The sequence below is a fragment of the Aythya marila genome, assembly GCF_965140915.1.
Source record: "Aythya marila genome assembly, chromosome: 33".
NCBI classification, from domain to species: Eukaryota; Metazoa; Chordata; class Aves; order Anseriformes; family Anatidae; genus Aythya; species Aythya marila.
Window position 1 is genome coordinate 702,582 of NC_139074.1, and position 137,334 is coordinate 839,915.

Genomic DNA, 137,334 nt, shown 5'->3' on the forward strand with positions numbered 1-137,334 from the left:
TTACTTGGACTTTGAGGGACAGAAAGTAGCCTTTTTCAATGCTGACAACCAAGACCTGCTCTTTAGTTTCCCGCTGGCCCCGTTGAGCGGAGAGAAGATCCGTCCCTGGTTCCGCGTGGGACCAATTGCCCAACTCAGCCTGATGTCACCTCTTCCAGCCCCGCATGTCCCAGGCATGGAGGAACCTCTGCTCCCTTCATGCTTCCCCTTGAAGAGCCTCTCCACAGGGCAAAAGACCTCATGCACACCAGAGGGCAGGGTGTGACCAAGGTTGTGAAATCCCTGCTGTCGTCTATAAGTGCCCAAGACTCTTCCAGTTGTATCGTGCTACTGTGGTGGCCCAAGACTCTTCCATCCATGATTGCACATCTCCATCCACCTCAGCAGAACTATCTCAGCTCCTGCTGTGCATAGTAACAGTAGCTAAGGGTTTTGCTGCTCCTAAGCTGGCGTCCCCAAGCCAGCTGCTTCCTCCCAGAAGTTCTCATTTGCAACCCTTGGCTATGCATGGATGCTAAACCAACAAGGGTGCTGGCACCCACCTGATGTATGGAAGGAAAACCCCACCATGCCAATGGCAGGTTGTGAGGCTGAGAAGAAGGAGCTGTGCACTTCCACCTTCTTTTTCAAGTTGTCTCCATTCCTGCCAGTTCTGTGAAATGTGGCCTCTTGAGTGGGTGGTAGTGGTTATTGTGCATTTCCAGACAATTTCTGCACCATTCTGACACCTGCTGTTCCTCCAAGTGTTGCATTGAACTCACCTGTGTGTACAAGAGATGCTACTTAGATAAAGGTGTCCTCATGGCGTTTTTGGCTGGTGACACCTTTGCGGGTGATTTAGACGGGGAATTTTACTCTCCCTTTGTTGAAAAGGGAAAAATGAGAGGAAAGCATCCAGAAGGAGCTGCCGGTGGCTCACCCTGGGTTGCAAATGGAGAAGACAGAGGTCAAGCCATGATCCATCACTTTGAGTTTATACACTGCAGCTTCAGGTAATATGGTTAGTATAGTTAATGGCATTTTTTAACATAAACAGTCATTCTCTTTGATCTGATTGTCTCCCATCCCTCTTTCCCCTTAAATTCCTCTGCCTCCTAACTCTTTTATTGGGAATGGGATGGGGCTATGGCTGGGTTATTGTTCTTTGCTCCCCAATCCTTCAGGAGCTGCTGCTCCATACTGCACCCTATTAACTCCCCCCTCAAAGCACCACCAGCTTTGCAGTTAGTGCCAGCTTCACAGCCAAGCAAAAGCTGTGTGCAAAGGGGGCCTTCATTTGCAGGGAAAATCCTCAACCAAAACCCTGGGAGGTGTTTGCAGAACAAAGAAAGCCCCGTCTTGTAGTTAAGGGGGTAGCAAAAGCCTCAAAATAAGTGAGCAAAGAAGCCAAATGCTAGCTGAGCAACAGGCAGCATTAAAAGAGCCACTACGGGAGGATCTTGCCTACAGGATTCTCTAAAGAAATGGGGGGGGGAACAAAAATTCATTTATAGGCAGGTTTGGGATTAATAGTCAAAAGAAGGTGGGGAGAGTCAATGGCATACAAGATTATGCACTTGCAGAGTCATGGGACATCCCATCTCCTCAGACGCAGTGTCCCCTTGGCACCGGGACATGTCCAGAAAGCTTCCATAAATGGCTAAAAACAGAGAAAACAATGAGGAAATAAAAGAGGAAGTTTTTTCTTTTTCTTTTCTTTTCTTTTCTTTTCTTTTCTTTTCTTTTCTTTTCTTTTCTTTTCTTTTCTTTTCTTTTCTTTTCTTTTCTTTTCTTTTCTTTTCTTTTCTTTTCTTTTCTTTTCTTTTCTTTTCTTTTCTTTTCTTTTCTTTTCTTTTCTTTTCTTTTCTTTTCTTTTCTTTTCTTTTCTTTTCTTCAGCCGAATGGTTCTGTGTTTTGTCATCAAATTATGGGAAAACAGCTGATTTTCACTCCAGGCTCCGTCTTCTGCACCAAAGGGTGCACCAAAGGGACAATACTGGTGTGGGGTTAGAAAAGGAGCTGGAGGCAGTGGGGAGAAGCCCAAATAAAGCTGTCTGGGCAGATGAACCTATATCTGAGGAAGTATAGATGAGGTTCCAGTGATGACATAGTTTTAACTCCTTGACACGAAGATAAGCACCTTGAAGGGTCTTGAGAAAGCTGGAAACAACAAAATGTTCATGGCTGGCAAAAAACTTAATTTGGGAAGAAAAGGGATTTTGGGGACTGCGGTTTGTTCTGGAGAAGGTGCTGCCTCTGGAACATTTTGGGGGAAGAAAGTTATTTTGGGAGGGGGTTGGGGGGTGGGTTGTGCATGCTCATGAATTTGCAATGACGGCAAATGTCCTGGATGAGTTTGGGAGGAAAGGGTTAAGCCCCTGGGCAGCTGCCTGGATGGGCCATCGGGAAGTTAATGGGGCCGGGATGGCCGGGGCTGACACAATGGGCAGAAGCATCCCTCCGGGGGGCCCTACACAAAGCCCCAGCCCCCCCAGCACCTACCCATGGCAGATCCCTGCAAGGCCAGGCTGGGAGGAGAAACCATTCCGATCCCAATCTCTGGCTTTGCTCTTGAGATGCAGCCTTGTGCATGGTCCTTGGCATCCTTTTTTTTTTTTTTCTTTTTTTTTGACTTAGTATATCTTGCAAAGAGACCCCCCCCCCCCCAACAACAACAACAACAATAATTATAATAATTAATCCCAGGGTTGTATTCAAACTTTACAGCAACCCCCAGGGTTTATTCCCAATATACAGTCTAGTTGCATTAACCCTATTCTGGAGGGACCGAGGATTTTAAAGAATGTGTCCTTTGGGTTCACATACAGGAAATGGATACTAATGCTAATTTTAGGAGCGTAAATGTGCCCTTCAGCCCCAATCTCATGGGAAGGGGTTTTGAATGTAGTCTTCCCCACACTAAGTATGCATCTTAGATGCATTCTCCTGGGCAAGAGATGCCCCAAGGGACCATCAGTGGGTACCAGCCCCATATCCCACTCTGGAGCAGTCCCTACACATCACACCCCCTTGGAAAATCCTATTAAAACCACAAAACATCTCTTTCGACTGAAGTTTCTGAATCCATCCAGTGTCCAAAACTGAGTCCAGGGTGCCTGGTTCATATTTTAGCTAAACAAAATTGATGACCATCCGATGACCATCCAATGGATTCTCCTTGAGCTGGTCTGGATATCCAAGAACCACATTACCCGATGATGTTATATAGGCTTAGAGGTTATAGGGTTACACGGGCTCAGCAACTTAATATGATAAAATGCCCAGGTTTTACTATTTTAGCAAAGCAGAGGATGTCTTTGTGCTTTGAGGGGCCTTGGGGATGTTGTGATAAGGAGGCAGTGCGAGGCAGGTGGTCGAAAAATTGAGCCCTGCGTGCTACTGGGAAGGCAAACCAAAATTTATGACTTTTTCAGCACAGAAGGAGGTGATAAGGGAGAGTTGTGAGGAAGTCTGTGAAAGCTGTGGGGCCCGAGCAGGCACGGGGATAGAAAAAGGGGCCAAAGAAGTATTGAAAACTCTTAGCACAAGAAAGTGTGCAAGGTGTTTTGGGTTGCTCACGTCTGAAGCTGGCATTGCAGCCATTAAATGTGATGTCCCTCCAAGAGGAGTTCCTTTTTTTTTTTTTTTTTTTTTTTCTTTTTCCCTCCTTTTGGGCAGTGAAAGCTGAGTTTCTTTGGGCATGAGAAAGATTCCTCGAGACCAAAAACAGCGGAGGAACCACAGGAGGTGGGTGCAGCCTGGGTCACAAGCCAGGTGTTGAGACCACCACTATGGAGGTACTTTTGAGGTTCACCTCCAGGCCATGGACACTCATGATGGTGACCAGACCAGAGCTAAAGGCTTGTCAACATGGGAATCTCCTCCATTCCCAAATGGGTGATGGGCTTAGAGTAGTGCAAGAATGGTGTATCCTTGGCTATGCAGGTTATTGTAGGTCCCATGAGAAGGTCGTGGTGGTTCTTGCAGAAGGAAGGGTGGTTTTGCCTTTTGGGAGATGCTTTCTGAGAGATTTGACCTCTTCCGTTGCAACTGGGGAGCCTGTTTTTCCGTGCACCCAAACCAGGCCACTGGATGGAGCGAGGTCATTTTTTGGGGGGTAGAAGTCCTTGAAGCAGCTCAAATTTCTTTGTATGTTATCTGCAGAGCTGCAAGGAAATTTAGATAGGAGGGAAGAGGAAAAAAATAAATAAAACAACACTATTTCTTGGCCCACTTGAGCACATAAAGTAGCAGAAAACTGGGAAGAAAAAAAAAAAAAAAAGAGAGAGAGAGAGAGATCAAGCAGCATGCAGGCTGGAAGGCTGCTGTGCATTTTCCTAAAAAAAAAAAAAGCATTTGTTTGCACATGGAGAATAGCAAATGTCCCTTCCAGCCATCCTGTGCTGCTTTGCAGGCTTTTATTCCCTGTGCTGGAATAGCAGGCACACAAAAAAAAGTGTTCCCCGGGACCAGAAATAGCCTGGGGAAGGCTTTCCAAGCTGAATAGCAGCATGGGGCTGCATTAGGTATGTATCAAGTGAGCAATCTCTGGAAGAAAGGGTACTTGGCACCTGTGGGGTGCTCCTGGATAGCAGGGCTGATAAAGTGGATTTTTTTTTTATTTTTTTCCCCAGGGGAGCTGAGAGACTTTCCAGCCAGGCGGTAGGCATGGGGAGCTGAAATTTCTTCCTAAATTTCTTCTTTCATTCATATTCCCCGTGGGTTTTGGCATATTTATTGCTTTAGATGGATGCCTTGGCCAGCCCTGCTTCCCCATGGGTGAACATCTCAGCTCTTGCGTTCTCCGTGGAAATATGGGGAGATGATGATTAAGGGCAGAAGCACCCAATTAATATTTGCAGCCAGAAAAAGCTAAAAAACAGCTCAGAAGAGAAAAAAATTGATACCCAAACCATAAGCCACCGGCTTATTTGGGGCAGCAGGCAGAAAGGGCTCTTTGGTGAATAAAGGAAGAGATTTTGAAAGGCAGGTGATGCTGCAAATTTGAAATTTAGCGTTTGGGTGGAAAAGTTAGTTTCTTGTGCAAAAAGTTTGTTGATGGTAAGAACACAAGAGTTCTTATGAAAAAGACAGTGTTGTTCATTAAATAACATTATATGATGTTGACATTAACATTAAATAACATTAAATAGCATTAACATCAAATAATACTAACAATAACATTTACTAACATTAACATAAATAACATTAATATTAAACTAACATTAACTATCATTAAATGACATTAACTTTAAATAACATGAACTAACATTAGTATTAAATAACATTGACATTAAATAACATTAAAATTTTCTGTGAATGCAATAATTTTACACATTTTGAAGTGGCTGAGATCTCGTAGACCTCTACTCAAGGACTATGTATCACACCTCGAGGGCATAAACTATATAAACATTCTTCAATGTTTTTGGGGGGCTTTGCTCCTATGTAGGATTTACTGAGCACTGTAAAGTTAAAGGATTGAAATCTTAACGATATTTAATTGAGTGGGTGGGGGGTTGACCCTCTCTGGTCTGATAAATAATCACGGTAAAACCCACTAAGGAAGAAAAACCCTGGAGACACCAAAAAATTGAGAATTGGGCAACTCTGCGATAAAGGAACAATTTTCTCCTGATGGAAGTGATGGAAGCTCTTGGTCTCACTTGAAAATGGCCTTTTTTTTTTTTTTTTTTTTCAGATTGTGGTTGGCTGGCTTGGGTCTAGGAGGAAATTGAGCTGGCAGGGGTGGGGGTGGTAGTGCAGGGAGAAATGCAGAGCCCAGGCAGCTCCCATTCATCAGGGTGATAAAGAAATAACTGCACTCCTAAAGACAAACATTTGTCGGGGATTTTCTTTTCCTTTTTTCTTTTTCTTTTCCTTTTTTTTTTTTTTTTTTTTCTTCTGTAAAAGAAAGGGGTCAGTGCCTGTTGAAGGTGCTAATGAAATCAAGCAGGAAAAAAAAAAAGCTTCACTTTAAGTGCACAATGCAATTTAAAATCTCTCTCTCCACGTTTCAGGAACGTTTCTCTACCTGGGAAATCTGAATCTGGACAATTTTTATTTGGAAAAAAAGGGCAGAACAGAAATGTGCTTCCCCCCCTCTCCCCCCTCCCTTCCCCGCCTTGCAAGTTAGTTTCTTTAGGAAAGGAAAATTTGGGAGTTTGAGGATGCTGTGGGCTCAAAGCGAGCCAGGGCCTTTGGGAGCAAAGTTCAGTGCTGGGTTGAATTTTCCACCCCAGGCCTGTTTTATTTCAGATCTCACATCGATTAGGGAAATTGCTATCTTTAATATTGGACAGTGAAAGGGGAAAAAGTTGCCTTAGAAACTCTTGTAGAAATTTAGAATTTTATAAAATTTTGTTGAGGTTAAGGGAATCATGGAAAGTTTGTGCTGTATTTTTTTTTTCCTTTAATTTCTGTGTAGGGGTAGAGGTGTGGGAATTAAATCAGTACTGGGACACTGGGATGTGCTTTAAAGTAACTGCAATAAATCTCCCAGGGAAGTCAGCAGTGAGCGTTTGCAACTGCTGGCTGACACCCATTTTGGTGTTTTAACCAAATATTCCCCATTTTTCCTTATTTCCTCCTTGGGCAGGGCTGGTTCTGGGGGGGCTCAGGCAGAGCTTTTCTCACCTCCAAATTTCTCCCTCCCAGCTTCGCCAGGCAGAGTTACAAAAAATAAAATAATAATAAAGACAAAGAAAACCAACCAAAAAAAAAAAAAAACACCACCAAACTAACTTTATCCCCAAAATCGTGCTCAGGGCTGGCTCCAGCCCTTCCCCACCCCCGCATATGGAGAGGGGAAGGGGAGTGGGCTAACACTACCTTCCCCCCCCCCCCCCCCGACTCCTCCTCCAGGGGGGAGGCAGCGGCGGCGGAGGGCGCGCAGGTAGCACGGGGATGCTCAGGTAACGCGGGGGCGCACAGGTAACATGGAGCCCCTAAAATTAAAGTTTGGAGGAAGGGGGCGTGGGGGTGAGTCCTCCCATCCCCAAAATAACTCCCTCAAACCTCCGGGCTGGATTTAACCAAATATCTCTAAAAATACGGAAAAAAAAAAGTGTTTTGTTTTGTTTTGTTTTTGGGTGTGTGTGTGAGGCTTAATGTGCTATTATCACTAATAATTTAATTTTTGTAGGGTGCGCAGAGCCATGGCCCCCACACTGTACCTGGCACTGTTGCCCTGAAACCGGGTATCAGCGATGGAGTCTGCCCAGGTATGGGATGTAAGGGGCACATTGGGGGATACCAGCTCCAGGAGGGGTTGTTAAAGCCATTTTTATTGATTTTTTTTTATAGTTACATATATATATAGATATATATAGATATATATTTGGTGTTTGATTTTTTTTTTGTGCTTGTTTTTGTGCTTGATTTCATTTGTGCTTGTTTTTTTTTTTAATTCTTTATATTTATAAATTTTATTTTAATTTTTCATTTGTGTTGGTTTTCTTTTGTTTGTTTTCACTTCTTTATGTTTATATATTTCACTTTTAATTTTCGTTTATGTTTGTTTCCACTTGTGTTTGTTTTCATTTATATTTATTGTCATTTCTTTATACATATATTATTTATAATTTTCATTTATGTTTCAATTTATCCTTCGTATTTGTACATTTTCATTTGTGTTTTCTTTATGTTTATTCACCTTCATTTTCATTTACATCTATTTTCATTTATTTTTACACATAAGTTACATTCTTATTTTCACATTTCCATCTTTATTTTTAACTTGTCTTCACTTTACTTTTACCCTCATATATATTTTCTTTTCTATAACTTCATTTACTTTGGCTTTTCCCTCCAGGTACCTGAGGCATTCGAAGAGGTAATAGTGATTGACACGGATAAGCAATGGTCTCTCGCAACCCCCCTGCAGAGAAATCAGGCGCCTGTGCTCGAGCCAGGTAGGGAACCCCTCTGCCCCCATTCCCAAAATTCCCTTGGAGCATCGCAGTCCCTCAGTCATGACAGGCAGCTCGGTGTTAAGGAGGACACACCAGTCTTTGAATCTTCCCTAAGCTCATTTCCATGTAGCCCTTCCATTCCTGGTTTCAAGTAGCAAGGCTCCTTTTGAAAGAAATGCAGCTTTTTCAACTCATTTTTTCTTGCTTTGTAATTTGTATGTCTTGGCAAGCACTTCTGTGGTGGGTTTCTGCTTTTGGGATGCTTGACAGAATCTTCATCTCTTTGCTTTTCTACCCTTCCCATGCAAATTCCTAAGAGAAATGTCAGCAGGAGTAGAAGGGAGAATGATGGGTATGGACAGCAAGGGAGAAAAATGCAAAAGGACCTTACCTTGCCCAGGTGATGTCTGTGGAAAAGGGAAGGTGGAATCAACCCTAAATCCAATTGCATTTCCCCTGTACTTGTCCATATACCACTTGTGGAGCTTCCCTGAGTAACTCTGTGCATGATGCTTACTTTGGTAATTAAGTACTTTTAATTAAACCGGCATGGATCTAGAAATTAATTAACTCGGGTCCTGGGCTGCAGGGATGGGCAGGGGGCTTGAGGAAGGTGGGAGATGCTGCATGGGCTGAAAACCACCCACTGCAATACCCTGGAGGGCTTCACCCCCCTGGCTTCAGTTCTCAATTGGCTTCCTACAACTATTTAGAGGCACAAGGATGTGCAGTGAAAGGAGGAAAAACGTGGGGCAGAGGCAGGAGCAGGATCCTTCCCCTGGGTATCCTTGCAAATGGGCTGCAGCTTCTTCTTCACTGGGTCCAGCAGAACCCCAGATATGTGCTGCTCTGCTCCCTCCTGCAGGGCTTCTGCTGTGTAACCCTGCAGTGCGCTCCAGCTGGGCTGGGGTCCCCCCGTGCTCCCAGAAAAGGAATCTGGCAGCGGTGGGATTCGAACCCACGCCCCCGAAGAGACTGGAGCCTTAATCCAGCGCCTTAGACCGCTCGGCCACACTACCCTTGGGCCAAAGCCCTTCTGCTCCTCCTCTAAAATGACAGCAAAAAAAAAATTGACGAATTTGACTAATTCACAATGGGACCTTTTAAGATTCTTGTGCCATGCACCAGGGACAATTCAACCTCAGGAGCACGCTGGGAGCTTGCTAAGGGTGCGCAAAAGACCTGCCACCAGGGGGACCCCACGCCATAAAAAGACTCCTTTCCAAACGAATTACACTTTTTCAAAACCTTTTTTCCTGCTTTACATACTTGCTCCTGCACTGCACAGGCCCTCTCTACTCTGATTCTGCTTTTGGCACACTCAAGATTGCTTGTTTCTTTGCTTTTCCACCCTTCTCTTGCAAATTCCCAAGAGAAATATCAGCAGGACAAGAAGACAGAATGATGGCTATGGACAGCAAGGGAGAAAACTGAAAGGGGATCTTTCTGTGCATGATGCTAATTAGGAATTTCTTTAGTAATTAGGGATTTCTACTTAATCCACAGCCAGAAACTTAGCTGAGAACTTGGCTTAAATGCCAAAACCCTTGTGGTTGGTTCAAACACCCCAAACATTGTCTGCAGGTTGAGCAAAACTGCTGGTGTTGAATTGAGTAAAAACCAAAAATTTGTGGTTTTGCTAGATGGGTCTGGGAGGCTCCTTTGGGCTCACAGTGCCCTCTCCTGACAGCTGGGTGATGAAGCCCATGGGCTTCTCCGGCCAGGAGACGTGAGTTGCAGGTCCGGGAGAAGAGTATGCAAGATGGCAAGATGACTCAAGTTGAGCATTTAGGGCACTGGGATGGGCAATGAAAGGTTTGGGGTTCTGCTCATCACAAGGTGATGTGTGGATGTTGATCCCTAGGTGGATAATGACAGGTACAGCCTTGATTTGGGCTGTTCCTTGGTTGATTTCCAGTCGGTGTTTGGGAGCAGGATTGCATCCAGGCAATATTTTGAGGCTCTAAAGATGGACCCAAGTTATTGTGCTTCTTAGGAACTTCTGATCTTAAGGGCGAGACAACACCAAAAAAGGAAACAGAGTTGCTTTGTCATCAGATGACCCAGATAAATTTCAATCTCATCATTCTGCAGGTTTCCCAGATCTTTTATTGTCTTTGTTGCTCTTTTCTAATGAAATTTCATTGTGGGACTGGGTAGCATCAGTACTAAACCTTTTAGCTTAGTTTCCTGCTGGTTTTCTAGATGGTATTGGCATTCTTTGTCAAGCTGAGCTGCTCCATCTAAGAAATAATGAAAGGCAACGATTCAGGCTTGAAGTACACTGGTGCCCATTAGCAGACAAGAGGACAAAAGTCACCCGTTCAGATGTGCAGCCCGCTGGCCTTTGTGTAGTGCTGCCCACTCCAGCTCTGTCCTTGAGCATCCTTTCTTGCTTTGTGTGCCCCTAGCCCTTCTGCAACGTTCTGCTCTTTGAGGAGATGTTCAACTGGTTGAAGTCTCTGCGTTAACAAGAGGCAGCCCATTACCTTGTGAGTGTGGCAGATTTTTCTCCAAGTAAATAAAACTCACTTGGGTGAGATGCACCCAGGCCATCTGCCAGGCCTGGGTCACAACCTGTTCTCCTTTCTCTGTTTCTCCAGCCTTCCTTTTCCTCCTGCTCCATACTGCCAGAATCTGTTCAGATGGGCACTTTCTGCACTTCTCATCCACTCTCCCTGCTGTTGGGCTTTTCTGTCTTCTTGAGAAGTAGTCTTGGAGGCTGATTCCTCTCTTCAAGCTTACTATGCCCTGGGACGTGCATCTGCCTTCTGAATCACCTGGACATCTCTTGAGTGATGAGTCTGGGTGTAGATACTGCTCTGGAAAGACCCAGCTCTTCCCTCCTCAGAGAGCCCTGGGCATGTGGATTTTCTTTTCACTTTGCAGAGGGCTCAGGTATAAGATCACAGCCATGTTCCCTGTGATGAGGCTTCGTGCGTGGCTGTGCTCTACCCAGTAGTCCACTGCTGTCTAACTGAGCAGTCTTCCCAGCGTACAGCCCTGGGCTGCTCATTCATCTGGAGCAAGGGGAAGAGGCTTGGATCCCCGACATCGAGACCTCTGAGGACGAAGAACCGGTGAGACCCCTCCTGAGGCTGTGGGCGAGGAAGAGGAAGCGGTGGAAAAGCTGCCGAGATGCAGCAAGTTCCTCCGGCTCCAATTCATCCTACTCAGGTAAGGGGCTTGTTTTCTCCCCTGAGCTGGGGACACCCACTGGGACATGTCCACACACCGGGCATCACTCCAGGCCACCCACAAGCAGGACTGTAGTCCCATACTGGAAACGGGGGGAGATGGTAGAAGAGGGTGCGGGCATGCAAGGCCATAAGAACCCTTTGAGCTTTGTCATCCATAAATACCTAATAACTCTCCTTAGAGAGGTGGGCTGCTGCTTCTAGATCAGCTTGGCCTGGTAGGATGAGGCCTGACAGCACTTCTTGGTGACGCTTTTCTCCATCCTTCTTGCAAGCCCCCTACCCTGAACGTTGAGGCTGGTGGTGAATTCCCTCCTTTTTATGGTTCTCCTCCAGGGAAAAAATGTGTGGGGTCCTGTCCTTCATTCTTCTGTCTTTGTTCCCACTTCCCCAAGAAACTTTTCCATTGTTGTTCTGGTTTCTCTCCCTCTGTCCTGGCAGGGGATGGGTTGACAAGCGAGACTGAGGACAGTTCACAGGAGGAAGAGGGAGAGTGGGTGGAGCTGCGTGGTGAGACCATGAGGAATCCCAAAGATGGTACTTCCCTGGGTTACGAGCACCACAAGAGCCACTCAGGACGGAGATCAGCTTCCTCCAGCCACAATGGGAGGAAGCATCCACACAAGAGCTCATCGAGGATAGAGCTCGGGCAACACAAGCACGCGTGCAGGAAGTGTGGGAAGAGCTTCAGCCGTGGCTCATCCCTCAACCGGCACCAGAGGGTCCATGTGGGGGAGAAGCCTTTCGCGTGCTGCAAGTGTGGGAGAAGTTTTGTGTGCAGCTCCAGCCTCAAAGACCACCTGAAAAACCCCTGCCAGGAGAAACCCTACAAGTGCCCCAAGTGTGAGAAGCGCTTTGTGTCCAGCAGCTCTCTCCAGAAGCATTGCAAGCTCCACCACGAGAGCAACGTGTACCAGTGCTCTGAGTGTGGGAAAAACCTCACTTCCAACTCCGCTCTTCTCATCCACCACAGGATACACACCGGCGAGAGGCCCTACAAATGCCCCGAGTGTGGGAAGAGCTTCATGGCCAACAAGTCGCTTAGCAAGCACCGCAAGAGCCACACAGAGGACGGGATCTTTGTCTGTCCAGACTGCGGGAAAAAACTCACTTCCAACTCAACTCTCATCATCCACCGGCGCATACACACGGGTGAGAGGCCCTACGAGTGCCCCGAGTGTGGGAAGCGCTTCATGGCCAACAAATCGCTCAGCAAGCATCGCAAGAGCCACCTGGAGGAGGGGACCTATAAATGTCCCCAGTGCAGGGAAAGCTTTACAAAGAACTCAGCCTACGTAGCCCATCTCAGGACCCACCAGGGTCAGCCCCCTTATCGCTGCTCCGACTGCGGGGAAGCCTTCTTTGAAAGCTCGGCGTTCAACCAACACCGGAAAAAGCACTTGGTAGGGAAACCCTATCAGTGCCCTGACTGCGGGATGGGCTTCACTCTTCCCTCAGCCCTCCTCCTCCACCAGAAAAGCCATGTGGGGCCCAGGCCCCATGTCTGTTCCGACTGCGGGAAAGCCTTTCGGGAGACCACGTCCCTCCGCAGGCACCAGCGCATCCACACGGGTGAAAAGCCCTACCAATGCTCATACTGTGAGAAAAGCTTTCGGGCCAGCTCCACCCTCATCATCCACCAGAGGATCCACACTGGGGAGAAACCCTACAAATGCACCAAATGCACCAAGTGCTTCATGTCCAGCTCTTCCCTCATGAAGCACCTGCGGACACACCTCCGGAAGGAGCTGCACAGTGAGTGAGTTGGTTTGGCCCAGCCCTTTCTTGAGGGCCTTCGGGTCTCCATCCCCACGACATCGCAGCTCCTCCACATCCCATCCATCCTAGAACTTGAGTTTCGCTGCTGCTCGTGCCTTCAACTCCGAGAATAACTTTTACTGTTCCTCCCAAACAACCCTCTGAAGATTACATCTGTGAATTAAGGAGGACCAGGCATGCAGCTGTTGGTCATGGCACAGCTTCTCGTAGTGCTTAGGGAACATGGTGGTCAGTCAGTTCCCAGTTCCGGGATGACTTTGGGGATGGTGGGAGCCCAGTGGGATGGAGGATGATGGGGTTTGTGGTGGTGGATCTCCACTGGAATTGAGGACAATGGAATTTTGGGAGATGGGACCTTGCTGGAAGGAAGGAAGATGGGTTTGGGGATGATAGGGTCTCAGTAGGATAAGAGATGAGGGTTTTTTGAATAGTTAGACCCCACATGGATGGAGATGGATGATGGGGTTTGCGGACCACTGCTACTGAATGCAGTGTCTTCCAAATGCATTTCCTTCCCCAGTTTCCCCACTGTGTCTGCTCTTGATTTTAATGCTGCAATGTTTAGAATAAATTTCCCAATGAATTTGGTTTGAGAGTGTCAGCTTCTTTGTCATGCTTGCTTTAAGAGGAGGTGCAATAAAGCGGAGCTGGTTTTCTGGGAGCACAGGTTTGCTATTGATTCCTGACGGTTGGGGGAAGCTGGGGTGGCCCCATGGCTCCTGCATGCCCATCTCATGAAGAATTTGGGCGCTGGGAAGTGAAACGACTGCAGCAGAATGGGTGCTGAGGCATGGAGGTGGCTTGCAAAGACTTGAGGGAGAGCTGCAAAGCTGAGGCCAACTGCTGTCTCTGCTTGGAGAATTTCCAAGAGTTCGTGATACCCCCTGTGGGTACAGCCTCTGCAGAGCCTGTGTGATGGGAGGCTAGAAGCTCTTTGGGTTCCTCCAGGGTAGGGCAATGACCCAGCTGGGACAAGTGCACCCGGGTTTCAGCTGAGGAGTCATGGGGAGCTGGAACATAGGTTCCTCCTGGCTCTGACTCCCATGACCAACACCAAGGAGATGGTCTGCTGCAAAACGTCTTCCCAGACAGAAAAGCCTCAGAAAAGACAGCATCCAGGAAATGCCACTGCCAGACTCCATCTTCCTGTGCAAAACTTTATTTGTCACAGCCCTGCTCCAGAGGAGGTAACACAGAGCCCCCACAGGCTGCTCATGCTCAGTACCAGGAACAGAGCAAGGATCAACCCCAAACTAGGAGGCAAAGGTGGCCTGCACTGGCCAGCAGCACACAGTGACCACATCCCTTGCCCTGGGGTCTGCAAGCAGTGCAAGCAGAGGGGAGAGGAGCAATGAGAGCTGCTGCAGCCCCTGTGCTGCCTGCTGGGGCTCAGAGGCAGGTTGACACCTGTGGGTACCAGTAGGGCTTGTGCCCCAGCACAGGAGTCACGGGCAGGGCAGAACTCAGGGGCTGCAAGGGGCCTGGCCCCTGCTTGCAGCATCCCAGCCCTCCTCCAGCAGCAAGGAGGAACACAGGGCAGCCCCTGGCCCCACTGCCCCTCATTCCTGTGCTGCTCCTGCAGAACCAAGGAGAGGTGATGCAGGAGTGTCTGGAGAAGGGCAGGAGCACCCCAGGGCTGGGGACAGGGTCTGGGGGTTGCTGTCCCTCAGGCACAGCTGAATTCCCTGTGTCCACAATAGGAACCAGGGACGGATGGGATTTTTATCGAAGTTGGCTGCTGTGAAAGTGAAGATCTCAACTCCGTTGTCAGCGTTGATAAAAGACACGTGCTGCTGGGTGCAGTCCAGACAGACCCAGATCCTCGTGGGGACAGGGGACAGGGACAAGGGAGTGCGAGGAGATGTGAGAGACATGAGCTGTCCTTCATCGTACTGCACAGCCCAGATCCCTTCTTCAGGGTTCATGTTGAACACCCCCTTCCTCTTCACAGATACCCTGGCCACTCCCACAGCCCAGCAAGAATTCCTTTCTCTCTTCCCCTCCCCCTCCACCTCCACCTCCCACCAGTACCTCCCATCTCTGAACTCCTCATAGCCCAGCACGCAGCACCGACTCTCAAATCTCTCATCTGTGTCAGGAATATCCTTCAATTCACTTTCCCATCTCACACTCCTTTGGTCCTCCGACAGGACGAGGTCACGATGAGCCGTGTCTGCATCCAGGGTCACCTTCACTGCAGGGACAGAAGGAGCCAGGCCATCAGGGGCAGAGCTCAGCCCTGGGCAGGCTTTCCCCAGCTCGGGGCCAGGAGCTGCCCCACGGGGCAGGAGATGGGGCACCTCTTGTCTCCTGAACATCTCCCAGCAAGGGCAGGGGAAGCACCTCAGTGGGCAACTCAGTGCACACCTACCTCTATTTTGAGGCAGCAGACACCTTCTCCATGCTGGAAGGAGAGGGGAGAGCTGGTCACAGCCCACAGCCGATGTCCAGTGGGTGTGGGCAGGGTGAGGGGCCAGCCCTGGGCTGCTGTGTCCCAGCTGCCCACCCTCCCCTGCACATTGCCTTGGTGATGCCCTGGGGCTTAAATGCAGGGACACTCACCCAGCTCTGCAGCTTGTTCCTCTGAAAAGGAATATAAGAGCAATGCATTGATGAGAGGAGTCAGGTTCTTATCATGTGGCTGCTACAAAGGAATGACCCCCAGTTCCTTCAGTACTGGGGTGAGGGGGCAGGGAAAGATACTCACTCAGTCTTTCAGCTTTTTCTTCTGGAAAAGCATAAGGAATACATGATCAGAGAGAAATACTTCTCATCCCATGTCTACACCGCAAATTCTTTCAGTTCATGGATGGACACTCACCTATCTCTGCAGCTTGTTGCACTGGAAAAGAAAGAGAAAAGAACGTACGGTCAGAAGGGAGTATGCCAATGGGAAGACACCAAATGCCTTCTCTTAGTGGAAGGAGACTTACCCAGCTCTGCATCAATTTTCGCTGCTATAGAAAAGCAAAAGAAATGAATGGTCAGAGTGGAGAGACTTTCACTTGGCACTCCCCACTCCCACCCCAGGCTCCAGCTGCTCCTCCAGAACCCCCGAGCCACCAGCACACAAGCCCCCAGAGCCCACCCAGACCAGGCCCTCCCGCACAGACACCACTTCCCCAGGGGCTGGGGACAGGGACTGCAAGGACTCACCCAGCTCTCGCCTCTGTGCCGCTGAAAAGCAAAGGCGGAGGAAGAGGTGGTGAGCAGAGCAGCTTGGTTGCTGGGTGGGAACATGTGCAGGGGGGCTGCGCCTTGCCACCAGCCCCACGCTGCAGCCATGCTCCCTGGCCTCCCACCCAAGACCATCCTAAGGCCTTTGGGATCCCCAGGAGAACATTTCCTTCCTCCTCCTACGCACCTCCCTGGGCCAGGGCTCAGCCCCGCTCCACACCCAGGGAGGTCCCTGCAGAACACCTCCCTCTGCTCCATCCCTGCGCTGCCACCTTACCTTGCTTTCGGAAGAGATAAACTCCGAGGCCAATGGACACAGCCAAAAGCACGAGGACCAGAGCCAGAGCCACCTTCCAGGGCTGGGCATTGTGGAAGAAGGGAGCTGAGAAAAGGCACCAGGAAAAGGGCTGCATTTCCATGCCCGCAGGTGGAAGAGCAAGACCCAGACTTCTCCTGGGTCGGGACAAGTGCAGGGGCCAGGAACACCTCACCCTGGCTGTGCCATTTGTACCTGCGATGTGCAGGGATGATTCCCATTCCTGATGGAGGCGGCTGTTCCTGACCACGCAGGACAAGGGCCCCTCCATGCTCCCGGTCATGATGACGGCGCCTTCAATTTCAAAGAGCCCCTCCTGGTCCTGGGAATGTGTCTGGGAGACCGAGGGCAGGTGCTGCCCGCGAGCATCCCTCCACAGCAGCTGTGGCAGCGGGTACCAGCCGGCCGATCGACACAGCACCCGGACGCCTCTGGCCTCGTAGCCCCCCAGGGAGAGGTGGGGGTCAGCACCTGTGGCTGGGGGAAGAGCGCGTGGCTGGGGCTTGACTTGGGGAGGGATTCGGTTCCAAGGCAAAGACCCCATCTGCTCCCATGCCAGACACAGCACAGACCAACCACGGCCCCAGGGGCTCAGGGACCGGGCACTCCACGGAGCCACTCTCACCCCTAAACAGCACCTATTGTTGGCACAGCTGAAGGACCTGCTCAGCAACCTTTGCCCACTGCCCACACAACAGCATGGGGATGGAGTTCAAAGAAGGCCCCTGAGACTGAATTAAATCATTGCATTCATGCAGCTCTTTCTCAATAAAAAGCCTGCAAGGGCACAGGTGTACTCCTTGCTGGAAAAGTGCTCACCAGCAGAGGAGAAGCCCCATCACACTGTACTGTTTGCAAGGCCTCGTAGATGGCCATGAGGATGGGACAGGGTCCTGGCTGGAACACAGAAACCCTGGGACACCTGCACCATCCCTTGAATGCCTCACACCAGCCACTAACCTGACAACTCTAGCTCCACAACTGCTTCGTCATAAGCATCAGCATTTTTCACAGTGCAGACATACAGGCCATCATCAGAGGGTCTCAGCCCCGTGATTCGCAAGTCCAGGCTTCCAGCAGAGAGACCATCTCTGTCCAACTCTGTCCTCCCAGCATATGCCCCTATCTGCTCCCCATACAGGTCCTCTCCATTGCGGTAGTGGTGCACTGTCTCAGACAAATCATCCCGAATCCACCTGACCTCCAAGCTGTGAGCATCGCGTTGAGGGGACAAGTGGCAGGGCAGCACAACATCCTGCCCCACGGTGGCAGTGACAGGCTGGCCTGGTCCCTCCACTCTGAGCTGGGCTGGGCAATGGAGAAGGGCACAGAAAGGCGGTGAGACGTTGCCATCGTAAATTTAGTGTCAGTGAGTGACAAAGGGCGAGCTGTGCATGAGTTGGTGCGTGCTGCGTCCCCCGTAACCCCTTGGAAACCACCCGGGAAACAGGAGAGGGCGAGGGAGGACATGCAGGAGAAGGAGGTGTGCTGGGAGTGGGAGCCCTCTCTGCAGCATTCAGGCAGGTGAAGGAGACACAGAAAGGGCAGGCAAGGCAGTGCCCGTATTGTGTGAAAGAACAAAAGTGAAAGTGAAACCCAGCTGCCAGGGCTGATCTGTGGGCTAGGGCTCCCTCTGCTCCACAGCCTCTCCTTTACCCTATGGCAGCACGTCTGCTAGGCCTAGGGGGGAGAGCCCCCAGCAGTCCCGCAGTATCCTACCTGAGCCCAGCTGGAGGAGGAGCAGAGTGACGAGGGAAGTCAGGAGGCCCCTGACATGGCCTATGAGGCTGGGGTGGCTGCAGCCCCAGGAGAGCCCCATCTGTGCTGCAGCAGGAGCAGGAGCTGGGGGCAGAAGTAGGGGCAGAAGAAAGAGGGGATCGAGGGGCTTCAGGTACCACAGGCAGATGGGGAAGGAGTCACCTTGGGCCCGGACACAAATAGCCACAGCAAGCAGCACCTTGGGCAAGGCGCAGAGCCTGTGCTTATCACGGGCGGGGGGACACAGCAGGCAGCCCCCAGGGGTTCTCCTCCAGGGAAGCCCCACGGAGAGGTCTCTCACCACACCCAGCCGAGCTGCAGGAAACACAGGGGTATGCCAAAATTCCAGATCTCCTACGCAGTTCCGGACAACAGTAAAACTCTGGGAGGAGCTTGGACATTTGGGGGCTGGGAGCAAGAGGCTCCAGAGCGTAGCGGAATCAGAGGCTGCAGGGAAAGTGGCACAGCTGTGTGCTGAGACAGGGAACAAGGGAAAGCATGCCTATATTGCAGGTTTCAGCTAACCCAGGGATTATGTTGTATATCAGCCTCAAGGACAGGACTGAGCTAGGGAGTACGAGGACAGGATGACCCTAAAAGATTGAGACAGGGAACAAGGCAAAGGATGTTGATTCTGTAGTTCTTAGCTAACACAGTTGAGTTAGCTAACCACAAGGAGAGGGCAACCCGAACGATAAGGGAGTCAAAGACTGCATGCATAGATAATGAAGCCAGCAAGAACTGGCTTGACTGCTGACGTCTGTAAAAGAAAGGAAAGATCAGAAGTTTAGCAGTGAGGAAGGCTTCTGTCCTACATCAAAAGACCAGCAGAGTACACTGGACAACCGCCTGAGGATTCTAGTGTGCATGCAGATAGGGGTGGAAACCTATGTTAATGATTTATGGAGACCTGATGAATATGTAAGAGACTTGCAGGAAATGAAATGAATATGCATATATCCCATCAATATAAACACCCTGGCAGTAACTATTGGTGTGCATGCTAGGAGGAGTGATCCCCCTTGCACCCAGTACTGTAATAAACGTACCTGCTTTATAAGTCTTTAGGAGTTGTGAAGTTTGATTTCCATGCCTAAGTGCTGAGCACTGTGCTACCACCCTTTGCCCAGAGTGGTGCAGGCAAAGAACCAGCCCCACTCCTGGCTCTGCCCATCGCAGAGGAGGAAGAAATGGGCAGACCATTTGCCCTCTGGCAAGAGAAGCCCTGCATGCAGCCAGGATGATGACATGGATGACCTGTTCTTGAAGGAACTAAGGCATGGCTCTGGATCTGCTGCCCTTGTCATTAGGGGGAAAGATTCAAATGGCCAAAGCTCAATTAGAGTTGAAGCTTAACAGTATTGTTAACTCACAAAAAAACTTTATTTGCCACAGCCCTGCTGCTGCTGTGCCTTGATGTGCTCCAGAGGAGGGAACAAAGAGCCCCCACAGGCTGCTCATGCTCAGCACCAGGCACAGAGCAAAGATCAACCCCAACCTAGGAGGCAAAGGTGGCCTGCAATGGCCAGCAGCACACGGTGACCACATGCCTTGCCCTGGGGTCTGCAAGCAGTGCAAGCAGAGGGGAGAGGAGCGTGGAGAGCTGCTGCAGCCCCTGTGCTGCCCGCAGGGGCTCAGAGGCAGGGTGAGACCCATGGGTGCCAGCAGGGCTTGTGCCCCACCACAGGAGCTGTGTGCAGGGCAGAGCCCAGGGGCTGCAAGGGGCCTGGCCCCTGCTTGCAGCATCCCAGCCCTCCTCCAGCACAAGAGGAGTGCAGGGCAGGCCTGGCAACACTGTCGCTCAGTTCTGCGCTACTCTTGCAGGATCAAGGAGAGGTGATGCAGGAGTGTCTGGAGAATCACAGGAGCCCCCCAGGGCTGGGGACAGGGTCTGGGGGTTGCTGTCCTTAAGACACAGCTGGGCATTTATCCCCAGCCAGAACCAGGGGTGGATGCTCTCCTCGTTGAAGAAGGCTTCTTTGAAAGTGTAAATCTTGACTCCATTGTCAGCATTGATAAAAGACACCTGCCCCTGGGTATAGTCCAGACAGACCCAGATCCTCTTGAGGACAGGGGACAGGGACAAGGGAGTGCGAGAAGATATTTGAGTTGGGGGCTGCCCGTCATTGGAATCCAAAGCCCAGATGCCCTCTTTGGGGCTCACAGTGATATTTCCCTTCTTCTTCACAGATGCCCTGGCCACTCCCACAGCCCACCAAGAATTATTTCCCACAACTCCCTCCACCTGCCAGCAGTGCCTCCCCTCTCTAAACTCCTCACGGCCCAGCACACAGCCCCAGTTGTCAAATCTCTCCTCTGTGTCAGGCACCTGCTGCTGTTTCATTTCCCGTCTCACACTTCTGTTATCCTGAGACAGGACGAGCTGGGGATGAGCTGTGTCCGGATCCAGGGTCACCTTCACTGCAGGGACAGAAGGAGCCAGGCCATCAGGGGCAGAGCTCAGCCCTGGGCAGGCTTTCCCCAGCTCGGGGCCAGGAGCTGCCCCACGGGGCAGGACAGGGGGCACCTCTTGGCTCCTGAACATCTCCCAGCAAGGGCAGTGGAAGCATTTCAGAGCGCAATCCAATGCACACCTACCTGTATTGTGAGGCAGCAGAAACTTTCTCCATGCTGGAAGGAGAGGGGAGAGCTGGTCACAGCCCACAGCTGGTGCCCAGTGGGTGTGGGCAGGGTGAGGGGCCAGCCCTGGGGTGTTCTGTCCCAGCTGCCCACCCTCCCCTGCACATCACCTTGGTGTTCCCCTTGGGCCCAAGCTCAGTGACACTCACCCAGCTCTGCAGCTTGTTTCTCTGAAAAGGAAAAGAAGAGCAATGCCTGATGAGAGGGGAGAGCTGCTCAGCACGTAGCTAGAGCCTGAACACATCTCAGGAGCAGGAAAAGATTTCCTTGCCCTTAAGGTGGGACAGGACTAATAGTCATTAACGCCCAGCTTTGTACAATGCCCTTTCGAGTAGAACAGTAGACAGACATTTCACAGAGTCACAGGATGTTAGGGATTGGAAGGGACATTGATCACTTCTGGGGTTTATGTCTGTGTAACCCATACCACAATGGAAGGGACAAAGAGATTGTTGGAAGACATCCCTGTCCCAGAAATATCAGTGCAGAGCAGGGCAGCCCCGCAGCTCGCTCCCCGTCCCCACCTTGATCCCCGTTCCTTTCAGCCATTCCGGCCGTGTCCCGTGCCCAGGGCAGCCCCAGCCCCAGCACTCCCCACTCCCACCCCAGGCTCCAGCTGCTCCTCCAGCACCCCCGAGCCACCGGCACACAAGCCCCCAGAGCCCACCCAGACCAGGCCCTCCCGCACAGACACCACCAGTTCCCAGGGGCTGGGGGCAGGGACTGCAAGGACTTACCCAGCTCTCGGCTCTGTGCCGCTGAAAAGCAAAGGCGGAGGAAGAGGTGGTGAGCAGAGCAGCTTGGTTGCTGGGTGGGAACATGTGCAGGGGGGCTGCGCCTTGCCACCAGCCCCACGCTGCAGCCGTGCTCCCTGGCCTCCCACCCAAGACGATCCTAAGACTTTGGGATCCCCAGGAGAACATTCCCTTCCTCCTCCTACGCACCTCCCTGGGCCAGGGCTCAGCCCCGCTCCACACCCAGGGGGGTCCCTGCAGAACACCTCCCTCCGCTCCATCCCTGTGCTGCCAGCTTACCTTGCTTTCGGAAGAGATAAACACCGAGGCCAATGGACACAGCCAAAAGCACGAGGACCAGAGCCAGAGCCACCATCCAGGGCTGGGCGTTGTGGAAGAAGGGAGCTGAGAAAAGGCACCAGGAAAAGGGCTGTGTTTACATTGATGGGATTAGAAAAGCAAGACCCAGATTTCTCCTGGGTCGGGACAAGTACAGGGGCCAGGAACACCTCACCCTGGCTGTGCCATTTGTACCTGCGATGTGCAGGGATGATTCCCGCTCCTGCCGGAGGCGGCTGCTCCTGACCACGCAGGACAAGGGCCCCTCCACGCTCCCGGTCACGATGACGGCGCCTTCGATTTCAAAGAGCCCCTCCTGGTCCTGGGAATGTGTCTGGGAGACCGAGGGCAGGTGCTGCCCACGAGCATCCCTCCACAGCAGCTGCGGCAGCGGGTACCAGCCGGCCGATCGACACAGCACCCGGACGCCTCCGGCCTCGTAGCCCCCCAGGGAGAGGTGGGGGTCAGCGCCTGTGGCTGAGGGAAGAGCGCGTGGCTGTGGCTTGACTTGGGGAGGGATTCATTTCAAGGCAATGACCCCATCTGCTCCCATGCCAGACACAGCATGGGAGCTGTGTCTCACCCGTAAACAGCACCTATTGTTGGCACAGCTGAAGGACCTGCTCAGGAACCTGTGCCCACTGCCCACACAACAGCATGGGGATGGAGTTCAAAGCGGGCCCCGGAGACTGAATTAAATCATTGCATTCATGCAGCTGTCTCTCAAAAAAACCTTAAAGGGCACAGGTGTACTCCTTGCTGAGCAAGTGCTCACTGACAGAAGAGAAGCCTCATCATAGTCTACTGTTCGAAAGGCCACGTAGATGGCCATGAGGATGGGACAGGGTCCTGGGTGGGACACGCAAATCCAGCGACACCTGCACCATCCCTTGAATACCTCACAAAAGACACTAACCTGACACCTCCAGCTCTACAATTGCTTCGTCGTAAGCATCAGCATCTTCCACAGTGCAGACATACAGGCCATCATCAGAGGGTCTCAGCCCCGTGATTCTCAGCTCCAGGCTTCCAGCAGAAAGACCATCCCTGGCCAACTCTGTCCTCCCGGCATATGCCCCCATCTGCTCCCCGTACAGGTCCTCTCCATTGTGGTAGTGGTGCACTGTCTCAGATATCGTGCGCCGAATCCACCTGACCTCCAAGCTGCGAGCATCGCGTTGAGGGGACAAGTGGCAGGGCAGCACGACATCCTGCCCCACGGTGCCAGTGACAGGGTGGCCTGGTCCCTCCACTCTGAGCTGGGCTGGGCAATGGAGAAGGGCACAGAGAGGCAGTAAGATTTTGCCATCGTAAATTTAGGGGCAGTGAGTGACAAAGGGCATGAGTTGGTGTGTGAGTTGGTGCTTGCTCTGTCCCCCATGTCCCATGGGAAACCACCCGGGAAACCAGAGAGGGAGAGGAAGGACGTGCAGGAGAAGTAGGGGTGCTGGGAGTGGGAGCCCTCTCTGCAGCTTTTGGGCAGGAGAAGAAGAGCCAGAAAGGGCAGCCAAGGCAGTGCCCGTATTGTGTGAAAGAACCAAAGAGAAAGTGAAACTCAGCAGGGACTGAGCTGTGGGCTCTGGTCCCCCTACCCTGGAGCCGCTCCCCTGCCCTGTGGCAGCACATCTGCATGCACAGGGGGGAGAGCCCCAAGCATCCCTGCAGGATCCTACCTGAGCCCAGCTGGAGAAGGTGCAGAGTGACGAGGAAAGTCAGGAAGCCGCTGGCATGGCCGGTGAGGCTGGGGCAGCCGCAGCCCCAGGAGAGCCCCATCTGTGCTGCTGCGGGAGCAGGATCTGGGGGTAGAAGAGTCAGGTACTGAGGGGCTGCAAGCCTGGGCACAAGGAGCCACAGCCAGCAGTGTCTTGGGCAGGGCGCTGAGCCTGTGCTTATGGAGTGGGGGACACAGAAGGCATCCCCAGGTGTTCTTCTCCAAGGCAGTCTCACCAAAATAGTCGTCCCTCACAGCACCCACCATAGCTGCAGGAACTAGAAGGCTACACGTGACTTCACCAGCTTTTGTACAGTTCTTGTCTGCAGTAACCCTCCGGGAGGAGCCCTGAGCCTTGGGGGATGGGTGCAAGATGCTGCAGAGCAGAGCTACATCGGAGGCTGCAGGGAAAGAGGCACAGCTGGCTGCCGAGCATCTCAGTGCCACCCTTTTCCCAGGGTGGTGGGGACAAAGAGCCAGCCCCACTCCCGGCTCTGTCCATCCCAGTGGAGGCAGAAACGGGCAGACCATTTGCCCTCTGGCAAGCAAAGCTCTTCTGCAGCACGGTGGAGGACAATGGGGTTTTGGGATGGCGGGACCCTGCTGGGATTAAAAAGGATGGGGTGTGAGGATGGTGGGATCTCAATGGGATGAAGGATGATGGGATTTTGGGATGGTGAGACCCCACGTGCATGAAGATGGATGGTTGGGTGTGGAGACCACTCAGCTTGGCATTGAGAACCAGCTGGAGGAGAGCATCTGTGTCTCCTCATTGTGTAGCTGGGTTCAAAACCTATTCTTAGCTTCCCACCTTCATATAGTTAAACCTTCGAAGAGGCCAAGGAAGTCCTGCAGCCACGGAGGCTCCATCTCACTGAGGTTCGGTCTGTTTGGATCACCTGCTTCCATCGGATGCAGTGTCTTCCAAACGCATTTCCTTCCCCTGTTTCTGCACTGTGTCTGCTCCTGATTTTAATTCTGCGATGTTTAAAACACACCGCAATGAATTTGGCCTAAGAATGTCAGCTTGTTTCCCTGCTTGCTTTTAAACAAGGTGCAAAAAGTGGCACTGGTTTTCTGGGAGTGCAGGATTGTTACTGATAGCTGAGGGTTGGTGAAGCTGGGGTGGCCCCATGGCTCCTGCAAGCCCATTTCTAGCTGAACCCTGCCCTGAGCAGTGGAAAATAAAACAGCCACAGCAACAATTTGGGTGGTGAAAGGGAAACATGGGACATGGAGGTGGCTTGAAAGGACCTGACGGACAGCTTTAAGGTTGGCACCACCTGCTGCCTCTTCTTGGAGGACTTCAAAAAGCTGGTGATGCCCCCCCTGCAGGCAGAGACTCAACTGAACCTGTGTGATGGGAGGATGGAAGCTCTTGGGGATCCCCTTGTCCCAGCTGGGTCATTAACCTGTCTAGCCCAGCGCAGGGCAATGACCCAGCTGGGACAAGGGGGTGCCAGGGAACAGATGGAGAACCAAGGGGCAGTTGGTGCTTTGGTTCCTCCTGGCTCTGACTCCCAGGACCAACACCAAGGAGACAGTCTGCTGCAAGAAGCCTTCCCAGGCTGCAAACCCTCAGGACAGAAATCACCCAGCAAATGCTACTGCCAGACTCCATCTTCCTGTGAAAAACTTTATTTGCCACAGTCCTGTTGCTGCTGTGCCTTGATGTGCTCCAGAGGAGGGAACAAAGAGCCCCCACAGGCTGCTCATGCTCAGCACCAGGCACAGAGCAAAGATCAACCCCAACCTAGGAGGCAAAGGTGGCCTGCAATGGCCAGCAGCACACGGTGACCACATCCCTTGCCCTGGGGTCTGCAAGCAGTGCTAGCAGAGGGGAGAGGAGCAATGAGAGCTGCTGCAGCCCCTGTGCTGCCCGCAGGGGCTCAGAGGCAGGGTGAGAGCCACGGGTGCCAGCAGGGCTTTTGCCCCAGCACAGGAGCCCTGTGCAGGGCAGAGCCCAGGGTTTGCAAGGGGCCTGGCCCCTGCTTGCAGCATCCCATCTCTCCTACAGTAGCAGGGAGGAATAAAGGAGCAGTCCCTGGCCCCACTGCCCCTCATTCCTGTGCTGCTCCTGAAGGATCAAGGAGAGGTGATGCAGGAGTGTCTGGAGAATCACAGGAGCCCCCCAGGGCTGGGGACGGGGTCTGGGGGGTGCAGTCCCTAAGGCACAGCTGAATTCCTGGCATCCCTAGCCAGAACCAGGGGCGGATGCTCTCCCGGTTGAAGGAGGCTTCTTTGAAAGTGTAAATCTTGACTCCATTGTCAGCATTGATAAAAGACACCTGCCCCTGGGTATAGTCCAGACAGACCCAGATCCTCGTGGGGACAGGGGACAGGGACAAGGGAGTGCGAGGAGATGTGAGAGAGAAGATCTTCCCTTTATCATACTGCAAAGCCCAGATCCCTTCTTCAGGAGTCATGTTGAACCACCCCTTCCTCTCCACAGATGCCTTGGCCACCCCCACAGTCCACCAAGAATGTGTTCCCTCTTCCCCATCAACCTGCCAGCAGTGCCTCCCCTCTCTGAACTCCTCACGTCCTAGAACGCCGCACCAATTGTCAAATGTCCCCCTGCTGTAAGGTAACTGCTGCCTGTTACTTTCCCATCTCACACTCCTTTGGTCCTCTGACACGATGAGATAGGAATGAGCCGTGCTTGGATCCAGGGTCACCTTCACTGCAGGGACAGAAGGAGCCAGGCCATCAGGGGCAGAGCTCAGCCCTGGGCAGGCTTTCCCCAGCTCGGGGCCAGGAGCTGCCCCACGGGGCAGGACAGGGGGCACCTCTTGGCTCCTGAACATCTCCCAGCAAGGGCAGTGGAAGCATTTCAGAGCGCAATCCAATGCACACCTACCTGTATTGTGAGGCAGCAGAAACTTTCTCCATGCTGGAAGGAGAGGGGAGAGCTGGTCACAGCCCACAGCTGGTGCCCAGTGGGTGTGGGCAGGGTGAGGGGCCAGCCCTGGGGTGTTCTGTCCCAGCTGCCCACCCTCCCCTGCACATCACCTTGGTGTTCCCCTTGGGCCCAAGCTCAGTGACACTCACCCAGCTCTGCAGCTTGTTTCTCTGAAAAGGAAAAGAAGAGCAATGCCTGATGAGAGGGGAGAGCTGCTCAGCACGTAGCTAGAGCCTGAACACATCTCAGGAGCAGGAAAAGATTTCCTTGCCCTTAAGGTGGGACAGGACTAATAGTCATTAACGCCCAGCTTTGTACAATGCCCTTTCGAGTAGAACAGTAGACAGACATTTCACAGAGTCACAGGATGTTAGGGATTGGAAGGGACATTGATCACTTCTGGGGTTTATGTCTGTGTAACCCATACCACAATGGAAGGGACAAAGAGATTGTTGGAAGACATCCCTGTCCCAGAAATATCAGTGCAGAGCAGGGCAGCCCCGCAGCTCGCTCCCCGTCCCCACCTTGATCCCCGTTCCTTTCAGCCATTCCGGCCGTGTCCCGTGCCCAGGGCAGCCCCAGCCCCAGCACTCCCCACTCCCACCCCAGGCTCCAGCTGCTCCTCCAGCACCCCCGAGCCACCGGCACACAAGCCCCCAGAGCCCACCCAGACCAGGCCCTCCCGCACAGACACCACCAGTTCCCAGGGGCTGGGGGCAGGGACTGCAAGGACTTACCCAGCTCTCGGCTCTGTGCCGCTGAAAAGCAAAGGCGGAGGAAGAGGTGGTGAGCAGAGCAGCTTGGTTGCTGGGTGGGAACATGTGCAGGGGGGCTGCGCCTTGCCACCAGCCCCACGCTGCAGCCGTGCTCCCTGGCCTCCCACCCAAGACGATCCTAAGACTTTGGGATCCCCAGGAGAACATTCCCTTCCTCCTCCTACGCACCTCCCTGGGCCAGGGCTCAGCCCCGCTCCACACCCAGGGGGGTCCCTGCAGAACACCTCCCTCCGCTCCATCCCTGTGCTGCCAGCTTACCTTGCTTTCGGAAGAGATAAACACCGAGGCCAATGGACACAGCCAAAAGCACGAGGACCAGAGCCAGAGCCACCATCCAGGGCTGGGCGTTGTGGAAGAAGGGAGCTGAGAAAAGGCACCAGGAAAAGGGCTGTGTTTACATTGATGGGATTAGAAAAGCAAGACCCAGATTTCTCCTGGGTCGGGACAAGTACAGGGGCCAGGAACACCTCACCCTGGCTGTGCCATTTGTACCTGCGATGTGCAGGGATGATTCCCGCTCCTGCCGGAGGCGGCTGCTCCTGACCACGCAGGACAAGGGCCCCTCCACGCTCCCGGTCACGATGACGGCGCCTTCGATTTCAAAGAGCCCCTCCTGGTCCTGGGAATGTGTCTGGGAGACCGAGGGCAGGTGCTGCCCACGAGCATCCCTCCACAGCAGCTGCGGCAGCGGGTACCAGCCGGCCGATCGACACAGCACCCGGACGCCTCCGGCCTCGTAGCCCCCCAGGGAGAGGTGGGGGTCAGCGCCTGTGGCTGAGGGAAGAGCGCGTGGCTGTGGCTTGACTTGGGGAGGGATTCATTTCAAGGCAATGACCCCATCTGCTCCCATGCCAGACACAGCATGGGAGCTGTGTCTCACCCGTAAACAGCACCTATTGTTGGCACAGCTGAAGGACCTGCTCAGGAACCTGTGCCCACTGCCCACACAACAGCATGGGGATGGAGTTCAAAGCGGGCCCCGGAGACTGAATTAAATCATTGCATTCATGCAGCTGTCTCTCAAAAAAACCTTAAAGGGCACAGGTGTACTCCTTGCTGAGCAAGTGCTCACTGACAGAAGAGAAGCCTCATCATAGTCTACTGTTCGAAAGGCCACGTAGATGGCCATGAGGATGGGACAGGGTCCTGGGTGGGACACGCAAATCCAGCGACACCTGCACCATCCCTTGAATACCTCACAAAAGACACTAACCTGACACCTCCAGCTCTACAATTGCTTCGTCGTAAGCATCAGCATCTTCCACAGTGCAGACATACAGGCCATCATCAGAGGGTCTCAGCCCCGTGATTCTCAGCTCCAGGCTTCCAGCAGAAAGACCATCCCTGGCCAACTCTGTCCTCCCGGCATATGCCCCCATCTGCTCCCCGTACAGGTCCTCTCCATTGTGGTAGTGGTGCACTGTCTCAGATATCGTGCGCCGAATCCACCTGACCTCCAAGCTGCGAGCATCGCGTTGAGGGGACAAGTGGCAGGGCAGCACGACATCCTGCCCCACGGTGCCAGTGACAGGGTGGCCTGGTCCCTCCACTCTGAGCTGGGCTGGGCAATGGAGAAGGGCACAGAGAGGCAGTAAGATTTTGCCATCGTAAATTTAGGGGCAGTGAGTGACAAAGGGCATGAGTTGGTGTGTGAGTTGGTGCTTGCTCTGTCCCCCATGTCCCATGGGAAACCACCCGGGAAACCAGAGAGGGAGAGGAAGGACGTGCAGGAGAAGTAGGGGTGCTGGGAGTGGGAGCCCTCTCTGCAGCTTTTGGGCAGGAGAAGAAGAGCCAGAAAGGGCAGCCAAGGCAGTGCCCGTATTGTGTGAAAGAACCAAAGAGAAAGTGAAACTCAGCAGGGACTGAGCTGTGGGCTCTGGTCCCCCTACCCTGGAGCCGCTCCCCTGCCCTGTGGCAGCACATCTGCATGCACAGGGGGGAGAGCCCCAAGCATCCCTGCAGGATCCTACCTGAGCCCAGCTGGAGAAGGTGCAGAGTGACGAGGAAAGTCAGGAAGCCGCTGGCATGGCCGGTGAGGCTGGGGCAGCCGCAGCCCCAGGAGAGCCCCATCTGTGCTGCTGCGGGAGCAGGATCTGGGGGTAGAAGAGTCAGGTACTGAGGGGCTGCAAGCCTGGGCACAAGGAGCCACAGCCAGCAGTGTCTTGGGCAGGGCGCTGAGCCTGTGCTTATGGAGTGGGGGACACAGAAGGCATCCCCAGGTGTTCTTCTCCAAGGCAGTCTCACCAAAATAGTCGTCCCTCACAGCACCCACCATAGCTGCAGGAACTAGAAGGCTACACGTGACTTCACCAGCTTTTGTACAGTTCTTGTCTGCAGTAACCCTCCGGGAGGAGCCCTGAGCCTTGGGGGATGGGTGCAAGATGCTGCAGAGCAGAGCTACATCGGAGGCTGCAGGGAAAGAGGCACAGCTGGCTGCCGAGCATCTCAGTGCCACCCTTTTCCCAGGGTGGTGGGGACAAAGAGCCAGCCCCACTCCCGGCTCTGTCCATCCCAGTGGAGGCAGAAACGGGCAGACCATTTGCCCTCTGGCAAGCAAAGCTCTTCTGCAGCACGGTGGAGACTTTGGTGTGGAAATGGCTTCCAAGGACAGGATGGACAGTTTCTGCATGCAGCCAGGATTATGACATGGATGAACTGTTCTTTAAGGAACTATGTGATGCCTCTGGAAACACTGCCCTTATCCTTATGGGAGACGATTCATATTGAATTTGGTGGGTAGCAAACATGATGCCCATCTACAGGAATGGCCGGAGGGTAGACCTGGGGACCTATAGGCCTGTTAGTTTGAACTTAGCGCCAGGGAAGCTCATGGAGCAGATTATCTTGCATGTTATAATGCAGCATTTACAGGGCAACCAAGCAATCGGGCCCAGTCAGCATGGGTTTATGAAAGGCAGGTCTTGCTTGATGAATCTGATCTCACAGAGTCACACAGAATCACAGAATTTCTAGGTTGGAAGAGACCTCAAGATCATCAAGTCCAACCTGTGACCTAACGCTAACAGTCCCCACTAAACCATATCCCTAAGCTCTACATCTAAACGTCTTTTAAAGACTTCGAGGGATGGTGACTCCACCACTTCCCTGGGCAGCCTGTTCCAATGCCTAACAACCCTTTCAGTAAAGAAGTTCTTCCTAACATCCAAACTAACAATCCTAACATCTAACCTAACATCAATCCTAACAAACTAACTTCCTAACATCCAACTAACATCTCCTTCTGTGACGAAGTGACGCGCTGGGTGAATGAGGGAAAGGCTGTGGATGTGGTCTACCTTGACTTCAGCAAGGCCTTTGACACTGTTCCCCACAACATTCTCCTCAAGAAACTGTCTGCTTGTGGCTTGGACTGGCGTATGCTTCGTTGGATTAAAACCTGGCTGGGTAGTCAGGTCCAAAGAGTTGTGGTGAATGGAGTAAAATCCAGCTGGATGCCGGTCACTAGTGGCATCCCCCAGGGCTCGGTGCTGGGGCCAGTCCTCTCTAATATCTTTATCGATGATCTGGATGAGGGCATTGAGTGCACCCTCAGTAAGTTTGCAGATGACACCAAGTTAGGTGTGTGTGTCAATCAACTCGAGGGTAGGAAGGCTCTGCAGGAGGATCTGGATAGGCTGCACCAATGGGCTGAGGCCAACTGCATGAAGTTCAACAAGGCCAAGTGCCGGGTCCTGCACCTGGGGCACAACAACCCCAAGCAGAGCTACAGGCTGGGAGATGAGTGGTTGGAGAGCTGCCTGGCAGAGAAGGACCTGGGAGTATTGGTTGATAGTTGGCTGAATATGAGCCAGCAGTGTGCTCAGGTGGCCAAGAAGGCCAACAGCATCCTGGCTTGTATAAGAAGCAGCATGGCCAGCAGGGCTAGGGAAGTGATTGTCCCCCTGTACTCGGCTCTGGTTAGGCCGCACCTTGAGTATTGTGTTCAGTTTTGGGCCCCTCGCTACAAGAAGGACATGGAGGTGCTACAGCGAGTCCAGAGAAGGGCGACGAAGCTGGTGAGGGGCCTGGAGAACAAGTCCTACGAGGAATGGCTGAGGGACCTGGGCTTGTTCAACCTGGAGAAAAGGAGGCTCAGGGACAACCTTATTGCTCTCTACAGGTACCTTAAAGGAGGCTGTAGACATGGAGCTGCCACAGAGGAGGCTCAGGCTGTCTGTTTGAAAAAGATTCTTCCCCAAGAGGCTAGTGGGGCATGGGAACAGGCTCTGGAGGGATATGGGCACAGCCCCGAGCCTGACGCAGCTGAAGGAGCTTTTGGAGAAGGCTCTTAGACACAGGATCTAGTTTTTGGGTGGTCCTGTGTGGAACCAGTGGATGGACATGATGGTCCTGGAGGGTCCTTTCAAACTGGGGCTCATAAGTGATTCTGTGATCTTTACATGAAGGTTGAGGCCACCTGCTGCCTCTGCTTGGAGGACTTGAAGAGCTGGTGACGCCCCCTGTGGCCACAGCTTCTGCAGAGCCTGTGAGATGGGAGGATGGAAGCTCGTTGGGTACCCCCAGGGCAGGGCAATGACCCAGCTGGGACAAGTGCACCCAGGTTCCAGCTGGGGAACCAGGGCTAGCTGGAGCTTCAGTTCCTCCTGGCTCTGACTCCCAGGACCAACACCAAGGAGACGGACTGCTGCAAGACACCATCCCAGGCAGCAAAGCCTCAGGACAGAAAGCACCCACGAAATGCCACTGCCAGACTCCATCTTCCTGTGAAAAAATTTATTTGACACAGTCCTGTTGCTGCTGGGCCTTGATGTGCTCCAGAGGAGGGAACAAAGAGCCCCCACATGCTGCTCATGCTCAGCACCAGGCACAGAGCAAGGATCAACCCCATACTAGGAGGCAAAGGTGGCCTGCAGCATATGGTGACCACATCCCTTGCCCTGGGGTCTGCAAGCAGTGCAAGCAGAGGGGAGAGGAGCAATGAGAGTTACTGCAGCCCCTGTGCTGCCCGCTGGGGCTCAGAGGCAGGGTGAGAGCCACGGGTGCCAGCAGGGCTTGTGCCCCAGCACAGGAGCAGTGTGCAGGGCAGAGCCCAGGGTTTGCAAGGGGCCTGGTCCCTGCTTGCAGCATCCCAGCCCTCCTCCAGCAGCAGGGAGGAACACGGAGCAGCCCCTGGCCCCACTGCCCCTCATTCCTGTGTTGTTCCTGCAGGACCAAGGAGAGGTGTTTGAGGAGTGGCTGGAAAATCATCGGAGCTCCCCAGGGCTGGGGACAGGGTCTGGGGGGTGCTGTCCCTCAGACAAAGCTTAATTTCCGGTGATTCCAGCAAAAACCAGGGGCGGATGCTCTTCCCATTGAAAGTGGCTGCTGTGAAAGTGAAGATCTCAAACCCATTGTCAGCGTTGATAAAAGACACCTGCCCCTGGGTAAAATCCAGACAGACCCAGATCCTCGTGGTGTTGTGGTACACAGACAAGGGGGTGCGAGGAGATGTAAGAGACGTGAAATCTCCTTCATCATACTGAAGAGCCCAAATTCCCTCTTGGGGGCAAATTTTGATCCCTTTCTTCTTCTCCACAGATGTTCTGGCCACCCCAACAGCCCACCAAGCATATTTTTGCTGCTCTCCCTCCACCTTCACCAACCAGCAGTGCCTCCCCTCTCTGAACTCCTCACGGCCCAGCACGCAGCACCAAGACTCAAATCTCTGCGGTATGTAAGGCACCTGCTGCCATTTAGTTTCCCATCTCACACTGCTGTTGTCCTGAGACAAGACAAGCCGGGGATGAGCCGTGAGCGGATCCAGGGTCACCTTCACTGTAGGGAGAGAAGGAGCCAGGCCATCAGGGGCAGAGCTCAGCCCTGGGCAGGCTTTCCCCAGCTCAGGGCCAGTAGCTGCCCCACGGGGCAGGAGATGGGGCACCTCTTGGCTCCTGAACATGCCCCAGCACGGGGAAGGGGAAGCACTGCAGAGGGCAACCCAGTGCACACCTACCTGTATTATTAGACAGCATAAAATGTCTCCTTGCTGGAAGGAGAGGGGAGAGCTGGTCACAGCCCATGGCTGGTACCCAGTCAGCGTGGGTAGGGTGAGAGGCCAGCCCTGGGCTGCTCTGTCCCAGCTGCCCACCCTCCCCTGCGCATTGCCTTGGTGTTCCCTGGGGTCCAAGTGCAGTGACACTCACCCAGATCTGCAGCTTGTTCCGCTGGAAAAGTGAAAAAACAAGGCATGATGAGAGGGGCCAGCCTCTGATCCCATGGCTGGACCTCCATTTTTTTTTCAGTTTGGGGAGGGATACTCACCCAGCTCTGCAGCATGTTTCTCTAGAAAAAGGAAAAGAAAAGCAAGGCATGATGAGAGTCCCCAGCTCAACTGCCTTTTTTTTTTTTTTTTTTTTTGTAGAGAGACTCACCCAGCTCTGCATCTTTTTTCTCTGCAAAACAGGAGTAAAAGCAACTCATGATGAAAAGAGAAAACTTTTCACCTTTTTCCTTAAAACAGACTTTTTAATATTTATTTTATTTTATATTTTAGGTTTCAGACGGGACACTCACCCAGCTCTGTAGCTTGTGTAGCTGCAGGAGAAAGAGAAAAGCAACACATGATGAGAGGGGACAGCTACTCATACCAGGGCTACTAACAAGGGTAAGCTCAAATTTCTTAAGGCTGGAGAAGAACACTAACCCAGCATTTCCACTTTTTCCTCTTGAAAAGAAAAGCAAGAGCAATGCATGATCAGGGGAGAAAGCCCATTTCATGGCTAGACCTGAATGCATTTGGATAGGAGATGGAGACTCACCAAGCTGTTCAGCTTGTTGCGATGGAAAAGGAAAGCAAGAACAATGCATGATGAGAAGGGAGAGCTGCACAGCTAATGGCTGCTCCCAAGGGAAGACACCAGATCTTTGGATATATAAAAGGAGACTTACTATGCTCTGCATCTTTTTTTTTTTTTTTTTTTTTTTTTTTTTTTTTTCCAATGGAAAATGAAACTAAAAGCAATGGTGATCAGAGGTTACAGCTTCTCATCTCATGGTGGCTCCAATGGGAAGACACTAAAATCTATACAGTGTACAACGGGCACAGGCCAACTTACTCCCATATTGGGAGGGACTGGAGTTATGGGAACTCAGTTTGGAAGCCTGTGGAATCTGATAGACACAGAAATAAAGTAGCTAGTAGAAAAATGCAAGATAAGGTACAAGGCAAGTAGGACAAGGTCGAAGAAGAAGTAACAATTGAGGAGTTGAGAAAACAACCAGTATGAGCGGTTTGCATGATAACAAATCAACGAGCAGAATAAGAGCATGATAGTCGCGTGAACACTAGTACAGCCACCAATGAGCAAGCTTGCCAAGTAGCATAACTGGCATGTGCAGAGATACAAAGTGTATAAAACGCAAGAATGTATATTCAATAAATGCTTCAGTTGCACACCAACCTGGAGTCATGTGATAAATTCCCTTCATAGAATAACAGTCAATCAGACCCAGCTCAGAGAAATGCTTTCGTAGGTGACCAGTAAGGACTGACACTTGTGCAGCTCTCTGCACCGCGCCACCAAAACACAAGGGGAAGTGAATGGGGATGGCTGGAGGACGCCCCTGTCCCAGAAGCGTCAGTGCAGAGCAGGGCAGCCCCGCAGCTTGCTCCCCATCCCCAGCTTGATCCTCGTTCCTTTCAGCCATCCTGGCTGTGCTCCACGCCCAGGGCAGCCACAGCCCCAGCACTCCCCACTCCCACCCCAGGCTCCAGCTGCTCCTCCAGCACCCCCGAGCCACCACCACACAAGCCCCCAGAGCCCACCCAGACCAGGCACAGGCCCTCCCGCAGGGACACCACTTCCCCAGGGGCTGGGGGCAGGGACTGCAAGGACTCACCCAGCTCTTGTATCTGTGCCGCTGAAAAGCAAAGGCGGAGGAAGAGGTGGTGAGCAGAGCAGCTTGGTTGCTGGGTGGGAACATGTGCAGGGGGGCTGCGCCTTGCCACCAGCCCCACGCTGCAGCCATGCTCCCTGGCCTCCCACCCAAGGCCCCTTGCCTTCTCCCCTGCCTTCCTTGCCCAAGGCAGAGTTCCACTACGATCCTAAGGCCTTTGGCATCCCCAGGGAACATTCCCTTCCTCCTCCTATGCACCTCCCTGGGCCAGGGCTCAGCCCCGCTCCACACCCAGGGGGAATCCCTGCAGAACACCTCCCTCTGCTCCATCCCTGTGCTACCAGCTTACCTTGCTTTCGAAAGAGATAAACACCGAGGCCAATGGACACAGCCAAAAGCACGAGGACCAGAGCCAGAACTACTATCAAGGGCTGGGCGTTGAGGAAAAAAGGAGCTGAGAAAAGGCACCAGGAAAAGGGCTGCGTTTATATGCCTGCAGGTGGAAAAGCAAGACCCAGACATCTCCTGGGTTGGGACAAGTGCAGGGGCCAGGAACACCTCACCCTGGCTGTGCCATTTGTACCTGCGATGTGCAGGGATGATTCCCGTTCCTGCTGGATGCGGCTGTTCCTGACCACGCAGGACAAGGGCCCCTCCACGCTCCCGGTTACAATGACGGTGCCTTCGATTTCAAAGAACCCCTCCTGGTCCTGGGAATGTGCCTGAGAGACCGAGGGCAGGTGCTGCCCACGAGCATCCTTCCACAGCAGCTGCGGCAGCGGGTACCAGCCGGCCGATCGACATAGCACCCGGACGCCTCCGTCCTCGTAGCCCCCAAGGGTGAGGTGGGGGTCAGCGCCTGTGGCTGGGGGAAGAGCGCGTGGCTGGGGCTTGACTTGGGGAGGGATTCATTTGAAGGCAAAGACCCCATTTGCTCCCATGCTAGACAAAGCCCTGCACAGCCACTGCCACAGGAGCTCAGGTACCGGCACTCCACACACACAGCCTCACCCCTAACACACCACTGCTGGTGCAAGAACCAGACAGCAGGGCTGAAAAATGCCAATGAACCCATATCGTCCAGAAAACCCAGGTGCCCAGCTTTAGCAACTCCAGGCAGCCTCTCTGCACCAAGCTAGGCTGGTTCAGTAAGCCCTGAGACTTCCAGAGAATATCTCAAGTCTCCCCCAGGACAAAAAGAAAAGCAAGTAGAGGTCCAGGTGCTCAGTTTTCTCCCAGGCACAGAGTTTGTTCCCATGGTTGGCACAGCTGGAGGAGCTGCTCAGCAGCCTGTGCCCAGTGCCCTCAGAACATCATGGGGATGGAGTTCAAAGAGGCCATTGAAACTGAATAAAAAATTTCATCTGTGTAACTCTCTCTCAAGAAAAATCCTGCAGGGAACAGGTGTGCTCGTTGCTGGACAAGTGCTCACAGGTTGAGGAGGAGAAGCCCAGCCCCATCATACTCTACTGTTTGAAAGGCCTTGTAGATGGCCATGAGGATGGGACAGGGTCCTAGGTAGAACACACAAACCCAGGCACACCTGCACCATCTCTTGAACATCTCACCCCAGCCACTAACCTGACACCACCAGATCCACAATAGCTTCATCATAAGCATGAGCATCTTCCGCAGTGCAGATGTACTGGCCATCATCAGAGGGTCTCAGCCCTGTGATTCGCAAGTCCAGGCTTCCAGCAGAGAGACCATCTCTGACCAACTCCGTCCTCCCGGCATATGCCCCTATCTGCTCCCTGTACAGGTCCTGTCCATTGCGGTAGTGGTGCACTGTCTCAGAGATATGGTCCCGGATCCACCTGACCTCCAAGCTGCGAGCATCGCGTTGAGGGGACACGTGGCAGGGCAGCACGACATCCTGCCCCACAGTGGCAGTGACAGGCTGGCCTGGTCCCTCCACTCTGAGCTGAGCTGGGCAACGGAGAAGGGCACAGAGAGGAGGTGAGATTTTGCCATCGTAAATGTAGGGGCAGTGAGTGTCAAAGGGCGAGCTGTGTGTGAGTTGGTGCGTGCTGCGTCCCCCCTGTCCCATGGGAAATCACTGGGGAGACAGGAAAGGGAGAGGGAGGATGTGCAGGAGAAGGAGGTGTGCTGGGAGTGGGAGCCCTCCCTGCAGCATTCGGGCAGGAGAAGGAGAGCCATAAATGGCAGTCAAGGCAGCGCCCATATTGTGTGAAAGAACCAAAGGGAAAGTGAAACCCAGTGGGGACCGAACTGTGGTCTCGGGTCCCCCCTGCCCCATGGCCACCCCCTCGCCCCACAGCAGCACATCTGTCAGGCCCAGGGGGGAGAGTCCCCAGCAGCCCCACAGGATCCTACCTGAGCCCAGCTGGAGGAGGAGCAGAGTGACGAGGGAAGTCGGGAGGCCCCTGGCATGGCTGGTGAGGCTGGGGATGCCACAGCCCCAGGGGAGCCCCATCTGAAGAGAGGTCCCCCAGGGGGCAGATGGCCCCCCAGGGTTTTTTCTCCAAGGAAGCCCCACTAAGATGGACGTCCCTCACAGCACCCAGCAGAGCTGAAGGAAGCAGAAGGCTCCGCCCAACTTTCCCAACCTTTGCCCAGTTCCTGGCTGCAATAACCTGCTGGGAGCAGCTCTACCCTGGGGCAATGGGTACAAGTGTCTGAGGAGCTCTGCAGGGCTGGCACCGCCTTAGCCAGGACGAGAGGCTTGTCCCCAGCAGGAGCCTCTCCAGACCTCTAGGGAAAGCCAGTTTCTGAGCTCGTTCATCTACACCTGTCTAGAGAGGAATGAAACTGTGAGCAATGGGACAATATGGAGAGATGGCAGAGCAGAGCTGAGTGGGATTGGAAGCTGAAGTAATGGGGTGCAGTTGGGTGCCGAGCCCGGAGCTGCCACCCTTTGCCCAGGGTGCTGAAGGCAAGGAGCCAGCCCTGCAAAAGGCTCAAGTTAAGCAGGCACAGGAGAGGGTTGCCCCAGAGGGGCAGGGATCTTCTTCTCAAGCTTAGGCAGCTATTGGAAGTTTATGTGCAGCTGGGGGTTGTGGCCAACAGCAAGTTGGATGTGAGCCAGCAGCGGGCCCTGGCAACCCAAAGGGCCAAGCGTGCCCTGGGGTGCCTCAGGCATGGCACTGCTGGCTGGCCGAGGGAAGGGATCGTCTCGCTCTGCTCGGCCTGCTGCGGCCTCGCCTCGAGCACTGCGTGCAGCTGTGGGCACCGCAGCAGACGAAGGGCGTGAAACTGTGCGAGAGCCTCCAAGGGAGGGCTATGAGGACGGCGAAGGCTCTGCAGGGCAAGGCGTGTGAGGAGCGGCTGAAGGCGCTTGGCTTGTTGAGCCCAGAGCAGAGGACATACAGGGGAGGCCTCGTGGTGGCCCACTGCTTCCTGATGAGTGGAGCGGAGGGGCAGGCGATGGTCTCTGCTCTCTGGGGCCAGTGACAGGGCCCGAACGAATGCCATGGAGCTGCCACAGAGGAGGGTCAGGCGGTCTGTTTGGAAAACATTCTTCTCCGAGAGCGTGGGAACAGGCTTCCAAGGGACTTGGCCATCTCCCTGAACCTGTCGTAGCTCAGGGAGCATTTGGAGAAGGCTCTCAGGCACAGGGTCTGATTTTTTGGGTGGTCCTGTGTGGAACCAGTAGATGGACATGATGGTCCTGGAGGGTCCTTTCAAACTGGGGCTCATAAGTGATTCTGTGATTTTGGCTGAAGGCTGAGGCCACCTGCTGCCTCTTCTTGGAGGACTTGAAGAACCAGTGACGCCCCCTGTGGGCTCAGCCTCTGCAGAGCCTGTGTGATGGGAGGCTGGAAGCTCTTTGCATACTCCCAGGATAGGGCAATGACCCAGGTGTGACAAGTGAGTCCCAGGCAGTAGCTGGTGAACCAGGGGTAGTTGGAGCTTAGTTTCCTCCTGGCTCTGACTCCCAGGACCAACACCAAGGAGATGATCTGCTGCAAGACTGTGTAGTCATTGGTCCCAGCCAACATGGGTTCACAAGGGGTAGGTCCTGTTAAACAAATTTGATTTCCTTTACAATAAGATCACCCATGGAGTCAATGAAAGGAAACCTTCTGTTGTGATCTTTTTGGATTTCAGGAAAGCTTTTGACACACTTTCCCATAGGATCCTACTGGACAAAATGTCCAGCATACAGCTAAACAAAAACATCATACGATGGGTGAGCAATTGGCTGATGGGCAGGGCTCAAAGGGTTGTGCTAAATGGGGCCACATCTGTCTGACTGACGATCACCAGTGGGGTCCCGCAAGGCTCCAGTTTAGGGCCAGTCCTCTTCAATATTCTTATAAATGATTTGGATGTAGGACTAGAAGGTGTTTTGAGCAAATTTTGCCGATGATACTAAACTTGGAGGAGTTGTGGACTCTGTTGAGGGTAGGAAGGCCTTGCAGAGAGACCTGGACAGATTGGAGAGCTGGGCGATCACCAACTGCATGAAGTCTAACAACAGCAAGTGCCGGGTCCTGCACGTGGGATGGGGCAACCCTGGCTATACGTGCAGACTAGGTGACGAGATGCTGGAGAGCAGCCCCACAGAGAGGGATCTGGGGGTTGTGGCTGACAGAAAGCTGAACATGAGTCAGCAGTGTGCCCTGGCAGCCAGGAGGGCCAACTGTATCCTGGGGTACATCAAGCACAGCATCACTAGTCGGTCAAGGGTAGTGATTGTCCCGCTCTGCTCTGCGCTGGTGCAGCCTCACCTCGAGTACTGTGTGCAGTTATGGGCACCACGGTACAAAAAGGACTTCAAACTGTTGGAGAATGTCCAGAGGAGGGCTACAAAGATGGTGAAGGGCCTAGAGGGGAAGACGTATGAGGAGCGGCCTAGGTCCCTTTGCCTGTTCAGCGTGGAGAAGAGGAGGCTGAGGGGAGACCTCCTTTTGGTCTACAGCTTCCTCAAGAGGGGTACTGAAGGGGCAGGCGTCAATCTCTTCTCTTTAGTCACCAGTGATAGGACCTGTGGGAATGGTGTCAAGCTGAGGCAGGGGAGGTTTAGGCTAGACATCATAAGAGGTTCTTAACTGAGACGGTTGTCACACACTGGAACAGGCTCCCCAGGGAAGCAGTCTCTGCACCAAGCTTGTCAGAGTTTAAGAAGCATTTGTACTGTGCACTTAGGCACAAGGTATGAATTTCTGGGTAGACCTGTGTGGTACCAGGAGCTGGACTCGATGATCCTAATGGATCCCTTCCAACTTGGGATATTTTGTGATTCTTTGATTCTATGATTCAAGATGACTTCCCAGGCAGCAAAGCCTCAGGACACAAAGCACCCACGAAATGCCACTGCCAGACTCCATCTTCCTGTGAAAAACTTTATTTGACACAGTCCTGCTGCTGCTGTATATTGCATAAATGTGCTCCACAGGAGATAACAAAGAGCCCCCACAGGCTGCTCATGCTCAGCACCAGGCACAGAGCAAAGATCAACCCCAACCTAGGAGGCAAAGGTGGCCTGCAATGGCCGGCAGCACACAGTGATCACATCCCTTGCCCTGGAGCCTGCAAGTAGTGCAAGCAGAGGGGAGAGGAGCGTGGAGAGCTGCTGCAGCCCCTGTGCTGCCTGCTGGGGCTCAGAGGCAGGGTGAGAGCTGCGGGTGCCAGCAGGGCTTGTGCCCCAGCACAGGAGCAGTGTGCAGAGCAGAGCCCAGGGGCTGCAAGGGGTCTGTCCCCTGCTTGCAGCATCCCAGCCCTCCTCCAGCAGCAGGGAGGAGTGTGGGGCAGCCCCTGGCCCCACTGCCCCTCATTCCTGTGTTGCTCCTGCAGGACCAAGGAGAGGTGATGCAGGAGTGGCTGGAGAAGTGCTGCAGCCCCCCAGGGCTGGGAACAGGGTCTATGGGGTGCTGTCCCTCAGGCGCAGCTGGACACTGCTTGATACCAGCCAGAACCAGGGGCGGATGCTGTCCCCATTGAAGGAGACTGCTGTGAAAGTGAAGATCTCCACCCCATTGTCAGCGTTGATAAAAGACACCTGCTGCTGGGTACAGTCCAGACAGACCCAGATCCTTGTGGGGACAGGGGACAGGGACAAGGGGGTGGGAGGAGATGTGAGAGACGTGAGTTGCCCTTCATCATAACGCACTGCCCATATCCCATCTTTGGGGCTCATGTAGGTTCCCTCTTTCCTCTCCACAGAAGCCCTGGCCACCCCCACAGCCCACCGTGAATACTTTAGCTGCTCTCCTTCACCCTCCACAAACCAGCAGTGCCTCCCCTCTCTGAACTCCTCACGGCCCAGCACGCAGCACCAACTGCCAAATCTCTCCAGTGTGTCAGGGACCTGCTGCCGTTCAGATTCCCATCTCACACTGCTCTTGTCCTCTGACAGGATGAGCCGGGGATGAGCGGTGTCCGGATCCAGGGTCACCTTCACTGCAGGGACAGAAGGAGCCAGGCCATCAGGGGCAGAGCTCAGCCCTGGGCAGGCTTTTCCCAGCTCAGGGCCAGGAGTTGCCCCACAGGGCAGGAGATGGGGCACCTCTTGGCTACTGAACATGCCCCACAAAGGGCAGGAGAAGCACTGCACAGGAGAACCCAGTGCACACCTACCTCTATTATGAGACATCAGAAATTTTCTCCATGCTGGAAGGAGAGGGGAGAGCTGGTCATTGCCAATGTCTGGCGCCCAGTGGGTGTGGGTAGAGTGAGAGGCCAGCCCCGGTCTGCTCTGTCCCAGCTGCCCACCCTTTCCTGCACATCACCTTGGTGTTTCCCTGGGGCCCAAGCACATGGACACTCACCCAGCTCTGCAGCTTGTTCCGCTGGAAAAGGAAAACAAAAACACTTGGTGAGAGAGTACATTACATAAGAAGAACCCATTTTCTTCTGGTTTGGGGATAGATACTCACTCAGTCTTGCAGTATGGTACACTGGTAATGAGAAGAAAAAAAGGAATAATGAGACGGATCAGCTTCTCATCACAGGGCTGAACTGTAAACCGTTTTGGTTTCTGTAGGGATACTCACCCAGGTTTGTGTCTTTTTCCTCTGGAGAACAAAACCAAAAGCAACTCATGATTAAAAGAGATTAAATATTTTTCCTGAGCCGTTGCAGGCAGACCCAGTCTTATTTATTTATTTATTTATTTATTTATTTATTTATTTTCAGGGAGGAACACTCACCAATTTCTGTACTTTGTTCATCTGACAGAGAAAGAGAAAATCTAAGTGTGATAACAGGGAACAGCAGCACCTCCCAGGGCTCGTAACAAGGGAAAAATCAAATTACTTCACTTTTAGGAGGGAGACTCACCCAGCCTTTCGGGTTTTTCCTCTGGGAAAGAAAAACAAAAGCAATGCATAATCGGGGGGAAAAATTGTCTCATAATTAGACTCCAAGTGCAATTTGATAGGTGAGGGACACTCACCAAGCTGTTCAGTTTCTTCTGCTGGAAAGGGGAGACAAGAGCAAAGCATGATGAGAAGGGACAGCTTCTCTACACTTCACTGCCTCCCAGGGGAAGAAAACTAATGTTTAGATTTATGAAGGGAGACTTACCCGGCTCTGAATCTTTTTTCGCTGCTAGAGAAAAGCAAAAGCAATGTATAATCATATCATATCACTTCATATCTCATGGCTAAACCCATGGGAAGAATCCAAAGGCTGTACAGTGTGGAGTGCGAAATGACTAAATTGCTCCTGAATGGGAACCAGCTTTGACCAAGGCTCATGCAGGTGGAACAGTAAAAACAGACACTTGCACAACTCTCTGCACCGTGCCACCAAAACACAAGGGGAAGTGAATGGGGATGGCTGGAGGATGCCCCTGTCCCAGAAGCAGAGCGGGGCAGCCCCGCAGCTCGCTCCCCATCCCCACCTTGATCCCCGTTCCTTTCAGCCATCCCGGCCGTGTCCTGTGCCCAGGGCAGCCCCAGCCCCAGCACTCCCCACTCCCACCCCAGGCTCCAGCTGCTCCTGCAGCACCCCCAAGCCACCAGCACACAAGCCCCCAGAGCCCATCCAGACCAGGCCCTCCCGCACAGACACCACTTCCCCAGGGGCTGGGGACAGGGACTGCAAGGACTCACCCAGCTCTCGCCTCTGTGCCACTGAAAAGCAAAGGCGGAGGAAGAGGTGGTGAGCAGAGCAGCTTGGTTGCTGGGTGGGAACATGTGCAGGGGGGCTGCGCCTTGCCACCAGCCCCACGCTGCAGCCATGCTCCCTGGCCTCCCACCCAAGACGATCCTAAGACTTTGGCATCCCCAGGAGAACATTCCCTTCCTCCTATGCACCTCCCTGGGCTAGGGCTCAGCCCCGCTCCACACCCAGGGGGATCACTGCAGAACACCTCCCTCTGCTCCATCCCTGTGCTGCCAGCTTACCTTGCTTTCGAAAGAGATAAACACCGAGGCCAATGGACACAGCCAAAAGCACGAGGACCAGAGCCAGAGCCACCATCCAGGGCTGGGTGTTGTGGAAGAAGGGAGCTGAGAAAAGGCACCAGGAAAAGGGCTGTATTTACATGCCTTGGTGGAAAAGCAAGACCCATACTTCTCGCAGCTTAGGAGAAGTGCAGGGGCCAGGAACACCTCACCCTGGCTGTGCCATTTGTACCTGCAATGTGCAGGGATGATTCCCGTTCCTGCTGGATGCGGCTGTTCCTGACCACACAGGACAAGGGCCCCTCCACGCTCCCGGTCACGATGACGGCGCCTTCGATTTCAAAGAGCCCCTCCTGGTCCTGGGAATGTGTCTGGGAGACCGAGGACAGGTGCTGCCCGCGAGCATCCCTCCACAGCAGCTGCGGCAGCGGGTACCAGCCGGCCGATCGACACAGCACCCGGACGCCTCCGTCCTCGTAGCCCCCCAGGGAGAGGTGGGGGTCAGCGCCTGTGGCTGAGGGAAGAGCGCGTATCTGGGGCTTGACTTGGGGAGGGATTCGGTTCCAAGGCAAAGACCCCATCTGCTCCCATGCAGACACTGCACAGACCAGCCGTGGCCCCAGCAGCTCTGGGACCTGGCACTACACAAGCCCACCCGCACCCCAAAGCACCCTGGCTGGTGCTGGACCCAGAGAGCATGGCTGCACAATGCCAGTGGCCCCAAATCTCCCAGAAAACTGAGGTGCCGAGCTCCAGCACCTCCAGGCAGTGTCTCTGCACCAAGCTTTGCTGGTTGAAGAAGCCTTGATGCTTTCAGATGTCTTACGTCTCCCCCAGGACAAAAAACAAAAGTAAGCAGAGGTTCAGATGCTCAGAGGTCTCTTCCCTGCTCCTGGCACTGTTTTTGGTAGTATCATAGGTACAGCTGAAGATGTTGCTGAGCAGCCAATGCCCAGTGCCCTCCAAACATCATGGGGATGGAGTTCAAGAACACCACAAAATACTATCAAAACCAACTGATTTATCCAAAAAAAAAAAACCTGCAGCAGAATGGGTATGCTCCTTCCTGGACAAGTGCTCGCAGACAGAGGAGGAGAAGGGCCATCAGACATTGTAAAGCCTCATCGAAAGGCTGTGAGTATGGGACAGGGGCCTGGGTAGGAGACACAGAAACAGGGAAACTAGGACCATCATCTGAGAGCATCATTCCAGCCACTAACCTGGTATCTCCAACTGCACAATTGCTTCGTCATAAGCATTAACATCTTTCACAGTGCAGAAATAGTGGCCATCATCAGAGGGTCTCAACCCGAAGATACGCAAGTCCAACCTTCCACCAGAGACACCATCTCTGGCCAGCTCTGTCCTCCCAGCATATGCCCCCATCTGCTCTCCATACAGGTCCTCTCCATTGCGGTAGTGGTGCACTGTTTCAGAGAACTCATCCCGGATCCACCTGACCTCCAAGCTGCGAGCATCGCGTTGAGGGGACAAGTGGCAGGGCAGCACGACATCCTGCCCCACGGTGGCAGTGACAGGCTGGCCTGGTCCCTCCACTCTGAGCTGAGCTGGGCAATGGAGAAGGGCACAGAAAGGCAGTGAGACGTTGCCATCGTAAATTTAGGTGCAGTGAGTGACAAAGGGTGAGCTGTGCATGAGTTGGTGTGTGCTGTGTCCCCCGTATCCCATGGGAAACAATCAGGGAAACAGGAGAGGGAGAGGGAGGACGTGCAGGAGAAGGAGGTGTGCTGGGAGTGGGAGCCCTCTCTGCAGCATTCGGGCAGGTGAAGAAGAGCCAGAAAGGGCAGCCAAGGCAGCACCCATATTGTGTGAAAGAACCAAAGGGAAAGTGAAACCCAGTGGGGACTGAGCTGTGGGCTCAGGTCCCCCCTTCCCCACAGCCACTCCCCTACCCCACAGCAGCATGTCTGCCAGTCCCAGGGGGGAGATCCCCCAGCAGCCCCACAGGATCCTACCTGAACCCAGCTGGAGGAGGAGCAGAGTGACGAGGGAAGTCAGGAAGCCCCTGGCATGGCCGGTGAGGCTGGGACAGCCACAGCCCCAGAGGAGCCCCATCTGAGAGGTCCTCCAGGGGGCAGGTGGCCCCCCAGGGGTTCTTTTGCAAGAGAGCCCCACCAAGATAGACGTCCCTCACAGCACCCAACACTCTGGAACACTGAAGGAAGCACCCAACACTCCCAACCTTTGCCCAGTTCCTGGCTGCAATAACCCTCAGGGAGCAGCTCTGCCCCTGGGGCAATGGGTACAAGTGTCTGAGGAGCTCTGCAGGGCTGGCACCACCATCCCATCGCAGCTGGGTGCCCAGTCCACCACCTTCAGCCAGGACGAGGGGCTTGTCCCCAGCAGGAGCCTCTCCAGACCTCTAGGGAAAGCCAGTGTCTGAGCTCATTCATCTCCACCTGTCTAGAGAGGAATGAAACTGTGAGCAATGGAACAGTGTGGAGAGATGGCAGAGCAGAGCTGAGTGGGATCGGAGGCTGAAGTAATGGGGTGCAGCTGGGTGCCGAGCCCGGAGCTGCCACCCTTTGCCCAGGGTGCTGAAGGCAAGGAGCCAGGCCCGCTCCCTGCTCAAGCCAAGCAGGCACAGGAGAGGGTTGCTCCAGAGGGGCAGGATCTTCTTCTCAAGCTTAGGTGGCTAAGGGAAGTTTATGTGCACTGGAAGCAAGGTTGGGCAACGTGGGAGGACTACAGAGATGCTGTTTGCCTTTGTAGGCAGAAAATTCAAAGCTCATTTTGCATTGAACCAGGACAGTACTGTGAGGGGCATTAAAACGGACTATTAAAAATATGTTAAAAGCAAAAGGAATATCAGAGAAAGTATTGGTCTTGATTAGGATGGTCACCTCTGTTAGAAATGGCTCATTCTTCAAAATAGGATTAAATAAAAAAATAGGATTTATTAAAAGAATAGAGGTAAGCAAACAGCGCTGGGTGCACCGGGAGTCTCTACTCCACCAGGACGCACACCAGTTACATCAAATAGCTGAATTTTACGCTCCTAGACTAATACATATTCATTACTACTTCTAAAAAAACAGGTTATTATAATCAGCTTCCGGGGTCCAATCCCTCCTACTGGAGCATGCTCATCAGTCTCCGGTGGTCCCTCTGGGGGTCTGTAGGGGTCTTTCATGCTGAAGGCTCGTAATCTTCCTCTCCAAGTTTTTTTCTCGTCCTTCCCCTTTGTACTCCCTTGGCACCGTATCAAGTTTATAGAACATCCCCTGCAGGTCTTGTCTCCCAGCCGTCCTTCAGCTTCTTTTTTCTTCTTCTTAATCTCTTGGCCACCTGGCCAGATATCAGAGGCTTGCATAGTATCCCATAACAGTCACTAGTTGTTATCAGTTGTTCTGAAACCCCCAGACATCAAAGACTTCATACAAACACAAATAGCTTTCTTATTGACACTTCACCAGTAATTAAAACATTCTTCACCAGCCATTCACAGGGACAGACACACCTATAGCAGTGTTAAGTTAATCTCGAAGAAAAAAAAAAAAAAAAGGCTGTAACTGTTAGAAATAGAAGTTCGGATTAACAAAAGCAAACAAGTTCATAAATTTGAGGAGTATTTTCTGAAGACTTGATAAATTGACTAGAATGAGGGGGAGACTGGGACACACTGCATCTGTGGTTCAAGAATTAAATTGCCAGTGCAGGGCCCAGAGGCAGTCTGGACTGATCTTTGCTGACACGAATTGTTAAAACATTCCTAACACTGTTCACATAAATCCTGCCCTTTCTTGGAAATTGCATGACTGTATATCACCGTACCATAAATAAGTACTCCTTATCTTGCTTAGGTATACATGTTTGTTGGAATTACCCCCCGCATACCCAGTGCTGTTCATAAAGAGTACCAGCTTTCTAATTCTCCAAAATGAACCCTGGAAAGTTACATTGCTTTTTGCATTTCAAGCTCATCCCAGTTCAGTGTCAGCCACAAACTCAGGTTTCCTTCCAGTCCTGCATCCAGGTCATTTATGGGAGTACTGAAGAGATCTGGACCCAAAATGGAGCCCTGCAGAGCTCCACTCGTGACTGGCCGCCAGCCTGATATCGCCCCTTTTACCAGAACCCTCGGAGCCCAACCCATCAGCCAATCGTTCACCCATCATATTATGCATTTATTTGTCTCTGTGCTGGACATTTGGTCCAGATGGGTACAGTCTGGCTCCCTTTGGTCAACTGGGAGATAGACCTTGTCATAGAAAGGAAATTAAGTTTGTTGAACAGGACTTTCCCCTCATGAACACATGTGTGCTGTGACCAGTGACCATTGTCCCTCAGGTGTTTTTCACTCACCCCCAGAGCAATCCACCTAAGCTCTAGAAGAAGATCCCTGCCAATCTGAGCTGACCTTCTGCCAAAGCTGCTTAACTAGAGGCAGGAGCAGGGCTTGCTCTTTGCCCAAACCACCTTAGGTCAATTGTGGCAGTACCAGGATTAGCACCCATGTGCACACCACTCCCTGCAGCCTTTGATCCTGCTTTGCTCTGGTGTCATTTGGTCCTATCCCCCAAGGGGCAAAGTTTCTCCCAGAGGTTTATTGCAGCCAGGAACTGGGCAAAGGCTCGGGAAGCTGGGCATAACCTTATGCTTTCTGCAGCTCTGCTGGGTGTCATCAATGACCTCTTTCTCAGTGGAGCTCCCATGGAGAAGAGCCCCTGGGGGCTGCCTGCCTCAGCCTGTGATAAGCGCAGGCTCTGCACCCTGCCCAAGGCGCTGCTGGCTGTGGCTCCTTGTGTTTGGGCCCAAGGGGAATCCTTCCCCACAGCCTGTGGTGCCTGCAGCCCCTTGGCCCATTCTGTCTTCTGCTCCAAGCTGCATACAATGCTCGAGGCAAGGCCACAGCAGGCTGAGCAGAGTGAGATGATACCTTCCCTCAGCCGGCCAGCAGTGCCATGCCTGAGGCAACCCCAGGAAAGCTGTGGTGGTTTTATTCGTGTGGGCAGCCGAACTCCTCCTCAGTTGCTTTCTCACTCCCTCTCCTTAAAGGAAAAGGGGGAGAAAAGGAGATGCAAAGGGTTCAGGGTTTGAGACAAGGACAGGGAGATTGCTCAAAAATTATCACGATGGGCAAAACAGACTCTGAATATGGAGATAGTAAATTTTATTGCCATTTACTAACAAGCTAGAGAAGTGAGAAACAAATGAAAGAAACTAAAAACACCTTCCTCCAATCTACCCTCTTCCACCTCCTCCCCCACCCCCCACTCTCCCCACCCCCTAATGGCACATGTGAATGGGGGAATGGGGTTTGTCGTCAGTCTATAGCACTTTGTCTTCACCATTCCTTCTTGGTTACTCTCTGCCCCTGCTCCACGTGGGGTCCCTCCCACGGGATGCCGTCCATCCCAAACCGATCCTGTGTGGGCTGCCCACAGGCAGCAGCTCTTCAAGAACTGCTCCCTATGGGTCTGTACCACGGGGTCCATCCAGCAGGAGCAAACTGCTCCAACATGGGTCCCCCACAGGCAGCAGCTCCCCCCAGGTCCCCTGCTCCTGTATGGGCTCCTCTCCATGGGCTGCAGCTCTGGCCCAGGTTCTGCTCCTGCGGGGGCTCTCCATGGGCCACAGCCTCCTCCAGGCCACATCCACCTGCTCCACTGGGGGCTCCTCCACGGGCTGCAGCATGGAGATCAGCTCCATGTGGGACCCATGGGTGCAGGGGGACAGCCTGCTCCACCAGGGGCCTCTCCACAGGCCACAGGGGAACTTCTGCTCTGGTGCCAGGAGCACCTCCTGCCCTCCTTCTTCACTGACCTTGGAGTCTGCAGGGCTGGTTCTCACTCCTCTCTCTCCCAGCTGCTGTTGAGCAGTAGATTATTTTTTCCCCCTGTTCCTTAAATATGCTTTCACAGAGGTGCAAACAACATCGCTTACTGGCTTGGTTCTGGTCAGCAGCAGTGCCCTTACCTAACATGGGGCAGCTTTTGGATTCTTCTTGCAGAAGCCACCCCTGTGGCCTTCTACTACCAAAACCTTGCCACATAAACCCACTAGTATGTAGTGGGTTGGCCCACTCTTGGCCATACTCTTGGCCCTTTGTGCTGCCAGGGCCCGCTGCTGGATGGATACTATCAAAAACCATGTCATAATCTTTACTGAAATCCAAAAAGACCACATTGACAGGAACCCCTTGGTCAACAAGGAGGCTGACTTTGTCATAAAATGGAAATTAAGTTTGTCGAACAGGACTTTCCCCTCACGAACCCATGTGAGCTGTGAGCAGTGACCGCATTGTCCCTCAGGTGCTTTTCACTCACTCCCAGAGCAATCTCTGTAATTTCACCAGGCACTGCTATGAGACTGACAGGCCTGTAATTCCCAGGGTCTTCTTTGCTGCCCTTTTTGGAAACGGGCAACGTTTGGCAGCTTCCAGACACTGGGACCTCTCCAGATTCCCAAGGACATTTCAAAAATAATTTATAGAGATTTCCTGATGACATCAGCCAGTTCTCTGAGTACTCTGAATCCCATCAGGTCCTACAGTCTTGTATGCATCCACGTCTAGGAGCAAATCACAACAAAATTCAGAGTTGGCTGGGAGTTTAATGTTCCCACAGTCACGACTCTCCAAGACAGGGCACCTGGGGTCCTAGAGCCCATCGTCAGTGTCGAAGACAAAGGCAAAGAAAGCATTAAACATCTTTGTGTTGTCGATGTCCCTGTTTGTGAGGACACCATCCTCATCAAGTAACAGACAAATGTTTTCTCTGGACCTATTTTTGCTCTTCAGATACTTTTAAAAAGTCATGTTTACTGTTCCTCACAGTACTGTCCAGGTCCAACGTGAATTGAGCTTTGTTCATAAGAATTTTCAGCCTACAAAGACAAACAGCATCTCTGTAGTCCTTCCATTTTGCCTGACCTTACTTCCAGCACACACAAACTTTCCTTACCCACCTTAGCACTGGAAGATCCCTGCCGATCTGAGCTGACCTTCTGTCACAGCTGCTTGACTAGAGCCAGGAGTGCAGCTTATTCTTTGCCCACACCACTCTGGGCAAAGGGTGTCAGCACCGGGATCAGCACCCAGGAGTGCAACACTCCCTGCAACCTCTGATCCTGTTCAGCTCTGGAGGTACTTGGTACCATCCTGCAAGGGGTAGAGTTCCTCCCAGAGGGTTACTGCAGCCAGAAACTGGGCAAAGGTTGGGAAAGTTGGGCATAGTCCTGTGCATTCTGCAGCTCTGCTGGGTGCAGTGAAGGACCTCTCTCTTGGTGAGGCTCCCTTGGAGAAGAACCCCTGGGGGCAGCCCTTGATAAGTGCAGGCTCTGCGCCCTGCCCAAGGTGCTGCTGGCTGTGGCTCCCTGTGCCCGGGCCCAAGGGGACTCCTTCCTCATCTGCCTGCAGTGCCTGCAGCCCCTTTTTCGCCTCTCTCTTCTGCTCCAGCCTCTCTCTTCTGCTCCAGCTTCTGCTCCAGCTTCTTCTGCTCCAGCTTTCAAAGCTGTGTCTTGCTCCCTCTTACTTACTCTGGTCCCTCTGAATCTGGGAGCAAGATGATCTCTGCCTGCTCCCCAGAGAAGAATAATTAAGGGTCTAGCTATAGGAGTAGCCATGGAATGTAAAGCACTGCCATCTGATCATGCATTGGTATTACTTTCTTTTCCCAGTGAAAAATTATGGAAGCCCTGGTAAGTCTCCGTTCCTAAACCCAAATATCTGGGGTCTTCGCATGGGAGCAGTAGTGGGATGAGAAGTTTTCCCTTCTCACCATGCATCGCTTTTGTTTTCCTTTTACAGTGGAATTGGCTGAAGAGCTGGGTGAGTGTCCCTTAGCATGAAACCCAGGGCAGTGCTAAGGCAATGTGTAGGGGAGGGTGGGCAGTGTACAAAATGCACATCAGGGATTTTCTCTTTCTTTTCCAGGTTACAGGAGATGAAAATAACGGTGAGTGTCAATCTGCATGAGATGGGATATGGCGTATCACAATGGGATGAGAAGCTGTTCCCTCTCATCATGCCTTTTTTTTTCCCTCTCATTTCCAGGGCAGCAATCTGGAAGACAAGGTGAGTCCCCGTTTCCAGACGCAAAGAAAATGGGTTCTTGTCATGTACTGAGAATCCGTACTCTCTCAACAAGTGCTTTTGCTTTTTATTTTCAGAGCAACCAGCTCCAAAGCAGGGTGAGCCACCCTTCCCAAAATGAAGGAATTCGGGGATATACCCATGGGGTCTGTGAGATGGGAAGTGGTCCCTTCCCATCATGCATTGTTTTTGCTCTTGTTTTGCAGTGAAAGAAGATGCAAAGCCTGGTGAGTATCTTGCAGCACAGCAAAGCAGTTTGGGGTCTGGCCATGGGCTGAGAAGCTCTCCCCCCTCAACAAGTCTTGCTTTTTTATTTGTATTAATTTGTGTATTTTTTCCAGCTGAGCAAGCTGCAGTGCTGGGTGAGTGTCCCTGAGACTGGGCTCTAGGGCAATGCCAAGGTGATGTGCAGGGGTTTCTGGGCAGCTGGGACAGAGTAGACCAGGGACTTTCCCTTTTCCAGATGAAATAGGTGAAAGGCTGGGTGTGTCTCTATCAGCATCTGAAGGGATTTGGGGTCTCACAGTGGGATGAGAAGCTGTTCCTTCTCATCATGCCTTTTTTTTCCCTCTCATTTCCAGGGCAGCAATCTGGAAGACAAGGTGAGTCTCTACCCCAAACCCAAAGAAAATGGGTTCTTGTCATGTAGTGAGAATCCATACTCTCTCAACAAGTGCTTTTGCTTTTTATTTTCAGAGCAACCAGCTCCAAAGCAGGGTGAGCCACCCTTCCCAAAATGAAGGAATTCGGGGATATACCCATGGGGTCTGTGAGATGGGAAGTGGTCCCTTCCCATCATGCATTGTTTTTGCTCTTGTTTTGCAGTGAAAGAAGATGCAAAGCCTGGTGAGTATCTTGCAGCACAGCAAAGCAGTTTGGGGTCTGGCCATGTGCTGAGAAGCTCTCCCCCCTCAACAAGTCTTGCTTTTTTATTTGTATTAATTTATGTATTTTTTCCAGCTGAGCAAGCTGCAGTGCTGGGTGAGTGTCCCTGAGATTGGGCTCTAGGGCAATGCCAAGGTGATGTGCAGGGGTTTCTGGGCAGCTGGGACAGAGTAGACCAGGGACTTTCCCTTTTCCAGATGAAATAGGTGAAAGGCTGGGTGTGTCTCTATCAGCATCTGAAGGGATTTGGGGTCTCACAGTGGGATGAGAAGCTGTTCCCTCTCATCATGCCTTTTTTTCCCCTCTCATTTCCAGGGCAGCAATCTGGAAGACAAGGTGAGTCTCTACCCCAAACCCAAAGAAAATGGGTTCTTGTCATGTAATGAGAATCTGTACTCTCTCAACAAGTGCTTTCACTTTTCACTTGTGCTGAATATCCTGCAGCACAACAGAGCATTTTAGGTACAGCCATGGCATGAGATGGTCTCCCCTCTCAGAATGACTTGCTTTTTAATTAGTAAACTAATTTATTTATTTATTTATCTATTTATTTTTCCAACTGTGCATGCTGCATTGCTGAGTGAGCGTGCCTAAGCTTGGGCTCTAGGGCAATGCCAAGGCGATGTGCAGCTGGTAGAGTAGACCAGGGATTGTCATTTTCCAGACAAAATAGGTGCAAGGTGGGGTATGTCTCCATGAGCATCTGAAGGCATTTAGGATCTTGCAATGGGATGAGAAGCTGTTCCTTCTCATCATGCCTTTTTTTCCCCTCTCATTTCCAGGGCAGCAATCTGGAAGACAAGGTGAGTCTCCGTCTCCAGACCCAAAGAAAATGGGTTCTTGTCATGTACTGAGAATCCGTACTCTCTCAACAAGTGCTTTTGCTTTTTATTTTCAGAGCAACCAGCTCCAAAGCAGGGTGAGCCACCCTTCCCAAAATGAAGGAATTTGGGGATATACCCATGGGATCTGTGAGATGGGAAGTGGTCCCTTCCCATCATGCGTTGTTTTTGCTCTTGTTTTGCAGTGAAAGAAGATGCAAAGCCTGGTGAGTATCTTGCAGCACAGCAAAGCAGTTTGGGGTCTGGCCATGGGCTGAGAAGCTCTCCCCCCTCAACAAGTCTTGCTTTTTTATTTGTATTAATTTATGTATTTTTTCCAGCTGAGCAAGCTGCAGTGCTGGGTGAGTGTCCCTGAGATTGGGCTCTAGGGCAATGCCAAGGTGATGTGCAGGGGTTTCTGGGCAGCTGGGACAGAGTAGACCAGGGACTTTCCCTTTTCCAGATGAAATAGGTGAAAGGCTGGGTGTGTCTCTATCAGCATCTGAAGGGATTTGGGGTCTCACAGTGGGATGAGAAGCTGTTCCCTCTCATCATGCCTTTTTTTCCCCTCTCATTTCCAGGGCAGCAATCTGGAAGACAAGGTGAGTCTCTACCCCAAACCCAAAGAAAATGGGTTCTTGTCATGTAATGAGAATCTGTACTCTCTCAACAAGTGTTTTCACTTTTCACTTGTGCTGAATATCCTGCAGCACAACAGAGCATTTTAGGTACAGCCATGGCATGAGATGGTCTCCCCTCTCAGAATGACTTGCTTTTTAATTAGTAAACTAATTTATTTATTTATTTATCTATTTATTTTTCCAACTGTGCATGCTGCATTGCTGAGTGAGCGTGCCTAAGCTTGGGCTCTAGGGCAATGCCAAGGCGATGTGCAGCTGGTAGAGTAGACCAGGGATTGTCATTTTCCAGACAAAATAGGTGCAAGGTGGGGTATGTCTCCATGAGCATCTGAAGGCATTTAGGATCTTGCAATGGGATGAGAAGCTGTTCCTTCTCATCATGCCTTTTTTTCCCCTCTCATTTCCAGGGCAGCAATCTGGAAGACAAGGTGAGTCTCCGTCTCCAGACCCAAAGAAAATGGGTTCTTGTCATGTACTGAGAATCCGTACTCTCTCAACAAGTGCTTTTGCTTTTTATTTTCAGAGCAACCAGCTCCAAAGCAGGGTGAGCCACCCTTCCCAAAATGAAGGAATTTGGGGATATACCCATGGGATCTGTGAGATGGGAAGTGGTCCCTTCCCATCATGCGTTGTTTTTGCTCTTGTTTTGCAGTGAAAGAAGATGCAAAGCCTGGTGAGTATCTTGCAGCACAGCAAAGCAGTTTGGGGTCTGGCCATGGGCTGAGAAGCTCTCCCCCCTCAACAAGTCTTGCTTTTTTATTTGTATTAATTTATGTATTTTTTCCAGCTGAGCAAGCTGCAGTGCTGGGTGAGTGTCCCTGAGATTGGGCTCTAGGGCAATGCCAAGGTGATGTGCAGGGGTTTCTGGGCAGCTGGGACAGAGTAGACCAGGGACTTTCCCTTTTCCAGATGAAATAGGTGAAAGGCTGGGTGTGTCTCTATCAGCATCTGAAGGGATTTGGGGTCTCACAGTGGGATGAGAAGCTGTTCCCTCTCATCATGCCTTTTTTTCCCCTCTCATTTCCAGGGCAGCAATCTGGAAGACAAGGTGAGTCTCTACCCCAAACCCAAAGAAAATGGGTTCTTGTCATGTAATGAGAATCCGTACTCTCTCAACAAGTGCTTTTGCTTTTTATTTTCAGAGCAACCAGCTCCAAAGCAGGGTGAGCCACCCTTCCCAAAATGAAGGAATTCGGGGATATACCCATGGGGTCTGTGAGATGGCAAGTGGTCCCTTCCCATCATGCATTGTTTTTGCTCTTGTTTTGCAGTGAAAGAAGATGCAAAGCCTGGTGAGTATCTTGCAGCACAGCAAAGCAGTTTGGGGTCTGGCCATGTGCTGAGAAGCTCTCCCCCCTCAACAAGTCTTGCTTTTTTATTTGTATTAATTTGTGTATTTTTTCCAGCTGAGCAAGCTGCAGTGCTGGGTGAGTGTCCCTGAGACTGGGCTCTAGGGCAATGCCAAGGTGATGTGCAGGGGTTTCTGGGCAGCTGGGACAGAGTAGACCAGGGACTTTCCCTTTTCCAGATGAAATAGGTGAAAGGCTGGGTGTGTCTCTATCAGCATCTGAAGGGATTTGGGGTCTCACAGTGGGATGAGAAGCTGTTCCCTCTCATCATGCCTTTTTTTTCCCTCTCATTTCCAGGGCAGCAATCTGGAAGACAAGGTGAGTCTCTACCCCAAACCCAAAGAAAATGGGTTCTTGTCATGTAATGAGAATCCGTACTCTCTCAACAAGTGCTTTTGCTTTTTATTTTCAGAGCAACCAGCTCCAAAGCAGGGTGAGCCACCCTTCCCAAAATGAAGGAATTCGGGGATATACCCATGGGGTCTGTGAGATGGGAAGTGGTCCCTTCCCATCATGCATTGTTTTTGCTCTTGTTTTGCAGTGAAAGAAGATGCAAAGCCTGGTGAGTATCTTGCAGCACAGCAAAGCAGTTTGGGGTCTGGCCATGTGCTGAGAAGCTCTCCCCCCTCAACAAGTCTTGCTTTTTTATTTGTATTAATTTATGTATTTTTTCCAGCTGAGCAAGCTGCAGTGCTGGGTGAGTGTCCCTGAGATTGGGCTCTAGGGCAATGCCAAGGTGATGTGCAGGGGTTTCTGGGCAGCTGGGACAGAGTAGACCAGGGACTTTCCCTTTTCCAGATGAAATAGGTGAAAGGCTGGGTGTGTCTCTATCAGCATCTGAAGGGATTTGGGGTCTCACAGTGGGATGAGAAGCTGTTCCCTCTCATCATGCCTTTTTTTTCCCTCTCATTTCCAGGGCAGCAATCTGGAAGACAAGGTGAGTCTCTACCCCAAACCCAAAGAAAATGGGTTCTTGTCATGTAATGAGAATCTGTACTCTCTCAACAAGTGCTTTTGCTTTTCTTTTCTTCAGGGGAACAAGAAGCAGAGCTGGGTGAGTGCCCATCCCTCTGGCCATGGGCTGAGAAGCTCTCCCCCCTCAACAAGTCTTGCTTTTTTATTTGTATTAATTTATGTATTTTTTCCAGCTGAGCAAGCTACAGAGCAGGGTGAGTGTCCCTGAGATTGGGCCACATGACAACGCCAAGGTGATGTGCAGGGGAGGGTGGGCAGCTGGGACAGAGCAGCCCAGGGCTGTCCCCTCACCCTGCCCACACCTACTGGGTACCAACCATGGCTGTGACCAGCTCTCCCCTCTCCTTCCAGCACGGAGAAATTTTCTGATTTCTCATAATAGAGGTAGGTGTATCTTATAAGTTTCCCCCTGCGCTGTTCTTCTGGCCTTGCTGGGGCGTGTTCAGGAGCCAAGAGGTGCCCCATGTCCTGGCCGTGGGGAAGCTCCTGGCCCCGAGCTGGGGAAAGCCTGCCCAGGGCTGAGCTCTGCCCCTGATGGCCTGGCTCCTTCTGTCCCTGCAGTGAAAGTGACCCTGGATCCACACACGGCTCATCCCTATCTTTTCCTGGCAGAGGACCAGAGGAGTGTGAGTTGGGAAAGTAAATGGCAGAGGTTTCCCTCCACAGAGGAGAGATTTGACATTCGGTGCTGCGTGCTGGGCCATGAGGAGTTCAGAGAGGGGAGGCACTGCTGGAGGGTGGTGAGGGGGGAGAAGAGGGGAAGGTATTGTTCGTGGGCTGTGGGGGTGGCCAGAGCATCTCTGAAGAGGAAAGGGGTGATCACAGTGAGCCCTGAAGAAGGGATCTGGGCTGTGCAATACTGTGAGGGGGACCTCATGTCTCTCACATGGCCTCGCACCCGCTTGCGCCTGTCCCCTGTCCCCACGAAGATCTTGGTCTGTCTGGACTGTACCCAGCAGCAGGTGTCTTTTATCAATGCTGACAATGAGGAGAAAATTTACACCTTCAAAGCAGCCTCCTTCAATGGCGAGAGCATCCGCCCCTTTTTCTGGCTGGGGATGAACGCCCAGCTGTTCCTCATGGACTACATCGTCTAGACCCTGTCCCCAGCCCTGGGGGGCTCCTGCCCATTTCCAGTCAGTCCTGGATAACCTCTCCTTGATCCTGCAGGAGATGTACATTTAGATGTTTACATTTAGATGTAAAAGAATTGGTAATACTCCTTGTAATTAAATAAATAACTGCTCAACATGGAAATTCCCAGCATGGAAATTTTTTAAATCATTATGTTGGAAACTCCTTACCTTAAAGGGAAAGGGCAACTTGACCTGGCATGGCGGAACAACCCAGTGCGAGCTGGATTTCGGCCAGAGGGTGGCTACTGTAGGGGGCAGTGAGGATGCACTGGTGGTTGGATGCTTCAGAACTGGGATGCTATGGGACCTGCATGCTCCAGGATCGGGATGCTCTGGGACTACAGTGCTCCAGGAGTTGTATACTTCAGAACTGGGATGCTCAGAGGTTGAAATGCTCCAGGGCACAAACTCTGCTGCCACCTACGGGTCTTACGCTACCTCTGGGCTTGAGCATGCAAAACAGGGGCTGAAGCAGCTCTCCACGCTCTTCTCCCCTCTGCTTGCACTGGGGGGAGAAGGTGATGTTGCCTTGCACATCACCTGGGCAAGGTCCCTTTGCATTTTTCTCCCTTGCTGTCCATATCCATCATTCTGCCTTCTTGTCCAGCTGACATTATTCTTGGGACTTTGCATGGGAAGGGTGGAAAAGCAAAGAGACAAGGATTCTTGAGCATACCAAAAGTGGAATCTGAGCAGGCCAGTGAAGTGCAGGAGCAAATGCGTAAAGCAGGACAAAGGCTTTGAAAAAGTGTAATTTGTTTGGAAAGGAGTCTTTATATGGTGTGGAAACTTTCCAGGTGCAATGTGGCAGAAGTGCAAGGAATCTGTTCCATGAGAGTCCCTTTGGCTACCTGACCTGCAGTCCTCCATACTGGCAGCTCCAGGGGCTTGGTGTGCTGGCTTTAAGAGAAATGGCACGCAGGGTGTAGTGTGGTGGAGACACCATGACCAGGCTTTCTGGTATCACCGCAGGGATGGGGACCTGAATAGTACTTTGGGACTGATAAACTTGCATAGCTGGCCCCGATCCAAACTGATAAACTGCATAGCCCTGAGCTGGAAGTTTTCCATTTTCTGTCAAGATCATGTCCTCTGGATGAAATTTGGTCATAATAATCCCATTATAATGCCAAAAGGTACCTCCATCCCAAAGGCTCCAAGGTGTGACCACCCCTCACTGTGCACGTACTCTGAATTTCTCTAAGCCTAAACCTTTAAGAAGAAATTTCCATATTAATCATAATGAAGGTACCAATGACTAGAGCCACTCAAGCTCCACCTAAAACTAAGAAACGAGTATAAAAATGGCTCAACAGAGGAACAATGGGAGGGGAGATACCATTTCCCCTGCTTGCCCAGAGGCAAACCTGCTAGCAGGCAGAGCACAGAAGTGGGCGAAGGTTGGGGAAGTTGAGTGCTGCCTTGTGCTTTATGCAGCTCTACTGGGTGCGGTGAGGGACGTCTATCTTGGTGGGGCTCCCTTGGAGAAGAACCCACGGGGGCCGCCTGCTGTGTCCCCCAGCCCATGATAAGCGCAGGCTCTGCACCCTGCCAAAGGCGCTGCCGGCTGTGGCTCCTTGTGCCTGGGCCCAAGGGGACTCCTTCCTCATCCGCCTGCAGTGCCTGCAGCCCCTCGGTCCCCTCTCTCTTCTGCTCCAGCTTCTGCCCACAGATCCTGCTCCCACTGCAGCACAGATGGGGCTCCCCTGGGGCTGCGGCTGCCCCAGCCTCACCGGCCATGCCAGGAGGCTCCTGACTTCCCTCGTCACTCTGCTCCTCCTCCGGCTGGGCTCAGGTAGGATCCTGTGGGGCTGCTGGGGGCTCTCCCCCCTGTGCATGCAGACTTGCTACTGTGGGGCAGGGAAGCGGCTATGGGAAAGGGGGGACCCGAGCCCACAGCTTGGTCCGTGTTGAGTTTCACTTTCCCTTTCGTTCTTTCACACAATACGGGCGCTGCCTTGGTTGCCCTTTCTGGCTCTCCTTCACCTGCTCGAATGCTGCAGAGAGGGCTCCCACTCCCAGCACACCTCCTTCTCCTGCACGTCCTTCCTCACCCTCTCCTCTTTCCCCGGTGGTTTCCCATGGGACACAGGGAACACAGCATGCACCAACTCACCCACAGCTCGCCCTTTGTCACTCACTGATCCTAAATTTACAATGGCAAAATCTTACCACCTTTCCGTGCCCTTCTCCATTGCTCAGCCCAGCTCAGAGTGGAGGGACCAGACCACCCTGTCACTGCCACCGTGGGGCAGGATGTTGTGCTGCCCTGCCACTTGTCTCCTCAACGCGATGCTCGCAGCTTGGAAGTCAGGTGGATCCGGGATGATTTGTCTGAGACAGTGCACCACTACCGCAATGGAGAGGACCTGTACGGGGAGCAGATGGGGGCATATGCCGGGAGGACAGAGTTGTCCAGAGCTGGTCTCTCTGCTGGAAGCCTGGACTTGCGAATCACAGGGCTGAGACCCTCTGATGATGGCCAGTATTTCTGCACTGTGAAAAATGCTGATGCTTATGATGAAGCAACGGTGGATCTGGAGGTGTCAGGTTTGTGACTGGGGTAATACACCGGAAATTCCAGGGGAGAATTTAAGTTTCATTTTCCTGTCTCATCTATTAAACACCAAGAATATGGACATGCAAATGGAGGTAGCATTTGGGAAGAGAGATCCATACGTAGAATATAGTTGTTAGTTTTCACTGGTGTCTATGCAGACCATTCCCATGATGGTTTAAGGGCACTGGGCACAGGCTGCTGAACAGCCCCTTCATCTGTGCCTATGATGCTACCAAACACAGTGCCTGGAGCAGGGAAGAGACCTCTGAGCAGCTGGACGTCTTTTGGGTTTTGGTTTTCATGCTGGGGGAGACGTGAGACATTGTCTGGAAGTCTCGGGGCTTCTTGAACCAGCACAGCTTGGTGCAGAGAAGCTGCCTGGAGGTGCTGAAGCTCAGCACCTGGGTTTCCTGGGTGATTTGTGGCCACTGGCATTGTACATGTGCATCCCTGTTCTCTGGTTCTGGCACCAGCTGGGGTTGTCTGGGATGAGGGTGAGTGCGTGGATTGCCAGGTCTGAGAATCCCTGGGGCCATGGTTGGTCTGGGCTGTGTCTGGCATGGGAGCAGATGGCGTCTTTGCCTTGGAACTCAATCCCTCCCCAAGTCAAGCCCCAGACACAGGATCTTCCCCCAGCCACAGGCGCTGACCCCCACCTCTCCCTGGGGGGCTACGAGGACGGAGGCGTCCGGGTGCTGTGTCGATCGGCCGGCTGGTACCCGCTGCCACAGCTGCTGTGGAGGGATGCTCGCGGGCAGCACCTGCCCTCGGTCTCCCAGACACATTCCCAGGACCAGGAGGGGCTCTTTGAAATTGAAGGCGCCGTCATCATGACCGGGAGCGTGGAGGGGCCCTTGTCCTGTGTGGTCAGGAGCAGCCGCCTCCAGCAGGAACGGGAATCATCCCTGCACATCGCAGGTACAAATGGCACAGCCAGGGTGAGGTGTTCCTGGCCCCCGCACTTGTCCTTAGCCGGGAGAAGTCTGGGTCTTGCTCTTCCATCCACGTGCATGTAAACACAGCCCTTTTCCTGGTGCCTTTTCTCAGCTCCCTTTTTCATAAACGCCCAGCCCTTGATAGTGGTTCTGGTCCTGGTCCTCGTGCTTTTGGCTGTGTCCATTGGCCTCGGTGTTTATCTCTTTCGAAAGCAAGGTAAGCTGGCAGCGCAGGGATGGAGCGGAAGGAGGTGTTCTGCAGGGACCCCCCTGGGTCTGGAGCAAGGGGGCCTTGTGTGGGAGGCCAGGGAGCATGGCTGCAGCGTGGGGCTGGTGGCAAGGCGCAGCCCCCCTGCACATGTTCCCACCCAGCAACCAAGCTGCTCTGCTCACCACCTGTTCTTCTGCCTTTGCTTTTCAGCGGCACAGAGCCGAGAGCTGGGTGAGTCCTTGCAGTCCCTGCCCCCAGCCCCTGGGGAAGTGGTGTCCCTGCGGGAGGGCCTGGGACTGGTCTGGATGGGCTCTGGGGGCTTGTGTGCTGGTGGCTCGGGGGTGCTGGAGGAGCAGCTGGAGCCTGGGGTGGGAGTGGGGAGTGCTGGGGCTGGGGCTGCCCTGGGCACGGGACACGGCCGGGATGGCTGAAAGGAAGGGGGATCAAGGTGGGGACGGGGAGCGAGCTGCGGGGCTGCCCCACTCTGCACTGGCGCTTCTGGACAGGCACATATTCCTCCCATCCCCATTCACTTCTCCTTGTGTTTTGGTGGCACAGTGCAGAGAGCTGCACAAGTGTCTGTCCTTACTCCTCCACGTGTCCAAGCTGGGTCCTTGCTCCCTGTTAGTCTGGTCCTTCTGAATATGGGAGCAAGGTGATCTGTTCCCATTCTAGCGATCCCCATTCACTTTTCGTCCTTTCTGTGTTTTCTAACTCCAGGGAGAGCATGAATTTGGGTTTTTGCAAGAGATAACAAATTTCTTCCTCTGACCATTAATTCCTTTTTCTTTTGTTTTCCAGAGAAACAAGCTGTAGACCTGGGTAAGTCTCACTCTCTAAACAAACAAACAAAAAACAACAACAAAAATATATATCTAATGTCTTAGTGAGAGCTATAATCAGAAACTATGCCCTCTGATCATGTTTTTCTTTTTTCTTTCTTTTGCAGCGAAAGAACATGCAATGCTTGGTGAGTTTCCCTCCCTAGCTAAGGGAAAGTGGGGTCTTCCCTTGAAAGAAGCCATGGGCTGAGCAACTCTCTCCCCTGATCATGCATTATATTCACTTTCCTTTTCAGAGAAAAAAGCTGCAGAGCTGGGTGAGTGTCCCTCAGCTTGGGCCCTTGGGCAAAACCAAGGTGATGTGCAGGGGAGCTGGGACAGAGCAGCCCAGGGCTGGCCCCTCACCCTGCCCACACCCACTGGGCACTGGCCATGGGCTGTGACCAGCTCTCCCCTCTCCTTCCAGCATGGAGAAAGTTTCTGCTGCCTCACAATACAGGTAGGTGTGTGTTGAGTTGCCCTCTGTGGTGCTTCTCCTGGCCTTGCTGGGAGATGTTCAGGAGCCAAGAGGTGCCCCATCTCCTGCACCGTGGGGCAGCTCCTGGAACAAGCTGGGGAAAGCCTGCCCAGGGCTGAGCTCTGCCCCTGATGGTCTGGCTCCTTCTGTCCCTGCAGTGAAGGTGACCCTGGATCCGGACACGGCTCATCCCCGGCTTGTCCTGTCAGAGGACAACAGAAGAGTAAGATTTCAAAGTGAACAGCAGCAGTTACCTTACAGCCTAGACAGATTTGACAGTTGGTGCTGCGTGTTGGGACGTGAGGAGTTTGAAGAGGGGAGGCACTGCTGGTTGGTGGAGGTGGAGGGGAAGATGGATACGTATTCTTGGTGGGGTGTGGGGGTGGCTTGGGCTTCTGTGACCAGAACTGGCTTTTACAAAATAACTCCTGAAGGAGGGATCTGGGCTGTGCGGTATCAACAAGGGCAACTCAAATCTCTGACGTTACCTCGCACGCCCTTGTCCCTGTCCCCTATCCCCATGAGGATCTGGGTCTGTCTGGACTGTACCCAGCAGCAGGTGTCTTTTATCAATGCTGACAACGGCGTTGAGATCTTTAAGTTCACAGCAGCCAACTTCGATAAAAAGCCCATCCGCCCCTGGTTTCTGGTGTGGACAGAGGGATTTCAGCTGTGCCTAAGGGACAGCACCTCCCACACCACGTCCACAGCCCTGGGGAGCTCCTGTGATTCTCCAGCCACTCCTGCATCAGCTCTCCTTGATCCTTCAGGAGCAGCACAGGAATGAGGGGCAGTGGGGACAGGGGCTGCCCCGTGTTCCTCCCTGCAGCTGGAGGAGAGATGAGATGCTGCAAGCAGGGGCCAGGCCCCTTGCAAACCCTGGGCTCTGCCCTGCTTGGGACTCCTGTGCTGAGGCACAAGCCCTGCTGGCACCCGCGGGTCTCACCCTGCCTCTGAGCACCTGCGGGCAGCACAGGGGCTGCAGCAGCTCTCCACGCTCCTCTCCCCTCTGCTTACACTACTTGCAGACCCCAGGGCAAGGGATGTGGTCACTGTGTGCTGCTGGCCAGTGCAGGCCACCTTTGCCTCCTAGGTTGGGGTTGATCTTTGCTCCGTGCCTGATACTGAGCATGAGCAGCCTGTGGGGGCTATTTGTTACCTCCTGTGGAGCACATCAAGGCACAGCAGCAACAGAACTGTGGCAAGCGTACCCTGGGGTGCATCAAGCACGGCATTGCTCGTCGGTTGAGCGAAGTGATTGTCCCGCTCTGCTCTGCGCTGGTGCGGCCTCATCTCGAGTACTGTGTGCAGTTCTGGGCACCACAGTACAAAGAGGACTTTAAACTGTTGGAGAGTGTCCAGAGGAGGGCGACGAAGATGGCTGAGGGCACTGGGCCTGTTCAGCCTGAAGAAGAGGAGGCTGAGGGGGGACCTCATCGCAACTTACAACTTCCTTGCGAGGGGGAGTGGAGAGGCAGGTGACCTATTCTCTGTAAACAACAGTGATAGGACCTGCAGGAATGGCGTTAAGCTGAGGCAGGGGAAGTTTAGGCTGGACATCAGGAAGAGGTTCTTCACCAAGAGGGTGGTTGCACACTGGAACAGGCTCCCCAGGGAAGCAGTCACTGCACCAAGCCTGTCTGAATTTAAAAAGCGATTGGACTGTGCATTAGTCCCATGGTCTAAACTTTTGGGCAGACCTGTGTGGTGCCAGGAGTTGGACTTGATGATCCTTATGGGTCCCTTCCAACTCGGGATATTCTACAGTTCTATGATTCTATAAAATAAAGTTTTGCACTGGACGATGGAGTCTGGCAGTGGCATTTGCTGGGTGCTTTCTGTCCTGAGGCTTTGCTGCCTGCGAAGGCGTCTTGCAGTAGACCGTCTCCTTGCTGTTGGTCCTGGGAGTCAGAGCCAGGAGGCAGGTCTGCAGCTGAAACCCAAATGGGGGTCCACAACCTCCCTGGGTAGATGCCTCCCCACAAACAGACCTCCTGAGGATGGGAAGAGCAGCCCAACCCCTCACTTCCAGGGAGCACCAGTCTCTGGAGGTCCCCTTAGAGCCTGAAGGCAGAAGTGGGTGTCATGGGTGCAAGTGTGCCCTCAGCTAGGTGAGCTCTTCAAACTGGTGGCTCAGTTGGGAGAGGAGCTCACCACGCAGCATAGCATGTGGGAATCTGAGCAGGAGAATGATAAAAGATATTATATGCTGATACTTGGTCTGAAGAGGCTCCTGCTGGGGACAAGCCCCTTGTGCTTGCTGAAGGCATTGGGCAGGGCACCCAGCATTGATGGGATGGTGGTGCCAGGCCTCTAGAGCTCCCCAGACACTTGCTCCCATTGCCCCAGGGACAAAGGTGCTCCCAGAGGGTTATTGCAAGCAGGAACTGGGCAAAGGTTAGGGAAGTTGGGCGTAGCCTTGTGCTTTCCGCTGCTCTGCTGGGTGCGGTGAGGGACCTCTCTGTCAGTGGGACTCCCTTGGAGAAGAACCCCTGGGGGCTGCCTGCTGTGTCCCCCAGCCCGTGATAAAAGCGCAGGCTCTGCGCCCTTCCTAAGGTGCTGCTGGCTGTGGCTATTTGTGCCCGGGCCCACGGGGACTCCATCCCCATCTGCCTGTGGTGCCTGCAGCCCCTCAGTCCCCTCTCGCTTCTGCTCCTGCTCCTGCTCCTGCTGCAGCACAGATGGGGCTCTCCTGGGTCTGCAGCCACCCCAGACTCACCAGCTATGCCAGCGGCCTCCTGATTTCCCTTGTCACTCTGCGCGTCTTCTGGCAGAGCTCAGGTAGGATCCTGCGGGGCTGCTGGGGGCTCTCCCCCTGGGCCTGACAGACTTGCTGCTGTGGGGCTGGGGATCGGCTGTGGGACAGGGGGAACCTGAGCCCACAGCTCGGCCCCCTCTGGGTTTCGCTTTTCCATTGGTTCTTCCATGCAATATGGGCGCTGCCTTGGCTGCCCTTTCTGGCTCATCTTCACCTACATGAATGCTGCAGAGAGGGCTCCCACTCCCAGCACCCCTCTTTATCCTGCACATTCTCCCTCTCCCTCTCCTGTTGTCCCGGTATCCAACAGGACAAAGCGACACAGCATGCACTAACTCACACACAGCTCGCCCTTTATCACTCACTGCACCTAAATTTACGATGGCAAAATCTCACTGCCTCTCTGTGCCCTTCTCCATTGCCCAGCCCAGCTCACAGTGGTGGGACTAGGCCACCCTGCCACTGCCACTGTGGGGCAGGATGTCGTGCTGCCCTGCCACTTGTCCCCTCAACGCGATGCTCGCAGCTTGGAGGTCAGGTGGATCCGGAAGAAATTCACTGAGACAGTGCACCACTACCGCAATGGAGAGGACCTATACGGGGAGCAGATGGAGGCATATGCCGGGAGGACAGAGCTGGTCAGAGATGGTCTCTCTGCTGGAAGCCTGGACTTGAGAATCACGGGTCTGAGACCCTCTGATGATGGCCAGTACATCTGCATCGTGAAAGACGGTGATGCTTCTGATGAAGCAACGGTGAATCTGGAGGTGTCAGGTTAGTGGCTGGATTGATGCTTCAAGCAGATGGTGCAGGTGTTCCTGGGTTTGTGTGTTTCACCCAGATCACTGTCCCATGCTCATGGCCATCAATGAGTCCTTTCAAGGACTTGAGTCTGATGGGGATTCTCCTCCATGGTCTGTGACTGCTTGGAAGAGTGCAAGCATGGAAGGACTGGTCTGAGAGCCATAGGGGCTGTGGCTGGGTCTGGGCTGTGTCTGCACAGGAGCAGATGGGGTCTTTGCCTTGAAATGAATCCCTCCCCAAGTCAAGCCCCAGCCACGCGCTCTTCCCCCAGCCACAGGCACTAACCCCCACCTCTCCCTGGGGGGCTACGAGGATGGAGGCGTCCGGGTGCTGTGTCGATCGGCCGGCTGGTACCCGCTGCCGCAGCTGCTGTGGAGGGATGCTCGCGGGCAGCACCTGCCCTCGGTCTCCCAGACACATTCCCAGGACCAGGAGGGGCTCTTTGAAATCGAAGGCACTGTCATCATGACCGAGAGCATGGAGGGGCCCTTGTCCTGCGTGGTCAGGAGCAGCCGCCTCCAGCAGGAACGGGAATCATCCCTGCACATCGCAGGTACAAATGGCACAGCCATGGGGAGGTGTTCCTGGCCCCTGCACTTGTCCTGACCCAGGAGAAGTCTTGGCCTTGATTTTCTAATCCCAGGCATGTAAACACAGCCCTTTTCCTGGTGCCTTTTCTCAGCTCCCGTTTTCCAAAACGGTCAGCCCTTGATAGTGGTTCTGGCTTTAGTCCTCGTGCTTTTGGCTGTGTCCATTGGCCTTGGTGTTTATCTCTTTCAAAAGCAAGGTAAGCTGGCAGCACAGGGATGGAGCGGAGGGAGGTGTTCGGCAGGGACACCCCTGGGTCTGGAGCGGGGCTGAGCCCTGGCCCAGGGAGGTGCGTAGGAGGAGGAAGGGAATGTTCTCCTGGGGATGCCAAAAGCCTTAGGATGGTCTTGGATGGGAGGCCATGGAGCATGGCTGCAGCGTGGGGCTGGTGGCAAGGCGCAGCCCCCCTGCACATGTTCCCACCCAGCAACCAAGCTGCTCTGCTCACCACCTCTTCCTCCGCCTTTGCTTTTCAGCGGCACAGAGGCGAGAGCTGGGTGAGTCCTTGCAGTCCCTGCCCCCAGCCCCTGGGGAAGTGGTGTCCCTGCGGGAGGGCCTGGGACTGGTCTGGGTGGGCTCCGGGGGCTTGTGTGCTGGTGGCTCGGGGGTGCTGGAGGAGCAGTTGGAGCCTGGGGTGGGAGTGGGGAGTGCTGGGGCTGGGTCTGCCCTGGGTATGGGACACGGCCGGGATGGCTGAAAGGTAGGGGGATCAAGGTGGGGACGGGGAGCGAGCTGTGGGGCTGCCCCGCTCTGCACTGATGCTTCTGGGACAGGGATGTCCTCCACCCGTCCCCATTCACTTCCCCTTGTGTTTTGGTGGCACGGTGCAGAGAGCTGCACAAAGGGGTCATCGCAGTGGGATGGGAAGCTGTTCCCTCTCACCGTGATTTTCTTCTCATTTCTAGCACAACAATCTGCAAGACTGCGTGAGTGTCTGGCCCCAAACCCAAAGAAAATGAGTTCTTGTCATGTAATGAGAATCTGTACTCTCTCACCAAGTATTTTTACTTTTCTTTTGCAGTGTATCTAACTGAAGAGCTGGGTGAGTGTCCCTCCCCAAAATGAAGGCATCTGGGCCCTATTGGTGGGCAGTGTGGGATGGGAAGTTGTCCCTTTCTATCATGTATTCTTTTTGCTTTTTTTTGACAGTGAGAAAGAGTAAAGAACACAGTGAGTATCCTCCACCACAACAAAACACTACGGGGTCCAGTGATGGAATGAGAAGATCTCCCCTCTCATCAGACATTTCTTTTCTCTCCCCATCCTTTTTTTTTTTTTTTCTTCAGAGGAACAAGTAGGAGAGCTGGGTGAGTGTCCTCGGCAATCTTGTCTTCCATGATTCAATCACGTCTTCATGTCTTCCAATGGGAGCTATGGGAGGAGAAGCTTTCCCCTCTGATCATGCATTGCTTTTCTCTTTCTTTTGCAGAGGAAAAGAATGCAAGGCTGGGTAAGTCTCCATCTGCATCTGAATGTATTTGGAGTCATCACAATGGGATGGGAAGCTGTTCCCTCTCACCGTGATTTTCTTCTCATTTCTAGCACACCAATCTGCAAGACTGAGTGAGTGTCTGGCCCCAAACCCAAAGAAAATGAGTTCTTGTCATGTAATGAGAATCTGTACTCTCTCACCAAGTATTTTTGCTTTTCTTTTGCAGTGTATCTAACTGAAGTGCTGGGTGAGTGTCCCTCCCCAAAATGAAGGAATTTGGGCCCTATTGGTGGGCAGTGTGGGATGGGAAGTTGTCCCTTTCTATCATGTATTCTTTTTGCTTTTCTTTGACAGGGAGGAAGGATACAGAACTCAGTGAGTATCCTCCACCACAACAAAACAGTATGGGGTCCAGTGATGGAATGAGAAGATCTCCCCTCTCATCAGACATTTCTTTTCTCTCCCCGTCTTTTTTATTTTTCTTCAGAGGAACAAGCAGCAGAGCTGGGTGAGTGCCCATCCCTCCCCCAAATGAAGGAATTTGGGTTCTACCAGTGGGCATTTTGAGAAGGCAAGATGTCCCTTTCCATCGTGCTTTCTTTTTGCTTTTGTTTGACAGTGAGGAAGGATTCAGAACTCGGTGAGTATCCTGCACAACAACAAACAGTATGGGGTCCAGCAATGGAATAAGAAGCTCTCCCCTCTCATCGGGTATTTCTTTTCTCTCCCCCTCTTTTCTTCTTTTCTTCAGAGGAACAAGCAGCAGAGCTGGGTGAGTGTCCTCGGCAACATGAAGGCGATGTTCAGGGTAGGGTAGGCAACTGGGACAGAGCAGCCGTAGGCGGGCTCCTCACCCTGACACAGGAGTGGAGAGTGCAAGGCTGCCCCAGGCATGGGACACGGCCGGGATGGCTGAAGGGAACGGGGATCAAGGTGGGGACGGAAAGCGAACTGCGGGGTTGCCCTGCTCGGCACTGACGCTTCCAGGACAGGGATGTCCTCCACACATCCCCATTCAGTTCCAGTTGTGTTTTGGTGGCATCGTACTGAAAGCTTCACAAGTTTCTGTGCTGGTTGTTCTGCTTGCAGAAACCATGCTCACAGATGAACTTCACTCACGATTAGTCTGGTCCCTCCTTTGGGAGCAAAGTTACATTTGGCCACTTCCTAGAAGAATAAATTTGGGGGCATAGCCATGGGAGCAGGCATATGACGAGAAGCTGTCCCCTCTGATCATGCATTGCTTTTACCTTTCTTTTCCAGCACAAAAAGATAAAAGGCTGGGTGAGTGTCCCTCCCCAAAATGAAGGAACTCCGGGTCTTCCCGTGGAAGCAGCCATGGGATGAGAAGTTGTCCCCTCTGATCATGCATTGCCTTTGTTTTCCTTTTGCAGCGGAACTGGCTGCAGAGCTGGGTGAGTGTCCCTCCCCAACGGAAAGAACTTCATGTCTTCCAATGGGAGCTATGGCAGGAGAAGCTTTCCCCTCTGATCATGCATTGCTTTTCTCTTTCTTTTGCAGAGGAAAAGAATGTAAGGCTGGGTAAGTCTCCATCAGTATCTGAAAGTATTTGGGGTCATCGCAATGGGATGGGAAGCTGTTCCCTCTCACCATGATTTTCTTCTCATTTTTAGCGCACCAATCTGCAAGACTGCGTGAGTGTCTGGCCCCAAACCCAAAGAAAATGAGTTCTTGTCATGTAATGAGAATCTGTACTCTCTCACCAAGTGTTTTTGCTTTTCTTTTGCAGAGGAACTAGCCACAGAGCTGGGTGAGTGTCCATCCCTCCCCCAAATGAAGGCCCTTGGGTTCTACCAGTGGGCATTTTGAGAAGGCAAGATGTCCTTGTCCATCGTGCTTTCTTTTTGCTTTTGTTTGACAGAGAAAAAAGATGCTATGCTCAGTGAGTATCCTGCACCATAACAAAGCAGTTTGGGGTTCAGGCATGGGGCGAGAAGCTCTCCCCTCTCATCAGACATTGCTTTTGCATTCTTTTTCCAGGGGAACAAGCTGCAGGGCAGGGTGAGTGTTCCTGAGCTTGAGCCCAAGGGCAATGTCAAGGCAATGTGCAGGGGAGGGTGGGCAGGTGGGACACAGCAACGCAGGGCTGGCCCCTCACCCTGCCCACACCCACTGGGCACCTGCCATGGGCTGTGATCAGCTCTCCCCTCTCCTTCCAGCATGGAGACATTTTCTGCTGCCTCAAAATAGAGGTAGGTGTGCACTGGGTTGCCCTCTGAGGTGCTCCTCCTGCCCCTGGTGGGGCATGTTCAGGAGCCAAGAGGTGCCCCATCTCCTCTCCGTGGGGCAGCTCCTGGCCTCGAGCTGGGGAAAGCCTGCCCAGGGCTGAGCTCTGCCCCTGATGGCCTGGCTCCTTCTGTCCCTGCAGTGAAGGTGACCCTGGATCCACACACGGCTCATTCCCTGCTTGTCCTGTCTCAGGACAACTGTAGTGTGAGACGGGAAGCTGAACAACAGCAGGTTCCTGACACACCAGAGAGATTTGACACTAGTTGCTGCGTTCTAGGACGTGAGGAGTTCAGAGAGGGGAGGCACTGCTGGTTGGTGGAGGTGGAGGGAGAGGGGCTAAAGGATTCAGGGTGGGCTGTGGGGGTGGCCAGGGCATCGGTGAAGAGGAAGGGGTGGATCAACATGAGCCCTAAAGAAGGGATCTGGGCTGTGGAGTACTGTTATAAAAATCTCAAGTCTCTCACATCTCCTCCCACCCCCTTGTCCCTGTCCCCTGTCCCCACGAGGATCTGGGTCTGTCTTGACTGTGCCCAGGGGCAGGTGTCTTTTATAAACCATGACAATTGGGTCGAGATCTTCACTTGCACAGATGTCTTCCTCAAAGGGGAGAGCATGCGCCCCTGGTTCTGGCTGGGGACGAATGCCCAGCTGTGCCTGAGGGACAGCACCCTGTAGACCCTGTCCCCAGCCCTGCAGAGCTCCTGCACTTCTCCAGCCACTCCTGCATCACCTCTCCTTCATCCTGCAGGAGCACTGCAGGAATGAGGGGCAGTGGGGTCAGGGGCTGCCCTGTGTTTCTCCCTGCACGCTGAGACCTGCAGCAGATGGTGGGGGTACTGACTTCAGGCAGCCCTTTTACTTCGTTTTTGGGAACCCTGTTTCTAACTCCAGTGAAGAATTTGGCTTTGGGTGTGAAAGCATGAAGTATATAGCAGGAATTTAGATGTAAAAGAATTAGTAATACTCCTTGTAAATAAAAAAATCATCTTCTGAACATGGAAAATCCCAGCGTGTGAATATTTTAAATCATTATTGAAGGAAGCTGCATACCCCCAAAAGAACAGGAAACTTGAAGTGGCAGGGCAGAAAAGTCCAGTGGAAGCTGGATTTGAGCCGGAGTATGGCTACAGTGGGGGGCAACGAAGCTGTTCTCATGGTTGGATGCTCTGGGACCAGGATGCTGCAGGGCTGGGATGCTTTCTGAGTTGGATTCTGTGGGAGGGCTTGGCGGAGACAGGATGCTGTAGAATCCGTCCCATGAAGGACAGGGAAAAGCACAGGAAAGGACTGGGTCTGTGGGAATCTTGAAGAAAGTGGAGCTCGGGGAGCTGTGGTGCTTTGGGCTCTGCCCTGCACAGGTCTCATGTGCTAGGGCACAAGCCCTGCTGGCACCCATGGGTCTCACCCTGCCTCTGAGCCCCAGCGGGCAGCACAGGGGCTGCAGCAGCTCTCATTGCTCCTCTCCTCTCTGCTTGCACTGCTCACAGACCCCAGGGCAAGGGATGTGGTCACTGTGTGCTGCCGGCCAGTGCAGGCCACCTTTGCCTCCTAGTTTGGGGTTGATCTTTGCCCTGTTCCTGGTGCTGAGCATGAGCAGTCTGTGGAGGCTCTTTGTTCTCTCCTCTGGAGCACATCAAGGCGCAGCAGCAGCAGGACTGTGGCAAATAAAGTTTTGCACAAGAAGATGGAGTCTGGCAGTGGCATTTCCTGGGTGCTTTGTGTCCTGAGGCCTTGCTGCCTGGGAAGGTGTCTTGCAGCAGACTGTCTCCTTGGTGTTGGTCCTGTTAGTCAAAGCTAGGAGGAATCACAGAATCACAGAATTTCTAGGTTGGAAAAGACCTCTAGATCATCGAGTCCAACCTCTGACCTAACAGTAAAAAGTCCTCCACTAAACCATATCACTAAGCTCTACATCCAAACTTCTTTTAAAAACCTCCAGGGATGGTGACTCAACCACTTCCCTGGGCAACCCATTCCAATGCCAAACCTCTCTTTCTAAGACCAAATTTCTCATTTCCAGCCTGAACGTCCCCTGGCACAACTTGAGGCCACTTCCTCTTGTTCTATTGATAGTTATCTGCCCCCAGCTCCCACAGCTTCCTTTCAGGTAGTTGCAGAAAGCCATAAGGTCTCCCCTGAGCTGTCTCCATACTAAAAGACCCCAGTTCCCTCAGGCGCCCCTTGTCGGACTTGTGTTCCAGGCCCTTCACCAGTTTTGTAGCCCTTGTCTGGACACACTGCAGGGCCTTGATGCCCTTCTTGTAGTGAGAGGCCCAAAATTGAACACAGTGCTTGAGGTGCAGCCTCTCCAGGGCAACGTACATGGGTACAATCACCTCTCTGGTCCTACTGGCCATGCTATGTCTGATACAGGCCAGGATGTCGTTGACATTCTTGGCCTCTTGGGCACACTGCTTCTTAAATTCAGACAGGACTGGTGCAGTGACTGCTTCCCTGGGGAGCCTGTTCCAGTGTGCAACCACCCCCTTCGTGTAGAACCTCTTCCGGATGTCCAGACTAAACTTCCCCTGCTTGAGCTTAATGCCATTCCTGCGGGTCCTATCACTGGTGTTTACAGAGATCAGGTCACCTGCCTCTCCAAGACCTGGACGGCGGTGTGTTTCCCCAAGCCCTCCGTTTGAGTAGCTACTTTGGTGACTGTGGCTGGAGAGGCTGCAAGAGATGCAGAAACCATGGTTTTCTGCCTGATTGATAACATGGCCAGGCGCGTTGCAAGCAGGTTACAAGTACTGATGGGAAAGACCACTGCAAAAGAGCGGTGAGAGGGACCCACCTGCTCACCCAGCCTGAGCGAACTGTGCCTGGTAAAATTATGGAGAATATGATTTTTGAAGTTACTGAAGTAGACCTGGGGGACAGTGCTGTCATTGGTCCCAGCCAACACGGGTTCATGAGGGGTAGGTCCTGCCTAACAAATTTGGTTTCCTTTTATGATTAGATCACCCATCTAGTTGACCAAGGGAAAACAGCTGATGTGATCTTTTGGGACTTCAGCAAGGCTTTTGACACGGTTTCCTATAGAATCCTACTGGACAAAATGTCCAGCATAAAACTAAACAGAAACATCATACGATGGGTGAGCAATTGGCTGACAGGCAGGGCTAAAAGGGTTGTGGTAAATGGGGCCACATCAGGCTGGCGGATGGTCACTAGTGGGGTCCCCCAAGGCTCCATTTTAGGGCCAGTCCTCTTCAATGATTTTATAAACGATTTGGATGTAGGACTAGAAGGCGTTCTGAGCAAATTTTGCCAAAGACACCAAACTTGGAGGAGTTGTGGACTCTTTTGAGGGTGGAAATGCCTTGCAGAGAGACCTGGACAAATTGGAGAGCTGGGCGATCGCAAACTGCATGAAATTTAACAAGAGCAAGTGCCAGGTCCTGCACCTGGGACGGGGTAATCCTGGCTATACGTACAGACTGGGGGATGTGATGCTGGAGAGAAGCCCCACGGAGAGGGATCTGGGGGTTGTGGTAGACAGCAAGTTGAATATGAGCCAGCAGTGTGCCCTGGCAGCCAGGAGGGCCATCTGCATCCTGGGGTGCATCGAGCACGGCATTGCTCGGCGGTTGAGGGAGGTGATTGTCCCACTCTGCTCTGCGCTGGTGCAGCCTCACCTCGAGTACTGCGTGCAGTTCTGGGCACCACAGTGCAAAAAGGACATTAAACTGTTGGAGAGTGTCCAGAGGAGGGCCACAGTGATGGTGAAGGGCCTAGAGGGGAAGACGTATGAGGAGCGGCTGAGGGCACTGGGCCTGTTCAGCCTGGAGAAGAGGAGGCTGAGGGGGGACATGATCGCGGTCTACAACTTCCTCACGAGGGGCAGGACAGGCAGGTGACCTATTCTCTGTAAACACCAGTGATAGGACCCACGGGAACGGTGTTAAGCTGAGGCAGGGGAAGTTTAGGCTGGACATCAGGAAGAGGTTCTTCACGAAGGGGGTGGTTGCACACTGGAACAGGCTCCCCAGGGAAGTACTCACTGCACCAATCCTGTCTGAATTTAAGAAGCGATTGGACTGTGCACTTAGTCCCATGGTCTAAACTCTTGGGCAGTCCTGTGCGGTGCCAGGAGTTGGACTTGATGATCCTTATGGGTCCCTTCCAACTCGGGATACTCTATGATTCTATGACCTCTCCAGATTCCGAAGGATATTTCAAAAGTAATTTATTTAGATTTCCTGATGACATCTGCCAGTTCTCTGAGTACTCTAGGTTTAATCCTATACGGCCCTATAAACTTGTATACATCCACATGTAGAAGCAAATCCCACAAAAATTTAGGGTTGGCTGCGAGTTTATCATTCCCACAGTCATGACACTCCAACACATGGCACCTCAGGTCCCAGTGCCCATTGTCAATGTTGAAGACAAAGGCAAAGAAAGCGTTAAACATCTCTGCATTGTCAATGTCCTTGTTTGTTAGGACACCATTCCCATCAGTTAACAGACCAATGTTTTTTCTGGTCCTCCTTTTGGAGTTAAAATATTTTTCTAAGTCCATTTCAATACCCATCACAGTACTGTCCAGGCTCAACGTGAAGTCAGCTTTGGCCGTACAACTATTTTGCTTATAGAGACAAACCTTTTCTCTGTAGCCCTCCCACATTGCCTGACCTCCCTTCCAGAGGATGTAAAGATTCATTACCCACCTAAGCTCTAGAAAAAGATCCCTGCCAATGTGAGCTGACCTTCTACCATGACTGCTTGATTGGAGCCAGGAGCAGGGCTTGCTCTTTGCCCGCACAACGTTAAGTGAACTGTGGCAGCACTGGACTTGGCACCCAGTTGCTCCCCATACCCTGCAGCCTCCAATCCCTCTCTGCTCTGGAGCCATTTGCTCCCATCAAGAAAGGGGGAAAATTGCTCCCAGAGGGTTATTGCTGCCAGGAGTTGGGCAAAGGTTAGGAAAGTTGGGCGTAGCCTCGTGCTTTCTGCAGCTCTGCTGGGTGCCGTAAGGGACCTCTCTGTTGGTGGGGCTCCTTTGGAGAAGAACCCCTGGGGGCTGCCTGCTGTGTCCCCCAGCCTGTGATAAAAGCGCAGGCTCTGCGCCCTGTCCAAGGCACTGCTGGCTGTGGGTCCTTGTGCCCGGGCCCAGGGGGACTCCTTCCCCATCTGCCTGCAGTGCCTGCAGCCCCTCGGTCCCCTCTTTCTTCTACTTCAGGTCCTGATCCCAGCTACTGCTCCTTCTGCAGCACAGATGGGGCTCCCCTGGGGCTGCAGCCACCCCAGCCTCACCGGCCATGCCAGGGGGCTCCTGACTTCCCTCATCACTCTGCTCCTCCTCCAGCTGGGCTCAGGTAGGATCCTGTGGGGCTGCTGGGGGCTCTCCCCCCTGTGCATGCAGACTTGATGTGGGGCAGGGGAGAGGCTGTGGGAAAGGGGGAACCTGAGCCCACAGCTCGGTCCCTGCTGGGTTTCTCTTTCCCTTTGGTTCTTCCACACAATACGGGCGCTGCCTTGACTGCCCTTTCTGGCTCTCCTTCACCTACCCAAATGCTGCAGAGAGGGCTCCCACTCCCAGCACACCTCCTTCTCCTGCACGTCCTCCCTTTTCCCCTCTTGTGTTTTCCCAGTGGTTTCCCATGGGACACGGGGGACGCAGCACGCACCAACTCACACACAGCTCACACTTTGTCACTCACAGCCCCTAAATTTATGATGGCAAAATCTCACCTCCTCTCTGTGCCCTTCTCCATTGCCCAGCTCAGTTCAGAGTGGTGGGACCAGGCCAGCCTGTCACTGCCACCGTGGGGCAGGATGTTGTGCTGCCCTGCCACTTGTCCCCTCAACGCGATGCTCGCAGCTTGGAGGTCAAGTGGATTCGGGATGATTTGTCTGAGACAGTGCACCACTACCGCAATGGAGAGGACCTGTACGGGGAGCAGATGGGGGCATATGCCGGGAGGACAGAGTTGTCCAGAGCTGGTCTCTCTGCTGGAAGCCTGGACTTGCGAATCACAGGGCTGAGACCCTCGGATGATGGCCTGTACATCTGCACTGTGGAAGATGCTGATGCTTATGACGAAGCAACGGTGCATCTGCAGGTGTCAGGTTAGTGTCTGGGGTGAGGCTTTCAGGGGATGGTACAGGTGTCCCTGAGTTTGTGAGTCCCACCCAGGACCCTGTCCCATCCTCATGGCCATCTAAGAGGCGTCTCAAAAAGTTAAGTCTGATGGGGCTTCTCCTCCTCTCTCTGTGAGCACTTGTGCAGCAAGGAGCACACTTGTGCCCCTTGTAGGCTTTTTATTCAGAAAGAACGAAATGATTTCATTCAGTCTCAGTGGCCTCTTTGAACTCCATCTCCATGAAGCTTTGAGGGCACTGGCTGCTGAGCAGCTCCTTCAGCTGTACCAATCATGGGAACAAACACTGTGCCTGGGTAGAAATCTCTGAGCGTCTGGACGTCAACTTGCTTTTGCTTTTCATGGTGGGGTGGCCTGATTTGTTGTCTGGAACTCTCAGGGCTTCTTGAACCAGCACAGCTTGGTGCAGAGACACTGCCTGGAGGTGCTGAACCTCGGCACCTGGATTTTCTGGGCGATTTGGGGCCATTGGCATTCTACAGCCCTGTTCTTTTGTCCTGGCACCAGCCGTGGTGGTTTGGGGTTTACTTGGGTGCGTGCAGTACCCGGTCCCTGAGCCCCTGAAGCAGTGGCTGGGCAGGACTGTGTTGGCACGGGAGCAGATGGGGTCTTTGAATTGAAATGAATCCCTCCCCAAGTCAAGCCTCAGCGGTGGGCTCTTCCCCCAGCCACAGGCGCTGACCCCCACCTCTACCTCGGGGGCTACGAGGATGGAGGCGTCCGGGTGCTGTGTCAATCAGCCGGCTGGTACCCGCTGCCGCAGCTGCTGTGGAGGGATGCTCGCGGGCAGCACCTGCCCTCGGTCTCCCAGACACATTCCCAGGACCAGGAGGGGCTCTTTGAAATCGAAGGCGCCGTCATCATGACCGGGAGCGTGGAGGGGCCCTTGTCCTGCGTGGTCAGGAACAGCCGCCTCCAGCAGGAGAGGAAATTTTCCCTGCACATCGCAGGTACAAATGGCACGGCCAGGGTGAGGTGTTCCTGGCCCCCACACTTGTCCTGAGCCACGAGAAGTCTGGGTCTTGCTTTTCCATCCATGCGCATGTAAAGGCAGCCCTTTTCCTGGTGCCTTTTCTCAGATCCCTTCTTCCACAACACCCAGCCCTGGAAGGTGGCTCTGGCTCTGGTCCTCGTGCTTTTGGCTGTGTCCATTGGTCTCGGTGTTTATCTCTTTCGAAAGCAAGGTAAGCTGGCAGCGCAGGGATGGAGTGGAGGGAGGTGTTCGGCAGGGACCCCCCTGGGTCTGGAGCGGGGCTGAGCCCTGGCCCAGGGAGGTGCGTAGGAGGAGGAAGGGAATGTTCTCCTGGGGATGCCAAAAGCCTTAGGATGGTCTTGGGTGGGAGGCCAGGGAGCATGGCTGCAGCGTGGGGCTGGTGGCAAGGCGCAGCCCCCCTGCACATGTTCCCACCCAGCAACCAAGCTGCTCTGCTCACCACCTCTTCCTCCGCCTTTGCTTTTCAGTGGCACAGAGGCGAGAGCTGGGTGAGTCCTTGCAGTCCCTGCCCCCAGCCCCTGGGGAAGTGGTGTCCCTGCGGGAGGGCCTGGGCCTGGTCTGGGTGGGCTCTGGGGGCTTGTGTGCTGGTGGCTCCGGGGTGCTGGAGGAGCAGCTGGAGCCTGGTGTGGGAGTGGGGAGTGCTGGGGCTGGGGCTGCCCTGGGCATGGGACACGACCAGGAGGGCTGAAAGGAACGGGGATCAAGGTGGGGACGGGGAGCGAGCTGAGGGGCTTCCCCACTCTGCACTGAGACTTCCGGGACAGGGACATCCTCCACCCGTCCCCATTCACTTCCCCTTGTGTTTTGGTGGCACGGTGCTGAGAGCTGCACAAGTGTCTGTCCTTAATGCTCCATGTGCACAAGCCTTGCTCAAAGCTGCTTCTGGCTGACTGTTAGTCAGGTTTCTCCAAATCTGGGTGCAATTTGGTCATTTCCCACACATGACATGTGTTCAAAGTCTATCCATGGGCTGAGAAGCTCTTCCTTCTGATCAGATATTATTTTTGCTTTCCATTTCAGAGAAACAAGCTGCAGATCGGGGTGAGTGTCCCCGTCCTTGAGCCCCAGGGCAACACCAAGGGGATGTGCAGAGGAGGGTGGGCAGCTGGGACAGAGCAGCCCAGGGCTGGCCCCTCAACCTGATGGGGGAGTGGGGAGTGCTGGGGATGGGGCTGCCCTGGGCACGGGACACGGCCGGGATGGCTGAAAGGAACGGGGATCAAGGTGGGGATGGGGAGCGAGCTGTGGGGATGCCCCGCTCTGCACTGACGCTTCTGGGACAGGGACGTCCTCCACCCATCCCCATTCACTTCCCCTTGTCTTTTGGTGGCATGGTGCAGAGAGCTGCACAAGTGTCTGTCCTTAATGCTCCACGAGCACAAGCCTTGCTCAGAGCTTGGACTTGCTCCCTGTTAGTCCGGTCCGTCCCAAACTCGGAGGAAGGTGCTCTGTGCACACTCACCTCAGAAGAATAATTAAAGGTCTAGCTATGGGAGTAACCATGGAATGTGAAGCACTGCCATCTGGTGACACATTGAGTTTTTTTTTTTTTCTTTTCCATTAAAAAAGTTGGAAAGTTAGCTAAGTCTGCATTCGTAAACCCAGTGTTTTCCCATAAGCATCAATCAGATGGGAAGTTCTCCCTTCTTATCATTCTTTGCTTTTGCTTTCCTTTTCCAGCACATCAAGCAGCAGTGGAGGGTGAGTGTTAATGAGCTTGGGCCCCAGGACAAGGCCAAGGTGATATTTAGGGGAGGGTGGGCAGCTGGGACAGTGCACTCCAGGGATTTTCTCTTTCTTTTCCAGATGAATACCGCGCAAAGGCTGGTAAGTCTCCATCAAAATCTGAAGGCATTTGAGGTGTCGCAATGTGCTGAGAAAGTTTTCCCTCTCAGTATGCCATTTTTCTTATCATTTGCAGTGCAGCAGTCTGCAAGACTGAGTGAGTGTCTGGCCCCAAACCCAAAGAAAATGAGTTCTTGTCATATAATAAGAATCTGTACTCTCTCACCAAGTGTTTTTGCTTTACTTTTCTTCAGAGGAACAAGCAGCAGAGCTGGGTGAGTGCCCATCCCTCCCCCAAATGAAGGCATTTGGGTTCTACCAGTGGGCATTTTGAGAAGGCAAGATGTCCCTTTCCATCATGCTTTCTTTTTCTTTTGTTTGACAGTGAGGAAGGATTCAGAACTCAGTGAGTATCCTGCACCACAACAAACAGTATGGGGTCCAGCAATAGAATGAGAAGCTCTCCCCTCTCATCGGGTATTTCTTTTCTCTCCCCCTCTTTTTTATTTTTCTTCAGAGGAACAAGCAGCAGAGCTGGGTGAGTGCCCATCCCTCCCCCAGATGAAGGCATTTGGGTTCTACCAGTGGGCATTTTGAGAAGGCAAGATGTCCTTTTCTATCGTGCTTTCCTTTCCCTTTTGTTTGGCAGAGAAAAAAGATGCAAAGCTCAGTGAGTATCCTGCAGCATAACAAAGCAGTTTGGGGTTCAGGCATGGGGTGAGAAGCTCTCCCCTCTGATCAGGCATTGCTTTTGCTTTCTTTTCCAGAGGAACAAGCTGCTGAGAACGGTGAGTACTCTTGAGCTTGAGCCCAAGGGCAATGTCAAGGCAATGTGCAGGGGAGGGTGGGCAGCTGGGACAGAGCAGCCCAGGGCTGGCCCCTCAGCCTGACGGGGGAGTGGGGAGTGCGGGGCTGCCCTGGGCACGGGACACAGCCGGGATGGCTGAAAGGAACGGGGATCAAGGTTGGGATGGGGAGCAAGCTGCGGGGCTGCCCCACTCTACACTGATGCTTCCAGGACAGGGACGTCCTCCACCTGCTCCCCATTCACTTCCACTTGTCTTTTGGTGGCATCGTACTGAAAGCTGCACAAGTTTCTGTGCTGGTTGTTCTGCTTGCACAAGCCATGCTCCCAGATGAACTTCACTCACTATTAGTCTGCTCCCTCCTTTGGGAGCAAAGTTATATTTGGCCACTTCCAAGAAGAATAAATTTGGGGGCATAGCCATGGGAGCAGGCATATGACGAGAAGCTGTCCCCTCTGATCATGCATTGCTTTTGCCTTTCCTTTCCAGAACAAAAAGATAAAAGGCTGGGTGAGTGTCCCTCCCCAAAATTAAGGAACTTGGGGTCTTCCCATGGAAGCAGCCATGGGATGAGAAGTTGTCCCCTCTGATCATGCATTGTTTTTGCTTTCCTTTTGCAGCGGAACTGAAAGCAGAGCTGGGTGAGTGTCCCTCCCCAATGGAAAGAACTTCATGTCTTCTAATGGGAGCTATGGCAGGAGAAGCTTTCCCCTCTGATCATGCATTGCTTTTCTCTTTCTTTTGCAGAGGACAAGAATGCAAGGCTGGGTAAGTCTCCATCATCATCTGAAAGTATTTGGGGTCATTGCAATGGGATGGGAGGCTGTTCCCTCTCACCATGACCTTCTTCTCATTTCTAGCACACAAATCTGCAGGACTGCGTGAGTGTCTGGCCCCAAACCCAAAGAAAATGAGTTCTTGTCATATAATAAGAATCTGTACTCTCTCACCAAGTGTTTTTGCTTTACTTTTCTTCAGAGGAACAAGCAGCAGAGCTGGGTGAGTGCCCATCCCTCCCCCAAATGAAGGCATTTGGGTTCTACCAGTGGGCATTTTGAGAAGGCAAGATGTCCTTTTCTATCGTGCTTTCCTTTCCCTTTTGTTTGGCAGAGAAAAAAGATGCAAAGCTCAGTGAGTATCCTGCAGCATAACAAAGCAGTTTGGGGTTCAGGCATGGGGTGAGAAGCTCTCCCCTCTGATCAGGCATTGCTTTTGCTTTCTTTTCCAGAGGAACAAGCTGCTGAGAACGGTGAGTACTCTTGAGCTTGAGCCCAAGGGCAATGTCAAGGCAATGTGCAGGGGAGGGTGGGCAGCTGGGACAGAGCAGCCCAGGGCTGGCCCCTCAGCCTGACGGGGGAGTGGGGAGTGCGGGGCTGCCCTGGGCACGGGACACAGCCGGGATGGCTGAAAGGAACGGGGATCAAGGTTGGGATGGGGAGCAAGCTGCGGGGCTGCCCCACTCTACACTGATACTTCCAGGACAGGGACGTCCTCCACCTGCTCCCCATTCACTTCCACTTGTCTTTTGGTGGCATCGTACTGAAAGCTGCACAAGTTTCTGTGCTGGTTGTTCTGCTTGCACAAGCCATGCTCCCAGATGAACTTCACTCACTATTAGTCTGCTCCCTCCTTTGGGAACAAAGTTATATTTGGCCACTTCCTAGAAGAATAAATTTGGGGGCATAGCCATGGGAGCAGGCATATGACGAGAAGCTGTCCCCTCTGATCATGCATTGCTTTTGCCTTTCCTTTCCAGAACAAAAAGATAAAAGGCTGGGTGAGTGTCCCTCCCCAAAATTAAGGAACTCCGGGTCTTCCCGTGGAAGCAGCCATGGGATGAGAAGTTGTCCCCTCTGATCATGCATTGCCTTTGCTTTCCTTTTGCAGTGGAACTGAAAGCAGAGCTGGGTGAGTGTCCCTCCCCAGTGGAAAGAACTTCATGTCTTCTAATGGGAGCTATGGCAGGAGAAGCTTTCCCCTCTGATCATGCATTGCTTTTCTCTTTCTTTTGCAGAGGACAAGAATGCAAGGCTGGGTAAGTCTCCATCATCATCTGAAAGTATTTGGGGTCATTGCAATGGGATGGGAGGCTGTTCCCTCTCACCATGACTTTCTTCTCATTTCTAGCACACAAATCTGCAAGACTACGTGAGTGTCTGGCCCCAAACCCAAAGAAAATGAGTTCTTGTCATATAATAAGAATCTGTACTCTCTCACCAAGTGTTTTTGCTTTACTTTTCTTCAGAGGAACAAGCAGCAGAGCTGGGTGAGTGCCCATCCCTCCCCCAGATGAAGGCATTTGGGTTCTACCAGTGGGCATTTTGAGAAGGCAAGATGTCCTTTTCTATCGTGCTTTCCTTTCCCTTTTGTTTGGCAGAGAAAAAAGATGCAAAGCTCAGTGAGTATCCTGCAGCATAACAAAGCAGTTTGGGGTTCAGGCATGGGGTGAGAAGCTCTCCCCTCTGATCAGGCATTGCTTTTGCTTTCTTTTCCAGAGGAACAAGCTGCTGAGAACGGTGAGTACTCTTGAGCTTGAGCCCAAGGGCAATGTCAAGGCAATGTGCAGGGGAGGGTGGGCAGCTGGGACAGAGCAGCCCTGGGCTGGCCCCTCAGCCTGACGGGGGAGTGGGGAGTGCGGGGCTGCCCTGGGCACGGGACACAGCCGGGATGGCTGAAAGGAACGGGGATCAAGGTTGGGATGGGGAGCAAGCTGCGGGGCTGCCCCACTCTACACTGATGCTTCCAGGACAGGGACGTCCTCCACCTGCTCCCCATTCACTTCCACTTGTCTTTTGGTGGCATCGTACTGAAAGCTGCACAAGTTTCTGTGCTGGTTGTTCTGCTTGCACAAGCCATGCTCCCAGATGAACTTCACTCACTATTAGTCTGCTCCCTCCTTTGGGAACAAAGTTATATTTGGCCACTTCCAAGAAGAATAAATTTGGGGGCATAGCCATGGGAGCAGGCATATGACGAGAAGCTGTCCCCTCTGATCATGCATTGCTTTTGCCTTTCCTTTCCAGAACAAAAAGATAAAAGGCTGGGTGAGTGTCCCTCCCCAAAATTAAGGAACTTGGGGTCTTCCCATGGAAGCAGCCATGGGATGAGAAGTTGTCCCCTCTGATCATGCATTGCCTTTGCTTTCCTTTTGCAGCGGAACTGAAAGCAGAGCTGGGTGAGTGTCCCTCCCCAACAGAAAGAACTTCATGTCTTCCAATGGGAGCTATGGGAGGAAAACCTTTCCACTCTGATCACGCATTGCTTTTCTCTTTCTTTTGCAGAGGACAAGAATGCAAGGCTGGGTAAGTCTCCATCATCATCTGAAAGTATTTGGGGTCATTGCAATGGGATAGGAGGCTGTTCCCTCTCACCATGATTTTCTTCTCATTTCTAGAGCGCCAATCTGCAAGACTGCGTGAGTGTCTGGCCCCAATCCCAAAGAATATGACTTCGTGTCATGTAATGAGAATCTGTACTCTCTCACCAAGCATTTTTGCTTTTCTTTTACAGAGAAGCAAGCTACAGATCTGGGTGAGTGTCCCTCCTGAAAATGTTGGAATTTCGGCCCGATTGGTGGGCAGTGTGGGATGGGAACTTGTCCCTTTCTATCATGCATTCTTTTTGCTTTTGTTTGACAGAGAGCAAGGATACACAACGCAGTGAGTATCCTGCACCACAACAGACAGTATGGGGTCCAGTGATAGAATGCGAAGCTCTCCCCTCTCATCAGGCATTTCTTTTTTCTCCCCCTCTTTTTTTCTTTTCTTCAGTGGATCGGGTAGAAAAGATGCGTGAGTGTCCTCGGCAACGCAAACGCGATGTGCAGGGGAGGGTAGGCAACTGGGACAGAGCAGCCCAGGGCAGGCCCCTCACCCTGACGGGGGAGTGGGGATTGCACGGCTGCCCTGGGCATGGCACACAGTCGGGTGGCTGAAGGGAACGGGGATCAAGGTTGGGACAGGAAGCGAGTTGCGGGGCTGCCCCGCTCTGCACTGATGCTTCCAGGATAGGAACGTCCTCTATATGTACCATTCACTTCCACTTGTCTTTTGGTGGCATTGTACTGAAAGTTGGACAAGCTGTTCAGCTCTTAAAGCAGCACGAAGACACGATACAGCGGTTCTTCAACCAGGGAGCACCTCTCACAGGCTTGCCCTGTGCTGCTGTCGAAGGAGGTTTTGCAGAGGAAACGAATGTAAGTCTGGGTAAGTCTCCATCTGCATCTGGAAGTATTTGGGGTCATTGCAATGGGACGGGAAGCTGTTCCCTCTCGCCATGATTTTCTTCTCATTTCTAGCGCACCAATCTGCAAGATTGTGTGAATCTCTGTTCCCAAACCCAAAGAAAATGGGTTCATGTCATGTAATGAGAATCTGTACTCTCTTACTAAGTGTTTTTGCTTTTCTTTTGCAGAGGATCTAACTGAAGAGCTGGGTGAGTGCCCATCCCTTCCCCAAATGAAGGCGTTTGGGTTCTACCAGTGGGCATTTTGAGAAGGCAAGATGTCCCTTTCCATCATGCTTTCTTTTCCTTTTGTTTGGCAGAGAATAAAGATGCAAAGCTCAGTGAGTATCCTGCACCATAACAAAGCAGTATGGGGTTCAGGCATGGGGCGAGAAGCTCTCCCCTCTCATCAGACATTGCTTTTGCTTTCTTTTCCAGAGGAACAAGCTGCTGAGAAGGGTGAGTGTTCCTGAGCTTGAGCCCAAGGACAACGTCAAGGCAATGTGCAGGGGAGGGTGGGCAGCTGGGACAGAGCAGACCAGGGCTGGCCCCTCACAAAACCCACACCCACTGGGCACCAGCTGTGGGCTGTGACCAGCTCTCCCCTCTCCTTCCAGCATGGAGAAGTTTTCTGATGTCTCATAATACAGGTAGGTGTGCATTGGGTTGCAATCTGCGGTGCTTCTCCTTCCCTTGTTGGGCCATGTTCAGGAGCCAAGAGGTGCCCCATCTCCTGCCCCGTGGGGCAGCTCCTGGCCCCGAGCTGGGGAAAGCCTGCCCAGGGCTGAGCTCTGCCCGTGATGGCCTGGCTCCTTCTGTCCCTGCAGTGAAAGTGACCCTGGATCCTGACACGGCTCATCCTCTGCTCGTCTTGTCTCAGGACAAGAGCAGTGTGAGATGGGAAAGTGAACGGCAGCAGGTGCCCAACGCCCCGGAGAGATTTGACACTAGTTGCTGCGTTCTGGGCCGTGAGGAGTTCAGAGAGGGGAGGCACTGCTGGTTGGTGGAGGTGGAGGGAGAGGGGCTAAAGCATTCAGCGTGGGCTGTGGGGGTGGCCAGGGCATCTGTGAAGAGGAAGGGGTGGATCAACATGAGCCCTAAAGAAGGGATCTGGGCTGTGCAGTACTGTTATGAATATCTCAAATCTCTAACATCTCCTCCCACCCCCTTGTCCCTGTCCCCTGTCCCCACGAGGATCTGGGTCTGTCTTGACTGTGCCCAGGGGCAGGTGTCTTTTATAAACCATGACAATTGGGTCGAGATCTTCACTTTCACAGATGTCTTGCTGAAAGGGGAGGGCATGCGCCCCTGGTTCTGGCTGGGGACAAATGCCCAGCTGTGCCTGAGGGACAGCACCCTGTAGACCCTGTCCCCAGCCCTGCGGAGCTCCTGCCCTTCTCCAGCCACTCCTGCATCACCTCTCCTTCATCCTGCAGGAGCAGTGCAGGAATAAGGGGCAGTGGGGCCAGGGGCTGCCCTGTGTTTCTCCCTGCACGCTGTGACCTGCAGCAGATGGTGGGGGTACTGACTTCAGGCAGCCCTTTTACTTCGTTTTTGGGAACCCTGTTTCTAACTCCAGTGAAGAATTTGGCTTTGGGTGTGAAAGCATGAAGTATATAGCAGGAATTTAGATGTAAAAGAATTAGTAATACTACTTGTAAATGAATAAATCAACTTCTGAACATGGAAAATCCCAGTGTGTGAATATTTTAAATCATTATTGAAGGAAGCTGCATACCCCCAAAAGAACAGGAAACTTGAAGTGGCAGGGCAGAAAAGTCCAGTGGAAGCTGGATTTGAGCTGGAGCATGGCTACAGTGGGGGGCCACGAAGCTGTTCTCATGGTTGGATGCTCTGGGACCAGGATGCTGCAGGGCTGGGATGCTTTCTGAGTTGGATGCTGTGGGAGGGCTTGGGGGAGGCAGGATGCCGTGGAATCCATCCCATGAAGGACAGGGAAAAGCACAGGAAAGGACTGGGTCTGTGGGAATCTTGAAGAAAGTGGAGCTCAGGGAGCTGTGGTGCTTTGGGCTCTGCCTTGCACACGTCTCATGTGCTGGGGCACAAGCCCTGCTGGCACCCATGGGTCTCACCCTGCCTCTGAGCCCCAGCGGGCAGCACAGGGGCTGCAGCAGCTCTCATTGCTCCTCTCCCCTCTGCTTGCAAACCCCAGGGCAAGGGATGTGGTCATTGTGTGCTGCTGGCCAGTGCAGGCCGCCTTTGCCTCCTAGGTTGGGGTTGCTCTGTGCCTGGTGCTGAGCATGAGCAGCCTGTGGGGGCTATTTGTTCCCCCCTGTGGAGCACAACAAGGCCTAGCAGCAAAAGAACTGTGGCAAGTGTACCCTGGGGTGAATTGAGCACGGCATTGCTCGTCGGTTGAGGGAAGTGATTGTCCCGCTCTGTTCTGCGCTGGTGCGGCCTCATCTCGAGTACTGTGTGCAGTTCTGGGCACCACAGTACGAAGAGGACTTTAAACTGTTGGAGAGTGTCCAGAGGAGGGCGACGAAGATGGCTGAGGGCACTGGGCCTGTTCAGCCTGAAGAACAGGAGGCTGAGGGGAGACCTCATCATGGTCTACAACTTCCTCTCGAGGGGGAGTGGAGAGGCAGGTGACCTATTCTCTGTAAACACCAGTGATAGGACCCATGGGAATGGCATTAAGCTGAGGCAGGGGAAGTTTAGTCTGGACATCAGGAGAGGGTTCTTCACCAAGAGGGTGGTTGCACACTGGAACAGGCTCCCCAGGGAAGCAGTCACTGCACCAAGCCTGTCTGAATTTAAAAAGCATTTGGACTGTGCACTTAGTCACAGGGTCTAAACTTTTGGGCAGACCTGTGCGGTGCCAGGAGTTGGACTTGATGATCCTTATGGGTTCCTTCCAACTCGGGATATTCTACGATTCTATGATTCTGTGACATAAAGTTTTGCACAGGAAGATGGAGTCTGGCAGTGGCATTTGCTGGGTGCTTTCTGTCCTGAGGCTTTGCTGCCTGGGAAGGCGTCTTGCGGTAGACCATCTCCTTGGTGTTGGTCCTGGGAGTCAGAGCCAGGAGGAACTGAAGCTCCAGCTGCCCCACTTCCCCAGCTGGTGCCTGGGACCCCCTTGTTCCACCTGGGTCATTGCCCTGCCCTGGGGGCACCCAAAGAGCTTCCAGCCTCCATCACACAGGCTCTGCAGAGGCTGTGCCCACAGGAGGCATCACCAGCTCCTGGAAGTCTTCCAAGCAGAGGCAGCAGGTGGCCTCAGACTTCAGCCCTAGATCAAAGAATCATTGAAGTTGGTGTGGTGGCTTTACTGTGCTCGGCAGCTAAACACCACAACTGCTGTCTCACTCCCCCTCCCTACATGAGGAAGGGAAGAAGTAAAGTAAAGAACAGCTCACAGGTTGAGGTAAGGATAACTTAATTAAAGGGAAAAAAAATATTAAGGAAATGTTATTGTTAACTAAGCAATTTAATTAAAGGGGAAAAAAAAAAAAGAAAAAAGGAAAAAGGGGAAAAAGAAAACAGGAAAAAAGGAAAGGGGAAAAGGGAGGGGGAGAGGGAAAAACAAACAAACAAACAAATCCAATAAAGGCTATGTGGAAGTGCAGAGGAAAGAAATTACTCTCTACTTCCCACAAATGAGCGATGATTGACCATGGTATGGAATATCCCTTTGGTTGGTTTAGGTCAGCATGCTCTGGTGAGGTTTCCTCTCTCACTTTTTTGCCCACCCCCTGGGAGGGTTAGAGAGAGTCCCGATGCTGTGCCAGCACTGCTCAGCAGCAGACACAACACTGGTGTGATACCACTGCTGTTCTAGCTCCAAGTGCAGAGCACAGCACTGTATGGGCTGCTGCAGGGAAAGTTAACATCCCAGCCAGACCCAGTACAGTTGGAAAAGACCTCTAAGGTCATCACTGCTACGCCACTGCCATGCCTGCAAAATGCCTTCCAAGTATGCAAGGATAGAGTCATTTTCCACTGCAAAAACACCTTCTGCTGCAAAATCACATTTTTGTTTCTCACATCTGGGCCAACCACCTCTCTGCCACCACTATTACCCACTAAACCATGTCCCTAAGCACCACGTCCAACCTTTCCTTAAACGCCCCCAGGGACAGTGACTCCACCAACTCCCAGGACAACCCCTTCCAATGCCTAACCATTCTTTCTGAGAAGAAATTTCTGCACTCCTGGCTCACGTCTCCTTGGTGCTGCAGGAGCAGGGCAAGAATGAGGGGCAGTGGATCCAGAGGCTGCCCCACACACCTCCCTGCATGCTGAGATCTACACCAGCTGGTGGGTTCACGCCTTTGCTTCAAGTTTGCAAACCCCATTTGTGGGCTCCAGTTCTCCATTCCTAATTCCATTTATGAATTTGGCTTTGTGCGTGAAAGCATGAATTATTTAGCATGAATTTCGATGTAAAAGAATTAGCAATACTCCGTGTAATTAAATAAGTCAACTTCTGAACATGGAAATTCCAAGTGTGGGAATATTTTAAATCACTACAAAAGAAGCCGAGGCAATCGGCTCCGGGGCAATGCGTCCTGCAGCAGAGTGGGGGATCGAGGCATGCAGGGGTTTTCCTTCATCGAGGCTATTTGAGGAATCCAAGGGAGCTGCTAGGACTCAGCAGCCCTTGTGAGGCCAGCTGATGAGGCATAGGAGGATCCAGAAGCCTCCTTTCTGTCATATAAAGGCAGAACCCTGGGGAGAGTGAGAGTCCAGGAGCACGGTGAACGGAGCATGGCGTGTCGGTCAGGGCATGGCATGGCAGTTTGCACAGCAGTGCTTGCAGGCAGGGCGAGCAAGAAAGCATAGCTGAGAACACCATCACTCTAAGTAACGGCAGGGAAACTCTCATGATCTGTCCCAATACAACAGGAAGGGTTCTAGAAATGCAATACGACCAACAGCTCAGCTGAAATGCCTCTACACCAATGTACGCAGCATGGGAAACAAGCAAGAGAAATCAGAAACCATGGGGAAATTAGACAAATATGACCTGATTGCTATCACAGAAACATGGTTCTTCCGGAGTCTACTACAGGCTGCCTGATCAAGGGGAGCCTATGGATGAGGCCTTCTTGCTTCAACTACAAGGAGCATCGTGCTCACATGCTCTCATCCTGATGGGGGACTTGAACCACCCGGATGTCTGCTGGGAAAACTACACAGTAGCCTTTAAGCAATCCAGGAGATTCCTAGAGTGCGTTGAGGATAACTTCCTGGTAAAGGTACTAGAGAAACCAACCCAACGAGAAGCGTTACTTGACCTGGTGCTTACCTATGCGGACAAGCTCATTAAAGAGGTCAAGACTGGAGGCAATCTGTGCTGCAGTGACCATGCCATGGTTGAGTTTGTGATCTCCAGGAATGTGGGCCTGGCAAAGGGCCAAGGCAGGACCCTGAACTTCAAAAGAGCAAATCCAAGCTGTTTAAAGACCTAGAGGATGAGATCCCCTGGAATACCATCCTATGGGACAAAGGAGCTGAGGAGAGCTGGAGACTCTAAGGATGTTTGCCTTAGAGCGCAAGAACTCTCCATCCCTCTGCGTAAAAAGGCATGCAGGGAGGGCAGACAACAGGTATGCCAGAGTAAGGAGCACGCAGGATCATTTCAGGAATGATGGCATCCCATGGGAGGGACCCCATGAGGAGCAGGAGCAGAGTGAATTGAGAAGGAGTGGTGGAATCGAAGCATCAGGGAAAGACTGCAGTCCCTGTACCCCAGACAGTGAGCTCAGTCAGTGGCATTCCCTTGTGTTCTGGAGAGGCTCCTGCTGGGGACAAGCCCTTGTGCTTGCTGAAGGCACTGGGCAGGGCACCCAGCTGTGATGGGATGGTGGTGCCAGGCCTCTAGAGCTCCCCAGACACTTGCTCCCATTGCCCCAGGGACAAAGGTGCTCCCAGAGGGTTATTGCAGGCAGGAACTGGGCAAAGGTTAGGGAAGTTGGGCGTAGCCTTGTGCTTTCTGCAGCTCTGCTGGGTGCCGTGAGGGACCTCTCTGTCGCTGGGACTCCCTTGGAGAAGAACCCCTGGGGGCTGCCTGCTGTGTCCCCCAGCCCGTGATAAGCACAGGCTCTACGCCCTGACCAAGGCACTGCTGGCTGTGGCTATTTGTGTCCAGGCCCAAGGGGGACTCCTTCCCCATCCACCTGTGGTGCCTGAAGCCCCTCGGTCCCCTCTCTCTTCTCCTTCAGGTCCTGACCCAAGCTCCTGCTCCCGCTACAGCACAGATGGGGCTCTCCTGGGGCTGCGGCCACCCCAGTCTCACCGGCCATGCCAGGGGACTCCTGATTTCCCTCGTCACTCTGCTTCTCCTCCAGCTGGGCTCAGGTAGGATCCTGCGGTGCTGCTGGGGGCTCTCCCCCCTGGGACTGGCGGACGTGCTGCTGTGGGGAAGAGGATCGGCTGTGGGGCAGGGGGGACCTGAGCCCACAGCTCAGCCCCCATTCGGTTTCACTTTCCCTTTGGTTCTTCCATGCAATACGGGCACTGCCTCGGCTGCCCTTTCTGGCTCTTCTTCACCTACATGAATGCTGCAGAGAGGGCTCCCACTCCCAGCACCCCTCCTTCTCCTGCATGTTCTCCCTCTCCCTCTCCTGTTTCCTGGGTGGTTTCCCATGGGACAGGGGGGACGCAGAACACAACAACTCACGCACAGCTCGCCCTTTGTCACTCACTGACCCTACATTTATGATGGCAAAATCTCACCACCTCTCTGTGCCCTTCTTCATGACCCAGCCCAGCTCAGAGTGGAGGGACCAGGCCAGCCTGTCACTGCCACTGTGGGGCAGGATGTCGTGCTGCCCTGCCACTTGTCCCCTCAACGCGATGCTCGCAGCTTGGAGGTCAGGTGGATCCGGGATGATTTGTCTGAGACAGTGCACCACTACCGCAATGGAGAGGACCTGTACGGGGAGCAGATGGGGCCATATGACAGGAGGACAGAGCTGGCCAGAGATGGTCTCTCTGCTGGAAGCCTGGACTTACGAATCACAGGGCTGAGACCCTCTGATGATGGCCAGTACGTCTGCATCGTGAAAGATGGTGATGCTTATGATGAAGTAACAGTGAATCTGTTGGTGTCAGGTTAGTGGCTGGATTGATGCTTAAAGGAGATTGTGCAGGTGTTCCTGGGTTTGTCTGTTTCACCCAATAACTGTCCCATGCTCATGGCCATCAATGAGTCCTTTCAAGGACTTGAGTCTGATGGGGATTCTATTCAATGGTCTGTGACTGCTTGGAAGAGTGCATGCATGGAAGGACTGGTCTGACAGACATGGTGACCGTGGCTGGGTCTGGGCTGTGTCTGGCATGGGAGCAGATGGGGTCTTTGCCTTGGAACTCAATCCCTCCCCAAGTCAAGCACCAGACACACGCTCTTCCCTCAGCCATAGGCGCTGACCCCCACCTCTCCCTGGGGGACTACGAGGCCGGAGGTGTCCGGGTGCTGTGTCGATCGGCCGGCTGGTACCCACTGCCGCAGCTGCTGTGGAGGGATGCTCGCGGGCAGCACCTGTCCTCGGTCTCCCAGACACATTCCCAGGACCAGGAGGGGCTCTTTGAAATCGAAGGCGCCGTCATCATGACCGAGAGCCTGGAGGGGCCCTTGTCCTGCGTGGTCAGGAGCAGCCGCCTGCAGCAGGGGCAGGAGTCATCCCTGAACATCTCAGGTAGAAATGGCACAGCCAGGGTGAGGTGTTCCTGGCCCCTGCACTTGTCCCGACCCAGGAGAAGTCTGGGTCTTGCTCTTCCACCTGTGGCATGGAAACACAGCCCTTTTCCTGGTGCCTTTTCTCAGCTCCCTTCTTCCACAACGCCCAGCCCTGGATGGTGGCTCTGGCTCTGGTCCTCGTGCTTTTGGCTGTGTTCATTGGCCTCGGTGTTTATCTCTTTCGAAAGCAAGGTAAGCTGGCAGCGCAGGGATGGAGCGGAGGGAGGTGTTCTGCAGGGACCCCCTTGGGTGTAGAGCGGGGCTGAGGCCTGGCCCAGGGAGGTGCGTAGGAGGAGGAAGGGAATGTTCTCCTGGGGATGCCAAAGGCCTTCGGATGGTCTTGGGTGGGAGGCCAGGGAGCATGGCTGCAGCATGGGGCTGGTGGCAAGGCGCAGCCCCCCTGCACATGTTCCCACCCAGCAACCAAGCTGCTCTGCTCACCACCTCTTCCTCCGTCTTTGCTTTTCAGCGGCACGAATACAAGAGCTGGGTGAGTCCTTGCAGTCCCTGCCCCCAGCCCCTGGGGAAGTGGTGTCTGTGCGGGAGGGCCTGGTCTGGGTGGGCTCTGGGGGCTTGTGTGCTGGTGGGCTCTGGGGGCTTGTGTGCTGGTGGCTCGGGGGTGCTGGAGGAGCAGCTGGAGCCTGGTGTGGGAGTGGGGAGTGCTGGGGCTGGAGCTGCCCTGGGCAAAAAACACGGCCGGGATGGCTGAAAGGAACGGGGATCAAGGTGGGGATGGGGAGTGAGCTGCAGGGCTGCCCCGCTCTGCTCTGGTGCTTCTGGACAGGGACGTCCTCCACCTGTCTCCATTTAATTCCCCTTGTGATTTGGTGGCGCGGTGCAGAGAGCTGCACAAGTGTCTGTCCTTAATGCTCCACGTGCACAAGCATTGCTCAAAGGTGGTCCTTGCTCCCTGTTAGTCCAGTCCCTCCCAAACTCGGAGGAATGTGTTCTGTGCACACTCACCTCAGAAGAATAATTAAGGGTTTACCTATGGGAGTAGCCATGGAGTGTGAAGCACTGCCTTCTGGTCACACATTGACTTTTCTTTCCTTTTCCATTTAAAAAGCTGGACAGTTAGGTAAGTCTGCATTCCGAAACCCAATGTTCTCCCATAAGCATCAATCAGATGAGAAGTTCTCCCTTCTTATCCTGCTTTGCTTCTGCTTTCCTCTTCCAGCGGATCAAGCAGCAGAGTTGGGTGAGTGTCCCTGTGCTTGGGCCCCAGGACAAGGCCAAGGTGATATTTAGGGGAGGGTGGGCAGCTGGGACAGAGCACTCCAAGGATTTTCTCTTTCTTTTCCAGATGAATACCGTGCAAACGCTGGTAAGTCTCCATCAAAATCTGAAGGGATTTGAGGTGTCGCAATGCGATTGGAAGATGTTTCCTCTCACCATGATTTTCTTCTCATTTCTAGAGCGCCAATCTGCAAGACTGCGTGAGTCTCTGGCCCTGAACCCAAGGAAAATGGGTTCTCATCATGTAATGAGAATCTGTACTCTCTCACCAAGTGTTTTTGCTTTTCTTATGCAGAGGAACTAACTGAAGAGCTGGGTGAGTGTCCCTCCCCAAAATGAAGGAATTTGGGCCCTATTGGTAGGCAGTGTGGTATGGGAAGTTGTCCCTTTCTATTATGCTTTCTTTTTGCTTTCGTTTGACAGTGAGGAAGGATAAAGAACTCAGTGAGTATCCTGCACCACAACAAACAGTATGGGGTCCAGCAATGGAATGAGAAGCTCTCCCCCCTCATCAGAGATTTCTTTTCAATCCCCCTCTTTTTTTTTTTTTTTTTTTCTTCAGAGGAACAAGCAGCAGAGCTGGGTGAGTGTCCTCGGCAACACGAAGGTGATGTTCAGGGGAGGGTGGGCAACTGGGACAGAGCAGCCCTGGGCGGGCCCCTCACCCTGATGGGGGAGTGGGGAGTGCGGGGCTGCCCTGGGCACGGGATGGCTGAAAGGAACGGGGATCAAGGTGGGAACGGGGAGCGAGCTGTGGGGCTGCCCCGCTCGGCACTGACGCTTCTGGGACAGGGACGTCCTCCACCCGTCCCCATTCACTTCCACCTCTCTTTTGGTGGCATTGTACATAAAGCTGCACAAGACTTTTTGCTGGTTGTTCAGCTTGCACAAGCCATGCTCACAGATGAACTTCACTCACTAATAGTCTAATCCCTCCTTTGGGGAGCAAAGTTATATTTGGCCACTTCCTAGAAGAATAAATTTGGGGGCGTAGCCATGGGAGCAGGCATATGACGAGAAGCTGTCCCCTCTGATCATGCATTGCTTTTACCTTTCTTTTCCAGCACAAAAAGATAAAAAGCTGGGTGAGTGTCCCTCCCCAGAATGAAGGAATTTGGGCCCTATTGGTGGGCAGTGTGGGATGGGAAGTTGTCCCTTTCTATCATGCATTCTTTCTGCTTTTGTCTGACAGTGAGGAAGTATACAGAACTTGGTGAGTATCCTGCACCACAACAAACAGAATGGGGTCCAGCAATAGAATGCAAAGCTTTCCCCTCTCATCATACATTTCTTTTCTCTCCCCCACTTTTTTATTTTTCTTCAGAGGAACGAGCAGCAGAGCTGGGTGAGTGTCCTCGGCAACACAAAGGCGATGTTCAGGGGAGGGTGGGCAACTGGGACAGAGCAGCCCAGGGCTGGCCCCTCAGCCTGATGTGGGAGTGAGGAGTGTGGGGCTGCCCTGGGCACGGGAACAGGGCCGGGATGGCTGAAAGGAACGGGGATCAAGGTGGGGACAGGGAGCGAGCTGCAGGGCTGCCCCGCTCGGCACTGACGCTTCCAGGACAGGGATATCCACCTGCCCCCATTCACTTCCACCTCTCTTTTGGTGGCATCGTACAGAAAGCTGTACAAGATTGTGTGCTGGTTGTTCTGCTTGCACAAGCCATGCTCCCAGATGAACTTCACTCACTTTTAGTCTGCTCCCTCCTTTGGGAGCAAAGTTATATTTGGCCACTTCCTAGAAGAATATATTTTGGAGTGTAGCCATGGGAGCAGGCATATGACGAGAAGCTGTCCCCTCTGATCATGCATTACTTTTACCTTTCTTTTCCATCACAAAAAGAAAAAAGGCTGGGTGATTGTCCCTCCCCAAACTGAAGGAACTTGGAGTCTTCCCATGGAAGCAGCCATGGGATGAGAAGTTGTCCGTTCTGATCATGCATTGTTTTTGCTTTCCTTTTGCAGCGGAACTGAAAGCAGAGCAGAGTGAGTGTCCCTCCCCAACAGAAAGAACTTCATGTCTTCCAATGGGAGCTATGGGAGGAGAAACTTTCCCCTCTGATCATGCATTGCTTTTCTCTTTCTTTTGTAGAGGAAAAGAATGTAAAGCTGGGTAAGTCTCCATCAGTATCTGAAACAATTCAGGGTCATCGCAATGGGATGGGAGGCTGTTCCCTCTCACCATGATTTTCTTCTCATTTCTAGCACACCAATCTGCAAGACTGCGTGAGTGTCTGGCCCCAAACCCAAAGAAAATGAGTTCTTGTCATGTAATGAGAATCTGTACTCTCTCACCAAGTGGTTTTGCTTTTCTTTTACAGAGGATCTAACTGCAGAGCTAGGTGAGTGCCCATCCCTCCCCCAAATGAAAGCCTTTGGGTTCTACCAGTGGGCATCTTGAGAAGGCAAGATGTCCTTTTCCATCATGCTTTCCTTTCCCTTTTGTTTGGCAGAGAAAAAAGATGCAAAGCTCAGTGAGTATCCTGCACCATAACAAAGCAGTTTGGGGTTCAGGCATAGGGTGAGAAGCTCTCCCCTCTCATCAGATATTGCTTTTGCTTCTTTTTCCAGGGGAACAAGCGGCAGAGCTGGGTGAGTGTCCCTGAGCTTGAGCCCAAGGGCAATGTCAAGGCGATGTGCAGGGGAGGGTGGGCAGCTGGGACAGAGCAGCCCAGGGCTGGCCCCTCACAAAACCCACAACCACTGGGCACCAGCCGTGGGCTGTTACCAGCTCTCCTCTCTCCTTCCAGCATGGAGAAAGTTTCTGCTGCCTCACTATACAGGTAGGCGTGTGTTGAGTTGTCCTCTGCGGTGCTCCTCTTGCCCTTGCTGGGGCATGTTCAGGAGCCAAGAGGTGCCCCATCTCCTGCCCCGTGGGGCAGCTCCTGGCCCCAAGCTGGGGAAAGCCTGCCCAGGGCTGAGCTCTGCCCCTGATGGCCTGGCTCCTTCTGTCCCTGCAGTGAAGGTGACCCTGGATCCACGCACGGCTCATCCCATGCTTGTCCTGTCAGAGGACCAGAGCAGTGTGAGATGGGAAAGTAAATGGCAGCAGGTGCCCAGCGCCCCGGAGAGATTTGACACTAGATGCTGTGTTCTGGGCCGTGAGGAGTTCAGAGAGGGGAGGCACTTCTGGGAGGTGGAGGTAGAGGGGGAGAAAGGAAAGTATTCAAGTTTGGCTGTGGGGGTGGTCAGGGCATCGGTGAAGAGGAAGGGGGAGATCAAGATGAGCCCTGAAGAAGGGATCTGGGCTGTGCAGTACAATGGGGGGCAGCTCACGTCTCTCACATCTCCTCCCACCCCCTTGTCCCTGTCCCCTGTCCCCATGAGGATCTGGGTCTGTCTTGACTGTACCCAGGGGCAGGTGTCTTTTATCAATGCTGACAATGGGGTCAAGATCTTCACTTTCACAGATGCCTTCCTGAAAGGGGAGAGCATGCGCCCCTGGTTCTGGCTGGGGACGAATGCCCAGCTGTACCTGAGGGACAGCACCCTGTAGACCCTGTCCCCAGCCCTGGGGGGCTCCTGCCCTTCTCCAGCCACTCCTGCATCACCTCTCCTTCATCCTGCAGGAGCAGTGCAGGAATGAGGGGCAGTGGGGCCAGGGGCTGCCCTGTGTTTCTCCCTGCACGCTAAGACCTGCAGCAGATGGTGGGTGTACTGACTTCAGGCAGCCCTTTTACTTCGTGTTTGGGAAACATGTTTCTAACTCCAGTGATGAATTTGGCTTTGAGTGTTAAAGCATGAAGTATAGAGCATGGATTTAGATGTAAAAGAATTAGTAATACTCCTTGTAAATAAATAAATCAACTTCTGAACATGGAAAATCCCAGCGTGTGAATATTTTAAATCATTATTGAAGGAAGCTGCATACCCCCAAAAGAACAGGAAACTTGAAGTGGCAGGGCAGAAAAGTCCAGTGGAAGCTGGATTTGAGCCGGTGCCTGGCTACAGTGGGGGGCAGCGAAGCTTTTCTCGTGGTTGGATGCTCTGGGACCAGGATGCTGAGGGGCTGGGATGCTTTCTGAGTTGGATGCTGTGGGAGGGCTTGGCGGAGGCAGGATGCTGTGGAATCCATCCCATGAAGCATGGGGAAAAGAACTGGAAAGGACTGGGTCTGTGGGAGTCTTGAACAAAGTGGCGCTTGGGGAGCTGTGGTGCTTTGGGCTCTGCCCTGCACAGGGCTCCTTTAGTTACTCTTGCAGCCTGAGGGGACTCTTTGTTCCCTCCTCTGGAGAACATCCATGCAAGCTGTAGCAGCAAGACTGTGGCAAATGAAGTTTTGCACAGGAAGATGGAGTCTGGCAGTGGCATTTGCTGGGTGCTTTCTGTCCTGAGGCTTTGCAGCCTGGGAAGGCATCTTGCAGCAGACCGTCTCCTTGGTGTTGGTCCTGTTAGTCAGAGCCAGGAGGAACCTAAGCTCCAGCTACCCCCAGTTCCCCATCTGGTGCCTGGATCCCACTTGTCTCAGCTGGGTCATTGCTCTGCCCTTGGGGGCACCCAAAGAGCTTCCAGCCTCCCATCACACAGGCTCTGCAGAGGCTGCGCCCGCAGGAGGCTTCAGGCTCTTGGAATCTCCACGTTCAGAAGCAGCAGGTGGTCTCAGCTTTCAGCTGATCTGAGAAGTTCAGCTGATCAGATTCAAGTTGGAAAAGAGCTCCAAGGTCATGTGGCCCAACAATCCCTCTACCACCAATGTCACCCACTAGTCCATAGTGTAGATGTAGCTATTCAAACGGAGGGCTCAGAGAAACACACCGCCGTCCAGGTCTTGGAGAGGCAGGTGACCTATTCTCTGTAAACAACAGTGATAGGACCCGTGGGTACGGCGTTAAGCAGGGGAAGTTTAGGCTGGACATCAGGAAGAGGTTCTTCATAAAGGGCGTGGTTGCACACTGGAACGGGCTCCCCAGGGAAGCAGTCACTGCACCAAGCCTGCCTGAATTTAAGAAGCGATTGGACTGTGCACTTAGTCACAGGGTCTAAACTCTTGGGCAGTCCTGTGCGGTGCCAGGAGTTGGACTTGATGATCCTTATGGGTCCCTTCCAACTCGGGATACTCTATGATTCTATGACCTCTCCAGATTCCGAAGGATATTTCAAAAGTAATTTATTTAGATTTCCTGATGACATCTGCCAGTTCTCTGAGTACTCTAGGTTTAATCCTATACGGCCCTATAATCTTGTATACATCCACATGTAGAAGCAAATCCCACAAAAATTTAGGGTTGGCTGGGAGTTTATCATTCCCACAGTCATGACACTCCAACACATGGCACCTCAGGTCCCATTGTCAATGATGAAGACAAAGGCAAAGAAAGCATTAAACATCTCTGCGTTGTTGATGTCCTTGTTTGTTAGGACACCATCCCCATCAGTTAACAGACCAATGTTTTTTCTGGTCCTACTTTTGGAGTTAAAATATTTTTCTAAGTCCATTTCAATACCCATCAAAGTACTGTCCAGGTTCAACGTGAAGTCAGCTTTGGCCATACAAATATTTTGCTTATAGAGACAAACCTTTTCTCCATAGCCCTCCCATATTGCCTGACCTCCCTTCCAGAGAATGTAAAGATTCATTACCCACCTAAGCTCTAGAAAAAGATCCCTGCCAATGTGAGCTGACCTTCTACCGTGACTGCTTAATTGGAGCCAGGAGCAGGGCTTGCTCTTTGCCCACACAACGTTAAGTGAACTGTGGCAGCACTGGACTTGGCACCCAGTTGCTCCCCATACCCTGCAGCCTCCAATCCCTCTCTGCTCTGGAGACATTTGCTCCAATCAACTAAGGGGGAAAATTGCTCCCAGAGGGTTATTGCTGCCAGGAGTTGGGCAAAGGTTAGGAAAGTTGGGCGTAGCCTTGTGCTTTCTGCAGCTCTGCTGGGTGCCGCGAGGGACCTCTCTGTTGGTGGGGCTCCTTTGGAGAAGAACCCCTGGGGGCTGCCTGCTGTGTCCCCCAGCCCGTGATAAAAGTGCAGGCTCTGCGCCCTGTCCAAGACGCTGCTGGGTGTGGCTGTTTGTACCCAGGCCTAGGGGGACTCCTTCCCCATCTGCCTGCAGTGCCTGCAGCCCCTCGGTCCCCTCTCTCTTCTCTTGTTTTTGTCCCCAGCTACTGCTCCTTCTTCAGCACAGATGGGTCTTCCCTAGGGCTGCAGCCTCCCCAGCCTCAGCGGCCATGCCAGGGGCCTCCTGACTTCCCTCATCACTCTGCTCCTCCTCCGGCTGGGCTCAGGTAGGATCCTGCAGGGCTGCTGGGGGCTCTCCCCCCTGGGCCTGGCAAATGTGCTGCCATGGGGCAGGGGGGACCCAAGCCTACTTCTTTCCCTGTCTGGGTTTCACTTTCCCTTTAGTTCTTTTGCACAATATGGGTGCTTCCTCGGTTGCCTTTTTGGCTCTTCTTCACCCGCCCAAATGCTGCAGAGAGGGCTCCCACTCCCAGCACACCTCCTTCTCCTGCACATCCTTCCTTTCCCTCTACTGTTTCCCCGGTGATTTCCCATGGGACACGGGGGACACAGCATGCACCAACTCAGACACCAACTCACACCCTTTGTAACTCACTGCCCCTACATTTACAATGGCAAAATCTCACCACCTCTCTGTGCCCTTCTCCATTGCACAGCCCAGCTCAGAGTGGTGGGACCAGGCCACCCTGTCACTGCCACCATGGGGCAGGTTGTCATGATGACCTGCCACTTGTCCCCTCAACGTGATGCTCGCAGCTTGGAGGTCAGGTGGATTTGGCACAGGTTATCTGAGACAGTGCACCACTACTGCAATGGAGAGGACCTGTACGGGGAGCAGATGGGGCATATGCTGGGAGGACAGAGTTGTCCAGAGCTGGTCTCTCTGCTGGAAGCCTGGACTTGCGAATCACAGGGCTGAGAACCTCTGATGATGGCCAGTATGTGTGTATCATACAAAATGCTGATGCTTATGACAAAGCTACAGTGGAGCTGATGGTGTCAGATAAGTGGCTGGGGTGATGCCTCAAGCAGATGGTATAGGTGTCCCTGGATTTGTATGTCTGCACAAGCCTCTGTCCCATCCTCATGGTCATGGATGAGGCCTTTCAAAGAGTTGAGTCTTTTGGGTCTTCACCTCCTCAGTATGTGAGCACTTGTCAGGCAAGGAGCACACCTGTAACTTTGCAGGCTTTTTATTGAGAAAGACTGGCATGGATGTATGGCTTTATTCAGTTTCAGTGGCCTCTTTGAACTCCATCCCCATGATGTTCTGAAGGCACTGGGCACAGGCTGCTGAGCAGCTCCTTCAGTTGTGTCAACCATGGGACCAAATGAAATGCCTGGAGCAGGGAAGAGGCCTCTGAGCTACCGGACCTCTGCTTGATTTTACTTTTCATGCTGGGGGAGACCTGAGACATTGTCTGGAAGTCTCGGGGCTTCATGAACCAGCACAGCTTGGTGCAGAGAAGCTGCCTGGAGGCGCTGAAGCTCAGCACCTGGGTTTTCTGGACGATTTGGGGCCACTGGCATTGTGCAGCCCTGTTTTCTGGTTCTAGCACCAGCCGGAGTGGTTTTGGGGTGAGGATGATTGCCTGAAGTGCCCAGTCTCAGAGCCCCTGGGGCTATGGTTGGGCTGGGCTGTGTTGGCACGAGAGCAGATGGGGTCTTTGCCTTGGAACTCAATCCCTCCCCAAGTCAAGCCCCAGCCACGCGCTCTTCCCCCAGCCACAGGCACTGACCCCCATCTCTCCCTGGGGGGCTACGAGGCTGGAGGCGTCCGGGTGCTGTGTCGATCGGCCGGCTGGTACCCGCTGCTGCAGCTGCTGTGGAGGGATGCTCGCGGGCAGCACCTGCCCTCGGTCTCCCAGACACATTCCCAGGACCAGGAGGGACTCTATGAAATGTGTCTTGCAGATGACACCAAGCTGAGTGGTGCAGCTGATACTATGGAAGGAAGGGATGTCATCCAAAGGGTCCTGGATAAGCTTGAGAAGTGGGCCTATGTAAACCTAATGAGGTTCAACAAGACCAAGTGCAAGTTGCTGCACCTGGGCTGAGGCAATCCCAGACATGAGTACAGACTAGGTGAGGAACTCATTGAGAGCAGCTCTGCAGAGAAGGACATGGGGTCCTGATGGATAAAAAGCTCGACATGAGCTGGCAGTGTGTGTTTGCAGCCCAGAAAGCCAACTGCATCCTGGGTTGCATCAATGGAGGAATGTGAGCAGCTTGAGGGAGGGGATTGGCCCCCTCTGCTCTGCTCTCATGAGGCCTCACCTGGAGTATTGTGTCCAGGTCTGGAGCCCCCAGCACAAGCAGGATGTGGAGCTCTTAGAACAGGTTCAGGGGAGGGCCATGAAGATGATCAAGGGGCTGGAGCATCTCTTCTACAAAGAAAGACTGTGAGAGCTGGGGATGTTCAGCCTACAGAAGCGAAGGCTCCAGGGTGACCTCATTGAGGTGTAACTAGGTGGGGGGCTGTAACTAGATGGTCCTTGAGGTCTGTTCTAGCCCAAGACAATATGTTATTGTATGATTCTAAGATTCTACGAAATCCAAGGTGCCATCATCATGATCTGGAGTGTGGAGTGGCCCTTGTCCTTGTCCTGCGTGGTCAGGAGCAGCCGCTTCCTGAAGGAGTGGGAATCATCCCTGCATACCACAGGTACAAATGGCACAGCTAGGGTGAGGTGTTCCTGGCCCCTGCAATTATCCCGGGCCGGGTGAAGTCTGAGTCTTAATTTTCCACCTGCGGGCATGGAAATGCAGTCCTTTTCTGGTGCCTTTTGACAGCTTCCTTCTTCGAAAACAGCAGGCGCTATAAGGTGGCTCTGATCCTCGTGCTATCAGCTGCAACCATTCGCGTTGGTGTTTATCTCTATCGAAAGCAAGGTAAGCTGGCAGCGCAGGGATGGAGCGCAGGGAGGTGTTCTGCAGGGATCCCCCTGGGTCTGGAGCGGGGCTGAGCCCTGGCCCAGGGAGGTGCGTAGGAGGAGGAAGGGAATGTTCTCCTGGGGATGCCAAAGGCCTTAGGATGGTCTTGGATGGGAGGCCAGGGAGCATGGCTGCAGCGTGGGGCTGGTGGCAAGGCGCAGCCCCCCTGCACATGTTCCCACCCAGCAACCAAGCTGCTCTGCTCACCACCTCTTCCTCCGCCTTTGCTTTTCAGCGGCACAGAGGCGAGAGCTGGGTGAGTCCTTGCAGTCCCTGCCCCCAGCCCATGGGGAAGTGGTGTCTGTGCGGGAGGGCCTGGTCTGGGTGGGCTCTGGGGGCTTGTGTGCTGGTGGCTCGGGAGTGCTGGAGGAGCAGCTGGAGCCTGGGGTGGGAGTGGGGAGTGCTGGTGCTGGGGCTGGGGCTGCCCTGGGCAAAAAACACGGCCGGGATGGCTGAAAGGAACGGGGATCAAGGTGGGGATGGGGAGCGAGCTGCGGGGCTGCCCCGCTCTGCACTGGCGCTCCTGGACAGGGACGTCCTCCACCCATCCCCATTCACTTCCACTTGTGTTTTGGTGGCACGGTGCAGAGAGCTGCACAAGTGTCTGTCCTTACTGCTCCACGAGCACAAGCCTTGCTCAGACGTGGTCCTTCCTCCCTGTTAGTCTGGTCCCTCCCAAAATTTTAGGAAGGTGCTCTGTGCACACTCACCTCAGAAAAATAATTAAGGGTCTACCTATGGGAGTAGCCATGGAATGTGAAGCACTGCCTTCTGGTCACACATTGACTTTTTTTTTTCTTTTCCATTAAAAAAGTTGGAAAGTTAAGTAAATCTGCATTCATAAACCCAATGTTTTCCCATAAGCATCAATCAGATGAGAAGTTCTCCATCCTTATCATCCTTTGCTTTTGCTTTCCTCTTCCAGCGGATCAAGCAGCAGAGTTGGGTGAGTGTCCCTGTGCTTGGGCCCCAGGACAAGGCCAAGGTGATATTTAGGGGAGGGTGGGCAGCTGGGACAGAGCACTCCAGGGATTTTCTCTTTCTTTTCCAGATGAATACAATGTAATGACTGGTAAGTCTCCATCAAAATCTGAAGGGAGTTGAGGTGTCACAACACAATTGGAAGATGTTTCCTCTCACCATAAATTTCTTCTCATTTTTAGAGCACCAATCTGCAAGACTGCGTGAGTCTCTGGCCCTGAACCCAAAGAAAATAGGTTCTCATCATGTAATGAGAATCTGTACTCTCTCACCAAGTGTTTTTGCTTTTCTTATGCAGAGGAACTAGCTGAAGAGCTGTGTGAGTATCCCTCCCCAAAATGAAGGAATTTGGGCCCTATTGGTAGGCAGTGTGGTATGGGCAGTTGTCTCTTTCTATCATGCATTCTTTTTGCTTTTGTTTGACAGTGAGGAAGGATAAAGAAGTCAGTGAGTATCCTGCACCACAACAAACAGTATGGGGTCCAGCAATGGAATGAGAAGCTCTCCCCTCTCATCAGAGATTTCTTTTCAATCCCCCTCTTTTTTTTGTTTTCTTCAGAGGAACAAGCAGCAGAGCTGGGTGAGTGTCCTCGGCAACACGAAGGCGATGTTCAGGGGAGGGTGGGCAACTGGGACAGAGCAGCCCTGGGTGGGCCCCTCACCCTGATGAGGGAGTGGGGAGTGCGGGGCTGCCCTGGGCATGGGACACGGCCAGGATGGCTGAAAGGAACGGGGATCAAGATGGGGACGGGGAGCGAGCTGCGGAGCTGCCCTGCTCTGCACTGACGCTTCTGGGACAGGGACATCCTCCACCCGTCCCCATTCACTTCCACCTCTCTTTTGGTGGCATTGTACAGAAAGCTGCACAAGATTGTGTGCTGGTTGTTCAGCTTGCACAAGCCATGCTCCCAGATGAACTTCACTCACTATTAGTCTAATCCCTCCTTTGGGGAGCAAAGTTATATTTGGCCACTTCCTAGAAGAATAAATTTGGGGGCGTAGCCATGGGAGCAGGCATATGACGAGAAGCTGTCCCCTCTGATCATGCATTGCTTTTGCCTGTCTTTTCCAGAACAAAAAAATAAAAAGCTGGGTGAGTGTCCCTCCCCAAAATGAAGGAATTTGGGCCCTATTGGTGGGCAGTGTGGGATGGGAAGTTGTCCCTTTCTATCATGCATTCTTTTTGCTTTTGTTTGACAGTGAGGAAGGATTCAGAACTCGGTGAGTATCCTGCACCACAACAAACAGAATGGGGTCCAGCAATGGAATGAGAAGCTCTCCCCTCTCATCAGGCATTTCTTTTCTCTCCCCCTCTTTTTTATTTTTTCTTCAGAGGAACGAGCAGCAGAGCTGGGTGAGTGCCCTTGGCAACACGAAAGCGATGTGCAGGGGAGGGTAGGCAACAGGGACAGAGCAGCCCAGGGCTGGCCCCACAGCCTGATGGGAGAGTGGGGAGTGCTGGGGCTGGGGCTGCCCTGGGCATGGGACACAGCCGGGATGGCTGAAAGGAACGGGGATCAAGATGGGGACAGGGAGCGAGCTGCGGGGCTGCCCCGCTCGGCACTGACGCTTCTGGGACAGGGACGTCCTCCACCTGCTCCCCATTCACTTCCACTTGTCTTTTGGTGGCATCGTACTGAAAGCTGCACAAGTTTCTGTGCTGGTTGTTCTGCTTGCACAAGCCATGCTCACAGCTGAGCTTCACTCACTATTAGTCTGGTCCCTCCTTTGGGAGCAAAGTTATATTTGGCCACTTCCTAGAAGAATATATTTTGGAGTGTAGCCATGGGAGCAGGCATATGACGAGAAGCTGTCCCCTCTGATCATGCATTGCTTTTACCTTTCTTTTCCAGCACAAAAAGATAAAAGGCTGGGTGAGTGTCCCTCCCCAAAAATGAAGGAACTTGAGGTATTCCCATGGAAGCAGCCATGGGATGAGAAGTTGTCCCCTCTGATCATGCATTGCCTTTGCTTTCCTTTTGCAGCGGAACTGAAAGCAGAGCTGGGTGAGTGTCCCTCCCCAACAGAAAGAACTTCATGTCTTCCAATGGGAGCTATGGGAGGAGAAGCTTTCCCCTCTGATCATGCATTGCTTTTCTCTTTCTTTTGTAGAGGAAAAGAATGTAAAGCTGGGTAAGTCTCCATCAGTATCTGAAACAATTCAGGGTCATCGCAATGGGATGGGAGGCTGTTCCCTCTCACCATGATTTTCTTCTCATTTCTAGCACACCAATCTGCAAGACTGCGTGAGTGTCTGGCCCCAAACCCAAAGAAAATGAGTTCTTGTCATGTAATGAGAATCTGTACTCTCTCACCAAGTGGTTTTGCTTTTCTTTTACAGAGGATCTAACTGCAGAGCTAGGTGAGTGCCCATCCCTCCCCCAAATGAAAGCCTTTGGGTTCTACCAGTGGGCATCTTGAGAAGGCAAGATGTCCTTTTCCATCATGCTTTCCTTTCCCTTTTGTTTGGCAGAGAAAAAAGATGCAAAGCTCAGTGAGTATCCTGCACCATAACAAAGCAGTTTGGGGTTCAGGCATAGGGTGAGAAGCTCTCCCCTCTCATCAGATATTGCTTTTGCTTCTTTTTCCAGGGGAACAAGCGGCAGAGCTGGGTGAGTGTCCCTGAGCTTGAGCCCAAGGGCAATGTCAAGGCGATGTGCAGGGGAGGGTGGGCAGCTGGGACAGAGCAGCCCAGGGCTGGCCCCTCACAAAACCCACAACCACTGGGCACCAGCCGTGGGCTGTTACCAGCTCTCCTCTCTCCTTCCAGCATGGAGAAAGTTTCTGCTGCCTCACTATACAGGTAGGCGTGTGTTGAGTTGTCCTCTGCGGTGCTCCTCTTGCCCTTGCTGGGGCATGTTCAGGAGCCAAGAGGTGCCCCATCTCCTGCCCCGTGGGGCAGCTCCTGGCCCCAAGCTGGGGAAAGCCTGCCCAGGGCTGAGCTCTGCCCCTGATGGCCTGGCTCCTTCTGTCCCTGCAGTGAAGGTGACCCTGGATCCACGCACGGCTCATCCCATGCTTGTCCTGTCAGAGGACCAGAGCAGTGTGAGATGGGAAAGTAAATGGCAGCAGGTGCCCAGCGCCCCGGAGAGATTTGACACTAGATGCTGTGTTCTGGGCCGTGAGGAGTTCAGAGAGGGGAGGCACTTCTGGGAGGTGGAGGTAGAGGGGGAGAAAGGAAAGTATTCAAGTTTGGCTGTGGGGGTGGTCAGGGCATCGGTGAAGAGGAAGGGGGAGATCAAGATGAGCCCTGAAGAAGGGATCTGGGCTGTGCAGTACAATGGGGGGCAGCTCACGTCTCTCACATCTCCTCCCACCCCCTTGTCCCTGTCCCCTGTCCCCATGAGGATCTGGGTCTGTCTTGACTGTACCCAGGGGCAGGTGTCTTTTATCAATGCTGACAATGGGGTCAAGATCTTCACTTTCACAGATGCCTTCCTGAAAGGGGAGAGCATGCGCCCCTGGTTCTGGCTGGGGACGAATGCCCAGCTGTACCTGAGGGACAGCACCCTGTAGACCCTGTCCCCAGCCCTGGGGGGCTCCTGCCCTTCTCCAGCCACTCCTGCATCACCTCTCCTTCATCCTGCAGGAGCAGTGCAGGAATGAGGGGCAGTGGGGCCAGGGGCTGCCCTGTGTTTCTCCCTGCACGCTAAGACCTGCAGCAGATGGTGGGTGTACTGACTTCAGGCAGCCCTTTTACTTCGTTTTTGGGAACCCTGTTTCTAACTCCAGTGATGAATTTGGCTTTGAGTGTGAAAGCATGAAGTATATAGCAGGGATTTAGATGCAAAAGAATTAGTAATACTCCTTGTAAATGAATAAATCAACTTCTGAACATGGAAAATCTCAGAGTGTGAATATTTTAAATCATTATTGAAGGAAGCTGCATACCCCCAAAAGAACAGGAAACTTGAAGTGGCAGGGCAGAAAAGTCCAGTGGAAGCTGGATTTGAGCCGGAGCATGGCTACAGTGGGGGGCAGCGAAGATGTTCTTGTGGTTGGATGCTCTGGGACCAGGATGCTGCAGGGCTGGGATGCTTTCTGAGTTGGATGCTGTGGGAGGGCTTGGGGGAGGCAGGATGCTGTGGAATCCATCCCATGAAGCATGGGGAAAAGCACAGGAAAGACTGGGTCTGTGGGAGTCTTGAACAAAGTGGCGCTTGGGGAGCTGTGGTGCTTTGGGCTCGGCCCTGCACACAGCTCCTGTGCTGGGGCACCAGCCCTGCTGTCACGTCTGAGTCTCACCCTGTCTCTGAGCCCCAGCGGGCAGCACATGGGCTGCAGCAGCTCTCATTGCTCCTCTCCCCTCTGCTTGCACTGCTCACAGACCCCAGGGCAAGGGATGTGGTCACTGTGTGCTGCTGGCCAGTGCAGGCCACCTTTGCCTCCTAGTGTGGGGTTGATCTTTGCCCTGTGCCTGGTGCTGAGCATGAGCAGCCTGTGGGGGCTCTTTGTTCCCTCCTGTGGAGCACATCAAGGCGCAGCAGCAGCAGGACTGTGGCAAATAAAGTTTTGCACAAGAAGATGGAGTCTGGCAGTGGCATTTCGTGGGTGCTTTCTGTCCTGAGGCTTTGCTGCCTGGGAAGGCGTCTTGCAGCAGACCTGTCCTTGGTGTTGGTCCTGTTAGTCAAAGCTAGGAGGAATCACAGAATCACAGAATTTCTAGGTTGGAAAAGACCTCTAGATCATCGAGTCCAACCTCTGACCTAACCGTAAAAAGTCCTCCACTAAACCGTATCACTAAGCTCTACATCCAAACTTCTTTTAAAAACCTCCAGGGATGGTGACTCAACCACTTCCCTGGGCAACCCGTTCCAATGCCAAACCACTCTTTCTAAGACCAAATTTCTCATTTCCAGCCTGAACCTCCCCTGGCACAACTTGAGGCCACTTCCTCTTGTTCTATTGATAGTTATCTGCCCCCAGCTCCCACAGCTTCCTTTCAGGTAGTTGCAGAAAGCCATAAGGTCTCCCCTGAGCTGTCTCCAGACTAAAAGACCCCAGTTCCCTCAGGCGCCCCTTGTCAGACTTGTGTTCCAGGCCCTTCACCAGTTTTGTAGCCCTTGTCTGGACACACTGCAGGGCCTTGATGCCCTTCTTGTAGTGAGAGGCCCAAAATTGAACACAGTGCTTGAGGTGCAGCCTCTCCAGGGCAACGTACATGGGTACAATCACCTCTCTGGTCCTACTGGCCATGCTATGTCTGATACAGGCCAGGATGTCGTTGACATTCTTGGCCTCTTGGGCACACTGCTTCTTAAATTCAGACAGGACTGGTGCAGTGACTGCTTCCCTTGGGAGCCTGTTCCAGTGTGCAACCACCCCCTTCGTGTAGAACCTCTTCCGGATGTCCAGACTAAACTTCCCCTGCCTGAGCTTAATGCCATTCCTGCGGGTCCTATCACTGGTGTTTACAGAGATCAGGTCACCTGCCTCTCCAAGACCTGGACGGCAGTGTGTTTCTGCAAGCCCTCCGTTTGAGTAGCTACATCGGTGACTGTGGCTGGAGAGGCTGCAAGAGATGCAGAAACCATGGTTTTCTGCCTGATTGATACCATGGCCAGGCGCGTTGCAAGCAGGTTACAAGTACTGATGGGAAAGACCACTGCAAAAGAGTGGTGAGAGGGACCCACCTGCTCACCCAGCCTGAGCGAACTGTGCCTGGTAAAATTATGGAGAATATGATTTTTGAAGTTACTGAAGTAGACCTGGGGGACAGTGCTATCATTGGTCCCAGCCAACACGGGTTCATGAAGGGTAGGTCCTGCCTAACAAATTTGGTTTCCTTTTATGATTAGATCACCCATCTAGTTGACCAAGGGAAAACAGCTGATGTGATCTTTTGGGACTTCAGCAAGGCTTTTGACACGGTTTCCTATAGAATCCTACTGGACAAAATGTCCAGCAAAAAAATAAACAGAAACATCATACGATGGGTGAGCAATTGGCTGATGGGCAGGGCTCAAAGGGTTGTGGTAAATGGGGCCACATCAGGCTGGCGGATGGTCACTAGTGGGGTGCCCCAAGGCTCCATTTTAGGGCCAGTCCTCTTCAATGATTTTATAAATGATTTGGATGTAGGACTAGAAGGCGTTCTGAGCAAATTTTGCCAAAGACACCAAACTTGGAGGAGTTGTGGACTCTTTTGAGGGTGGAAATGCCTTGCAGAGAGACCTGGACAAATTGGAGAGCTGGGCGATCGCAAACTGCATGAAATTTAACAAGAGCAAGTGCCAGGTCCTGCACCTGGGACGGGGTAATCCTGGCTATACGTACAGACTGGGCAATGAGATGGTGGAGAGAAGCCCCACGGAGAGGGATCTGGGGGTTGTGGTAGACAGCAAGTTGAATATGAGCCAGCAGTGTGCCCTGGCAGCCAGGAGGGCCATCTGCATCCTGGGGTGCATCGAGCACGGCATTGCTAGTCCGTTGAGGGAGGTGATTGTCCCGCTCTGCTCTGCGCTGGTGCAGCCTCACCTCGAGTACTGCGTTCAGTTCTGGGCACCACAGTGCAAAAAGGACATTAAACTGTTGGAGAGTGTCCAGAGGAGGACCACAGTGATGGTGATGGGCCTAGAGGGGAAGACGTATGAGGAGCGGCTGAGGGCACTGGGCCTGTTCAGCCTGAAGAAGAGGAGGCTGAGGGGGGAACCTCATCATGGTCTACAACTTCCTTGCGAGGGGCAGGACAGGCAGGTGACCTATTCTCTGTAAACACCAGTGATAGGACCCACGGGAACGGTGTTAAGCTGAGGCAGGGGAAGTTTAGGCTGGACATCAGGAAGAGGTTCTTCATGAAGGCAGTGGTTGCATACTGGAACAGGCTCCTCAGGGATCAGTCACTGCACCAAGCCTGCCTGAATTTAAGAAGTGATTGGACTGTTCACTTAGTCACATGGTCTAAACTCTTGGGCAGTCCTGTGCGGTGCCAGGAGTTGGACTTGATGATCCTTATGGGTCCCTTCCAACTCGGGACACTCTATGATTCTATGACCTCTCCAGATTCCAAAGGATATTTCAAAAGTAATTTATTTAGATTTCCTGATGACATCTGCCAGTTCTCTGAGTACTGTACGATTAATCCTATACGGCCCTATAGTCTTGTATACATCCACATGTAGAAGCAAATCCCACAAAAATTTAGGGTTGGCTGGGAGTTTATCATTCCCACAGTCATGACACTCCAACACATGGCAACTCAGGTCCCAGTGCCCATTGTCAATGTTGAAGACAAAGGCAAAGAGAGCGTTAAACATCTCTGCGTTCTCAATGTCCTTGTTTGTTAGGACACCATCCCCATCAGTTAACAGACCAATGTTTTTTCTGGTCCTCCTTTTGGAGTTAAAATATTTTTCTAAGTCCATTTCAATACCCATCACAGTACTGTCCAGGCTCAACGTGAAGTCACCTTTGGCTGTACAAATATTTTGCTTATAAAGACAAACCTTTTCTCTGTAGCCCTCCCAAATTGCCTGACCTCCCTTCCAGAGAATGTAAAGATTCATTACCCACCTAAGCTCTAGAAAAAGATCCCTGCCAATGTGAGCTGACCTTCTACCGTGACTGCTTAATTGGAGCCAGGAACAGGGCTTGCTCTTTGCCCGCACAACGTTAAGTGAACTGTGGCAGCACTGGACTTGGCACCCAGTTGCTCCCCATACCCTGCAGCCTCCAATCCCTCTCTGCTCTGGAGCCATTTGCTCCCATCAAGAAAGGGGGAAAATTGCTCCCAGAAGGTTATTGCTGCCAGCAGTTGGGCAAAGGTTAGGGAACTTGGGCGTAGACTTGTGCTTTCCACAGCTCGACTGGGTGCGGTGAGGGACCTCTCTGTTGGTGGGGCTCCTTTGGAGAAGAACCCCTGGGGGCTGCCTGCTGTGTCCCCCAGCCCATGATAAGTGCAGGCTCTGCGCCCTGTCCAAGGCACTGCTGGCTGTGGCTCCTTGTGCCTGAGCCCAAGGGGACTCCTTCCCCATCCGCCTCTGGTGCCTGGAGCCTCTTGGTTCCCTCTCTCTTCTCCTTCAGGTCCTGCCCACAGCTCCTGATCCTGCTGCAGCACAGATGGGGCTCCCCTGGGTCTACAGCCACCCCAGCCTCACCGGCCATGCCAGGGGCCTCCTGACTTCCCTCATCACTCTGCTCCTCCTCCGGCTGGGCTCAGGTAGGATCCTGTGGGGCTGCTGGGGGCTCTCCCCCCTGGGACTGGCAGACGTGCTGCTGTGGAGCAGGGGATCGGCTGTGGGACAGGGGTACCCAAACCCACAGCTCAGCCCCCACTGGGTTTCACTTTCACTTGTGTTCTTCCACACAATACGGGTGCTGCCTTGGCTGCCCTTTTTGGCTCTTCGTCACCTTCCCGAATGCTGCAGAGAGGGCTCCCACTCCCAGCACACCTCCTTCTCCTGCACGTCCTCCCTCTCCTCTTTCCCCGGTGGTTTCCCATGGGACACAGGGGATGCAGCACGCACCAACTCACACACAGCTCGCCCTTTGTCACTCACTGACCCTACATTTACAATGGCAAAATCTCACCACCTCTCTGTGCCCTTCTCCATTGCACAGCCAAGCTCAGAGTGGAGGGACCAGGCCAGCCTGTCACTGGCACCGTGGGGCAGGATGTCGTGCTGCCCTGCCACTTGTCCCCTCGCCGGGATGCTCGCAGCTTGGAGGTCAGGTGGATCCGGGACAGTATCTCTGAGACAGTGCACCACTACCACAATGGAGAGGACCTGTATGGGGAGCAGATGGGGGCATATGTCGGGAGGACAGAGTTGGTCAGAGATTGTCTCTCTGCTGGAAGCCTGGACTTGCGAATCACAGGGCTGAGACCCTCAGATGATGGCGTGTACATCTGCACTGTTGGAGATGGTGACACTTATGATGAAGCAACGGTGCATCTGGACTTGTCAGGTTAGTGTCTGGGGTGAGGCTTTCAGGGGATGGTACAGGTGTCCCTGAGTTTGTGAGTCCTACCCAGGACCCTGTCCCATCCTCATGGCCATCTAAAAGGCCTTTCAAAAAGTTAAGTGTGATGGAGCTTCTCCTCCTCTCCCTGTGAGCACTTGTCCAGCAAGGAGCACACTTGTGCCCCTTGCAGGCTTTTATGCAGAAAGAACGAAACGATTTCTTTCGGTCTCAGTGGCCTCTTTGAACTCCATCCCCACGAAGCTTTGAGGGCACAGGCTGCTGAGCAGCTCCTTCAGCTGTGCCAACCATGGGAACAAACACTGTGCCTGGGTAGAAACCTCTGAGCATCTGGATGTCAACGATTTTGATTTTTGTGCCGGGGGAGAACTGAGATGTTGTGTGGAAGACTCGGGGCTACTTGAACCAGCACAGCTTAGTGCAGAGACACTGCCTGGAGGTGCTGAACACTGTCACCTGGGTTTTCTGGGTGATTTGAGGCCATTGGTATTCTGCAGCCCTGCTATCTTGTTATGGAACCAGCCGTGGTGGTTTGGGGTTTACCTGGGTGCGTGGAGCACCAGGTCCTTGAGCCCCTGAGGCAGTGGCTGGTCAGGGCTCTGTTGGCACGGGAGCAGATGGGGCCTTTGAACTGAAATTAATCCCTCCCCATGTAAAGCCCCAGCCACGTGCTTTTCCCCAGCCACAGGCACTGACCCCCACGTCTCCCTGGGGGGCTACGAGGACGGAGGCGTCCGGTTGCTGTGTCAATCGGCCGGCTGGTACCCGCTGCCGCAGCTGCTGTGGAGGGATGCTCGCGGGCAGCACCTGCCCTCGGTCTCCCAGACACATTCCCAGGACCAGGAGGGGCTCTTTGAAATCGAAGGCACCGTCATCGTGACCGGGAGCATGGAGGGGCCCTTGTCCTGCGTTGTCAGGAGCAGCCGCCTCCAGCAGGAGTGGAAATTTTCCGTGCACATCGCAGGTATATATGGCACAGCAAGGGTGAGGTGTTCCTGGCCCCTGCACTTGTCTCGACCCAGGAGAAGTCTGGGTCTTGCTTTTCCACACATGGGCATGGAAACACAATCCTTTTCCTGGTGCCTTTTCTCAGCTCCCTTCTTCCACAACGCCCAGCCCTGGATGGTGGCTCTGGCTCTGGTCCTCGTGCTTTTGGCTGTGTCCATTGGCCTGAGTGTTTATCTCTTTCGAAAGCAAGGTAAGCTGGCAGCACAGGGATGGAGCGCAGGGAGGTGTTCTGCAGGGACCCCCCTGGGTGTGGAGCGGGGCTGAGCCCTGGCCCAGGGAGGTGCATAGGAGGAGGAAGGGAATGTTCTCCTGGGGATGCCAAAGGCCTTCGGATGGTCTTGGGTGGGAGGCCAGGGAGCATGGCTGCAGCGTGGGGCTGGTGGCAAGGCGCAGCCCCCCTGCACATGTTCCTACCCAGCAACAAAGCTGCTCTGCTCACCACCTCTTCCTCCGCCTTTGCTTTTCAGTGGCACTGAGACGAGTGCTGGGTGAGTCCTTGCAGTCCCTGCCCCCAGCCCCTGGGGAAGTGGTGTCCCTGGTGGGACTGGGCCTGGTCTGGGTGGGCTCAGGGGGCTTGTGTGCTGGTGGCTCGGGGGTGCTGGAGGAGCAGCTGGAGCCTGGGGTGGGAGTGGGGAGTGCTGGGGCTGGGGCTGCCCTGGGCACAAAACACAGCCGGGATGGCTGAAAGGAACAGGGATCAAGGTGGGGATGGGGAGCGAGCTGCGGGGCTGCCCCGCTCTGCACTGGCGCTTCTGGAACAGGGAAGTCCTCCCCCTGTCCCTATTCACTTCCCCTTGTGTTTTGGTGGCACGGTGCAGAGAGCTGCACAAGTGTCTGTCCTTACTGCGCCACGTGCACAAGCCTTGTTCAAACCTCGGTTTTGCTCCATGTTAGTCTTGTCCCACCCAAAATTTTAGGAAGGTGCTCTGTGCACACTCACCTCAGAAAAATAATTAAGGGTCTAGGTAAGGGAGTAGCCATAGAATGTGAAGCACTGCCTTCTGGTCACACATTGACTTTTCTTTCCTTTTCCATTAAAAAAGCTGGAAAGTTAGGTAAGTCTGCATTCGTATATCCAATGTTTTCCCATAAGCAGCAATCAGATGAGAAGTTCTAAGTCCTTATCCTGCTTTGCTTTTGCTTTCTTTTCCAGTGGATCAAGCAACAGTGGAGGGTGAGTGTCCATGTGCTTGGGCCCCAGGGCAAGGCCAAGGTGATATTTAGGGGAGGGTGGGCAGCTGGGACTGAGCACTCCAAGGATTTTCTCTTTCTTTTCCAGATGAATACCGTGCAAAGGCTGGTAAGTCTCCATCAAAATCTGAAGGGATTTGAGGTGTCGCAACACAATTGGAAGATGTTTCCTCTCACCATGATTTTCTTTTCATTTCTAGAGCGCCAATCTGCAAGACTGAGTGAGTCTCTGTCCCTGAACCCAAAGAAAATGGGTTCTCATGTAATGAGAATCTGTACTCTCTCACCAAGTGTTTTTGCTTTTCTTATGCAGGGGAACTAGCTGCAGATCTGTGTGAGTGCCCCCCCCCAAAATGAAGGAATTTGGGCCCTATTGGTGGGCAGTGTGGGATGGGAAGTTGTCCCTTTCTATCATGTATTCTTTTTGCTGTTGTTTCACAGTGAGGAAGGATAAAGAACTCAGTGAGTATCCTGCACCACAACAAACAGTATGGGGTCCAGCAATAGAATGAGCAGCTCTCCCCTCTCAACAGGCATTTCTTTTCTCTCCCCCTCTTTTTTTTTATCTTCAGAGGAACAAGCAGCAGAGCTGGGTGAGTGTCCTCGGCAACACGAAGGCAATGTTCAGGGGAGGGTAGGCAACTGGGTCAGAGCAGCCCTGGGCTGGCCCCTCGCAGTGATGGGGGAGTGGGGATTGTGGGGCTGCCCTGGGCATGGCACACGGCCAGGATGGCTGAAGGGAACGGGGATCAAGATGGGGACGGGGAGCAAGCTGCAGGGGTGCTCCGCTCTGCACTGATGCTTCCGGGACCAGGATGTCCTCTATACGTCCCCATTCACTTCCACTTGTCTTTTGGTGACATCATACTGGAAGCTACACAAGATTGTGTGCTGGTTGTTCTGCTTGCACAAGCCATGCTCCCAGATGAACTTCACTCACTATTAGTCTGGTCCCTCCTTTGGGAGCAAAGTTATATTTGGCCACTTCCTAGAAGAATAAATTTTGGAGCGTAGCCATGGGAGCAGGCATATGACGAGAAGCTGTCCCCTCTGATCATGCATTACTTTTACCTTTCTTTTCCAACACAAAAAGATAAAAGGCTGGGTGAGTGTCCCTCCCCAAAATGAAGGAATTTGGGCCCTATTGGTGGGCAGTGTGGGCTCGGCATTGATGCTTCCAGGACAGGGACGTTTTCTATACGTCCCCGTTCACTTCTGCTTGTCTTTTGGTGGCATCGTACTGAGAGCAGCACAAGTTTCTGTGCTGCTTGTTCAGCTTGCACAAGCCATGCTCACAGCTGAGCTGCACTCACCGTTAGTCTGGTCCCTCCTTTGGGAGCAAAGTTATATTTGGCCACTTCCTAGAAGAATAAATTTGGGGGCATAGCCATGGGAGCAGGCATATGACGAGAAGCTGTCCCCTCTGATCATGCATTGCTTTTGCCTTTCCTTTCCAGCACAAAAAGATAAAAGGCTGGGTGAGTGTCCCTCCCCAAAATTAAGGAACTTGGGGTCTTCCCGTGGAAGTAGCCATGGGATGAGAAGTTGTCCCCTCTGATCATGCATTGCCTTTGCTTTCCTTTTGCAGCGGAACTGAAAGCAGAGCGGGGTGAGTGTCCCTCCCCAGTGGAAAGAACTTCATGTCTTCCAATGGGAGCTACGGGAGGATAAGATTTCCCCTCTGATCATGCATTGCTTTTCTCTTTCTTTTGCAGAGGAAAAGAATCTGAGGCTGGGTAAGTCTCCATCTGCATCTGAAAGTATTTGGGGTCATTGCAATGGGATGGGAGGCTGTTCACTCTCACCATGATTTTCTTCTCCTTTCTAGCACTACAATCTGCAAGACTGCGTGAGTGTCTGGCCCCAAACCCAAAGAAAAAGAGTTCTTGTCATGTAATGAGAATCTGTACTCTCTCACCAAGTGTTTTTGCTTTACTTTTCTTCAGAGGAACAAGCAGCAGAGCTGGGTGAGTGCCCATCCCTCCCCCAAATGAAGGCATTTGGGTTCTACCAGTGGGCATTTTGAGAAGACAAGACTTCCCTTTCAATCATGCTTTCTTTTTGCTCGTTTGGCAGAGAAAAAAGATGCAAAGATCCGTGAGTATCCTGCACCATAACAAAGTAGTTTGGGGTTCAGGCATGGGGTGAAAAGCTCTCCCCTCTCATCAGACTTTGCTTTTGCTTTCTTTTCCAGGGGAACAAGATGCTGAGAAGGGTGAGTGTTCCTGAGCTTGAGCGCAAGGGCAATTTCAAGGCAATGTGCAGGGGAGGGTGGGCAGCTGGGAAAGAGCAGCCCAGGGCTGGCCCCTCACCCTGCCCACACCCACTGGGCACCGGCTGTGGGCTGTGACCAGCTCTCCCCTCTCATTCCAGCATGGAGAAAATGTTTGCTGCCTCAAAAAACAGGTAGGTGTGCACTGGGTTGCCCTCTGCGGTGCTTCTCCGTCCCTTGCTGGGGCATGTTCAGGAGCCAAGAGGTGCCCCATCTCCTCCCTGTGGGGCAGCTCCTGGCCCCGAGCTGGGGAAAGCCTGCCCAGGGCTGAGCTCTGTCCCTGATGGCCTGGCTCCTTCTGTCCCTGCAGTGAAGGTGACCCTGGATCAACGCACGGCTCATCCCCTGCTCGTCCTGTCTCAGGACAAGAGCAGTGTGAGATGGCAAAGTAAATGGCAGCAGGTGCCCAACAACCCTGAGAGATTTGACACTAGTTGCTGCGTTCTGGGCCATGAGGAGTTCAGAGAGGGGATGCAGTTCTGGGAGGTGGAGGTAGAGGGGGAGAAGGGAACGTATTCAAGTTTGGCTGTAGGGGTGGCCAGGGCATCGGTGAAGAGGAAGGGGTGGATCAACATGAGCCCTGAAGAAGGGATCTGGGCTGTGCAGTACAATGACGGGCAGCTCACGTCTCTCACATCTCCTCCCACCCCCTTGTCCCTGTCCCCTGTCCCCACGAGGATCTGGGTCTGTCTGGACTGTGCCCAGGGGCAGGTGTCTTTTATAAACCCTGACAGTCGGGTCAAGATCTTCACTTTCCCAGAAGTCTTCCTGAAAGGGGAGACCATGCGCCCCTGGTTCTGGCTGGGGACGAATGCCCAGCTGTGCCTGAGGGACAGCACCCTGTAGACCCTGTCCCCAGCCCTGCGGAGCTCCTGCCCTTCTCCAGCCACTCCTGCATCACCTCTCCTTCATCCTGCAGGAGCAGTGCAGAAATGAGGGGCAGTGGGGCCAGGGGCTGCCCTGTGTTTCTCCCTGCATGCTGAGACCTGCAGCAGATGGTGGGTGTACTGACTTCAGGCAGCCCTTTTACTTCATGTTTGGGAACCCTGTTTCTAACTCCAGTGATGAATTTGGCTTTGAGTGTGAAAGCATGACGTGTATAGCAGAGATTTAGATGTAAAAGAATTAGTAATACTCCTTGTAAATGAATAAATCAACTTCTGAACATGGAAAATCCCAGCGTGTGAATACTTTAAATCATTATTGAAGGAAGCTGCATACCCCCAAAAGAACAGGAAACTTGAAGTGGCAGGGCAGAAAAGTCCAGTGGAAGCTGGATTTGAGCCGGAGCATGGCTACAGTGGGGGGCAGCGAAGCTGTTCTCGTGGTTGGATGCTCTGGGACCAGGATGCTGCAGGGCTGAGATGCTTTCTGAATTGGATGCTGTGGGAGGGCTTGGGGGAGGCAGGATGCTGTGGAATCCATCCGATGAAGCATGGGGAAAAGCACAGGAAAGGACTGGGTCTGTGGGAACCTCAAACAAAGTGGATCTTGGTGAGCTGTGGTGCTTTGGGCTCTGCCCTGCACACAGTTCCTTTGCTGGGGCACAAGCCCTGCTGGCATCCGCAGGTCTCACCCTGCCTCTGAGCCCCGGCGGGCAGCACAGGGTCTGCAGCAGCTCTCCACGCTCCTCTCCCCTCTGCTTGCACTGCTTGCACTGCTTGCACTGCTTGCAGACCCCAGGGCAAGGGATGTGGTCACTGTGTGCTGCTGGCCATTGCAGGCCACCTTTGCCTCCTAGTTCGGGGTTGATCCTTGCTCTGTGCCTGGTGCTGAGCATGAGCAGCCTGTGGGGGCTCTTTGTTCCCTCCTCTGGGGCACATCAAGGCACAGCAGCAGCAGGACTGTTGCAAATAAAGTTTTGCATAGGAAGATGGAGTCTGGCAGAGGCATTTCTTGGGTGAGTTCTGTCCTGAGGGTTTGCAGCCTGGGAAGGCGTCTTGCAGCAGACCTGTCCTTGGTGTTGGTCCTGTTAGTCAAAGCTAGGAGGAATCACAGAATCACAGAATTTCTAGGTTGGAAGAGACCTCTAGATCATCGAGTCCAACCTCTGACCTAATACTAAAAAGTCCTCCACTAAACCTAAACTAAAACATATCACTAAACCTAAACTAAACATATCGCTAAGCTCTACATATAAACGTCTTTTAAATACTTCCAGGGATGGTGACTCAACCACTTCCCTGGGCAACCCATTCCAATGCCAAACCACTCTTTCTGAGAATAAATTTCTCCACATTTCCAGCCTGAACCTCCCCCGGCACAACTTGAGGCCATTCCCTCTTGTTCTGTTGCTAGTTATCTGCCCCCAGCTCCCATAGCCTCATTTCAGGTAGTTGTAGAGAGCCATAATGTCTCCCCTGAGCTGTCTCCGGACTAAAAGACCCCAGTTCCCTCAGGCACCACTTGTTGAACTTGTGTTCCAGACCCTTCACCAGTTTTGTAGTCCTTCTCTGGACACACTGCAGGGTCTTGATGCCCTTCTTATAGTGAGGGAGCCAAAACTGAACACAGTGCTTGAGGTGTAGCCTCTCCAGGAGGACAATCACCTCTCTGGTCCTACTGCCCATGCTATGTCTGATACAGGCCAGGATGTCGTTGGCCTTCTTGGCCACTTGGGCACACTGCTGGCTCATGTTCAGGTGAGTGTTGAGCAAAACCCCCAGATCCATTTCATCTGCACAGCTTTCCAGCCAATTTCATAACATCATAGAATAATTGAATATCCCGAGTTGGAAGGGACCCATAAGGATCATCACGTCCAACTCGTGGCACCCCACAGGTCTACCCAAAAGTTTAGACCTTGTGACTAAGTGCACAGTCCAATCACTTTTTAAATTCAGGCAGGATTGGTGCAGTGACTGATCCCTGAGGAGCCTGTTCCAGTATGCAACCACCCCCTTCATGAAGAACCTCTTCCTGATGTCAAGCCTAAACTTCCCCTGCTTAACGCCATTCCTGCTGGTCCTATCACTGGATTTTTAAGAGAACAGGTCACCTGCCTCTCCAAGACCTGGATGGCAGTGTGTTTCCCCAAGCCCTCCATTTGAGTAGCTACTTTGGTGACTGTGGCTGGAGAGGCTGCAAGAGATGCAGAAACCATGGTTTTCTGCCTGATTGATACCATGGCCAGGTGCTTTGCAAGCAGGTTACAAGTACTGATGGGAAAGACTGCTGCAAAAGAGCGGTGAGAGCGCCCCACCTGTTCACCGTGCCTGCGCGACCTGTCGCACCATGCCCTTCTGACGCGCTACACACTCTTTGCCCGTTCTGTTCACCGCGCTCCCCAGGGGCTGCTGTTGAACGGCCGGAGAAGGGGGCGCTACTGGCTCTGCCTATGCCTCATCAGCCTCCCTCGTGAGGGCAGCCGCATCCAGTTGGCAGCTCCATGCCGTTCCCTCAGGCCCTGTCACTGGCCCCAGAGAGCAGAGACTGGAGCTTGCCCCTCCACTGCCCTCATTAGGAAGTTGAGGGCTGCCACGAGGCCTCCCCTGCGTCTCCTCTGCTCTGGGATCAAGAAGCCAAGCGCCTTCAGCCACTCCTCACACGCCTTGCCCTGCAGAGCCTTCGCTGTCCTCATAGCCCTCCCTTGGAGGCTCTCGCACAGTTTCACGCCCTTCGTCTGCTGCGGTGCCCACAGCTGCACGCAGTGCTCGAGGCGAGGCTGCAGCAGGCCGAGCAGAGCGGGACGATCCCTTCCCTCGGCGGGCCAGCAGTGCCGTGCCTGAGGCACCCCAGGACACGCTTGGCCCTTTGGGCTGCCACTGACGAGACCTGGCCCCAAAATGGAGCCCTGAAGAGCCCCACTCGTGACTGGCCACCAGCCTAATATCACCCTGTTTAGCACAACACTCAGACCCTGACCTGTCAGACAATTGTTGACCCAGCATATCGTGCATTTGTCTGGGTCTGTGCTGGACATTAGGTCCGGCTGGGTATGGTTGGAAACAATCTTTTAATCTTGACTGAAATCCAAAAAATCATCTCAGATGGCTCTTCTTGGCCAACTAGGAGGCTGACCTTGTCATAAAAAGAAATTGAGTTTGTTATACAGAACTTTCTCCTCACCATGTGTGCTGTGACTGCATTGTCCCTCAGGTGTTTTTCACTCACTCCCAGACCAATCTCTCTAACTTTACCATCAACTGCTGTGAGAATGACAGCCCTGTAATTCCCAGGGCCTCCTTTGCTGCCCTTCTTGGAAACTGGGGCAGCGTTTGGCAGCTTCCAGTCACTGGGACCTCTCCAGATTCCCAAGGATATTTCAAAATTTTTTTATTTCATAATGACATCAGCCAGTTCTCTTAGTACTCTGGGATGAATCCCGTCAGGCCCTATGGTATCCACCTCTAGGAGCAAATCCCACACTAATTCAGCATTTGCTGAGAGTTTATCATTCCTGCTCTCACGGTCCTCCAGCTCAGCACCTGGGGTCCCAGTGCCCATCGTCAGTGTTGAAGACAAAAGCAAAGAAAGCATTAAACATCTCTGTGTTGTCAATGTCCCTGTTCATGAGGAGACCATCCCCATCAAGTAAAGGACCAATGGCTTCTCTGGTCCTATTTTTGCTGTTTAGTTATTTTTTTAAGTCCTTTTTGTTGTCCCCCACAGTATTGTCCAGCTTCAACTCTAATTGAGCTTTGGCCATTTGAATCTTTCCCCCTAATGACAAGGGCAGCGGATCCAGAGGCATGCCTTAGTTCCTTCAAGAACAGGTCATCCATGTCATCATCCTGGCTGCAGGCAGAAGCTGCCACTCTGGTCCTTGGAAGCCATTTCCCTGCCCAAGCCCTGCTGCAACAGGGCTTCTCTTGCCAGAGGGCAAATGGTCTGCCCATTTCTTCCTCCTTTGCGATGGGCAGAGCCAGGAGTGGGGCTGGTTCATTGCCTGCACCACTCTGGGCAAAGGGTGGCAGCACGGCGCTCAGCACCGAGGTGCAGAAAACAAACTTCACAACTCCTGAGGAGTTATAAAGCAGGTATGTTTATTGCAGTGCTGAGTGCAAGGGGGATCGCTCCTCCTAGCATGCACACCAATGGTTACTGCCAGGGTGTTTATATTGATGGGATATATGCATATTCATTTCATTTCCTGCAAGTCTCTTACATATTCATCAGGTCTCCGTAAATCATTAACATAGGTTTCCACCCCTATCTGCATGCACACTAGAGTCCTCAGGCGGTTGTCCAGTGTACTCTACTGGTCTTTTGATGTAGGACAGAAGCCTTCCTCACTGCTAAACTTCTGATCTTTCCTTTCTTTTACAGACGTCAGCAGTCAAGCCAGTTCTTGCTGGCTTCATTATCTATGCATGCAGTCTTTGACTCCCTTATCGTTCGGGTTGCCCTCTCCTTGTGGTTAACACACAACTGTGTTAGCTAAGAACTACAGAATCAACATCCTTTGCCTTGTTCCCTGTCTCAATCTTTTAGGGTCATCCTGTCCTCGTACTCCCTAGCTCAGTCCTGTCCTTGAGGCTGATATACAACATAATCCCTGGGTTAGCTGAAACCTGCAATATAGACATGCTTTCCCTTGTTCCCTGTCTCAGCACACAGCTGTGCCACTTTCCCTGCAGCCTCTGATTCCGCTACGCTCTGGAGCCTCTTGCTCCCAGCCCCCAAATGTCCAAGCTCCACCCAGAGTTTTTTTGTTCTCCGGAACTGTGTAGGAGATCCAGAATTTTAGCATAACCCTGTTTCCTGTATCTCGGCTGGGTGTGGTGAGAAACCTCTTAGTGGGACTTCCCTAGAGAAGAACCCCTAGGGCTGCCTGCTGTGTCCCCCAGCCCGTGATAAGCGCAGGCTCTGCGCCTTGCCCAAGGTGCTGCTGGCTGTGGCTATTTGTGTCCAAGCCCAAGGGGACTCCTTCCCCATCTGCCTGTGGTGCCTGAAGCCCCTCGGTCCCCTCTTTCTTCTGCCCCTACTTCTGTCCTCAGCTCCTGCTCCCGCTGCAGCACAGATGGGGCTCTCCTGGGGCTGCGGCCGCCCCAGCCTCACCGGCCATGCCAGGGGCCTCCTGACTTCCCTCGTCACTCTGCTCCTCCTCCAGCTGGGCTCAGGTAGGATCCTGTGGGGCTGCTGGGGACTCTCCCCCCTGTGCATGCAGACTTGCTGCTGTGGGGCAGGGGAGTGGATGTGGGGCAGGGGGGACCTGAGCCCACAGCTTGGTCCCCGTTGAGTTTCACTTTCCCTTTCGTTCTTTCACACAATACGGGCGCTACCTTGGCTGCCCTTTCTGGCTCTCCTTTGCCTGCTCGAATGCTGCAGAGAGGGCTCCCACTCCCAGCACACCTCCTTCTCCTGCACGTCCTTCCTCACCCTCTCCTCTTTCCCCGGTGGTTTCCCATGGGACACAGGGAACACAGCATGCACCAACTCACCCACAGCTCGCCCTTTGTCACTCACTGACCCTAAATTTACAATGGCAAAATCTTACCACCTTTCCGTGCCCTTCTCCATTGCCCAGCCCAGCTCAGAGTGGAGGGACCAGGCCACCCTGTCACTGCCACCGTGGGGCAGGATGTCGTGCTGCCCTGCCACTTGTCCCCTCAACGCGATGCTCGCAGCTTGGAAGTCAGGTGGATTCGGGATGATTTGTCTGAGACAGTGCACTACTACCGCAATGGAGAGGACCTGTACGGGGAGCAGATGGGGGCATATGCCGGGAGGACAGAGTTGGCCAGAGATGGTCTCTCTGCTGGAAGCTTGGACTTGCGAATCTCGAGGCTGAGACCCTCTGATGATGGCCAGTATTTCTGCACTGTGAAAAATGCTGATGCTTATGATGAAGCAACGGTGGATCTGGAGGTGTCAGGTTTGTGACTGGGGTAATACACCGGGAATTCCAGGGGAGAATTTAAGTTTCTTTTTCCTGTCTCAGCTATTAAACACCAAGAATATGGACATGCAAATGGAGGTAGCATTTGGGAAGAGAGATCCATACGTAGAATATAGTTGTTAGTTTTCACTGGTGTCTATGCAGACCATTCCCATGATGGTTTAAGGGCACTGGGCACAGGCTGCTGAGCAGCTCCTTCATCTGTGCCTATGATGCTACCAAACACAGTGCCTGGAGCAGGGAAGAGACCTCTGAGCAGCTGGACATCTTTTGGGTTTTGGTTTTCATGCTGGGGGAGACGTGAGACATTGTCTGGAAGTCTCGGGGCTTCTTGAACCAGCACAGCTTGTTGCAGAGAAGCTGCCTGGAGGTGCTGAAGCTCAGCACCTGGGTTTCCTGGGTGATTTGTGGCCACTGGCATTGTACATGTGCATCCCTGTTCTCTGGTTCTGGCACCAGCTGGGGTTGTCTGGGATGACGGTGGGTGTGTAGATTGCCAGGTCTGAGAATCCCTGGGGCCATGGTTGGGCTGGGCTGTGTCTGGCATGGGAGCAGATGGGGTCTTTGCCTTGGAACTCAATCCCTCCCCAAGTCAAGCCCCAGCCACGCGCTCTTCCCCCAGCCACAGGCGCTGACCCCCACCTCTCTCTGGGGGGCTACGAGGCCAGAGGCATCCGGGTGCTGTGTCGATCGGCCGGCTGGTACCCGCTGCCGCAGCTGCTGTGGAGGGATGCTCGCGGGCAGCACCTGCCCTCGGTCTCCCAGACACATTCCCAGGACCAGGAGGGGCTCTTTGAAATTGAAGGTGCCGTCATCGTGACCGGGAGCGTGGAGGGGCCCTTGTCCTGCGTGGTCAGGAGCAGCTGCCTCCAGCAGGAGTGGAAGTGTTCCCTGGACATTGCAGGTACAAATGGCACAGCCAGGGTGAGGTGTTCCTGGCCCCCGCACTTGTCCTTAGCCGGGAGAAGTCTGGGTCTTGCTCTTCCATCCACATGTATATAAACACAGCCCTTTTCCTGGTGCCTTTTCTCAGCTCCCTTCTTCCACAACACCCAGCCCTGGATAGTGGTTCTGGTCCTGGTCCTCGTGCTTTTGGCTGTGTCCATTGGCCTTGGTGTTTATCTCTTTCGAAAGCAAGGTAAGCTGGCAGCGCAGAGATGGAGCGGAGGGAGGTGTTCTGCAGGGACCCCCCTGGGTCTGGAGCAAGGGGCCTTGGGTGGGAGGCCAGGGAGCATGGCTGCAGCGTGGGGCTGGTGGCAAGGCGCAGCCCCCCTGCACATGTTCCCACCCAGCAACCAAGCTGCTCTGCTCACCACCTCTTCCTCCGCCTTTGCTTTTCAGTGACACAGAGACGAGAGCTGGGTGAGTCCTTGCAGTCCCTGCCCCCAGCCCCTGGGGAAGTGGTGTCCCTGCGGGAGGGCCTGGGCCTGGTCTGGGTGGGCTCTGGGGGCTTGTGTGCTGGTGGCTCAGGGGTGCTGGAGGAGCAGCTGGAGCCTGGGGTGGGAGTGGGGAGTGCTGGGGCTGGGGCTGCCCTGGGCACGGGACAGGTCCGGGATGGCTGAAAGGAACGGGGATCAAGGTGGGGATGGAGAGCGATCTGTGGGGCTGCCCCACTCTCCACTGATGCTTCCAAGACAGGGACGTCCTCCAGCCGTGTCCATTCACTTCCACTTGTGTTTTGGTGGCACGGTGCAGAGAGCTGCACAAATGTCTGTCCTTACTGCTCCACGTGCACGAGCCTTGCTCAAAGTTGGGTCTTGCTCCCTCTTAGTCTGGTCCCACCCAAACTCGGAGGAAAGTGCTCTGTGCACACTCACCTCAGAAAAATAATTAAGGGTCTAGGTATGGGAGTATCCATAGAATGTGAAGCACTGCCTTTTGGGAACACATTGACTTTTTTTTCCTTTTTCCATTGTAAAAGCTGGAAAGTTAGGTAAGTCTGCTTTCATAAACCCAATGTTATCCCATAAGCATCAATCAGATGAGAAGTTCTCCCTTCTTATCCTGCTTTGCTTTTGCTTTCCTCTTCCAGTGGAGCAAGGAGCAGTGGAGGGTGAGTGTCAATGTACTTGGGCCCCAGGGCAAGGCCAAGGTGATACTTAGGGGAGGGTGGGCAGCTTGGGCAGAGCACTCCAAGGATTTTCTCTCTCTTTTCCAGATGAATACCGTGCAAACACTGGTAAGTCTCCATCAAAATATGAAGGTATTTGAGGTGTTGCAATGTGATTGGAAGATGTTTCCTCTCACCATGATTTTCTTCTCATTTCTAGAGCGCCAATCTGCAACACTGAGTGAGTCTTTGTCCCTGAACCCAAAGAAAATGGGTTCTCATCATGTAATGAGAATCTGTACTCTCTTACCAAGTATTTTTACTTTTCTTATTCAGAGGAATTAGTTGCAGAGCTGTGTGAGTGTCCCTCCCCAAAATGAAGGAATTTGGGCCCTATTGGTGAGCAGTGTGGGATGGGAAGTTGTCCCTTTCTATCATGCATTCTTTTTGTTTTTGTTTGACAGTGAGCAAGGATACAAAACGTGGTGAGTATCCTGCACCACAACAAAGAGTATGGGGTCCAGCGATGGAAAGAGAAGCTCTCCCCTCTCATCCGGCATTTCTTTTCTCTCCCCCTCTTTTTTTGTTTTCTTCAGAGGAACAAGAAGCAGAGCTGGGTGAGTGTCCTTGGCAACACGAAGGCGATGTGCAGGGGAGGGTAGGCCTTCACCCCTCCCCATTCATTTTCAGTTGTCTTCTGTTGGCATCATACAGAAAGCTTCACAAGTTTCTTTGCTGGTTGTTCTGCTTGCACAAGCCATGTCACCAGATGAACTTCACTCACTATTAGTCTGCTCCCTCCTTTGGGAGCAAAGTTATATTTGACCACTTCCTAGAAGAATAAGTTTGGGGGCGTAGCCATGGGGGCAGGCATATGACGAGAAGCTGTCCCCTCTGATCATGCATTGCTTTTACCTTTCTCTTCCAGAACAAAAAGATAAAAGGCTGGGTGAGTGTCCCTCCCCAAAATGAAGGAACTTGGGGTCTTCCCATGGAAGCAGCCATGGGATGAGAAGTTGTCCCCTCTGATCATGCATTGCCTTTGCTTTCCTTTTGCAGCGGAACTGAAAGCAGAGCTGGGTGAGTGTCCCTCCCCAACAGAAAGAACTTCATGTCTTCCAATGGGAGCTATGGGAGGAGAAGCTTTCTCCTCTGATCATGCATTGCTTTTCTCTTTCTTTTGTAGAGGAAAAGAATGTAAGGCTGGGTAAGTCTCCATCAGCATCTGAAAGTACTTGGGGTCATCACAATGGGATGGGAAGCTGCTCCCTCTCACCATGATTTTCTTCTCATTTTTAGCGCACCAATCTGCAAGACTGCGTGAGTGTCTGGCTCCAAACCCAAAGAAAATGAGTTCTTGTCATATAATAAGAATCTGTACTCTCTCACCAAGTGTTTTTGCTTTTCTTTTGCAGAGGAACTAGCCACAGAGCTGGGTGAGTGCCCATCCCTCCCCCCCCCCCCCCAAATGAAAGCATTTGGGTTCTACCAGTGGGCATTTTGAGAAGGCAAGATGTCCTTTTCCATCATGCTTTCTTTTTGCTTTTGTTTGACAGAGAAAAAAGATGCAAAGCTCAGTGAGTATCCTGCACCATAACAAAGCAGTTTGGGGTTCAGGCATACGGTTAGAAGCTCTCCCCTCACATCAGACATTGCTTTTGCTTTCTTTTCAAGAGGAACAAGCTGCTGAGAAGGGTGAGTGTTCTTGAGCTTGAGCCCAAGGGCAATGTCAAGGCAATGTGCAGGGGAAAGTGGGCAGCTGGGACAGAGCAGCCCAGGGCTGGCCCCTCACCCTGCCCACACCCACTGGGCACTGGCTGTGGGCTGTGACCAGCTCTACCCTCTCATTCCAGCATGCGAAAATTTTCAGCTGTCTCATAATAGAGGTAGGTGTGCACTGGGTCGCCCTCTGCGGTGCTTCTACCCTTGCTGGGGCATGTTCAGGAGCCCAGAGGTGCCCCATCTCCTGCCCCATGGGGCAGCTCCTGGCCCCGAGCTGGGGAAAGCCTGCCCAGGGCTGAGCTCTGTCCCTGATGGCCTGGCTCCTTCTGTCCCTGCAGTGAAGGTGACCCTGGATCCACGCACGACTCATCCTCTGCTAGTCCTGTCTCAGGACAAGAGCAGTGTGAGATGGGAAAGTAAATGGCAGCCGGTGCCCAACGCCCCGGAGAGATTTGACACTAGTTGCTGTGTTCTGGGCCATGAGGAGTTCAGAGAGGGGAGGCACTGCTGGGAGGTGGAGGTAGAGGGGGAGAAGGGAAAGTGTTCAAGTTTGGCTGTGGGGGTGGTCAGGGCATCGGTGAAGAGGAAGGGGGAGATCAACATGAGCCCTGAAGGAGGGATCTGGGCTGTGCAGTACAATGACGGGCAGCTCACGTCTCTCACATCTCCTCCCACCCCCTTGTCCCTGACCCCTGTCCCCACGAGGATCTGGGTCTATCTGGACTGTGCCCAGGGGCAGGTGTCTTTTATAAACCCTGACAGTTGGATCAAGATCTTCACTTTCCCAGAAGTCTTCCTGAAAGGGGAGAGCACGCGACCCTGGTTCTGGCTGGGAACGAATGCCCAGCTGTGCCTGAGGAACAACACCTCGTAGGCCCTTTCCCTCCCTTGGGGGTCTCCTGTCCTTCTCCAGCCAGTCCTGCATCACCTCTCCTTAGACCTGCAGGAGCACTGCAGGAATGAGGGGCAGTGGGGCCAGGGGCTGCCCTGTGTTTCTCCCTGCACGCTAAGACCTGCAGCAGATGGTGGAGGGTACTGACTTCAGGCAGCCCTTTTACTTCGTTTTTGGGAACCCTGTTTCTAACTCCAGTGATGAATTTGGCTTTGGGTGTGAAATCATGAAGTATATAGCAGGGATTTAGATGTAAAAGAATTAGTAATACTTCTTGTAAATGAATAAATCAACTTCTGAACATGGAAAATCCCAGCGTGTGAATATTTTAAATCATTATTGAAGGAAGCTGCATACCCCCAAAAGAACAGGAAACTTGAAGTGGCAGGGCAGAAAAGTCCAGTGGAAGCTGGATTTGAGCCGGAGCATGGCTACAGTGGGGGGCAGCGAAGCTGTTCTCGTGGTTGGGAGCTCTGGGACCAGGATGCTGCAGGGCTGGGATGCTTTCTGAGTTGGATGCTGTGGGAGGGCTTGGGGGAGGCAGGATGCTGTGGAATCCATCCCATGAAGGACAGGGAAAAGCACAGGAAAGGACTGGGTCTGTGGGAATCTCTAACAAATTGGAGCTCGGGGAGCTGTGGTGTTTTGGGCTTTGCCCTGCACACGTCTCATATGCTGGTGCACCAGCCCTGCTGGCACCCACGGGTCTCACCCTGCCTCTGAGCCCCAGCAGGCAGCACAGGGGCTGCAGCAGCTCTCCACGCTCCTCTCCTTTCTGATTGCACTGCTTGCAGACCCCAGGGCAAGGGATGTGGTCACCATGTGCTGCGGGCCATTGCAGGCCACCTTTGCCTCCTAGTCTGGGGTTGATCTTTGCTCTGTGCCTGGTGCTGAGCATGAGCAGCCTGTGGGGGCTCTTTGTTCCCTCCTCTGGAGCACATCAAGGCACAGCAGCAAAAGAACTGTGGCAACCATATCCTGGGTTGCATGAAGCACGGCATTGCTCGTCGGTTGAGGGAGGTGATTGTCCCGCTCTGCTCTGTGCTGGTGCGGCCTCACCTTGAGTACTGTGTGCAGTTCTGGGCACCACAGTACAAGAAGGATGTGAAACTATTGGAGAGTGTCCAGAGAAGGGCCACAGTGATTGTGAAGGGCCTAGAGTGGTAGATGTATGAGGAGCGGCTGAGGGCACTGGGCCTGTTCAGTCTGAAGAAGAGGAGGCTGAGGGGAGACTTCATCGTGGTCTACAATTCACTCGCAAGGGGGAGTGGAGAGGCAGGTGACCTATTCTCTGTAGACAACAGTGATAGGACCCATGGGAATGGCATTAAGCTGAGGCAGGGGAAGTTTAGTCTGGACATCAGGAAGAGGTTCTTCACCAAAAGGGTGGTTGCACACTGGAACAGGCTCCCCAGGGAAGCAGTCACTGCACCAAGCCTGTCTGAATTTAAAAAGCATTTGGACTGTGCACTTGGTCACATGGTCTAAACTTCTGGGCAGACCTGTGCGGTGCCAGGAGTTGGACTTGATGATCCTTATGGGTCCCTTCCAACTCGGGATATTCTACAATTCTATGATTCTATAAAATAAAGTTTTGCACATGAAGATGGAGTCTGGCAGTGGCATTTCTTGGGTTCTTTCTGTCCTGAGGCTTTGCTGCCTGGGATGGTGTCTTGCAGCAGACCGTCTCCTTGGTGTTGGTCCTGGGAGTCAGAGCCAGGAGGAACTGAAGCTCCAGCTGCCCCACTTTCCCAGCTGGTGCCTGGGACCCCCTTGTTCCACCTGGGTTCATTGCCCTGCCCTGGGGGCACCCAAAGAGCTTCCAGCCTCCATCACACAGGCTCTGCAGAGGCTGTACCCACAGGAGGCATCACCAGCTCCTGGAAGTCTTCCAAGCAGAGGCAGCAGGTGGCCTCAGACTTCAGCCCTAGATCAAAGAATCACTGAAATTGGTGTGGTGGTTTTACTGTGCTAGGCAGCTAAACACCACAACTGCTGTCTCACTCCCCCTCCCTACATGAGGAGGGGAAGAAGTAAAGTAAAGAACAATTCACAGGTTGGGGTAAGGATAACTTAATTAAGGAAAAAAAATTATTAAGGAAATATTATTGTTAACTAAGCAATTTAACTAAAGGAAAAAAAAAAAAGGAAAAAAGGAAAAAAAAGGAAAAAAGGAAAGGGGAAAAGGGAGGGGGAAAGGGAAAAACAAACAAACAAACAAATCAAATAAAGGCTATGTGGAAGTGCAGAGGAAAGAAATTACTCTCTTCTTCCCACAAATGAGCGATGATTGACCATGGTATGGAATATCCCTTTGGTTGGTTTAGGTCAGCTGCCCTGGTGATGTTTCTTTTCTCACTTTTTTGCCCACCCCCTAGGAGGGTTAGAGAGAGTCCCGATGCTGTGCCAGCACTGCTCAGCAGCAGACACAACCCTGGTGTGATACCACTGCTGTTCTAGCTCCAAGTGCAGAGCACAGCACTGTATGGGCTGCTGCAGGGAAAGTTAACATCCCAGCCAGACCCTGTACAGTTGGAAAAGACCTCTAAGGTCATCACTGCTACGCCATTGCCATTCATGCAAAATCCCTTCCAAGTATGCAAGGATAGAGTCATTTTCCACTGCAAAAACACCTTCTGCTGCAAAATCACATCTTTGTTTCTCACATCTGGGCCAACCACCTCTCTGCCACCACTATTACCCACTAAACCATGTCCCTAAGCACCACGTCCAACCTTTCCTTAAACACCCCCAGGGACAGTGACTCCACCAACTCCCAGGACAACCCCTTCCAATGCCTAACCATTCTTTCTGAGAAGAAATTTCTGCACTCTTGGCTCACGTCTCCTTGGTCCTGCAGGAGCAGGGCAAGAATGAGGGTCAGTGGGTCCAGAGGCTGCCCCGCACACCTCCCTGCATGCTGAGACCTGCGACAGCTGGAGGGGGACACTCAGACTTCAGGCACGCCTTTGCTTCATGTTTGCAAACCTCATTTGTGGGCTCCAGTTCTCCATTCCTAACTCCATTTATGAATTCGGCTTTGTGCATGAAAGCATGAATTATTTAGCATGAATTTCGATGTAAAAGAATTAGCAATACTCCGTGTAATTAAATAAGTCAACTTCTGAACATGGAAATTCCAAGTGTGGGAATATTTTAAATCACTACAAAGGAAGCCGAGGCAATCGGCTCATGGGCAGATGCGTCCTGCATCAGAGTGGAGGATTGAGGCATGCAGGGGTTTTCCTTCATCGAGGCTATTCAAGGCGTCCAAGGAAGCTGCTAAGACTCAGCAGCCCTCGCGAGGCCAGCTGATGAGGCATGGGAGGATCCAAATGTCCCTTCTCTGTCGTACAAAGGCAGAACCCTGGGGACAGCGAGAGTCCAGGAGTGCGGTGAACGGAGCATGACGTGTCAGTCAGGGCATGGCATGGCAGTTGGCATGGCAGTGCTTGCAGGCAGGGTGAGCAAGAAGGTCGAGCAGGGTTGGTCATATCTCTGTTCTGGGAAGGACCTTCTGCTGAAGAAATGGTGTCCACTCGTTACGTCTGCCGGTCTGCAGCTAAAACCCAAATGGGGGGTCCGCAACCTCCCTGGGTAGATGCCTCCCCACAAACAGACCTCCTGAGGATGGGAAGAGCAGCCCAAACTCTCACTTCCAGGGAGCACCAGTCTCTGGAGGTCCCCTTAGGGCCTGAAGGCAGAGGTGGATTTCACGGGTGCAAGTGTGCCCTCAGCTGGGTGAGCTCTTCAAACTGGTGGCTCAGTTGGGAGAGGAGCTCACCGGGCAGCATAGCATGTGGGAATCTGAGCAGGAGAATGATAAATGATATTATATCCTGATACGTAGTATGGAGAGGCTCCTGCTGGGGACAAGCCCTTGTGCTTGCTGAAGGCATTGGGCAGGGCACCCAGCTGTGATGGGATGGTGGTGCCAGGCCTCTAGAGCTCCCAGGACACTTGCTCCCATTGCCCCAGGGACAAAGGTGCTCCCAGAGGGTTATTGCAGGCAGGAACTGGGCAAAGGTTAGGGAAGTTGGGCGTAGCCTTGTGCTTTCTGCAGCTCGACTGGGTGCGGTGAGGGACCTCTCTGTCGCTGGGACTCCCTCGGAGAAGAACCCCTGGGGGCTGCCTGCTGTGTCCCCCAGCCTGTGATAAAAGCGCAGGCTCTGCGCCCTGCCCAAGGCGCTGCTGGCTGTGGCTATTTGTGTTCGGGCCCAGGGGGACTCCTTCCCCATCTGCCTATGGTGCTTGCAGCCCCTCGGTCCCCTCTCTCTTCTGCTTCAGGTCCTGCCCACAGCTCCTGCTCCTGCTGCAGCACAGATGGGGCTCTCCTGGGTCTACAGCCACCCCAGCCTCACCGGCCATGCCAGGGGCCTCCTGACTTCCCTCGTCACTCTGCTCCTCCTCCAGCTGGGCTCAGGTAGGATCCTGTGAGGCTGCTGGGGGCTCTCCCCCCTGGGACTGGCAGACGTGCTGCTTTGGGGTAGGGGAGCGGCTGTGGGACAGGGGGAACCTGAGCCCACATCTCTGCCCCCACTGGGTTTCACTTTCCCTTTGGTTCTTCCATGCAATACGGGCAGTGCCTCGGCTGCACTTTCTGGCTCATCTTCACCTGCCCGAAGGCTGCAGAGAGGGCTCCCACTCCCAGCACACCTCCTTCTCCTGCACGTCCTCCCTTGCCCTCTCCTGTTGCCCCAGTACCCAACAGGACAAGGCGGCACAGCACACACCAACTCACGCACAGCTCACCCTTTGTCACTAACTGCCCCTAAATTTACAGTGGCAAAATCTCACCACCTCTCTGTGACCTTCTCCATTGCCCAGCCCAGCTCACAGTGGTGGGACCAGGTCAGCCTCTCACGGCCACCGTGGGGCAGGATGTCGTGCTGCGTTGTTACTTGTCCCCTCAACGCGATGCTCGCAGCTTGGAGGTCAGGTGGATCCGGAATGATTTCTCTGAGACAGTGCACCACTACCGCAATGGAGAGGACCTGTACGGGGAGCAGATGGGGGCATATGCCGGGAGGACAGAGTTGCTCAGAGATGGTCTCTCTGCTGGAAGCCTGGACTTACGAATCACGGGGCTGAGACCTTCTGATGATGGCCAGTATGTCTGTATTGTGAAATATGGTGATGCTTATGATGAAGCAACGATGAAGCTGGTGGTGTCAGGTTAGTGGCTGGATTGATGCTTTAAGGAGATCGTGCAGGTGTTCCTGGCCCCTGCACCTGTCCTGAGCCAGGAGAAGTCTGGGTCTTGCTTTTCTAATCCCAGGCATTTAAATACAGCACTTTTCCTGGTACCTTTTCTCAGATCCCTTTTTCCTCAATGCCCTGCCCTGGATGGTGGCTCTGGCTGTGGTCCTCGTGCTTTTGGCTGTGTCCATTTTCGTCTTTCTTCATCTCCTTCGAAAGAAAGGTAAGCTGGCAGCACAGAGATGGAGCGGAGGGAGGTGTTCTGCAGGGACCCCCCTGGGTCTGGAGCGGGGCTGAGCCCTGGTTCAGGGAGGTGTGTAGGAGGAGGAAGGGAATGTTCTCCTGGGGATGCCAAAGGCCTTAGGATCCTCTTGGGTGGGAGGCCAGGGAGCATGGCTGCAGTGTGGGGCTGGTGGCAAGGCGCAGCCCCCCTGCACATGTTCCCACCCAGCAACCAAGCTGCTCTGCTCACCACCTCTTCCTCTGCCTTTGCTTTTCAGCGGCACAAAGCCGAGAGCTGGGTGAGTCCTTGCAGTCCCTGCCCCCAGCCCCTGGGGAAGTGGTGTCCCTGTGGGAGGGCCTGGTCTGGGTGGGCTCTGGGGGCTTGTGTGCTGGTGGCTCGGGGGTGCTGGAGGAGCAGCTGGAGCCTGGGGTGGGAGTGGGGAGTGCTGGGGCTGGGGCTGCCCTGGGCACAAAACACGGCCGGGATGGCTGAAAGGAACGGGGATCAAGGTGGGGACGGGGACTGAGCCGTGGGGCTGCCCAGCTCTGCTTTGACGCTTCTTGGACAGGGACATCCTCCACCTGTCTCCATTTACTTCCCCTTGTGTGTTGATGGCACAGTGCAGAGAGCTGCACAAGTGTCTGTCCTTACTGATCCACGTGCACAAGCATTGCTCAAAGTTGGGTCTTGCTCCATGTTAGTCTGGTCCCACCCAAACTTGGAGGAAGGTGCTCTGTGCACACTCACCTCAGAAGAATAATTAAGGGTCTAGCTATGGGAGTAGCCATGGAATGTGAAGCACAGCCTTCTGGTCACACATTGACTTTTTTTTTCTTTCCCATTAAAAAAGCTGGACAGTTAGGTAAGTCTGCATTCGTAAACCCAATATTTTCCCATAAGCATCAGTCAGATGGGAAGTTCTCCATTATTATCCTGATTTGCTTTTGCTTTCCTTTTCCAGCGCAACAAGCAGCAGTGGAGGGTGAGTGTTAATGAGCTTGGGCCCCAGGACAAGGCCAAGGTGATATTTAGGGGAGGGTGGGCAGCTGGGACAGAGCACTCCAAGGATTTTCTCTTTCTTTTCCAGATGAATACCGTGCAAACGCTGGTAAGTCTCCATCAGCATCTGAAGGGATTTGAGTTGTCACAATGTGATGAGAAGCTGTTCCCTCTCACCATGATTTTCTTCTCATTTCTAGAGCGCCAATCTGCAACACTGAGTGAGTCTCCATCCCCAAACCCAAGGAAAATGGGTTCTCATCATGTAATGAGAATCTGTACTCTCTCACCAAGTGTTTTTGCTTTTCTTATTCAGAGGAACTAGCTGCAGAGCTGTGTGAGTGTCCCTTCCCAAAATGAAGGAATTTAGGCCCTATTGGTGGGCAGTGTGGGATGGGAAGTTGTCCCTTTCTATCACGCATTCTTTTTGTTTTTGTTTGACAGTGAGTAAGGATACAGAACGTGGTGAGTATACTACACCACAACAAAACACTATGGGGTCCAGCGATGGAATGAGAAACTCTCCCCTCTCATCGGGCATTTCTTTTCTCTCCCCCTCTTTTTTATTTTTCTTCAGAGGAACAAGCAGCAGAGCTGGGTGAGTGTCCTCGGCAACCTGAAGGCGATATTCAGGGGAGGGTGGGCAACTGGGACAGAGCAGCTCTGGGCTGTCCAATCACCCTGATGGGGGAGTCGGGAGTGCTGGGGCTGGTGCTGCCCTGGGCATGGCTGAAAGCAACGTGAATTAAGGTGGAGACGGGGAGAGAGCTGTGGGGCTGCCCTGCTCTGCACTGATGCTTCCAGGACAGGGACATCCTCCACCCATCCCCATTCACTTCCACCTCTCTTCTGGTGGCATCATACAGAAAGCTTCACAAGTTTCTCTGCTGGTTGTTCTGCTTGCACAAGCCATGCTCACAGCTGAGCTTCACTCACTATGAGTCTGCTCCCTCCTTTGGGAGCAAAGTTATATTTGGCCACTTCCTAGAAGAATAAATTTGGGGGTGTAGCCATGGGAGCAGGCATATGACAAGAAGCTGTCCCCTCTGATCATGCATTGCTTTTGCCTTTCCTTTTGCAGCGGAACTGAAAGCAGAGCGGGGTGAGTGTCCCTCCCCAACAGAAAGAACTTCATGTCTTCCAATGGGAGCTATGGGAGGAGAAGCTTTCCCCTCTGATCATGCATTGCTTTTCTCTTTCTTTTGCAGATGAATACCGTGCAAAGGATGGTAAGTCTCCATCAGTATCTGAAAGTATTTGGGGTCATCGCAATGGGATGGGAAGCTCTCACCATGATTTTCTTCTCATTTCTAGCACACCAATCTGCAAGACTGAGTGAGTGTCTGGCCCCAAACCCAAAGAAAATGAGTTCTTGTCATGTAATGAGAATCTGTACTCTCTCACCAAGTGGTTTTGCTTTTCTTTTGCAGAGGAACTAGCAAAAGAGCGGGGTGAGTACCCATCCATCCCTCAAATGAAGGAATTTGGGTTCTACCAGTGGGCATTTTGAGAAGGCAAGATATCCCTTTCCATCATGCTTTCTTTTTGCTTTTGTTTGGCAGAGAAAAAAGATGCAAAGCTCAGTGAGTATCCTGCACCATAACAAAGCAGTTTGGGGTTCAGGCATAGGGTGAGAAGCTCTCCCCTCTCATCAGATATTGCTTTTGCTTCTTTTTCCAGGGGAACAAGCGGCAGAGCTGGGTGAGTGTCCCTGAGCTTGGGCCCAAGGGCAATGTCAAGGTGATGTGCAGGGGAGGGTGGGCAGCTGAGACAGAGCAGCCCAGGGCTGGCTCCTCACAAAACCCACAACCACTGGGCACCAGCCGTGGGCTGTGACCAGCTCTCCCCTCTCCTTCCAGCATGGAGAAAGTTTCTGCTGCCTCACAATACAGGTAGGTGTGTGTTGAGTTGTCCTCTGCAGTGCTCCTCTTGCCCTTGCTGGGCCATGTTCAGGAGCCCAGAGGTGCCCCATCTCCTCCCCGTGGGGCAGCTCCTGGCCCCGAGCTGGGGAAAGCCTGCCCAGGGCTGAGCTCTGTCCCTGATGGCCTGGCTCCTTCTGTCCCTGCAGTGAAGGTGACCCTGGATCCACGCACGGCTCATCCCATGCTTGTCCTGTCTCAGGACAAGAGCAGTGTGAGATGGGAAAGTAAATGGCAGCCAGTGCCCAGCGCCCCGGAGAGATATGACACTAGATGCTGTGTTCTGGGCCATGAGGAGTTCAGAGAGGGGAGGCACTGCTGGGAGGTGGAGGTAGAGGGGGAGAAAGGAAAGTATTCAAGTTTGGCTGTGGGGGTGGTCAGGGCATCGGTGAAGAGGAAGGGGGAGATCAAGATGAGCCCTGAAGAAGGGATCTGGGCTGTGCAGTACAATGAGGGGCAGCTCACATCTCTCACATCTCCTCCCACCCCCTTGTCCCTATCTCCTGTCCCCACGAGGATCTGGGTCTGTCTTGACTGTACCCAGGGGCAGGTGTCTTTTATCAATGCTGACAATGGGGTCGAGATCTTCATTTTCATAGATGCCTTCCTGAAAGGGGAGAGCATGCGCCCCTGGTTCTGGCTGGGGACGAATGCCCAGCTGTACCTGAGGGACAGCACCCTGTAGACCCTGTCCCCAGCCCTGGGGAGCTCCTGCCCTTCTCCAGCCACTCCTGCATTGCCTCTCCTTCATCCTGCAGGAGCAGTGCAGGAATGAGGGGCAGTGGGGCCAGGGGCTGCCCTGTATTTCTCCCTGCACGCTAAGACCTGTGGCAGATGGTGGAGGGTACTGACTTCAGGCAGCCCTTTTACTTCATGTTTGGGAAACATGTTTCTAACTCCAGTGATGAATTTGGCTTTGAGTGTTAAAGCATGAAGTATATAGCAGGAATTTAGATGTAAAAGAATTAGTAATACTCCTTGTAAGTAAATAAATCAACTTCTGAACATGGAAAATCTCAGCGTGTGAATATTTTAAATCATTATTGAAGAAAGCTGCATATCCCCAAAAGAACAGGAAACTTGAAGTGGCAGGGCAGAAAAGTCCAGTGGAAGCTGGATTTGAGCCGGTGCCTGGCTACAGTGGGGGGCAGTGGAGATGTTCTCGTGGTTGGGAGCTCTGGGACCAGGATGCTGCAGGGCTGGGATGCTTTCTGAGTTGGATGCTGTGGGAGGGCTTGGGCGAGGCAGGATGCTGTGGAATCCATCCCATGAAGCATGGGGAAAAG

General features: G+C 53.1%; 9 protein-coding genes and 2 long non-coding RNA genes across 14 annotated transcripts; 8 read left to right on the plus strand and 3 right to left on the minus strand.

Annotated features, from left to right (window-relative positions):
- Positions 1–269: 269 nt before the first annotated feature.
- Positions 270–13,817, plus strand: LOC309889143 (uncharacterized protein). 4 transcript variants are annotated; one of them, XM_082781870.1, is made up of 5 exons: positions 270–1,000; positions 7,124–7,202; positions 7,793–7,892; positions 10,887–11,069; positions 11,531–13,817. In XM_082781870.1, exons 2-5 carry the CDS (start codon positions 7,188–7,190, stop codon positions 12,850–12,852), a joined length of 1,620 nt encoding a protein of 539 aa, XP_082637996.1. In that variant the 5' UTR covers positions 270–1,000; positions 7,124–7,187; the 3' UTR covers positions 12,853–13,817. The 4 variants fall into 4 exon arrangements, with proteins under 4 accessions (XP_082637996.1, XP_082637997.1, XP_082637994.1 ...); XM_082781871.1 differs by having other exon boundaries at positions 270–992; XM_082781868.1 differs by having other exon boundaries at positions 7,124–7,892.
- A 2,728-nt stretch (positions 13,818–16,545) lies between these two features.
- Positions 16,546–18,925, minus strand: LOC309889257 (butyrophilin subfamily 3 member A2-like; the record flags this gene model as incomplete). The annotated part of the gene is made up of 3 exons (XM_082782019.1): positions 18,081–18,925; positions 17,322–17,669; positions 16,546–16,838 (listed from the first exon to the last, which is right to left on the minus strand). Coding segments are annotated over exons 1-3 (741 nt in total), but the record flags the coding sequence as incomplete, so codon positions are not given.
- Positions 18,926–32,356: 13,431 nt separating this feature from the next.
- Positions 32,357–38,681, minus strand: LOC309889258 (butyrophilin subfamily 1 member A1-like; the record flags this gene model as incomplete). Its single annotated transcript, XM_082782020.1, has 7 exons — positions 32,357–32,996; positions 33,735–33,755; positions 35,407–35,511; positions 35,641–35,922; positions 36,639–36,986; positions 37,395–37,494; positions 38,388–38,681. 7 exons carry the CDS (start codon positions 38,679–38,681, stop codon positions 32,368–32,370), a joined length of 1,779 nt encoding a protein of 592 aa, XP_082638146.1. The 3' UTR covers positions 32,357–32,367.
- A 4,870-nt stretch (positions 38,682–43,551) lies between these two features.
- On the minus strand, positions 43,552–45,298 carry LOC309889259 (butyrophilin subfamily 3 member A2-like; the record flags this gene model as incomplete). The annotated part of the gene is made up of 3 exons (XM_082782021.1): positions 43,552–43,886; positions 44,593–44,940; positions 45,286–45,298. The coding sequence occupies 3 exons, from the start codon at positions 45,296–45,298 to the stop codon at positions 43,552–43,554; spliced, it is 696 nt and encodes a 231-aa protein (XP_082638147.1).
- A 13,623-nt stretch (positions 45,299–58,921) lies between these two features.
- On the plus strand, positions 58,922–63,133 carry LOC309889260 (butyrophilin subfamily 1 member A1-like). Its single transcript, XM_082782022.1, has 8 exons — positions 58,922–59,030; positions 59,438–59,785; positions 60,432–60,713; positions 60,843–60,947; positions 61,743–61,763; positions 61,891–61,911; positions 62,190–62,222; positions 62,399–63,133. Exons 1-8 carry the CDS (start codon positions 58,931–58,933, stop codon positions 63,025–63,027), a joined length of 1,539 nt encoding a protein of 512 aa, XP_082638148.1. The 5' UTR covers positions 58,922–58,930; the 3' UTR covers positions 63,028–63,133.
- Positions 63,134–64,921: 1,788 nt separating this feature from the next.
- Positions 64,922–77,861, plus strand: BTNL2 (butyrophilin like 2; the record flags this gene model as incomplete). Its single annotated transcript, XM_082782023.1, has 9 exons — positions 64,922–65,021; positions 65,425–65,772; positions 66,074–66,355; positions 69,573–69,593; positions 70,212–70,352; positions 75,800–76,147; positions 76,848–77,129; positions 77,259–77,363; positions 77,641–77,861. 9 exons carry the CDS (start codon positions 64,922–64,924, stop codon positions 77,859–77,861), a joined length of 1,848 nt encoding a protein of 615 aa, XP_082638149.1.
- A 4,232-nt stretch (positions 77,862–82,093) lies between these two features.
- LOC309889194 lies at positions 82,094–83,064 on the plus strand. The gene is made up of 5 exons (XR_014319204.1): positions 82,094–82,162; positions 82,260–82,280; positions 82,788–82,808; positions 82,919–82,939; positions 83,046–83,064. It is a non-coding gene; the product is annotated as an uncharacterized lncRNA (long non-coding RNA).
- Positions 83,065–83,401: 337 nt separating this feature from the next.
- On the plus strand, positions 83,402–83,939 carry LOC309889197. Its single transcript, XR_014319207.1, has 3 exons — positions 83,402–83,423; positions 83,535–83,555; positions 83,835–83,939. It is a non-coding gene; the product is annotated as an uncharacterized lncRNA (long non-coding RNA).
- A 4,783-nt stretch (positions 83,940–88,722) lies between these two features.
- LOC309889262 (butyrophilin subfamily 1 member A1-like) lies at positions 88,723–96,428 on the plus strand (the record flags this gene model as incomplete). Its single annotated transcript, XM_082782024.1, has 12 exons — positions 88,723–88,729; positions 90,180–90,315; positions 90,824–91,071; positions 91,374–91,655; positions 91,784–91,888; positions 93,228–93,248; positions 93,356–93,376; positions 94,898–94,918; positions 95,025–95,045; positions 95,254–95,274; positions 95,504–95,524; positions 95,893–96,428. The coding sequence occupies 12 exons, from the start codon at positions 88,723–88,725 to the stop codon at positions 96,426–96,428; spliced, it is 1,440 nt and encodes a 479-aa protein (XP_082638150.1).
- A 14,440-nt stretch (positions 96,429–110,868) lies between these two features.
- Positions 110,869–117,049, plus strand: LOC309889263 (butyrophilin subfamily 3 member A2-like; the record flags this gene model as incomplete). The annotated part of the gene is made up of 10 exons (XM_082782025.1): positions 110,869–110,968; positions 111,370–111,717; positions 112,415–112,696; positions 112,826–112,930; positions 113,894–113,914; positions 114,020–114,040; positions 115,520–115,540; positions 115,647–115,667; positions 116,126–116,146; positions 116,514–117,049. 10 exons carry the CDS (start codon positions 110,869–110,871, stop codon positions 117,047–117,049), a joined length of 1,476 nt encoding a protein of 491 aa, XP_082638151.1.
- Positions 117,050–122,165: 5,116 nt separating this feature from the next.
- LOC309889264 (butyrophilin subfamily 3 member A2-like) lies at positions 122,166–125,335 on the plus strand (the record flags this gene model as incomplete). Its single annotated transcript, XM_082782026.1, has 8 exons — positions 122,166–122,265; positions 122,673–123,020; positions 123,667–123,948; positions 124,078–124,182; positions 124,386–124,480; positions 125,077–125,097; positions 125,203–125,223; positions 125,315–125,335. 8 exons carry the CDS (start codon positions 122,166–122,168, stop codon positions 125,333–125,335), a joined length of 993 nt encoding a protein of 330 aa, XP_082638152.1.
- Between the last annotated feature and the right edge of the window lie 11,999 nt (positions 125,336–137,334).

Excerpts from the sequence above, each read along its gene's own strand:
- LOC309889143 (XM_082781868.1), top strand. The coding sequence starts at position 7,460 with ATGTTTATATATTTCACTTTTAATTTTCGTTTATGTTTGTTTCCACTT. Across the intron at positions 7,893-10,886 it reads GGCGCCTGTGCTCGAGCCAG|CGTACAGCCCTGGGCTGCTC; the intron begins GTAGGGAACCCC and ends CAGTCTTCCCAG. Across the intron at positions 11,070-11,530 it reads CTCCAATTCATCCTACTCAG|GGGATGGGTTGACAAGCGAG; the intron begins GTAAGGGGCTTG and ends CTGTCCTGGCAG.
- LOC309889260 (XM_082782022.1), top strand. The coding sequence starts at position 58,931 with ATGGGGCTCCCCTGGGGCTGCGGCTGCCCCAGCCTCACCGGCCATGCC. Across the intron at positions 59,031-59,437 it reads CCTCCTCCGGCTGGGCTCAG|CCCAGCTCAGAGTGGAGGGA; the intron begins GTAGGATCCTGT and ends TCCATTGCTCAG. Across the intron at positions 60,948-61,742 it reads TTATCTCTTTCGAAAGCAAG|AGAAACAAGCTGTAGACCTG; the intron begins GTAAGCTGGCAG and ends TTTGTTTTCCAG.